The following is a 144,179-nucleotide window of genomic DNA, read 5'->3' as shown; positions in this document are numbered from 1 at the left end:
CACATTGCACTGAAAAACTTGCAATGTTTGAGTTAAAGTATTTGAAGAGCAATGCTCCTTTTTCTAATATTTTTAAAGAAATAATATGCGAAATAGCCTTTAATTTTTCTAAATAATGATGCTCTTACATGGTAAACCTTGATTTTGAAAAGATAAATGAACTTGAAAAGAACTGTGGCATTTTTTATTCAAAAAAAGATTATATGTTTTCTATGTTTATCAAAAATCACTCTGCTTTCTTGCCGTCGTTCTTTATTTCATTTAAGGTTATTGATGTCGATGGAAAGTAACAACGTCAAACAGAGTTGAATATGCAAAGTTTACAGAAGATGAACGTTTATTTGGAGATGGCCCATTCCTTTGATAATAGATGGTTTTTAACAACTCAAAATGAGCACTATTATAACTTTTAAGATGAGAACAACAGCACCTATCTTTAAAAGTAGGTTTTCGTCTCTTTAACAGTTTTGTTTCATTTTGAACAGGCTCTTTTTCTTCATTTTTAAGTTAGAAACCCGACCCTTTTACAAATCTGTATGAGAAAGGCAACTGTATACAAAAGCAAGCATCACTCTTTGACGAAAAAAATATCACTTTTTAGTACGATGGATATGGTATGTTGTTGATGCAATGGGTGCTAATTTTGGTAGATTGTTTCATGTTTCCCATGTTCAAAGTACGAACCGTGGAAACATACTCTTTCTTACTCAAATAAGAAAATGATCTGTTATAATCCATTAAACAATCTTCCAAAAGCAATATGTTACATATTGAAAGTGCAACTCAATGAACGTTGTGTTATTGAGGCCCTTGAGTTTACGACATACCATAATTCAATTATATTGGTATTTCACATTGCACTGAAAAACTTGCAATGTTTGAGTTAAAGTATTTGAAGAGCAATGCTCCTTTTTCTAATATTTTTAAAGAAATAATATGCGAAATAGCCTTTAATTTTTCTAAATAATGATGCTCTTACATGGTAAACCTTGATTTTGAAAAGATAAATGAACTTGAAAAGAACTGTGGCATTTTTTATTCAAAAAAAGATTATATGTTTTCTATGTTTATCAAAAATCACTCTGCTTTCTTGCCGTCGTTCTTTATTTCATTTAAGGTTATTGATGTCGATGGAAAGTAACAACGTCAAACAGAGTTGAATATGCAAAATTTACAGAAGATGAACGTTTATTTGGAGATGGCCCATTCCTTTGATAATAGATGGTTTTTAACAACTCAAAATGAGCACTATTGTAATTTTCAAGATGAAAACAACAGCACCTATCTTTAAAAGTAGGTTTTTGTCTCTTTAACAGTTTCTTTTTTCATTTTGAACAGGCTTTTTTTCTCCATTTTTAAGTTAGAAACCCGACCCTTTTACAAATCTGTATGAGAAAGGCAACTGTATACAAAAGCAAGCATCACTCTTTGACGAAAAAAATATCACTTTTTAGTACGATGGATATGGTATGTTGTTGATGCAATGGGTGCTAATTTTGGTAGATTGTTTCATGTTTCCCATGTTCAAAGTACGAACCGTGGAAACATACTCTTTCTTACTCAAATAAGAAAATGATCTGTTATAATCCATTAAACAATCTTCCGAAAGCAATATGTTACATATTGAATGTGCAACTCAATGAACGTTGTGTTATTGAGGCCCTTGAGTTTACGACATACCATAATTCAATTATATTGGTATTTCACATTGCACTGAAAAACTTGCAATGTTTGAGTTAAAGTATTTGAAGAGCAATGCTCCTTTTTCTAATATTTTTAAAGAAATAATATGCGAAATAGCCTTTAATTTTTCTAAATAATGATGCTCTTACATGGTAAACCTTGATTTTGAAAAGATAAATGAACTTGAAAAGAACTGTGGCATTTTTTATTCAAAAAAAGATTATATGTTTTCTATGTTTATCAAAAATCACTCTGCTTTCTTGCCGTCGTTCTTTATTTCATTTAAGGTTATTGATGTCGATGGAAAGTAACAACGTCAAACAGAGTTGAATATGCAAAGTTTACAGAAGATGAACGTTTATTTGGAGATGGCCCATTCCTTTGATAATAGATGGTTTTTAACAACTCAAAATGAGCACTATTGTAACTTTTAAGATGAAAACAACAGCACCTATCTTTAAAAGTAGGTTTTTGTCTCTTTAACAGTTTTTTTTTCATTTTGAACAGGCTTTTTTTCTCCATTTTTAAGTTAGAAACCCGACCCTTTTACAAATCTGTATGAGAAAGGCAACTGTATACAAAAGCAAGCATCACTCTTTGACGAAAAAAATATCACTTTTTAGTACGATGGATATGGTATGTTGTTGATGCAATGGGTGCTAATTTTGGTAGATTGTTTCATGTTTCCCATGTTCAAAGTACGAACCGTGGAAACATACTCTTTCTTACTCAAATAAGAAAATGATCTGTTATAATCCATTAAACAATCTTCCGAAAGCAATATGTTACATATTGAATGTGCAACTCAATGAACGTTGTGTTATTGAGGCCCTTGAGTTTACGACATACCATAATTCAATTATATTGGTATTTCACATTGCACTGAAAAACTTGCAATGTTTGAGTTAAAGTATTTGAAGAGCAATGCTCCTTTTTCTAATATTTTTAAAGAAATAATATGCGAAATAGCCTTTAATTTTTCTAAATAATGATGCTCTTACATGGTAAACCTTGATTTTGAAAAGATAAATGAACTTGAAAAGAACTGTGGCATTTTTTATTCAAAAAAAGATTATATGTTTTCTATGTTTATCAAAAATCACTCTGCTTTCTTGCCGTCGTTCTTTATTTCATTTAAGGTTATTGATGTCGATGGAAAGTAACAACGTCAAACAGAGTTGAATATGCAAAGTTTACAGAAGATGAACGTTTATTTGGAGATGGCCCATTCCTTTGATAATAGATGGTTTTTAACAACTCAAAATGAGCACTATTGTAACTTTTAAGATGAAAACAACAGCACCTATCTTTAAAAGTAGGTTTTTGTCTCTTTAACAGTTTTTTTTTCATTTTGAACAGGCTTTTTTTCTCCATTTTTAAGTTAAAAACCCGACCCTTTTACAAATCTGTATGAGAAAGGCAACTGTATACAAAAGCAAGCATCACTCTTTGACGAAAAAAATATCACTTTTTAGTACGATGGATATGGTATGTTGTTGATGCAATGGGTGCTAATTTTGGTAGATTGTTTCATGTTTCCCATGTTCAAAGTACGAACCGTGGAAACATACTCTTTCTTACTCAAATAAGAAAATGATCTGTTATAATCCATTAAACAATCTTCCGAAAGCAATATGTTACATATTGAATGTGCAACTCAATGAACGTTGTGTTATTGAGGCCCTTGAGTTTACGACATACCATAATTCAATTATATTGGTATTTCACATTGCACTGAAAAACTTGCAATGTTTGAGTTAAAGTATTTGAAGAGCAATGCTCCTTTTTCTAATATTTTTAAAGAAATAATATGCGAAATAGCCTTTAATTTTTCTAAATAATGATGCTCTTACATGGTAAACCTTGATTTTGAAAAGATAAATGAACTTGAAAAGAACTGTGGCATTTTTTATTCAAAAAAAGATTATATGTTTTCTATGTTTATCAAAAATCACTCTGCTTTCTTGCCGTCGTTCTTTATTTCATTTAAGGTTATTGATGTTGATGGAGAGTAACAACGTCAAACAGAGTTGAATATGCAAAATTTACAGAAGATGAACGTTTATTTGGAGATGGCCCATTCCTTTGATAATAGATGGTTTTTAACAACTCCAAATGAGCACTATTGTAACTTTTAAGATGAAAACAACAGCACCTATCTTTAAAAGTAGGTTTTTGTCTCCTTAACATTTTTTTTTTCATTTTGAACAGGCTTTTTTTCTCCATTTTTAAGTTAGAAACCCGACCCTTTTACAAATCTGTATGAGAAAGGCAACTGTATACAAAAGCAAGCATCACTCTTTGACGAAAAAAATATAACTTTTTAGTACGATGGATATGGTATGTTGTTGATGCAATGGGTGCTAATTTTGGTAGATTGTTTCATGTTTCCCATGTTCAAAGTACGAACCGTGGAAACATACTCTTTCTTACTCAAATAAGAAAATGATCTGTTATAATCCATTAAACAATCTTCCGAAAGCAATATGTTACATATTGAATGTGCAACTCAATGAACGTTGTGTTATTGAGGCCCTTGAGTTTACGACATACCATAATTCAATTATATTGGTATTTCACATTGCACTGAAAAACTTGCAATGTTTGAGTTAAAGTATTTGAAGAGCAATGCTCCTTTTTCTAATATTTTTAAAGAAATAATATGCGAAATAGCCTTTAATTTTTCTAAATAATGATGCTCTTACATGGTAAACCTTGATTTTGAAAAGATAAATGAACTTGAAAAGAACTGTGGCATTTTTTATTCAAAAAAAGATTATATGTTTTCTATGTTTATCAAAAATCACTCTGCTTTCTTGCCGTCGTTCTTTATTTCATTTAAGGTTATTGATGTCGATGGAAAGTAACAACGTCAAACAGAGTTGAATATGCAAAGTTTACAGAAGATGAACGTTTATTTGGAGATGGCCCATTCCTTTGATAATAGATGGTTTTTAACAACTCAAAATGAGCACTATTGTAACTTTTAAGATGAAAACAACAGCACCTATCTTTAAAAGTAGGTTTTTGTCTCTTTAACAGTTTTTTTTTCATTTTGAACAGGCTTTTTTTCTCCATTTTTAAGTTAGAAACCCGACCCTTTTACAAATCTGTATGAGAAAGGCAACTGTATACAAAAGCAAGCATCACTCTTTGACGAAAAAAATATCACTTTTTAGTACGATGGATATGGTATGTTGTTGATGCAATGGGTGCTAATTTTGGTAGATTGTTTCATGTTTCCCATGTTCAAAGTACGAACCGTGGAAACATACTCTTTCTTACTCAAATAAGAAAATGATCTGTTATAATCCATTAAACAATCTTCCGAAAGCAATATGTTACATATTGAATGTGCAACTCAATGAACGTTGTGTTATTGAGGCCCTTGAGTTTACGACATACCATAATTCAATTATATTGGTATTTCACATTGCACTGAAAAACTTGCAATGTTTGAGTTAAAGTATTTGAAGAGCAATGCTCCTTTTTCTAATATTTTTAAAGAAATAATATGCGAAATAGCCTTTAATTTTTCTAAATAATGATGCTCTTACATGGTAAACCTTGATTTTGAAAAGATAAATGAACTTGAAAAGAACTGTGGCATTTTTTATTCAAAAAAAGATTATATGTTTTCTATGTTTATCAAAAATCACTCTGCTTTCTTGCCGTCGTTCTTTATTTCATTTAAGGTTATTGATGTCGATGGAAAGTAACAACGTCAAACAGAGTTGAATATGCAAAGTTTACAGAAGATGAACGTTTATTTGGAGATGGCCCATTCCTTTGATAATAGATGGTTTTTAACAACTCAAAATGAGCACTATTGTAACTTTTAAGATGAAAACAACAGCACCTATCTTTAAAAGTAGGTTTTTGTCTCTTTAACAGTTTTTTTTTCATTTTGAACAGGCTTTTTTTCTCCATTTTTAAGTTAGAAACCCGACCCTTTTACAAATCTGTATGAGAAAGGCAACTGTATACAAAAGCAAGCATCACTCTTTGACGAAAAAAATATCACTTTTTAGTACGATGGATATGGTATGTTGTTGATGCAATGGGTGCTAATTTTGGTAGATTGTTTCATGTTTCCCATGTTCAAAGTACGAACCGTGGAAACATACTCTTTCTTACTCAAATAAGAAAATGATCTGTTATAATCCATTAAACAATCTTCCGAAAGCAATATGTTACATATTGAATGTGCAACTCAATGAACGTTGTGTTATTGAGGCCCTTGAGTTTACGACATACCATAATTCAATTATATTGGTATTTCACATTGCACTGAAAAACTTGCAATGTTTGAGTTAAAGTATTTGAAGAGCAATGCTCCTTTTTCTAATATTTTTAAAGAAATAATATGCGAAATAGCCTTTAATTTTTCTAAATAATGATGCTCTTACATGGTAAACCTTGATTTTGAAAAGATAAATGAACTTGAAAAGAACTGTGGCATTTTTTATTCAAAAAAAGATTATATGTTTTCTATGTTTATCAAAAATCACTCTGCTTTCTTGCCGTCGTTCTTTATTTCATTTAAGGTTATTGATGTCGATGGAAAGTAACAACGTCAAACAGAGTTGAATATGCAAAGTTTACAGAAGATGAACGTTTATTTGGAGATGGCCCATTCCTTTGATAATAGATGGTTTTTAACAACTCAAAATGAGCACTATTGTAACTTTTAAGATGAAAACAACAGCACCTATCTTTAAAAGTAGGTTTTTGTCTCTTTAACAGTTTTTTTTTCATTTTGAACAGGCTTTTTTTCTCCATTTTTAAGTTAAAACCCGACCCTTTTACAAATCTGTATGAGAAAGGCAACTGTATACAAAAGCAAGCATCACTCTTTGACGAAAAAAATATCACTTTTTAGTACGATGGATATGGTATGTTGTTGATGCAATGGGTGCTAATTTTGGTAGATTGTTTCATGTTTCCCATGTTCAAAGTACGAACCGTGGAAACATACTCTTTCTTACTCAAATAAGAAAATGATCTGTTATAATCCATTAAACAATCTTCCGAAAGCAATATGTTACATATTGAATGTGCAACTCAATGAACGTTGTGTTATTGAGGCCCTTGAGTTTACGACATACCATAATTCAATTATATTGGTATTTCACATTGAACTGAAAATCTTGCAATGTTTGAGTTATAGTATTTGAAGAGCAATGCTCCTTTTTCTAATATTTTTAAAGAAATAATATGCGAAATAGCCTTTAATTTTTCTAAATAATGATGCTCTTACATGGTAAACCTTGATTTTGAAAAGATAAATGAACTTGAAAAGAACTGTGGCATTTTTTATTCAAAAAAAGATTATATGTTTTCTATGTTTATCAAAAATCACTCTGCTTTCTTGCCGTCGTTCTTTATTTCATTTAAGGTTATTGATGTCGATGGAAAGTAACAACGTCAAACAGAGTTGAATATGCAAAGTTTACAGAAGATGAACGTTTATTTGGAGATGGCCCATTCCTTTGATAATAGATGGTTTTTAACAACTCAAAATGAGCACTATTGTAACTTTTAAGATGAAAACAACAGCACCTATCTTTAAAAGTAGGTTTTTGTCTCTTTAACAGTTTTTTTTTCATTTTGAACAGGCTTTTTTTCTCCATTTTTAAGTTAGAAACCCGACCCTTTTACAAATCTGTATGAGAAAGGCAACTGTATACAAAAGCAAGCATCACTCTTTGACGAAAAAAATATCACTTTTTAGTACGATGGATATGGTATGTTGTTGATGCAATGGGTGCTAATTTTGGTAGATTGTTTCATGTTTCCCATGTTCAAAGTACGAACCGTGGAAACATACTCTTTCTTACTCAAATAAGAAAATGATCTGTTATAATCCATTAAACAATCTTCCGAAAGCAATATGTTACATATTGAATGTGCAACTCAATGAACGTTGTGTTATTGAGGCCCTTGAGTTTACGACATACCATAATTCAATTATATTGGTATTTCACATTGCACTGAAAAACTTGCAATGTTTGAGTTAAAGTATTTGAAGAGCAATGCTCCTTTTTCTAATATTTTTAAAGAAATAATATGCGAAATAGCCTTTAATTTTTCTAAATAATGATGCTCTTACATGGTAAACCTTGATTTTGAAAAGATAAATGAACTTGAAAAGAACTGTGGCATTTTTTATTCAAAAAAAGATTATATGTTTTCTATGTTTATCAAAAATCACTCTGCTTTCTTGCCGTCGTTCTTTATTTCATTTAAGGTTATTGATGTCGATGGAAAGTAACAACGTCAAACAGAGTTGAATATGCAAAGTTTACAGAAGATGAACGTTTATTTGGAGATGGCCCATTCCTTTGATAATAGATGGTTTTTAACAACTCAAAATGAGCACTATTGTAACTTTTAAGATGAAAACAACAGCACCTATCTTTAAAAGTAGGTTTTTGTCTCTTTAACAGTTTTTTTTTCATTTTGAACAGGCTTTTTTTCTCCATTTTTAAGTTAAAAACCCGACCCTTTTACAAATCTGTATGAGAAAGGCAACTGTATACAAAAGCAAGCATCACTCTTTGACGAAAAAAATATCACTTTTTAGTACGATGGATATGGTATGTTGTTGATGCAATGGGTGCTAATTTTGGTAGATTGTTTCATGTTTCCCATGTTCAAAGTACGAACCGTGGAAACATACTCTTTCTTACTCAAATAAGAAAATGATCTGTTATAATCCATTAAACAATCTTCCGAAAGCAATATGTTACATATTGAATGTGCAACTCAATGAACGTTGTGTTATTGAGGCCCTTGAGTTTACGACATACCATAATTCAATTATATTGGTATTTCACATTGAACTGAAAATCTTGCAATGTTTGAGTTATAGTATTTGAAGAGCAATGCTCCTTTTTCTAATATTTTTAAAGAAATAATATGCGAAATAGCCTTTAATTTTTCTAAATAATGATGCTCTTACATGGTAAACCTTGATTTTGAAAAGATAAATGAACTTGAAAAGAACTGTGGCATTTTTTATTCAAAAAAAGATTATATGTTTTCTATGTTTATCAAAAATCACTCTGCTTTCTTGCCGTCGTTCTTTATTTCATTTAAGGTTATTGATGTCGATGGAAAGTAACAACGTCAAACAGAGTTGAATATGCAAAGTTTACAGAAGATGAACGTTTATTTGGAGATGGCCCATTCCTTTGATAATAGATGGTTTTTAACAACTCAAAATGAGCACTATTGTAACTTTTAAGATGAAAACAACAGCACCTATCTTTAAAAGTAGGTTTTTGTCTCCTTAACATTTTTTTTTCATTTTGAACAGGCTTTTTTTCTCCATTTTTAAGTTAGAAACCCGACCCTTTTACAAATCTGTATGAGAAAGGCAACTGTATACAAAAGCAAGCATCACTCTTTGACGAAAAAAATATAACTTTTTAGTACGATGGATATGGTATGTTGTTGATGCAATGGGTGCTAATTTTGGTAGATTGTTTCATGTTTCCCATGTTCAAAGTACGAACCGTGGAAACATACTCCTTCTTACTCAAATAAGAAAATGATCTGTTATAATCCATTAAACAATCTTCCGAAAGCAATATGCTACATATTGAATGTGCAACTCAATGAACGTTGTGTTATTGAGGCCCTTGAGTTTACGACATACCATAATTCAATTATATTGGTATTTCACATTGCACTGAAAAACTTGCAATGTTTGAGTTAAAGTATTTGAAGAGCAATGCTCCTTTTTCTAATATTTTTAAAGAAATAATATGCGAAATAGCCTTTAATTTTTCTAAATAATGATGCTCTTACATGGTAAACCTTGATTTTGAAAAGATAAATGAACTTGAAAAGAACTGTGGCATTTTTTATTCAAAAAAAGATTATATGTTTTCTATGTTTATCAAAAATCACTCTGCTTTCTTGCCGTCGTTCTTTATTTCATTTAAGGTTATTGATGTCGATGGAAAGTAACAACGTCAAACAGAGTTGAATATGCAAAGTTTACAGAAGATGAACGTTTGTTTGGAGATGGCCCATTCCTTTGATAATAGAGGGTTTTTAACAACTCAAAATGAGCACTATTGTAACTTTTAAGATGAAAACAACAGCACCTATCTTTAAAAGTAGGTTTTTGTCTCTTTAACAGTTTTTTATTTCGTTTTGAACAGGCTTTTTTTCTCCATTTTTAAGTTAAAAACCCGACCCTTTTACAAATCTGTATGAGAAAGGCAACTGTATACAAAAGCAAGCATCACTCTTTGACGAAAAAAATATCACTTTTTAGTACGATGGATATGGTATGTTGTTGATGCAATGGGTGCTAATTTTGGTAGATTGTTTCATGTTTCCCATGTTCAAAGTACGAACCGTGGAAACATACTCTTTCTTACTCAAATAAGAAAATGATCTGTTATAATCCATTAAACAATCTTCCGAAAGCAATATGTTACATATTGAATGTGCAACTCAATGAACGTTGTGTTATTGAGGCCCTTGAGTTTACGACATACCATAATTCAATTATATTGGTATTTCACATTGAACTGAAAATCTTGCAATGTTTGAGTTAAAGTATTTGAAGAGCAATGCTCCTTTTTCTAATATTTTTAAAGAAATAATGTGCGAAATAGCCTTTAATTTTTCTAAATAATGATGCTCTTACATGGTAAACCTTGATTTTGAAAAGATAAATGAACTTGAAAAGAACTGTGGCATTTTTTATTCAAAAAAAGATTATATGTTTTCTATGTTTATCAAAAATCACTCTGCTTTCTTGCCGTCGTTCTTTATTTCATTTAAGGTTATTGATGTCGATGGAAAGTAACAACGTCAAACAGAGTTGAATATGCAAAGTTTACAGAAGATGAACGTTTATTTGGAGATGGCCCATTCCTTTGATAATAGATGGTTTTTAACAACTCAAAATGAGCACTATTGTAACTTTTAAGATGAAAACAACAGCACCTATCTTTAAAAGTAGGTTTTTGTCTCTTTAACAGTTTTTTATTTCGTTTTGAACAGGCTTTTTTTCTCCATTTTTAAGTTAAAACCCGACCCTTTTACAAATCTGTATGAGAAAGGCAACTGTATACAAAAGCAAGCATCACTCTTTGACGAAAAAAATATCACTTTTTAGTACGATGGATATGGTATGTTGTTGATGCAATGGGTGCTAATTTTGGTAGATTGTTTCATGTTTCCCATGTTCAAAGTACGAACCGTGGAAACATACTCTTTCTTACTCAAATAAGAAAATGATCTGTTATAATCCATTAAACAATCTTCTGAAAGCAATATGTTACATATTGAATGTGCAACTCAATGAACGTTGTGTTATTGAGGCCCTTGAGTTTACGACATACCATAATTCAATTATATTGGTATTTCACATTGCACTGAAAAACTTGCAATGTTTGAGTTAAAGTATTTGAAGAGCAATGCTCCTTTTGCTAATATTTTAAAGAAATAATATGCGAAATAGCCTTTATTTTTCTAAATAATGATGCTCTCACATGATAAACGCCTTGTTTGTGAAAGATAAATGAACTTGAAAAAAACTGTGGCATTTTTTATTCCAAAAAAGATTATATGTTTTCTATGTTTATCAAAAATCACTCTGCTTTCTTGCCGTCGTTCTTTATTTCATTTAAGGTTATTGATGTCGATGGAAAATAACAACGTCAAACAGAGTTGAATATGCAAAGTTTACAGAAGATGAACGTTTATTTGGAGATGGCCCATTCCTTTGATAATAGATGGTTTTTAACAACTCAAAATGAGCACTATTGTAACTTTTAAGATGAAAACAACAGCACCTATCTTTAAAAGTAGGTTTTTGTCTCTTTAACAGTTTCTTTTTTCATTTTGAACAGGCTTTTTTTCTCCATTTTTAAGTTAGAAACCCGACCCTTTTACAAATCTGTATGAGAAAGGCAACTGTATACAAAAGCAAGCATCACTCTTTGACGAAAAAAATATCACTTTTTAGTACGATGGATATGGTATGTTGTTGATGCAATGGGTGCTAATTTTGGTAGATTGTTTCATGTTTCCCATGTTCAAAGTACGAACCGTGGAAACATACTCCTTCTTACTCAAATAAGAAAATGATCTGTTATAATCCATTGAACAATCTTCTGAAAGCAATATGTTACATATTGAATGTGCAACTCAATGAACGTTGTGTTATTGAGGCCCTTGAGTTTACGACATACCATAATTCAATTATATTGGTATTTCACATTGCACTGAAAAACTTGCAATGTTTGAGTTAAAGTATTTGAAGAGCAATGCTCCTTTTTCTAATATTTTTAAAGAAATAATATGCGAAATAGCCTTTAATTTTTCTAAATAATGATGCTCTTACATGGTAAACCTTGATTTTGAAAAGATAAATGAACTGGAAAAGAACTGTGGCATTTTTTATTCAAAAAAAGATTATATGTTTTCTATGTTTATCAAAAATCACTCTGCTTTCTTGCCGTCGTTCTTTATTTCATTTAAGGTTATTGATGTCGATGGAAAGTAACAACGTCAAACAGAGTTGAATATGCGAAGTTTACAGAAGATGAACGTTTATTTGGAGATGACCCATTCCTTTGATAATGGATTGTTTTTAACAACTCAAAATGAGCACTATTGTAACTTTTAAGATGAAAACAACAGCACCTATCTTTAAAAGTAGGTTTTTGTCTCTTTAACAGTTTTTTTTTTCTCATTTAGAACAGGCTTTTTTTTCCATTTTTAAGTTAGAAACCCGACCCTTTTACAAATCTGTATGAGAAAGGCAACTGTATACAAAAGCAAGCATCACTCTTTGACGAAAAAAATATCACTTTTTAGTACGATGGATATGGTATGTTGTGGATGCAATGGGTGCTAATTTTGGTAGATTGTTTCATGTTTCCCATGTTCAAAGTACGAACCGTGGAAACATACTCTTTCTTACTCAAATAAGAAAATGATCTGTTATAATCCATTAAACAATCTTCGGAAAGCAATATGTTACATATTGAATGTGCAACTCAATGAACGTTGTGTTATTGAGGCCCTTGAGTTTACGACATACCATAATTCAATTATATTGGTATTTCACATTGCACTGAAAAACTTGCAATGTTTGAGTTAAAGTATTTGAAGAGCAATGCTCCTTTTGCTAATATTTTTAAAGAAATAATATGCAAAATAGCCTTTAATTTTTCTAAATAATGATGCTCTTACATGGTAAACCTTGATTTTGAAAAGATAAATGAACTTGAAAAGAACTGTGGCATTTTTTATTCAAAAAAAGATTATATGTTTTCTATGTTTATCAAAAATCACTCTGCTTTCTTGCCGTCGTTCTTTATTTCATTTAAGGTTATTGATGTCGATGGAAAGTAACAACGTCAAACAGAGTTGAATATGCAAAGTTTACAGAAGATGAACGTTTATTTGGAGATGGCCCATTCCTTTTATAATGGATGGTTTTTTAACAACTCAAAATGAGCACTATTGTAATTTTCAAGATGAAAACAACAGCACCTATCTTTAAAAGTAGGTTTTTGTCTCTTTAACAGTTTTTTTTTCATTTTGAACAGGCTTTTTTTCTCCATTTTTAAGTTAGAAACTCGACCCTTTTACAAATCTGTATGAGAAAGGCAACTGTATACAAAAGCAAGCATCACTCTTTGACGAAAAAAATATCACTTTTTAGTACGATAGATATGGTATGTTGTGGATGCAATGGGTGCTAATTTTGGTAGATTGTTTCATGTTTCCCATGTTCAAAGTACGAACCGTGGAAACATACTCCTTCTTACTCAAATTAGAAAATGATCTGTTAAAATCCATTAAACAATCTTCCGAAAGCAATATGTTACATATTGAATGTGCAACTCAATGAACGTTGTGTTATTGAGGCCCTTGAGTTTAAGACAAACCATAATTCAATTATATTGGTATTTCACATTGCACTGAAAAACTTGCAATGTTTGAGTTATAGTATTTGAAGAGCAATGCTCCTTTTTCTATTATATTTAAAGAAATAGTTTGCGAAATAGTATGCGAAATAGCCTTTAATTTTTCTAAATAATGATGCTCTTACATGGTAAACCTTGATTTTGAAAAGATAAATGAACTTGAAAAGAACTGTGGCATTTTTTATTCAAAAAAAGATTATATGTTTTCTATGTTTATCAAAAATCACTCTGCTTTCTTGCCGTCGTTCTTTATTTCATTTAAGGTTATTGATGTCGATGGAAAGTAACAACGTCAAACAGAGTTGAATATGCAAAGTTTACAGAAGATGAACGTTTATTTGGAGATGGCCCATTCCTTTGATAATGGATGGTTTTTAACAACTCAAAATGAGCACTATTGTAATTTTCAAGATGAAAACAACAGCACCTATCTTTAAAAGTAGGTTTTTGTCTCTTTAACAGCTTCTTTTTTCATTTTGAACAGGCTTTTTTTCTCCATTTTTAAGTTAGAAACCCGACCCTTTTACAAATCTGTATGAGAAAGGCAACTGTATACAAAAGCAAGCATCACTCTTTGACGAAAAAATATCACTTTTTAGTACGATAGATATGGTATGTTGTTGATGAAATGGGTGCTAATTTTGGTAGATTGTTTCATGTTTCCCATGTTCAAGTACGAACCGTGGAAACATACTCTTTCTTACTCAAATAAGAAAATGATCTGTTATAATCCATTAAACAATCTTCCGAAAGCAATATACTACATATTGAATGTGCAACTCAATGAACGTTGTGTTATTGAGGCCCTTGAGTTTACGACATACCATAATTCAATTATATTGGTATTTCACATTACACTGAAAAACTTGCAATGTTTGAGTTAAAGTATTTGAAGAGCAATGCTCCTTTTTCTAATATTTTTAAAGAAATAATACGGGAAATAGCCTTTAATTTTTCTAAATATTGATGCTCTTACATGGTAAACCTTGATTTTGAAAAGATAAATGAACTTGAAAAGAACTGTGGCATTTTTTATTCAAAAAAAGATTATATGTTTTCTATGTTTATCAAAAATCACTCTGCTTTCTTGCCTTCGTTCTTTATTTCATTTAAGGTTATTGATGTCGATGGAAAGTAACAACGTCAAACAGAGTTGAATATGCAAAGTTTACAGAAGATGAACGTTTATTTGGAGATGGCCCATTCCTTTGATAATAGAGGGTTTTTAACAACTCAAAATGAGCACTACTGTAACTTTTAAGATGAAAACAACAGCACCTATCTTTAAAAGTAGGTTTTTGTCTCTTTAACAGTTTCTTTTTTCATTTTGAACAGGCTTTTTTTCTCCATTTTTAAGTTAGAAACCCGACCCTTTTACAAATCTGTATGAGAAAGGCAACTGTATACAAAAGCAAGCATCACTCTTCGACGAAAAAAATATCACTTTTTAGTACGATAGATATGGTATGTTGTGGATGCAATGGGTGCTAATTTTGGTAGATTGTTTCATGTTTCCCATGTTCAAGTACGAACCGTGGAAACATACTCTTTCTTACTCAAATAAGAAAATGATCTGTTATAATCCATTAAACAATCTTCCGAAAGCAATATGTTACATATTGAATGTGCAACTCAATGAACGTTGTGTTATTGAGGCCCTTGAGTTTACGACATACCATAATTCAATTATATTGGTATTTCACATTGCACTGAAAAACTTGCAATGTTTGAGTTATAGTATTTGAAGAGCAATGCTCCTTTTGCTAATATTTTTAAAGAAATAATATGCGAAATAGCCTTTAATTTTTCTAAATAATGATGCTCTTACATGGTAAACCTTGATTTTGAAAAGATAAATGAACTTGAAAAGAACTGTGGCATTTTTTATTCAAAAAAAGATTATATGTTTTCTATGTTTATCAAAAATCACTCTGCTTTCTTGCCGTCGTTCTTTATTTCATTTAAGGTTATTGATGTCGATGGAAAGTAACAACGTCAAACAGAGTTGAATATGCAAAGTTTACAGAAGATGAACGTTTATTTGGAGATGGCCCATTCCTTTGATAATGGATGGTTTTTAACAACTCAAAATGAGCACTATTGTAATTTTCAAGATGAAAACAACAGCACCTATCTTTAAAAGTAGGTTTTTGTCTCTTTAACAGTTTCTTTTTTCATTTTGAACAGGCTTTTTTTCTCCATTTTTAAGCTAGAAACCCGACCCTTTTACAAATCTGTATGAGAAAGGCAACTGTATACAAAAGCAAGCATCACTCTTTGACGAAAAAAATATCACTTTTTAGTACGATAGATATGGTATGTTGTGGATGCAATGGGTGCTAATTTTGGTAGATTGTTTCATGTTTCCCATGTTCAAAGTACGAACCGTGGAAACATACTCTTTCTTACTCAAATAAGAAAATGATCTGTTATAATCCATTAAACAATCTTCCGAAAGCAATATGTTACATATTGAATGTGCAACTCAATGAACGTTGTGTTATTGAGGCCCTTGAGTTTACGACATACCATAATTCAATTATATTGGTATTTCACATTGCACTGAAAAACTTGCAATGTTTGAGTTATAGTATTTGAAGAGCAATGCTCCTTTTGCTAATATTTTTAAAGAAATAATATGCGAAATAGCCTTTAATTTTTCTAAATAATGATGCTCTTACATGGTAAACCTTGATTTTGAAAAGATAAATGAACTTGAAAAGAACTGTGGCATTTTTTATTCAAAAAAAGATTATATGTTTTCTATGTTTATCAAAAATCACTCTGCTTTCTTGCCGTCGTTCTTTATTTCATTTAAGGTTATTGATGTCGATGGAAAGTAACAACGTCAAACAGAGTTGAATATGCAAAGTTTACAGAAGATGAACGTTTATTTGGAGATGGCCCATTCCTTTGATAATAGATGGTTTTAACAACTCAAAATGAGCACTATTGTAACTTTTAAGATGAAAACAACAGCACCTATCTTTAAAAGTAGGTTTTTGTCTCTTTAACAGCTTCTTTTTTCATTTTGAACAGGCTTTTTTTCTCCATTTTTAAGTTAGAAACCCGACCCTTTTACAAATCTGTATGAGAAAGGCAACTGTATACAAAAGCAAGCATCACTCTTTGACGAAAAAAATATCACTTTTTAGTACGATAGATATGGTATGTTGTGGATGCAATGGGTGCTAATTTTGGTAGATTGTTTCATGTTTCCCATGTTCAAAGTACGAACCGTGGAAACATACTCTTTCTTACTCAAATAAGAAAATGATCTGTTATAATCCATTAAACAATCTTCCGAAAGCAATATGTTACATATTGAATGTGCAACTCTATGAACGTTGTGTTATTGAGGCCCTTGAGTTTACGACATACCATCATTCAATTATATTGGTATTTCACATTGCACTGAAAAACTTGCAATGTTTGAGTTATAGTATTTGAAGAGCAATGCTCCTTTTGCTAATATTTTTAAAGAAATAATATGCGAAATAGCCTTTAATTTTTCTAAATATTGATGCTCTTACATGGTAAACCTTGATTTTGAAAAGATAAATGAACTTGAAAAGAACTGTGGCATTTTTTATTCAAAAAAAGATTATTTGTTTTCTATGTTTATCAAAAATCACTCTGCTTTCTTGTCGCCGTTCTTTATTTCATTTAAGGTTATTGATGTCGATGGAAAGTAACAACGTCAAACAGAGTTGAATATGCGAAGTTTACAGAAGATGAACGTTTATTTGGAGATGGCCCATTCCTTTGATAATAGATGGTTTTTAACAACTCAAAATGAGCACTATTGTAATTTTCAAGATGAAAACAACAGCACCTATCTTTAAAAGTAGGTTTTTGTCTCTTTAACAGCTTCTTTTTTCATTTTGAACAGGCTTTTTTTCTCCATTTTTAAGTAAGAAACTCGACCCTTTTACAAATCTGTATGAGAAAGGCAACTGTATACAAAAGCAAGCATCACTCTTTGACGAAAAAAATATCACTTTTTAGTACGATAGATATGGTATGTTGTGGATGCAATGGGTGCTAATTTTGGTAGATTGTTTCATGTTTCCCATGTTCAAAGTACGAACCGTGGAAACATACTCCTTCTTACTCAAATAAGAAAATGATCTGTTAAAATCCATTAAACAATCTTCCGAAAGCAATATGCTACATATTGAATGTGCAACTCAATGAACGTTGTGTTATTGAGGCCCTTGAGTTTACGACATACCATAATTCAATTATATTGGTATTTCACATTGCAACGAAAATCTTGCAATGTTTGAATTATAGTATTTGAAGAACAATGCTCCTTTTTCTAATATTTTTAAAGAAATAATATGCGAAATAGCCTTTAATTTTTCTAAATAATGATGCTCTTACATGGTAAACCTTGATTTTGAAAAGATAAATGAACTTGAAAAGAACTGTGGCATTTTTTATTCAAAAAAAGATTATATGTTTTCTATGTTTATCAAAAATCACTCTGCTTTCTTGCCTTCGTTCTTTATTTCATTTAAGGTTATTGATGTCGATGGAAAGTAACAACGTCAAACAGAGTTGAATATGCAAAGTTTACAGAAGATGAACGTTTATTTGGAGATGGCCCATTCCTTTGATAATAGATGGTTTTTAACAACTCAAAATGAGCACTATTGTAACTTTTAAGATGAAAACAACAGCACCTATCTTTAAAAGTAGGTTTTTGTCTCTTTAACAGTTTCTTTTTTCATTTAGAACAGGCTTTTTTTCTCCATTTTTAAGTTAGAAACCCGATCCTTTTGCAAATCTGTATGAGAAAGACTAGTTAACTAGTCGTTGAAAACAGACCCTTATCCAAAAATCAAGCTCCAAATAAAAAGAATCGAAGGGGTGAAGTTGCGTCTCTTTTCTGAATTTCAATGACTAGAAGCTTTTTCCCTCAAAAATATCTGAATTGAAGTGGATTGGATACTACTCGAATGGAGACTTTTTTAAATTAATCCTCTCTAAATCGAAATATTTTGGAATTAAGTTATGATGATAGGGTATTTTGATACTCCTAATGAACAATGAAAATGGGGAAAATAGTCCATTTCAATATTTATTGTTCCAAGTTAGATATTTTGACGAAAATGTTTGACCTACCTTTTGAGCTTAGTTGACCTACAATTTTGGGGCCTTCATAACCCGACATAAAAAGTTATATAAAACTTGTTTGTTGTACTTTCATTACATGAAAGTTTGATGAAAGTACTACCTGAGAGATCTTTAATGTTGTCATTTTGAGTTTTTACGACGTGTCCCAGACCTGCTGGGACCCCAGCCCAATCAGAAAATTTGCCTAAGTTTGGAACAATAGAATTTCTATCGCCATTGGGACAGGGCTTTGAGGCGGGGGTTTTGTTACATCATTCACATATTTTAACACAAACTTTCAACCTACAAAATAAAAACAACTTTCTTGTTTCTTCTTTCTCATTTGTATTATTATTAGTGTTACCCACCATACCCCATTTGTAAATTTTCATGTAATCTGCATACTTGACTTTTCCAGTCATTTTCTTCTACCGGGTGTTTATCTTCAATCACATTCTCCAAGTTGATCTTTGTCGAACGGTTGGAAAAAATCCCCCTTCTTTTTTTCAACTTCCTTTTTACAGTCCTTACAATCATTTTCAACACGCCCAACAAATCCCGCCTCGTTTTCTTCCTCCTATTTTGCCATAAGATCCTCTTCAAAGTCACCACTTAGGTACCAACAGAAAGTCTTACCTCTCGCATCCTTGCAATACGACATATCATCAGGGGTGCAATAAACAAATTTTAAATCATCTGTTTTCAGACTCTTCTTTTCCGGCTAACTGAATTCTCAGAGCTTTGTAACCACTGCATTTTTCCTGCAGAAAACCAACCTCCTTCGAATCTTGTTTAACTTTTGAAAGAAAAAGTCTTGTTCCTTCCTTAAAGTCTGTTATTGCGGTTAAAGTACGGACCCTGTCAGATGAGTTTCTTTGCGAATGGAATCAGTACTCGAAGTCGTAGCTCTAAACCACCTATAGATTCTACCGAAAGGAGCAAATTCGAGGGGCGCCTACTTCGGGCGGACGGCCTGTTAAAGCCACTCTAGCTAGATGCGCTAAAGGGCGTGGTGTTGTAACAAAGTAAAAGTTAAACTAAAACTTAATCCTTCGAGGTTCTATCTTTGCGGGAGATAACCTCAAAAGTCCGTGTCAGCTTTGTTTTGCTTTAACTGGTTGATGTACCAGGGACGGTGTTTTTTCTCTTTCTTGACAGCCTTGACGTAAACAATGTAGTGCTTCAAAGGTCACTTTTTAGTATTCTGAGGACTTGATTTGGACGTTCTCTACGGTGGAGAGAAAAGATAAACTCGATAACGCAAATTTAACTGGTCACCGGTCGTTGTCGCTGGTCGTAGTCGCCTAGGAATTTTTAATTATTGAATGGTTCTATGCAGAAAGATTGATATTCTGTACAAAACAAACTAATAAACAAGCAAAGAAACAAACAAATAGCCAGACAACCTTGAAAAACAACCGCAAAAGAAAATTTGTAATAGCAAGATGACTTTAATCCTACAGCCTCTTTTATGACCCGGAGGGGTTTATAATTCGGATTTTTCTATGAAACGGTCTCCACAACTCGTTCTTGTTCGAGTTATGGCAACTGTGTACAGTGGATATTTGGATTATTGAAGTCAAAAAAGTGAAGCATTTTAACAGTTTTTAGATTTAGTTTCCATGCTCTTATCATTGTGATGGCATCTTATCAATTACAGGCTTTTTTACCCCAATGTGAGTTAAATGCTTTCAAGATTTTCATTCCGGGTGTAACTCACTGCAAAATCTTTTGGGGAGTTAAACCATGGAACGTCTTTTTAAAGGCTGTTTTCATTTGAAATAACAAAGATTGCAATGAGTTATATATCCTTAGAAGAAGGGTTCCATATATGTGTAATGTTTTAAGCACTCTTGAAAATATTCATATACTAACTTACCCAAAAATGATTTCCAGCAGAGGCGTCAAGAACGTGACCTAAAAATTTGTAAATGTAGTTGTCGATACATTCATGTAATGCTGCTCAAAAATTCTAATGTAAAGCATGTGAACCACTCTATTTTGCCTTCCAACGAATATATCTGTTGCTGAAGAGTCTCAAGTTTCTTTACTCCCTTCTTCAAAGAAGCGCTAAATAAACTATATTTTCTTCTTTTTGCTTTTTGCTTTTTGCTTTTACCCTCCTTGGATTTAGGCTTCGGTGATTTCATTAGCGAGTTTATGTATTCGAGATAAATCGAGGGGGACGGTATAAAGCAAAGCTGACATGGGGCCGAAATCGCCGTCCACTTTGCTCGACGACGGTAAAAACACCAAGATACCGTCGTCTATTTAGGTGAGCAAAGGCGACATAGAACCGTACATCAACTATCGACTTTGTTTTGTATCGATTTCACTTACCGTCGCCCTCGATATCCTCCGATACATAAACTCGGTATTATCTAGCAGCCGACGAGAAAATGTTCTTTCAAAACACAGGATGTTCTGAAAGTCAGGAAAATTTTCAACATCTAGAGGTCTGCATTTTATTACGGAATTTTATTAGACCGTGTCAAGAATTTTGCAGCGAGGCCTGAACCCCAGCCCTTTTTTTCGGGGGAAGGTGGGTCTAACCGAAATAATTTCAAAGTTTATGCCCCATTTTAGAAGTGGAATATGTCATAACCAGAAATTAATAGAAGAGTGGGTGTCCTAAATTGACGACTCATGAACACGTAATCAGTGAATAAGAATTTCATATCTTTCATACATTCAATCAGCAGATTTTCACGTCAGAATCGAAGTATTTTAAGGGCTTATTAACGGACTTTGATTAAGTCACCATGGTATCTATCTAAACAAACCTGCCTACTAAACATGCATCAGATGCGATTTCCATTTGAATAAACACGAGAAATCTCTCGGGTGGGAAAATATTTTCTATTCTAGTGATGTTTTCCGAGCGCTCTAAAAGATACTACAGTATTCATGAAAATTGCAGGAAAATCCTCTAAATATTTTCAAGCATTAAGGAGGCCCCCCAGCGGACCCTCAATTCACGCAATCACGCAATTTTTTTTCGAAATTCACGCATTCACGCAAATTTTCCTCCAGTTTCACGCAATAACCCAATTTTTCAGAAAATCGGAAAATTTTCGGGAAAAATCGGGGAAACATTGGAAAATCGGGAACACAGCACACAATCAGTGGAAAAAAAGGAAAATTCACGTATTCACGCACAAAATAGCCCAGATTCACGCAGTCAAAAAGTGGATTTTCACGTTCACGCAAGTTTTTTCAATTCACGCATTTCTTTTTCAATTTTCACGCATTCACGCAACCGAAGATGCCCATTCACGCATTCACGCAAACCGCTGGGGGGCCTATTAAGTGACGCTAAGAATGTTAAAAGAACTATTTTTCTTTGTCATAGGTAGAATGTTAGAATGTTACCGTAAAACGCCCAAATCGTGAAAAAGTAAACAGTAATTCAGAAATCAGAGAGTGTTAGAATGTTAGAATGTTACCGTACAACGCCCAAATCGTGAAAAAGTAAACAGTAATTCAGAAATCAGAGAGTGTTAGAATGTTAGAATGTTACCGTACAACGCCCAAATCGTGAAAAAGTAAACAGTAATTCAGAAATCATAGAGTGTTAGAATGTTAGAATGTTACCGTACAACGCCCAAATCGTGAAAAAGTAAACAGTAATTCAGAAATCAGAGGGTGTTTTATTAATTATAGCCGTACAGTTTTCAAATTAATTTTTTACACATCTTAATGTCACCGTAGAGATAGGAACCTTGAAATGACCTTAAGTATCTCTATTTATAAACAAAGGGAAAAATTATTTATTGATCCAATTCGTTTTCGTCGTCTTCGAAATCAAATGTTTCTTTTCCTTCCTCGTAAAATGGTTTTTTCTTTTTGCTCCCATCATCCTTCGTATACTCGCCTCTCACCAACGGTACATCTTTCAATGGCTTTGCCGTCCTCTGGACCATTTTCACGACCTCGAAAGTCCATGTTATCGGGTCCCCTTTTGTGCTACTGGTGCTTTCATCTGAAAGACTTCGTTTGACGTAAAGAAGGTAAAACTCATTCACGTTACTCACCAGACCCCATTTATACAACACTTTATAAGCTAAAGGTAAATTCTTATATTTCTCCTCCCCAACCTCCTTCATCGTCGCTTTTTCGTGCTTTTTGTTCAAAGACTCGTACTCTTTGACTTCATTTTTGTTACCTCCGTCATATGGCTTAAAGAAGGTGCCATAGTTCGTTTGAACCAGTAATTTGCACCTGTCAGCTGCTTCAGTTTTGCTCGTATCCACATGACCAACATATCTCTCTCCGCCTTTTGTCCACTGAGCCATCAAACAGCCTGAAAAATCAGCACTCATATACCAGCCAGGTGGTTGGCCTTGGCGTTCTTTGCAGATAGCGACCACGCTGGTTGTATAATATATAAAATGTATATCCTCTCGTGGCTCAAATCCACCTTTTCCGTCAACTTGAATTTTCATATCATCTGGACTGCTACATTTTTCCTCATAAACACATTTGATTTTTTTGAGTTCTTCATTACTTTTGAATTTGAGTTTTTGAGGTGCGATTCCTTGACTCGGGTTGTTTGGCTTCATGACCCAAGGGCGTGGTTGGTCAGCATCGTATGCTTTGGATAATTGAAACTTTGTACCAACTTTGAAATCCTCGATAGTGGTTTGAGTTTCAGTTAACTGCAGCAAAACATATAAACTTACAATGCTTGCCAGAAAGTTCTTCATGATTCAATATGCTTTGTATCTACTCCAGATACTCTAATCGATAAAAATCTTGTGTCTGGTTTCATTTGAATGGAATGTTTCTTGAAAAAGAAATTACTTTATTAATTCCATTCATTTTCTGTATGAAACAAACAATAAACCAAACATGTTTACAGTTTTTCTGAACCTTTTTTGAACATTTCTACTAGAATTGGAGAGAGTTTCTAAACGTCGACCAGAAATGACGACCACGACCGGCGACCACGACCAGCGACCAGATAAATTTGGGTTATCGAGTTTTTTCTCTTTCTCCAACGTAGAGTGTCTCTAAATCATTTGAATATATTTAATATTGAAGAGTAAGCTCACCCCCGTCTCATCTAATTAAAGCCACGTGCCAAATACGTAAAACAACTATTTCGACGTTCTTGGAGCTTGATTATGGTGTCAGTTTTATCCTTTTGTATTACAATAAAATTACAATAAAATCACAACAATTAGTGGCACAAAATTTTTTGAAAATGGTTTGAGAAGCTTTGTATTTCATCATCAGATTGTTATTTCTGTCGAAATTAGTCATTTTGTTAGCATAAAGGCAATAGAATAATTGATTAGATTCATAGCTCTAAAACTGACCTTCTCAATTTTTTCCTACTGACAAGTTCTATCTATTCATACTAAAGGCATCTCATTCAGCATAATTAAAATATTTGGTTTATCAAAGCTTACAAACATCATACTTAATGACCCTGTCAATATTTTTGTCAAATAGTGTCACTTTGTCATGAAAATGACTGGTTACTTCAAAGGTCATTTTTTAGTATTCTGAGGACTTGATTTAAACATTCTCTACGGTGGAGAGAGCAGATAAACTCGATAACCCAAATTTATCTGGTCGCCGGTCGTGGTCGCTGGTCGTGGTCGCTATTTCTGGTCGATGTTTAGAAACTCCCTAGAATTGGACGTGGTCTGTATTATGATAACCTCCTCTTCATTCGATAAAATAGCTTTTTAAAGAGGGCCTTTGTAGCACGATAAAATTAATATCTTTGTTGTTTTTTTTGTCAGACTAAACTATGAATTTCACTTAGAGAACAATAATTTCCGATAAATACTTAAATTCCGCTCTCAACAACCGAATCTTCTCACCTACATTCTTGGGCTAAAAAAAGCGAAAAAATCCAATTTCCAGCATGACAAAATGCTCTTTAGTATATTTGTTTGGCACTAAATATTTCTTAAATTTGCTGTAGTAATTAATCTAATTGAAAAAATATCTTCATTTTACTATTACTAGATTCAAAGCCATAAAACCAAACCTACATTCTGTGGGTTATAACGAAAATGGGAGGACCAAACTTCAAGGACCAAAAAAATAGCCTATCTATCAAAACTAATGAAACTAACCCCTTGGGAATGGATTTTGAGAGTTCAAAATTTCGTTGAAAACATTCAATGTTTTTTATACATCTTTCAGGTCTGATTCAAATTTCACCTACATTCCATGGCAACGATGCCTTTGAAAAACAGAAAGAGCACACCCGTGCACACCCATACATAACACCTGCACAGGCTCATACTTCAATTTGGCAGTTTTCTACGTCGAGAAAACGATGAAGAAGTTGAAAGTCATCAAGGAGAAATATACGACCCCGAAAGGTTTGTTTTATTGACACAACTTTGTAGGAAGTGAAAAGTGGGAGAAAGACGGTATGAATCCTAAATCATTCTGGGGGTTATAACGAAAATGGGAGTCAACTTCAAGGACCAAAAAAATAGCCTATCTATCAAAACTAATGAAACTAACCCCTTGGGAATGGATTTTGAGAGTTCAAAATTTCGTTGAAAACATTCAATATTTTTTATACATCTTTCAGGTCTGATTCAAATTTCACCTACATTCTCGGGGTCAGGTGCTGTTATTACCTCCCACGATGCCTTTGAAAAACAGAAAGAGCACATCCCAACAGATAACAACTTCAGTGATTTCACTATTTTGCATAATTCACGAGTGTTCAAAATCAAAAAGATACGAGATATCTTAGACAACTTCAAAACATAAACACAGGTTCATACTTCAATTTGGCAGATTTCACCTATACGGTGAAGAAGTTGAAAGTCATCAAGGAGAACTATACGACCCCGAAAGGTTTGTTTTATTGCCACAACTATGTAGGAAGTGAAAAGTGGGAGAAAAACGGTATGAATTCTAAATCAGCCGATGACGTCAAACTTTCTGTAGGAGCAAATCCAGTATGAAGATTGGAATTTTAACAACAGTATTAACAAACAGTCTGGCAACCTCGTCCCCGTGTATTCCAGGTTTTATCTACGTTATTGATGGATGCCAGAGAATTATTATCTAGCGCTATCATTAAGCATAAAAAAGCAGATGATACACAGGGAACGAGGTTGGTCATCTCACTGTACCGTAAAAACATAATCCCAAGTAGTACTAGAGTTGCACGAAGCCGGGCAGCCTATTCTAGACGTCATCCGCGTTTTTTCTACGCAATTAACGTCTATGCCACTTTGCAAATGTTTTGAGCCCTGGTTTTCGGGCTCCAAATATTCGATTTTTTTATGTCACTTTTAACTCTCGAAGCTCCTGAAATAAAGAAAAAATCGAATTAGCGTCAAAGCACTTGAAAGGCTTCTATTTTTCGAAAATCATCAAAGTGGAGCGGGATGGTAAATCTCGGTTTTTTGGTGAGGTGCTCGATGGGGATTGGTATTCCCATGTTTTTATGGCTGGGGATTTAAATTCCATTGTTTTCGAGCCAGGACATTCAATGGGCATGGAAAAAATAGCACTATTTTGTGAGGATTTGCTTATCAGATTATTTTGAGCAGGACAAAGATCAGAGTATAATTTTCCAATGGGGACGATATTTTGGACAATTTTTGCAGTGGAAAATGGTCTCACTGGGTCTTTGAGAAGGGGGTGTAAGACTGGTCATTCAAAATTAATAATAATTATTATCTAATCAGATTTACCTTAACCCTTTAAGTGCCAATGTCGTAAGTGCTAACAAGTGATCCAAAAACCTCCATTACTTCATTCTGTCCTTTAGCGAATAAGTTTGAAGTTTTACTACTGGGCACCTTTTCGTCCATCGAACTATGAACGAGCTTCTAACTCCTTCTAGATCCGGAGATATAAGCCTTTAAAGTTTTAACTAGCGATTTTCTTAAAAAAGGACCGTGGCACTTAAAGGGTTAAGGGAAGAAATTTTAACGGAATTAAATTTCGCGGTTGAAAGAATTTTTTGTTTTGCCTATTTTGCACCAAAAAGACTAATTATAGGTGATTCTTTAAATCCTGAGATTTTAGTTTTTCGTTGTCAAAAAAACCGCAAATTTAAATTCCGCGAAAATTTGATCCACGAAAATTTCTTCCCTTAAGCTAAATTGAATCAGATCTATTTTGATTGGTCTAAATATTTTCAATCCATGATTTATGGTTAATGCACTGGTGGACCACCTCGGATATTTTAATGGGGTAGATTTTCGCGGGGATTTAATTTCTCAGATAGGACTATTGGGAGATAATATTTGCCACGTACAAAATATAAATTTCTACTTGATGTAGCACACAAAACTGTGGCATGTTATACATTTTCTGTTAGCCTAATTATCCTTGAGTCTGAAAATTTAAGAATCACAATCAAAAAATTCGATAAAGACGAAAATGAAGAGTTTTGTGAAGAAGAGTATTTCAACTTTGAAGAGCTTATTTTCGGCGAGGAAAAACATTCTGAATTTTTTTTTGCGGTAGATGGTGTATCTTTTATCGAACTAAAAATATTTTTTCGGAAAATATTTTTAAAAGCTTATTTGTCTCAAAATCTTGAAAAAAGTGGTTTTTGACCAATTTTTCGTCCCAATTTTTCATAGAAAAACAGCCATAACTTTTGATGCATTACACGTATTTTTTTAAGAAACACACTTTTAAGAAACATCAGGCTCAGAATGCCTAAAAACTAAGAAACATCTAAGAAACATGCTGAGGCTGAGAATGAAAAATTAATTCGGTTTTTCTTAAAAACCTTCCAATCCAGCCTTCCATGAGGCTGATTATGTCAAACAGTTTAGAAACATATAAGAAACATTTCTTAAGAAACATTGAGGCTGCTTGGTAAAACTAGTTTCTTAAAAAGAAAATTTGTAATTTAGAAAATTTTTCCGAAAAATTTAAAACAGTTCAATTCTTTGCGGACAGTTTGAAAAAGCTTTGACACAAAAGGGTAATTACTCATTAAAACTTAGTACATTTTATAAAAGAAGGTGATGCAACATATTATTAACATCTTTTTAAAGTTCATTGCGTCAGTTTTGCAATTAAATTCTTAATTACTCTTAAGAAGGGGTTTGATTAAAAAGCAATTTATAAAGGTAATTCTTATTTAAAAGTGTTAAAGACCCTAAAACATAAATTTTATGTTCAAATACTAAAATCAATTTTTCGACTATGGTCAGAGCCCTTAATTTCTCAGATAGTACTATTGGGAGATAATTTTTTCACGATTTTGTTTCTTATACTGCAATATCTTGCATGTCGTTTGTTGAGATTAAGATTATTCTTTGATGACTGTAACTATTGTAAAATTAATAAATAAAATTATTTATTTCGCGGATAAGGCCTTTCAAAATTTCTAATTTCGTGGATGACACCCAAATTAAATTCCTGCGGAATTTTATTCCAATAAAGTAATCAAAGCTAGAAAAAGCGTTTCCCATTATTCTTAGAATATTTCATGTGCCATAAATACTATTTTATGCACCGAACGCTCCTTGTTCTCTACAAAATATCAACAAAAGTACCTCCACCCTGAAATGTCAATGCCAGGCCTTGGATGTATTTTTTTTTCAAAGTTAGAATTGAAACCGCCTAGCGAATAAAATCGAAAAAAAATCAAGTTAAAACTATTTTTAATGACGTTTTGAATGAAATATGCAGCGAAATTAACTCAAATATTGTAAAATCAAACTGAAATGGGCAAACAAATTTTGACAATTTGAAAAGATACAATAATATTGCACTATTATGAGGATGAATGCGTTCTGCTCACCGAACAAAACAATGTTAAAAAAATTAAACAAAATATAGGAATGGCTGGAAGATCGTCTTTTTCAGTGAAAATCACGATTGTTCAGAATTTTTCAAAGTTACTTTATGATCGGCAATCACAAATGAGCCTCGTATTCAGATTCACTTTCATCTCCAGTTTCAACAAATGAACTTTCAATACTCTTCTTTACAATGAGGAGGTTAGTCGTACACCTCAGCATAAAGTTACAGCTGTGGAAAGATGGGTCGTCTTGATTTTCTCCTTCCACTACAATAACTGTTGGCCATTCGAAGCCTAAACACGCCTTTTCACCGATGACCAAAACATTACCTTCTTGAAGAAATAAGTATGGATTATCCTCTTGGAAATCATTTTGCAGTGGATGGTACGCCTTCCATGGTTCCGTAATCTGCTCGGACACTCTGTAATTCTCTACCTCATCTTCAATGATCACCAAGATCCCACCCTTTGTTCGTTTTCGCACTTCGTCCATTGCTTCCTCTAACGAATCTACAAATATCGGTGTGCAGCCTGCTGGGAAATTTTCGGGAGGCATAACGATTCCTTCTTTGTAGTCATATTCCGTGTCTTCAGCATGTGATTTTGTCATTTTCACGATTTCTTTCGAATTACGGAAATTCTGCGAAAGATCGAGAAAAGTGAATTCGTCTTCCCATTCTTCGTCATCTCTGAACCGTAACCCAAGTGTCGAAGGTACAATCCACAAAATATCGACCAAGTCGTGCATTTTCCATATCCGGTCCTTTAAGCTCATGTCGAACTCATCGCAGAAAATTGCTTTGATATCATCTTGACGGATTTGTTCCAGAATTTGCTCAAAGTTATCGTTCTATAAAAGAAATTCCAGAAGATAAAAAGAGGTTGAAATGATCTGAAAGGTTTAAAATCTCATAAAAGCTTGATTTATTATTCATTTGATGGGTCGAAAGAAATCAACAGTTTCAGTCTATGTCTGAAATCTACCGGTACACGCTTTTTTTCAGTTTCCGTAAAAATTAAGGCACGTAGGCACGAGCCCTCAAACTAAAAGCAAAAGCTTTTTAAGATAATCTAAGCATGGCAAATGATAGTCAGTGATCCAGTAAGCCAGAATATGGTACAATATATATATAAAAAAATGAGCTAGAACAAAGCAACCCCAGCCCTGAACCAAAAGTTGAAGTTGCTTATATAAAAGAATTGTATAAGGTAGATGTATTTAATTAGAAATTTTTTTTGAAATTACCGAAAACTTCTTCAGTTTAATCTTTGTTGTATCTTCATTTTCTGCATCTAGTTCAAACTTCATTCGAAAATACAGTAAGCCATTTTCTTGTAGATACATGATTTTTCCCTTGTATTCTGGCTGTTGGTTTAGTTGAATGGCTTTGTTTCTTAATAAGGTACTTTTTCCCACACCAAATGGGCCACGAATCATCAATGTGTTGTAGCGAGAATCGTTGCTATTCAGAGCTGCCATCTGTTGATTGGAATAAAAAATAATATTGTTGCTAGTTGAAACGTTTTCGATAGCTTCTGCGATGTACTCCACCCAGTTTGAGCTGGTTATTGGTGCAACGAGGTCCTTCTTGGAAGCGTGGATCGAAAACACGATTATCTTCAACAGCTTTTGAACTTGATCGAGTGGAGTCGAATTTCGAGCGATTTGAACGATTGGGTAATTATCAAGGATGCTCGTTAACCATAGCTTTATTTCAGTCCCCATGATGATGAAGTGGCTACTAGCGATTGAAATGGAACTGTTTTGGACACAGACAACGGGGAAGAATGTCCATCCAGGTTTAAGTTGGTCTCCCAATCTCTCTTCGAATAATTGATGGTTCGATTCCAATTGTTGGAAAACTCGATCGTTGGTGAGCTCGCGTTTCATCTCTATGGAAATAATGAGCTGTTTTTTCCATGAAATGATCAAAAAGTCAATTTCTTTGTGCATTTTTCTTCGAACATTTGTTAAAAAATTGACAGATGAAAGAACAATTGTGTCCTGGAGAATATCATCTTTAAGCGGTAATAGTTGGTCGTAGAACCAATGTTCAAGTTGTTCTCCCAATTCTGACAACTCCAATCCGAAAATCCAGCGAAGATTTGATTCCTGTGGTGGGTTCTCCTCGATCTTCTTTTTAAGTAGCTTTTTGAAGTTCTTCTTTAGAACGGATTCTCTCAGAAAAGTCTTCAGTGCTGGTTCTGGTGATTTTGATGGAATTTCATTGATGCAAGCTTGAACAAAAACACCAATTTCCGACATTGTTGATGGCAAATTCATTTTGTTGGATTTCAGCTCCTCGATAACTAAAAACATGATTTTGAGGTTCACCACCCATGGATCGAACGCCTTCTTATCGATATAATCGTTGTCGTTGTCGTTGTCGTCGTCATCTTCGTCGTCCTCGCCATTCTTTGCTTGCAAGAACGACTTTAATTCTTTTGTCAACCAATAATCTGGTGAATGTTCTTTCAAATTGTCTAAAAGTCTATTAATGTCTTTCTTGACTTCATACTCAAGAATAGCCACAGGTAACTTTTTCATGTATTGATTGGAAACAAACGTTGGAGGTATGAAGACAGCTTCGTGTACATCGTTCTTGAAAAGTGAAGAATCACTGTATTCTCTTTGAAGGAGGAACATAGCAGCTTTGATCGGGTCGTTAAACCTAAGGGTGCTCCCCAAATTAAATTGTTTGGCTTGACGCTTCACTACAGTTTGGTTGTTTCTGATGATCTGCCAATATAATGATTTGTTTGGATCACATTTTGATGGATCGATTGGTTTTGGTTGCAACAACTGTAACTTCTGCGCGATAGTTTGAACACCAGTGGTACTCTCCATCCTGTTTTAACATCAATTTAAAAAAAATACAACTCAACTCAAATACAAACTTTCCCTCTCCCTTACCACCGTCTGACGTCAAAAATAATTTCTCTTTTTTTCATCCACTTTTTTTTGAAACTGTACCTTTTTGTTTACTTAATCAATGAAATTTGAGATTGAAATGTACAATCAAGGTCATACTATTTGAGAAAAAAGGGAAATTCTCCAGGAAGTTTTGAAACCACGAAATCGCGATTTGTACGTGCTCTAAAGTAGGTTCGAAGGGTAGAGTTTTAACTCTGAATTTTAACATTAGACTTAACACTTAGGATCTTAGGATCTGAGGATCCAAAAGCTCAAAAATAGTCCAATAAGGCTGGAAGTCTGCCAACCCTTCTCAAATTAAAATATTTGACATAATTAAAGAGATAGCCCAAAATCGACTTTCTCGCCGAAACTCTAAATCTTGAAAAACGTTAAAATAACTGGAATTCTCAATATATTTCAACCATGATTGTACATTCGAAATGCTCATTTTTCTGAAACGATAGTTGTAAAATTCCTACACTTTTTTACTTTTTTTTCAAATTTGCTACCATACACTTTCTGCTCTGAAGGTTCGGCAAATTTTAAATTGGGTCACTTTTGAGGAGCTTAAGCGTGGGCGCTGCCAATACGCATCCGATTATCAGTCGATTCCAGTGAATATGGAATGTACACCCCTATATCACAGCCCTGGTGTCCCCTGCCCTGGTGGAACTTTTTTCCTCAGTGAGGATAAAATTTCCTATTAAAATTCAAATCAGGAAATTTTTTGTTCCAAGGTTAAAAAATCCAGTGGTGATAGTTTTGGAGTGCAATCTTTAAACATTGAATTTTGAATGTGGATGAAATTAAAGTAAATTTCCTAATGGGGTGGAAATTTCAGGGTATTTTCCCAGGGGACGAAATTTTTGCCAAATTTTCTAGTGGGGCTGGGGTCCCGGTGGGTCTGTGTCACAGGGGTGTGAACGTGGGTCGGGTGGTTCCGAATTTCACGCAAACCCAGTTTGTTGGGCATGCCCGATGAATGATTTTTCACTTATCGGGCATACCCGATGAATAAGTTTTTGATTTTAATGGCCCGAAATACTTTGATACAATTTTGACACCAAAAACCAACCATATGATCAATTTCCATAGAGTCCAGCACCTGATTTGTAATTTAATAGTTTTAGTAGGTTGTGAGCAACAGGTCAATGTTTGTAGGTTTTAAGGTGCATTTTGATTTTAACGTAGAGTTTTGATAATATTTGGGTACCACTGATCTTACTGCAACATTAGTAACTTTGCAGTGAATCTCTGTTCAAAGTTTGAGACAAAAAGGACTATTTTATAAAAAGTTATTCGAGAAAACCATTTTGTAGGTTTTGAGGGGTATATAAAGTCTGTCTCAATATAATTTGCAGCGGTCGAGACAAAAAAGGTGATAACTTTTGATAGAATTCGAATTAGATAGCGATTTTTTCCTTGGCTGAAACGACAAACAAGAGTGGAATATTATCATAAAGAAAAAACTCACAAAAGATCGGAAAATGAAGATTGAAAATGAAGAAGAAGAAAATCAACTTCTTCAATAATTGTGCTATAATTATCATTTTCACACGACTCATTTTTTAATCTTAGAACATCATTAATATAATGTGAAAAAAATTTTCAAAGAAATTTATTCCACCGAAGAATATAGTATATAACACACCCCTGTGTCACAGATCCGGTGGACCCCCCGCCCCGGTGGAAAAATAGGCGAAAAAATCGTCCCCGGTGGAAAAAATACTTGGAAACAAAAGATTTTCTATCCCCATTGGGATTTCGATAGAAATTTTCATCCCCACTGAGGGAAAAGGTTGGTAACAGGAGGGGTGTTATAACGTTCATCACTAACCATAGAAAGCGTACTTTCAACACAAAAAGTTTCAGCCTCAAATTCTACCTAAATTTTCAGATAGAGGGTATCTCTTTTTTTTCTTGTAGGTTTTAAGGGGTATCCCCTAGTATAGCGTTCAGAATTTAAAGTTCGGTCGAGAATGACATTTCAGGCTTTTCTACTTTATCTAAATCAATCGGATATTCGATTTGGGAGAATGGCTTCGAGGCCCAGGGGTGGGGTACTAGGGTTGGAGAATAACGGGTTTGTGTGGACCGGACCCGGGGGCGGGTACACCTCCGATAACCGAGCCTTAGTGTTAGAGAGAGACCAAGTTTGAGTGAGAGACTTTGTTTTGTTTGTTGAAAACAAAAGGAACACTGCGACGCAAATTAAATCCCGCATCACAGTTTGAGATCAAAATAACGGCGAAAACGCAGACTGGCGCGAGAAGGCCGAAAATAACCTGTGTTCGTTGATTTCAGTCGGTTCTATCAGTACTTAATAATGAAAGTGGATGAAAAGATATAATATGAACTATTTATTTTGACTGACCTACATCACAATGTGCTACAAAAACTTTTTGTTGGTCTAATTGGCTCGGCCCGACTAGATATGCATGACTGTTAAGTTATGGTTCTGAAAACAAGGAAGGAATAGGCAGTGCAGTGGTGACAGAAAGTTCTTTTACAAGCAGTCAGAAATGAGCTTGCTTTGCTCTCTTCTAGCTAGATATATAACTCTAGTCTCTAGCGCTTCATAGTAGCCTCCACAGGTGACATATTTTCCTATTAGAAAGACTTAGAAAGTGCTTGGAATCACAAGGATTGTACTGTAAAGTTGGTCTAATATCGACATATCTCTCATCTAATTCTGACACCCTTCTTTAGAGAGAAAGGAATATAATATGAAAATTAGATTGGGTGTCAGAATTGTGGGGGGCGTACGGTTTTTCGGAATGGCTGGCGGAAATCGACCTTTTTTTCTTCGAAATTTATTTAGGATATCAGGGGCAGGGCAAAATTCCTTTGTTTGGTATTTCGGAATTCTGAAATTGTTTCGGAAATCCATGAATTTTGCTTCAAAATTTCATACATGAAAAATCAAATTTGATGAAAAATTAGTCAAAACGAGGAAAAATTGCTACCCAAAAAAATTTTTTTATGGAATTTCGGAAATTTTGGCAAAATTATTCGGTATTTCGGAAATCGCATATCCCCGTACGCTCCCCTCAGAACAGAAGGATGTCAATATTAGACCAAGTTACAGTACATTAGTCATTATATCTTGAATGCTTCTGAACTGCTGAGGGTTTGGTTTGAAATCGTTAGCAGTGAGGGGAGAATGTGACCGCCTTTTGAATAACTCTTATAATACTCAAGGCTTGAAATAACGATTGTGGGTCGGACAAAATGTCTGATCAAGGTTGCTTTAGCTTGAAAATTATGATTTTTGGGTCGAACAAGGAGCAATTTGGGTCGGACAATAATATGCGATGTCTGACAGTTTTCAAGCCCTGATCAATCCACCGCCAGACGTAATTTATTTAATGCAGGTTTTGCCTTGAAAAGCGTATGATCGTAGGAGTATGTGCCAGCACAAGTCTAAACTTGTTTAGTTGTGGGTGAATTTCAGGTCAGCTTTTTCGGCAGTGCCGCCCTAAAGGTCGACCAAAGAGTATGATCGGTAGTTCATTGCCGACCATGATCATCAATTCTCTTGGCATTAGACCATAAGTGATCTTTTAAGTCAGCAAAGCCGACCAAACATTGTAGCTATCAAATAGAGAAAGAAAACATTGCCGTAGCCTTTAAACAGTATAGACTTAACTCTTCATACACAAATTACGGGAAACACATATTTGGACTTTGTACCCTATGCTAAAGTCCCACAAAAAATAGGATAAAAATCAGTTTTTTGAAGTTTGCAAAAAAAACGCCACAAAGAAGATTTTTCAAATTCAGTATGTGAATAGAACAACTTTTGTATTTTTCCTTTTTTTTGCAAAAGTTCTAGGAATGAAAATAAAGGGATCATGATAATTGAATACTATAATCCACTGATGATCCGCGGCACTATTGTAAAGTTAGAATCGCTTCAGCGTCTCAGGCTGCATCATTTGAAAATTTCAGGCGTGTGGTCAATCACACTCCTAAAACCTTAATTTTAGTAATTTAGGCATGTGATAAGGAGTGCTATGCACAACTTTCAGTTGTAAAACTTACTTTATGGGGTGTGATTGATCGCACTCCTCAGACATTTTAGGTGTGTGTGGAGTTGTGCGCGTGCTATCGCACGCCTCAAATGATGCAGCCTGGCGTCTCTTCGCTTGAGAATATGATTGACAGATTAAAGTTTTTCACCCGTGCGGGAGCTCGCGGGCGTTCTGCGAGCGTTCTCAGCCCAATCCTAGGACCGCGTTAAAAATGGTGGACTTAGCTGTGACAGATCATTTTGATGGAAGTTGTTGGACAGTTAGGAACATTTGGCGAGTTCCTGTACGCGGCCGCAATCAAAAAAATCATAACGTCACTCAATAAAAAATGGCGTTCGTGTCTTTTCGCACTTTTTTTAGCCTAGACGATGTGGCAAACATAGTAAGTATAAGCACACTGTGCTTTTAATTGGCTGACAATTTCTTTTGCGTCGGTAAAACTTTTTCAAACTTTCAGTGATGATTGATCAAACTGTTACAATGAAAGTTATTCAGCGCATTTTTTATCTTCTTACCTTCTTCATCTTTAATGAAGCACTCGAAGTTTACTGAAAGTAAGCACATAAGATATTCTTATAATTAATGATATTCATTTAAACACACTTCGTTATGCGCTGCGGTGGAGTGCATGACGTAACTCGCGCGGCAACTAGAACTCGCCTTCTGTTGGAAGATCATATTGGGCGTTTTGGCGTTACCACCCTCGACGCAGCGAGCGCCTTTGTCTTTCCGCAACTCTTTCCACCATTTTAGATGGCCTTAACAATAGATCCAAAAGGGCGCCATAATCTTGGAAGATAATTTGTTTTGGTCTCCGGCTTTGGGAAGTAGCAATGTTTTTGGTTGTTTTCGAATGGAAAACGGTAAGAAACTTAAGTTTACAAGTGTCATTTAGTTTTTGATGGCTTATAGAATGGCAGGATCCTGGATGGTTTCCCTAACTGTTGGAATGTTTACAATTCTTTTGACAGAAAATCATTTGTTTTATTGTCAATGATGACAGTGCCGTTATTAATTTTGTTAGATCTGACAAATTGATGTTTGTAAGTGCACTTTATAGTTTTGATTCCCATTGAAGAATCATATTCTGGTTTTCATGTTATTAGTTTCTGTTTTAGAGCTTTAGACCTAGCCTGTTAAAAAACTTTGCCGACCTAGAATAAAGCTCAGATCAGCATTGCCAACCTAAAAACAAGCCTAGGTCGGAAAAATTTCACTGGCATTTCACTGGACATATCGTCGTATGTGCAAAATTTATGAAAAAAATTATTTTTGTTTTTTTTTGCAAACATTTTTAACTTATAAAAGTAAAAGTAGTAAGTGTGTTTTCAATTTCAACGAAATATAATACACCTAATTTACCAGCAGGGTCGCAAATAAACATAAGGTCATGATGTCCAAATGAAAAGATAAATAGGACCATTGACTTGACTTTAAAGAGCAAATTTTCTATCCCTGTCTCTTTTATTGAATCGCTTTCTTTGTAACTTTAAAGAGTGTTTCTAAGTTCCCTTTTATCTAATACAGTAGCTTTCTTCGTAACTTTTAAAAATGCTTCAAATATTACTTATCAAATCGCTTTCTTCATAACTTTTAAGAGTGTTTCTAAGTTCCCTTTTATCAAAATGCTTTCTTTGTAACTTTTAAGAGTGCTAAGGTCTAAGGCTAAGTCTTGTTTCCGGAAATTGGCCGGGTGAACTTATTTTTGAAAGTCACCCAGCCGCAAAAAAGAAAAGTTTTTTTTTGTGCTGTCAGAGAAAAAAACTTTTTTTCAAACTGAATATTTCTTAAAGCAAAACGTTTTCGCAAGAAAACACAAAAGTTTTGTAACAGAGTAAATAATATACAGCAAAGATCAACAAAGGTTTTTAAATATTTGTACTGTATAGTATTTGTTACGCCAATCATAAATAAATGATTTCCCCTCTCTCTTTTACCTCATATTCTAATTAAAACACTGATCTAAACCCCACATTTATAGACAAGATACCTGCTTTTACCCTGGAAGTATAAAGAAAAACAGGAGTTGAATTCGTCAGTAAATGGTCGTTAAAGTCTTTTAATTTCTTTTATAAAATTTATCAAAAAAATTCTAAGCTCGCCTGATGAAACAAGACTTTTTAGTAGAGCTCAAGTTTATGTTCTATTTCGTTATCTGTTTAAATTTTGTTTTGAAAAGATATTCTCTTACGCCAGAAAATTAGAAACTAAAATCTATCAGTAGATTTCAAGAAATGTAGTCCTCCAAAACAAAGGAACCGCTAGATACAATCCGTCGTCATGATTACGGCGCGTTCTATGTGCGTTTTGGTTGGGAAATAAATGGCTTCAATTCCTCTTGCCATGCGGTTTTGAAAAGCTGTAATGATTTATCCAACATAAGAATTGAGAGAAGAAAAGGGATAGTACTTAGATGTTGAACCAAATGTTCAATGGCAATCAAACCCTATTCCAACATATTTTTTCTTCAGGTGGGGATTATACTCTAGATAAGAGATATACTCTATCTAAGAGAAGTTCTCTTCATTAGAAATTCTTTACCTTAGTCAGGAGATTTTTTTACGCTTTTTGGCCTTCCAATCATTATGGGCAAGTTAAGACAAAAAGTCGCTGGAGAATTTTGGTGAAAAGTATCAAGCAGTAGAGTTCACTTTGAAGGAAACATTGATCAAAAAGTTTTGATGAAAGATTACCAAGTTTTCAGTCTTTTCTTTTAGTCCAAAAACTGAAAATCTCCTGTTTTTCTTTATACCTCAATGCTTTTACCAATATGTTGTGCTGGAACTCCTAGATCAAAACGATTATTTCTTTGCATAGCAGGGGGGGGTCAACATCCAGATACCAGACCCATAGCCGGGTGGTGGTGTCTTTTTTTCCTTTAAAAGTCTGAAAAGTCAAGTTGGTATTGATGGGGGTGGGTCCCCCTTTTTTTAGAAAAAAGGGTTATCCTCAGTTGGTATTGATACCAAAATAGGGGATGGGTACCCCTTTTTTCCAGGCGGTGTCAATCAAACTGTTCGATTATCGAACTAAACGAACTTAAATCGAACTCATCGAACATCAATCGAACTTCATCGAACAAAGAAAACTCATTGAACTAAATCGAACTTATCAAGAAATTTTCGTAAAGTTCGATCTAGCTGTTTGATCGGGTTCGGTAATCGAACAGCTATCGTTCGATTTTGTTCGATAAAGTTCGATGGTTCGATAACGAAAATCAGTTCGATAGGGTTCGGTTGACACTGCCTGGTTTTTTTAAATGATATGATTCAGAAAGTTGGTATCAATATCAAAATAACAGCAAAACTTTCCTAATTTTTGCCCTTATAGCTAGAAAATACCCCGGGGTACATATCAGTCTAAACAGGTTTCAATAGGATTTGTTTCAGCTTTTGAGTATAATGACTGTAAATGAGTAATAAGTTTAAATGACTTTGAAGTTTGTTTATTTTGGACTTTTTCGATATTTTCAAGTTTTATTTTTGATCAAGCCTGAAGTAAAAGCATTTTTTCTGTGATAGCATTTGGTAATGAGTGAATCTATTCTGTTCTAAAATTATGTACTAATAATAGCTTCTCCTAGTTTTTGCACATCGATTATATTCAGATAATATTGATTCAGATTGATTTTGCTAGCTTCATTGGGTTTGTTTTTATTATTATTGTCAGTTTTCAGTCATTTTCTATTTTAGCATATGACATTTTTTTGTGTTGTGTTGAAGAAAGAGTATTTTAAAAATGAGTTTTTTTGAGGTTTCTCTTAGTACCCTGTTTGTGTGGGAGGGGGTGGGTTCCCTTTAAAACAGCTTTAAACTCAAATTTGTCAGATTGGTATTGGTACTAAATTAGGGGGTGGGTCCCATGATATTTTGTCAAATTCAAAAAGTCATGTTGGTATCGATACCAAATTAAGGGGGTGGGTCCCCCTTTTTTCTGAAAATTATGATTTTCAAGTTGGTATCGATACCAAAATAAGGGGGTGGGTCCCCCCTTTTTCTGAAAATTTTGATTTTCAAGTTGGTATCGATACCAATTTTGGGGTGGTGGTGTTAACTTAGCTCAAAAGGTCAAAAGTCAGGTTTTTGGGCTATGGGTTGGTATTATAAATGTTGACCCCCCCCTGTGCATAGGAAAGAAAGTACGATGTCATACTGGTTTCAATTTGCTTGTTTTGAAAGTTTGGTGTGTGTCTTCGTGGAAATTTTTCATTCCTTTATATATCAGATCTGATCAAGGCAACATTTGTCTGATAGAATTTCATTGATTCTCCTTGTCTATAGCTCTATGTCTGATGGCTTTGTATTGGATTATCCAAATTTTGGTTGTACTAGTCTTGTTGATTGATATCTGTTTGGGAATACTTTGCTGGGGGAGGGACCTAGGCAAGTGAAGGGTATATACTAGGCAAGTGAAGGGTACGGGTATGTGGCAATCTTTATTTAGGGTGCTTTTTCAGAACCTGCAAGGGTTGAAAAAATCTGAAAATCAAATCTCAGTCCCAACTAAGGGTAAACTCCAATTTTTATCCAAATTACGGGTGTACTAGTTTAAGAGTAGAAGAGCCTTTTTGGGAAACTTAGCTCCTTTTTTCAAAACAAATTCTCCCAATGTTGATTAATTTGACAAACTAATTAATGGTTCGTGGTTATTAAGTTTAGAAGTGATTTGATGTTAGAGAGGATGTAATTATTTTTGTCTTGATGTCAAGTGTAATCAATTAGCATTAAGTACTATCTTAATATAATTTGTTGTCAAAGTGCTTGTGAATGCGAAACCAGATAATATATTTGTGCTTTGGTAAACAAACTCATGAATGAACGAGAGATATTTTCACAGCGCTCTGCAATTTCTACAATTTGTATGTGAATTCACAATTTTTTTAGGTTTTACATTTAGTAGATGATGATTGCCATAAAGAAACTTAGAGTAATAAAGATATATGGTTTTTACGTGGTAGTTCAAAAGTTTGTTAGCAGTTCTTTCTTATTTATTAGTCTCGTCAGGAGAAATAAAGACATTTAAACCGAACCTTATTGATATGCACCACTGGAGAGTCTTCTAAGAATTTTTCCACCCAATACGTCACTTAAAAAATAGAAACAGTGAATTGAATGGAATTTTTTGAAACTTTGTGAATAGTGAACAGAGTTGAGTTCCTCTCCTCAAATCCGTTGACCAAGTGTTATATTGCATTTCCAACTGTAGATGTAGAAATCTGTCCAGTTGAATCTAAAACACTCGTTTTATCAGTAAAAAAGGTTTTGGTCATATGATCCAAGGATTTATTTACATGATTTCAATCCAATGTATATACAAGATGTCACATACTCCTGTTTTTTTTTTCAGCACAAAAACAAAACAAACATGATAAATCAGAACATCTCCATCCAACCATGTTCACCACAGATAGGGTCATCGGAGGAACCGAACTATCCTACCAACGCTGCAATGACCAACACTGAGCCTCCACCTTCATCTTCACTGGAGTCGAGCACTAAAGATTACCTTGCACCCACAACACCTGGTAAATATCATCATCTTCTCATTTTAGTGTGCAATCCAATGGGGATATTAACTTTACAAGTGATGGTCCCAAGCCAAAATTGTTTGAACACTTTTCAAAAGGTGATTTCAAAGAAAAATAATTGTTAGGGCTAAAGAGATCTCAAGGTGTAAGTGTATTTTGGTGACCAAGAACTCTTTTCAAAAGCTGGTTTTAGAGAAAAATACCTCTCCTACAAGGTCATTATCATAAATAAGCTTTGACAACGTCATTAAAAAAGTATTGGTTCGGCTAAAGAGATCTCAAGGTGTAAGTTTTCCAATAAGAAACAATTTTTTTTGGTGACCAAGTCTGAGCCAAATCGATGAAAGGGGTTCTCGTTCTACTGAATTTATCTTTTAAACATTTCTCAAGCTGACTCCAGGCTAAAGAGAATTATTTTTTTAATGAGACATTCTTCTTCTCTTGATTGAGCCAGGGCTGCACCAATCAGTAGCGTAGACAAGGAGCACAACATTTGTGTAGGAGAGCAGATTTTGCGCCCTCCTGTCTATGCTACTGCCAATGAAATAGGTTTTCTATTCAAAGAGAAGTGAACCCACCGATCAAAAAAATCTACTATCCAACGATACTCTTTCTTAGTCGCACATTTCTATTTGGACAGCGATGAAAAATATCCCCTCATACTTCTCATTTTAATCAAAAGTTACTTCTTCTCTTTGTTATCCAGGACAGCCGCAACGTCCGTATATTGTGTCACGACAAAAGAAGAGTAGTACAACGAGTTACAACACGTCGCTTGATACTGATGAAGACTTGGGAGGTGCTCTCGAAACTTCAAATGAGTATGAATACCGTTATCAACAAGCAAGGTTCGTCAATTTCATTTGTCTGCTCAAATCACAACCACAAACCTTTCAATGTTTTGCTTTTCTGGCTTAATCTTAAGTATTGATACACCCTTTAGATTATTGAACCAGTTATGTCACAAATATCTCTTTTCAAACTCTGGTGTCTAGATGGAGCTCTACTATCAATGACAATTTTGAATTTCACGATTGAATAGACAAGTGAACTCATGGTACGGACTAGATATGTATCAGGACATATTTCTATGAGAAGGTTTCACAGACTGCTGTCTATGTCCTTGATTTTCAGTTCTTGCCAAATCTTGGACGTTATAATTTATAAATGCAGCTGCATGTACAAAGTTTATGGAACTAAAGTTTATGTTTCGACTTCAAAAATTCTCTTTTTGTCGATAATATTATTTTCCTTTCCCCCTTATTTTCCCTAAAAAGTCTTTCTGTTTCTCTTTCCATTCTTTTAAAATATTGAAATCGTTAAATCTAGTTGTGAGATATCTCTCTTTCTCTCTTCTTCTTTTTATTTTTTATCATTTCTTCTTCATCAGACATATTAATTTTTAGATGTTTTTTTTTTCGACTTCAACTTTTCACTCGCTCTCACTCTGACTTTTAATAATGTATTTAAGAATTTTGATCAATATTCTCTATGTTGGTTTTTTTAAGTCGAGCGAACAAACTTTTTAGAAAGAAGAAGAAAAGTGTTTAAGATGAAGTTTTTATAAAGATGGTTCTTTTGCCTGTTCTTTTTGGATTTGGTTGAGAACTATGGGGCTTGACAGTCTGTTTTCGTGTGTTAAGATTATCTTTATAACCCTGTCTCAGTGACCTGATATGAGATAGATAGAGGACCTCGCTTATTTCGGAATTTGATTCACCAAGTTTCTAAAGTTTTCACATACCTTATCGGTCTTAATTATTAGTCGGCCCTAATTTTAGTCACCTCATCAAAATTTAGTCATTAAGGGCCGACTAATAATTAAGACCGACTAAAAATTTGGGCAATTTCTAACTTTACAAGCAGATGGAACAGGAAAAATGTACGTACGCAGAGGAAATTTTTTCATAGCCCTTTTTTGCTTTATTTTTTTACTTTTACGCTTCTTATACGCATCAAGGAAAAGAAAAAGTTTCTTAATAAACATCGAGTTTTATGTATGAAATAAAAGTTCGAACCTAACGATTTGAATTCTAACTTTTCTTCAACCGAGGGGGGGGTATTCACCTTTCCATTTTCAGCATAGTCATTATCAACGTGGAAGTTGTAGAGGTTTTTCAGGTTTTTCCAAATAGCGACAAGCTGCCATTATGGATTTTGGATTTATGGATTTGTTTCGAATCACGAGTTATTGAGTCTTCTTTTAGATAATTAAAAGTATTTGCAAAAAGTTTGATAAAAATCGTTCAATTTTGTTTGCAACATTTCTTTTGTCTTGAGCATGAAAAATGAAAGATGTTTGAGCAAATAGGATTGGCATTTATATTGTGTTGTGTTAATTGAGTCTTTGAATTTGCTTAGTTTGTGTGACGCTGAACGGGCCCCGCTAATTTCGCCTCCTCAAAATTAAAAAAGAAATTGACTATGATATTTTCAAACTTCATGTATAATTTATACATATAAGTCTTTTTATTTCTCTTCCTCGAAGGGAAATCTCTTTTCATCGGCCGGATAATCTTTTACTTTATTGTAAATGTAACAAAAAAGGGAAAATTTGAAAATTTCAGATTTTGTTTGGTCTACAGTACTTATTTTCGTTCCTCATTTCTTTGGATCCTCGAACTTTCTTAAGCAATCAGAATCGCTCCTTATTTTCAAACTGGTAGTCGAAGTTTTACAATTTTCGTGCAAATTATTAATATCTCGTGCTATAGTAACATGGCTCCGGTATATAAAGTTCATTTCGATGCACCCGAGGTCGTCAAGTTCGTGTAAGTTGTTCTCTTTCAGTCTTTTCTCATCAACCCCCTCGTCAATGTTTTTGCGAAATAGTTTGGGATTCGCAGAAACTTTGAACTGGAAATTTATATTGTATTTATTCTAAACAAAAAGGGGGGGGGTCTCGGAACGTGTCGTTTAGTGATGTGGTGGTTTACCCAAACAACTCAAAAATTCTTTTGGTACCATGTTATATTCGAATACTAAAAGGTGGTACCTAAACGAGACAATCTTTAGTACATTGGTACTAGTATTGTAACGGCCGGCTCCAAAAATATTGTTAACATAAAGTACGCAAATTTCGAATATAGTTCCAATAAGAATAAAAGCGAGAAATAGCTTGGAAGTCTAACTTCGTAATGAGTCAAGAAAATTCTCCTGTCCAACAAACATCAAACACACTGACCACCGCCCACGAGGAGGGCGTGAAGCGTTCTCATTCTGATTCCAAGCTCGTTCTCCCATTGGTGGAAGACAACAAAGAAATTCCGTCGATTAGCAGTAGTCATTCATATCCCGAGTCCTTTAATATTGAGGAGATAACAACACCAGTATCAGAATCACCACAAAATAATGGAGGTAAAAAGAAGCGGATGGAGACATTCACAAACTTTATGGAGAAAATCCCGCTCAAACGCCCTTCAAATATTTCCCTCCCTTTAACCACCTCGACACCCGCCCAATCATTGATAATGCTTGGTGAAACCAACGGGGCGTCAAGTGGGGCGTCACCTAATGGAGGGAATTTCCCTGAATTCCAGATCAACCTACATGCAGCTATTGATGAAGAACCTGTGTAAGTTTTATGACAATGAAAGCTATCCCTAGTCCCCGCAAGCAAAACGTTCTGTTCAATCATATTCATGATATGCACGACTGCAATGACTTCACAAAATTATGCAATTTTTCTGCTTTTGTTCCACCCAATACGTCACTTTTTCTATTGTTTAAGTGACGTATTGGTGGAAGTTCTCAGAAGACTCTCCAGTGGTACATATCATGAATAACCCTTCGCTGGGTGCTCTATGCTGATAGCTATAACGCATACTTTGGCCGTGATTTTTCATCTGATTTTTTGTTTTTCTTGGTTCCCCTAAGTTCAATGCTTACTCAGCTGACACACAACATTCCTTCGACGTTCATCTAACGTTATAATGGACGTTGTAAACATTAGATATGTGCTAGCTGGCTGGGTATGAGAATCATTGTCCAAAACAAACACACTTTGGAATTTTTAAAGTATTTCGTTGCAATGATTGTCACTTATCTTATATATCATTGATAAGTTATTAAGACAGTTTCTACTAAATAGAAAGTTATCAATTTTTTTTACATTATTTAATCCAGGCTTTCATCCATTTGTTTAAAAAAAAAGTATGAGTCGATGTTTAGATGATCTTTAGCCTGTGTATTCGTGGTGGGACGATCACATTAAAATGCTCTCTGAAGGAGGGTGGGTTATCTCGAGCTTTTATCTTTATATGGCCAATCAAGATAACTCTCCCTCGTTGAAGCGATAGATGTCGACTTGTCTACTAGACAATTTTAACCGCTCGTTGAAGGGTATGGGAATGAAGTGTGGAGGTGACAGCGAAGCTCACTTACTTTGTTGAGTAATATGACAGGCTAGTGTGTTGAACTTTGGTTTTTAAGATGCAAGGCTAGTGGCTTTGACCCATTACTCTTATGGTATATTATATGATGTGTTTTGGATTTGGATAACTGTTTAATTTCGTTGTGATTTCCACGACTTTTTTAAGAGTTAAATTCCACTTTAACTAAGTTGTCGTATGAAGCAAGGTACAAATTGTACGATACAAGTGTCTCTTTGTGTTAGACTTCTTTCTACTATCTAGATATGGATAATTTTTCTTTGCGTATTGTGCTATTGGTTAAGATAACTCAATAGTCGAGAAAATTATCCCATTCCGAGAAATCTTCTAAAGACTGACCCTCCCACCATAATCTGTTACTTCATATTTTATTAATCAAATCATTTCATTCATAAAGCGTTAATTTCCTTTGGCTAGGTTTTCCATTTTTTATAACAAATAGACATGACAGACAAATCATTTAAATTGAAAATAAATTGTCTCGCGATGCACTTTCTTTCGTTATTACATGATTTGCATGATCTCATTAAAAATTTTCTCTCTAATCAAAGATAACATCAAAACACGCTATACATTTTATATACAGTGGAAATTCTTTAACCCGAACCCACGGCGTTCTAAATCTAGACGCAGTGCTCGAACCTCTATAACTCGAATGTCTCCATAACTCGAACAAATTTTACTGTCCATTCAGTTAACAATGTTAACAAAATCTTACTTCATAACTCGAAATTTCCTTAACTCGAACAAATTTGTTTCCCTTGCTTGATCGAGGTATGGAGACACTACTCAAAGGAGATATCGAGTTATGGAGTAAGGTTTATAAGGCATTGGGCTTTTCCAGAAATAGTCCGTTTCTTTTCAAGTAAAAAATACGATATCCAGGGGTAAACCTTTATAAGAGAGGATATCCAGGGGGTTGAGCATATTTTTAAGAGTGGATATCCAGGTGGTCTTTACTAGTAACGTTCGATACTTCGAAAAATCAATATCCTCAATTTCCTTTTTCTGGAAAAGCCCATTGTTATCTAAAGGAACGAGAAAATATGTTAGAGTTAAAGATACATTCGAGTTAAAGACGTCAGAGATAAAGAGACTCCACTATGTTGAATTTAACTCCACTTTCTTTACTTCTCCAGTCTGTCGGACAGTCAGACGCAACGTAACTTGCAAGACCGGCTGCAGATGCTAAGTCCCAATCGCTTCAAGAAGTTGAAGAAGAAAAATAGATTAACACAGGTAAAGGGCTTTCTTATTCGCTCTGAATTCATGGCAATGATCGATCCATTAGATCTTGAAATTTAGCGTATTGTCCTACTTATGTTTGGCTGTTTTGTTTTTCTACGATTGAACCTATACGCTTTTTTTATAAGAATGGTGTTTGTCCAATTTTCCAATTCATTATGAATATTCTTAACGTTTTGGCAAAAATACCCCTGGAATATTGTTACAGTATTCTTAGTTTTGGATAGAATCCCAGCCAAAATCTAGGATGTAATACATACCTCAAGCAAAAATTTGGCATTTTTTATACAATGTAATGGTAAAATGCTCAAAAAATGGCATTCTTAGGTTCAGTTGCCAAACTCCATGATAGTGGTATTCTTAGTATATTCTCAATTTTTTGGCCAATTTCATCATAAATATTTAAGTTAAGCATATTCTTATAAAAAAGCGTGTAGTCTTGTTTCTTCTCGACTTTATATAATAGCGATGCTAAGCGAAAGGCTGTTTATGACGTGTGTGGCCACCTGTATATAAGATTTTCCAGATCATTTTCCCGGTTTTGATCGAGCGGGCTATGTAGGCATCCGACACATTAAAGCTCTGAAGGTCAGGAAATTATTAACATCTAGAAGGTTTAGATAACGAGATTTCGCCAAATCGCGTAAAGGATTTTGCAGCGGGGGGCTTGGACCCCAGCCATCGTCATATGGGATTGGTGGGTCCAACTGAAATATTTTCAACTTTATTCCCAAGGTTAATTGAACCCGACTGGGGATGCGGCACATGATTCCCATAGCCGAATATGATTCCTCTTCGATGAGGAATTGGTCCACTCCTTTAGAGCTTTAGGCGGCCGCCGAACCGCCATCGGGATATCAGGTAATATGTACAGCTGAGCACACGCAATGGGCTCTACTAGAAAATGGGGGGGGGGTTGGTGGATATATTGGATATTTTTTCCGGGGGTAATGAAAAATCTGCAAAATTTTCCTTGTTTTGGGGGCAAATTTGCTCTGTTTAGGGATAATTTTGAATGTCCGGGGTGGGTCAACTGATGATTGTCCGGGTGTGAGATCTGTTGTCCGGGGGATCATAATTGTCCGGGGGGTCATAACTCACAATTTCTAAAAAATGTTATATCCCCCACCCCCCTTATTCAGATTTTTTCTGGAAGAGCCCAATACAATTGTAGATTTATGTTTTTTATATTTTCAGATCATATCGGGAGGGAATTACAAGACCAAGTCTGAACTCTTTCAAAAATTATTCAAAAATCTCAACCCAGATGAAAAGTTGATAATTGGTAAGTCTTCTACTGAAAGTTTATGAACACGCACATCGAAAGGTTAGCCCGGGGGGAAGTGGCGTGATTGGAAAATTTTTCTGGAGTGGCCAAGCAGAATTTGGCGCCCTTTTTAGAGTTTTTTTCTTTTTGGCGCCCCCTCTCTACACATTTAATTTGCTTACGAATACAAACTAAGCACTGGAACTAAGACCATTTTGATCTCTAAACAACTTTATTAGGTTTTTCTCCTATCACAGGTAGTTTCCCCCTCCCTCCTCGCGCCACCATGCCACCTATGGCTTTTTGATTGACTGGGTAGCGCGGATAAGTACCCTGGTTTTATATGACAGGCTTTATTTTATGGCTTTACCTAAGTACACAATAAATCTATACCACTAGATCAAGTCTCATTTTGGGAAAAGCCAAACAGAGAAACTATGACTAATTTTTTCAAATTTTGGAGGTATTTTCATGTTTTTATTGTAGTTTCATAATTTTTTGGGGGGTTTTGGAATATGTTTTATTGTTTTGGTAGAAAAAAAAGTTTAAAATGTTAGTATCCTCTTATCCACTTCAATGAACTCACCGGCGCCATCAAAAATCATCAGAAAGCAAAAATCATATTGAAAGGTTGACGAGCGGTGGAAAAACTTCAATAAAATAAAGATTATTGACTTACCTCGATATTTGCATCTCTCCATGCAACATAATAAATTTAATAAAGTTTTCCTTGAAATGAAAAAGATATACAAAGATGAAAAAGAATCAGGTCTACAACAGGATCCTTTGCCAGCTTTTTACGATTTTTGTCTCTCTCTCTTAATCTTATCTAGAACGTAGATTTGACGGGTTATATACACTTTTTTCTTTTGCCACAGACTACTCGTGTGCGTTCTATCGCGACATTTTGGTGCACGGACGTTTGTACGCCTCGCAGAATTGGTTGTGTTTCTACGCTAACATTTTCGGTTGGGAAACGCTGGTGAGTTGTTTGTATCCTCATGAACTTTACTTAGAAAGGAACCATGTTCCGCAGACGTTACGGTCTCGTATCGCTCCGGTTTGTTATTTACTACAGATAGGAAGTGTTCATACTGATTTCGGAACGTCTCGCAGCAACGAAACGGAATAATTCCGTCCCGATGAAAATGGTGGAGCGAAACCGTTTCGATCTGTTTTGCTCTGTAACGCTTTCTTTTCTGACGTTTCGAATTTTGATGTCAACATGGTGTTTCGGAACCGTTTCGTTTCGGAGCAGTACAAAACCGTAACGTCTGAACATGGTCTTAGAAAGGAAGCATAAGCTGACAAAGGAATAATGTAACCCCAATAACAACGTGTTGCAGAGATTTTATTCGAGGTAGAAATAATTTGAGATGGGGAGTGGAAATTTTTGAAAATCAGTTTCATTCCTTTTTCTATACTAGTCCAATAAAAGGCTTTATATTTGAAACCTTGGAAATTTTTGTGGTCCAGAAACCTGTTTTACCTGTTTTATCGTTCGGCATAATGTATTTCAACACTTTCATATTTTTATCTATTTTAAATCAACAAACTTAATCCAAACTAGGCTTTTGTACTTCTTGTCAAGAAAACCTGTTTCAGGTTCAGGATTTCTAGAGTTCAGAAGCTTATCAGGGGGTTCCTCACGAAGATGAAGGTTAAATTGACCAGATGCTTATTACGTAACATTCTCGTAACATTCTTTACCGTTCCCGTTCACGCAGATCACGGTACAATGGACAGACGTCACGGCTATCACGAAAGAAAAAACAGCCAAAGTTATCCCAAACGCTATTCAAGTTCTCACTGATCAAGAAAAGGTTTGATTTTTTCTGAGTCCTCAAAACATCAAAAGGGTGCTTTATAAAAGGAAGGCGGACGCTCAAAATTGACGGCGTCCTCTTTGGTGCTGTCTTCTTGGTTTGACGGTTTGGAAATATCTAACAAAGAGGAAAGAAAAGATTTTTTCCTAGTGTTATTGATTTGGAGGAGACTGAAAAATATGATTGCGTCGCTTCTAGGCGGGAAGACGGCTTGCTATTTTACTCGTCCTAGGCCCGTTGCCTTCGAGGAAAACCCAATCTTCGTCCACTTCCTTCTTCTAAAACACCCTAAATATTGACCGAGGATTCGATTGCTTGTTGGGGTGGGGTATTGAACATAGATGCGAGACACTAGAAACACTGTTTTCTGGGGGTTTCCTGTAGCACCCAAGAAATGCCAATTTTATTCAGTGAACAAAACTAAAATGATTCATTTTGTCTTGTTCATCCAGTCATGACACACTTTGATACCTCTACAGTTTCAAGCTTTTTTTGTGGGCCTAATGAATTTCCTGGATTGTAAAGGATCTGTTTACGGCAGTTTTGAAAATAACAATTTCCTTCCACTGTGTAGTGTATTGAAACTGCTCTCCTTCTTCTTTATTTTTCAGTTCTTCTTTACAACTTTTGTGAACAGAGAAAATGCTTACACAGCACTATTTCGAATATGGCAGAACGCTCTACTCGGTCACGTAAGTTTCTTGATTCTAGAAAACGGTTGTTGAATTAGTTTTTTGTTGCTTTGCCGTCGTCCGAAATTTAATGATTTAATACACCGGGGGGGGGGGGGGATAGTGAGTTTACCAACTGAGGTATGTCCGGCGAAAGGAATGACTTTAAGAATCGCATCCTTACAGTGCAGCAAACGATCGGGGACATTCATACCCTCATACCAAATTTTCAAATTATTTAACGCAAAAAAGCAAGAAAATGATTTGCAATCTTATAGTGAATTTCTGCTATCTTGAAAATCATAGCCTTAACCACCGCACATACCCGTCGGTCTATTTTGCCTAACTGCCCCCCCCCCCCCGGTTTTTTGTACCAGCATCTGTTTTGTTTTAAAGATTCGTGAAAAAAAATACTTTTTTTCCGCTTTGTAAAGCTAACTGATACTAGGAACCTGTTAAATTCGTTCTGAAATAATTTCCTCAATTGAAGAATCAATCGCTACAAACATTTTTTTTCTTTATACCGTTTTAATGATCTGCCAGATGAGTTTTTGTTTTCAAAAGTGTAGTTCCAAAAAAAAAAATTAAAATAAATTTAGCATAGAACAAAACAATGTTTGGTGTCCATTACTGTTTTCGGTTCTATTAGGTGGATTTTGGTTCTATTTTTATTTTTTTGAGACTTGGAGGATATAGAAGATGAAAAATTTTAGTTTGAGATTCTTTTGTATGTTTTTGAAATCATGGGAGACCTTTTAAATCCATTAAAAAATCATAATCGGACGAGAAAAAGAAATTCATGGAGCCTTCTACATACACGGCAACGTATGGCCCTTCATTTCCATTAATTTTCACTCTGACTTTATTGCCTTGTTATTTTTTTTTTTTTTTTTTTTTATTTATTCTTTATTTAACGTTGGTACAAAACAAAATAGTACAAAAGACTAATTCAAACCAACATGACAATCTAATATTTACTTAATAGTAAATAATATAGGATAAAATTCTAAAAACATTAAAAGATTGAGCACAGTTTGCAAGAACAATATATTTTTGCTTTCAAAATTTTTGTTTTAAAGCATTCTAATGATTCAGATGTTTTGGTCTCATTGGGCAATCTATTCCAAGCCTGTCCTGCCCGATAGTTAAAGGAGTTCAAGCAAACTGCATTTTTTGGCAGTGGAAGTTTAATTTGAGCGCCTCTTCTAAGTTTTGGAGGACGTGGGGAATCGTTATCCTCATCATCACTCCCTGTTTCACGCTGGATAATTTCAAACTGGTCCCAGCCTAGTTTATTTCCGATATTATTGACGCTCTTATAAACTTCCACTAACATGAGTTGGAGGTTTTGAGTATGGATAGACGCACAATTTGCTTTAACCAAAAGCTCGTCATAATCAAGATTTAGAAGATTTTCTTTAGCTCTAAGAGCTCTGTAGTGAGCTTCAGTCAAAAGATTATGTGCCATCTTACTGCAAAACATCCAAATGAGAGGGCAATACTTAAAGGTAGATAATATAAAACTATTAAATAATAAGTCTGCCTGATCTTGGTTCAAATATGATCTCATTCTCAGGATAGATTTAGTTTTTTGAGAGGCTTTCTTACATAGATCCTGAATATGAGTATAAAATGACAAAGCACTGTCGATAGTAACACCAAGAAAAAGAGCATTCTCAGAAGATATTAGTGAAAAATTTCCTATGTCAATAGATATATTTGCATTTTTAGTACCTGGAAATAACATCTGGAACTTCTCCGGATTGGCTACAAGAGAGTTATGTTCAAACCAAGCGAGAATAACTTGCAAGTCTAATTTTAAGGCTTCAATGACTTCTTGCAAGGAAGAAGCACATTTATGAAGAGTATCATCATCGGCGAAGTTACAGAGGTCATCTTCATTTACAAAATAAAATGTATTGTATGAAAAAGCTTCATGAATTTCTTTTTCACATCAGGTTATGATTTGTTTGTAAAACATTTTGTTTTCCAAAACTTCACATATGCTGTATAATGTTTTAAACAAATGAAACAAAATGAAACAAAATGAAAATTGTATAGAAGCTCCAAAGAAAGTTGAGTGTCTTGTTCTCTGTAAATGTTTTTACTGTGGTTGTGTCCACATGGTTGATATCAAGGCTATGGATTATGTTGACCTTGATGTGAGTGACTTGTTAGGCTTTGACCGTGCTCTCATGAACCTTTAAAGTGAACCTTGCGAAATGAGAAAAACACTGTTTTCAATCATATTGTATTTGTAAGCATCCAGCTTTTTAGCTCCTTAAGATTAATTCGCTAACTTTTGCTGATGTTGGTAAAAACCTTGCGCTGTACTATGTACGGATGTATTTCACTCGTCCAGTGAGAAAAACGACCCTGCCGACGCATCTGACTGTCTGGTGTTCGTCCGATGTGCTACAATACACAAATTCTTAACACCGGACTTTTTCTTTAGCGTTTTGTCTCGCACCGGACGCACCGGACCGATTAACGCCTGTCCGGTGTTTGGATTGTCTAGTGGTTAAAAGTTTTATCACTCGGCACCGGACATTCCGCGTCGTTGGGAAAACCTTAACTCTGTCCTCAAAGAAAAGGAACCGTTTGCCGTCATTCAACTCAATTTACTTTACTCTCTTTTCTCTCTCTCTTCACAGCCGATGTCACCGGACGAATTGAAGCAAGTGTGTAAGAAATACCGACAGAAGAAGACTGGTGAAGGTGGTGGAGGAGCAATTGATGGAGATCCTATCAACTATGAACTCGATGAGACGGGCGATGAAGTGAACGAAGATGATCTAGTCTCCACAAATGGATCAACTGAACAGCTTAATAAATTGGTGAGTTCGTTGTTCTCATGGTATGCACCATTGCAATGTCTTCCACGGACCCAAAACCTGATTGGTTGAAAGGCGCCGTGGTATAGTGGTCATTGACCTTGGTTGCTGCACAGGCGACTGAAGCTCGATTCCCACACGGTGTTGTGGTTCACTTGGCAAGTGAATGAACCTTCGTCCGGGTCAATCCATGCCATGTGAAGTTGGCTAGTCAGTTCAGGGTGCTGACGGGGCGCTAATTGAAAGCGTCTATGACTGATTTTACATCACTTACAATCAATCAGCTGTTGGATCCGTGATGTAATGTCAGAAGTCATTGCAGTGATGCATATCATGATTTAGCGAGTTTATGTACTGATTGATGTCGAAGACTACGGTAAGTGAAGTTGACGCAAAAAAGTCAATAGTTGATGTACAGCCCTATATCGCCTTTGCTCACCTAAACAGACGACGGTATTTTAGTGTTTTTACCGTTGTTGAGCAAAGTGGACGGTGATTTTAGCGACATGTCAACTTTGCCGTATACCGTCTCCTTCGATTTATCTCGAATACAAAAACTCGCTATTGGCTCCGATTGGGAGGTTTTTGTCGGCTGATATTTATTCTTTAAAAATTCCAAGCACAAATGAGGACAGGTATAAAATCTGTTCATGTCAGTTTATGTTGAAAGCTGGGGAAGCCATTTCATCGAGTTGGACTCGATCACTTTCTTTCAGGATCCTGATGAGGGTGCATCAGACATCAACAATCACAGTAGCGGTGCAAATTCATACAATGTCAGCACGCATGCGTCAGATGTTGCAGCAGATTTGCCTTCAGAAGATGCCGAGCGACACCCCGTTATACCAACAGAACAGACGAACGGTGAAACAGGCGCGGAAGAAACGCTCATCGGAACTATCCCTTCACCTACGGAACCATCCTTTGAAGCAACGGAAGATGGCCGACACTCACCCAAAAAGACGTCGTCCGTCAGTAATTTCTTAAACGGCAATATGGGGCAGGATGAGGCGCGAGAGAAAATCAAGAACGCCTTCAAACATGGCATACCAAACTTGGGAACACGCTCTTTGAGCAAAGCGTCCGATTTGTTCCGTAAAAAGAAGAAAGGTAAAAACCGGTCGCATCGCCATCAACATTCCGTCCACTTGACTGTTCCAAATGATGGTGGGGAAACAACCACCGACTTTGAGGAAGGAGATTCAGACGCTTCCACAGACAACCGACTGGATGAAGGTCAGTTAACAATCTGTTACTGGGTTGAGTTTAATCGACTAACAATTTGCATTTCTCTGATCTGTAGCGTTATAGTTAGGCTGCGCGCATCCCCAGAATTTATTTTGTTATAGGGGATGCGTATCGTGTATGAAATTCTCGTCCGAGAATTACCTCAAATTTGGGGTAACCAAGATTTGCATAAATTTACATAATTTCGTCACATCCAATCAAAGAAAGAAAAAAATGATGAGTCATTGTGCTGTTGTTTTTATAATTATCAATTTTCATTCATTGAACAAAGAAAAAAAGAAGTCATTGTATTGCTATGACGCATAATCAAAAAAGAAAAAAGAAAAGACGGGGGAAAGTTGGGACAGAAATATTTTAGACGATACGCATCCCCTATATCAAATCATATCAGAGGGGATGCGTGCAGCCTATATTATAGTAGGCCTGTGTAAGAGTCACCATTCGAAACCCTTTCGGTATAGCCTCTTGTAAGTCTATAATGGAGAATTCAAAGTAATTTTTGTTTATGAGACTTACCACAGTCTATTGACCTTTTATCTATGATCGTTGTATTTGCTTTATAGACATACTTTGCCCATGTCACGATTCACACACAGGGACGGAATACACGAACGAGGTGAGCCTCCTTCTCTATGTTCCGCCATTTACATACAGACAACTTTTCAACTCGTGTCAATATTAATGCTGTCATATCGTGTCTGAAATCGAGAGGTTTATGTCAGACTACGTTTTCCGACAGGGATGCAACCATTGAGTTTAAAGCCCAAAGGGCTAGAGTAGAATATCTAACCTTTCCCAGGCAAGAAAAGGTGAATCCACTTATTTCCCATCCAGAACGCGTCTAGAACGCGACGCAATCATGACGACGGATTGTATGTAGCAGTTCTTTGTTTTTGAGGACTACATTTTTTGAAATCTAGCGATAGATTCTACTTTTAAAAACCACGCGCGGGCGTTCTGGAAGAGAAATAAGTGGCATTTCCCATCTAGGAGTCTCGAGGATAGCCCTTCGGACATGGAAGTCAATGGACGCAACCATCGTAAAATATAATTTTCTCACATGAGTTTAAAGGGCAAATTTCCATTGTAAGACGAACGCAACCTACTTTTTCTTCAACCAGGAGTTCGACATGGACGTGGACACACTTTATACTCATTTATTTGCACAAGATTCTGAACTCATGAAGCGTGTCTTCGAAGAGAGAAAACATGAAAGTTAGTATTCCTCACTTTTTTTCACCTAACGAAGTGTTTGCTACTTTTGGAGAAGGAATTTTAGAGAAACTAAAAAAATCCTTGTTTTTTTTTATATAATTTTGCAGGAGCCAGTCAGCCAAAATAGAAAAACGAAGCGGCTGCTTATGTTGAAATTTTCGTCATCTTTACATACGTGACTTCATCAGCATGTAGCTCAACAAAAAATCTTTTGATAAGGGAAGCTTGTTTTCACTGAAGATTGCTATCCATCCTGAATGGCATGAAACTTTGAATATGAAATTAACTTGAATCGTTTTCTTTACTCATACTGATAAAGGAAGCTTGAGATTTAACGAAAAAAGTTTGTTATAATGACCACTCTTGAAATTAAAGGCCGGTCTCCACTTGTGCGCGCTTTGATCGCACTAGCGAGATTATGTATCTGGAATTCTCTACGGCTACGGCTAAAGTGGCGAGGGAAATGGCGAGTAAGGCAAGTAATGGCGGGTGTAAGCAAGTTCGATATTTGACGTACGACATGATGTCGACTTTGCTTATACGGTGTTTTGGTGTTTTTCCCGTACAGAGCAAAGTAGACAACGACATGTCGCCTTTGGTGACGACCCGTACGCTCAGCCCCGCAACCGTAGCCGTAGAATATCTCCGATACATAATCTCGCTACTTTTTCGAACTTTCACGCTATTGGTCAAAAGAAAAATGAAGCAACTCCATTGGTGCAATCTGACGTAACGGTTGAAAAAAGTTGAAAATGTGTTCAACTTGTTTTCGAGCGCGCGCTACATTTTTATGACGTAATCTTTTTTCCAAGCAAAAAGGATTGAAGCTAAAAGGTACGATCGCAGCGTGCGCAAGTGGAAACCGGCCTTAACATTGATTAATTGTTTCAGATTGGAGGTACACGGCACTTGAAGACGCAGGGGATCATCAGACACAAACATTAACATACACACTTAACCTCAACTATAGTATCGGCCCCAAAACGTCGGAAACCGTCTCTAAGATGGTGAGAACCTCTTTCTTTTAAATATAGAAGAAATATTAATAAAATAAAAGTAAACGTTATTCAGTTATAACTAAAGGTTAGGCGCGACTGATGAGAAATTGATAAAGTTTCAAGTTGATTATAGCCCAGTAGTCACCAACTTAACCAGGCACATTAGTAATAAGTACAAGTAAACGTTTCAGTCGTTGTATAACTAAAGGTTAGGGGAGACTGATGAGAAATTGACAAATTTTCAAGTTGATTATAGCCCAGTAGTCACCAACTTAACCAAGGAACACATATTAATTAAATACAAGTAAACGTTATTCAGTTATAACTAAAGGTTAGAGGCGACTGATGAGAAATTGATAAAGTTTCAAGTTGATTATAGCCCAGTAGTCACCAACTTAACCAAGGAACATATATTGATTAAATACAAATAACTTGATAAAGTCTCAAGTTGATTATAGCCTAGTTGTCATAAGTGACATATTCAGTTATAAGTAAAGGTGAGAGGTGACATGGGATAAGAATGAAGAGAAATTGATTTGGTGGTACTCATCTCGTGCTACGCTTGCGACGAGCTATATGCTCTACCACGTTTTTCGAGTGCCATCACTAAATTCCCATCCGTCTCATTCTAGAGCTGACAAGTCCATCGTGTTTCATTTCTGACTGCCAATCAATGGATTCGAATGTTTTGAAATTAAAACGCTCAAAATCCTAACATAAAATATAAAACAACCTTTCAGGGGAAATTTACATAGCTCTTCTAGTGAATAAAGGAAAATGAAATTTGTGGCTTGGATAAACCTGAAGATGTGTGATCAGATGATAAATGATCAATTCTTCCGCACATTTCAGTAACAAATCATTTTATTGAAAAGTTCATTCTCCTCTTCTTTCTCATATTTTTAGGTGTTTCCAAAAGACAACAAACCAGGATCCTATTACGTCATCACAACAGAAAACCGCAGTTACGGTGTCCCGTATTCCGACAGTTTCCACGCATCTGTCCGTTATTGCATCACGCGGGCCGTCGGTAATCGTTCACGGCTAAAGTAAGTTTAATAGCGGGCATTTTGATCTTGCTCATAATGAAAAATATTATTACAATTTTGATGATTACGTCAATCATTTTGAAAAGAGTTTGCCAATGACGACTTTTATTCATGATTACATATACTTATTTTTTGTTTTCAGGGTTCACGGTGACATCGTATATACGAAGAGAGTTTTCGGTCTCGTCAAAAGTAAGCATCGTTTCATTCTTTTTACATAGTCATCGAACGTAGTGTCTCTCATAGAACTCAACCAGAGTTGCATTTACCAATGTCCACCAACGTTAATTACCACACCACCTTGTAGAAAGATTCAAGAAAGGGGGTGTTCCTGATGACTTTGTTTAGCTGGCTGAACTTAATGTAGGTTAAGGTTGAGGCGTTTCATAAACGGACGAATTATGTTTTGTTGTTATGCTCAGACCAATATCGCTATTTCTAGCTTTTCTTTCACTTTCCTCTTTTGCTTTCAGACATGATTTCACGCAATGGGGACGAAGCTATGAGAAGCTATTATGTTTATCTTGGTAAGTGAGTCCACTGTTTTTATTTTCGTTGAAATCTCAGGAAGAGCGTCTAAGCAGCCATTCGTTGTTGTTCAAAGTCTTATCGTGTATATTGGTAGAACTGTAAGATACTTGAGATATATACAAGAGATAATTTCATATTAGAGTGACGTTGGCTTGTTTAGATCCTAGATGTTGATTTGAATCCTCAAGATTGCCACCAGGTCAAGGTGATATAATAGTGAAATTTCTATTATGCGCCTTTTCATAAAACTGGATTGTTACTTGTGTTAGTAGCATAAAAAAATTTTTCGGGCCGCCAAAGATGTTAAATTTTGGTTGAATTTAACTCGCACTTCACACGCGCTAAAATATAAACATTTACATTTTCAGCTGAAGTTCTAAAAACCGAATCGGAATCGACGCCCATCGCAACAAATCCAATCGGAATCGACCGACAGAAGCGCAAATCGAAAAAGAAAGTTTTGACGAAGAAAGTTTCGAAAGAACCTGGCAAAAATATCGAATCGCAACGAAAGTCATCTTTACGTAAGTCGTTGGAGCGTTCTAAGAACTGTTTCATGTATAAACAACGTGGCTTTTTAAGCTTTTTAGTTCCTTGTAAATTCATTTCTATTCGTTTAAGCCTAAGGATAGTTGAATGATTCTCAAAAATTTCCAAATAAGCCAACAATGCAAACCTCCCATAATAGACCTTATCGGAGTTTTAGATTTTTCTAAAAAAGCGATGCATTGTGGGATTGTTTCCGAAGTCTTTCAATAGAATTCCCTCGAGGAAAATTTCTATTGTAATACTCCTGAGACAATCCCACAATGCAAAAAATCAAAAACTCCGATAAGATCTATTGGGCTATTCCAGAAAAAATTTGTACCCCCTATGTTGCGGAGGTCTTTTTCGGGAAAAGTGACACCCCGGATTTTCAAATTTTCAAGATCCCCCTGGATTTTTTCTCATTTTTTAGACTACCCTGGATTTTACCTCCTCTGCAGTCCCACAGCCCCCTTGGATTTTTCTAACACTAGACACCTTTCTTCTCAATTCTTTAGACTACCCTGGATTTTACCTCCTCAACATATAATTCTGCAGTCCCACAATCAGACTAGGATCTTGGATTTTCAACCTTTTTCTACTGACCATGCTGGATTTTTGAGTTTATTTTACTGACCACCCTGGATTTTTTACCTCGTTTTATTAACCACCCTGGATTTTCGACCTCATTTTGCTAACAACCCTGGATTTTCTCACTCAGAAAACTGAACCGCTCTGAATTTTTTTATTCTAAAAAACTTGACTACCCTGGATTTTTCCCCTTGAAAGACCGGACTACCCTTGATTTTCCTCCTCAACATATAGTAACCACCCTAGATTTTTACACTCGAAAAACCGGACCACCCTGGATTTTTCCTCCTCAATATATGGTAACCACTTTATTTTCCATACCACCCTGGACGTCACACCTTCTCAACATAGGGGGTACAGATTTCTGGAACAGCCCATTCAATATCTCTAATAATATGCTTTTTTGAATTGTTCAAATTGGTTTAATTCTTGAAAATTTGGCGTGTCTTCTAACCTCATCCATTTTTCTTGTAGATACACCCAAACCGCCCATTCCCGCCTCTCAACAAGAAAATAATAACATATTCACACAAAGGTAAGACCCAGACGTAAATTTACAGAAATAGACTTCCTTGTAAAATTATTTTACTTCAGGTTGTGTATCTGAAATGAAAAAACTACTTTTTTCGTGGAATGCTTTTATGCTTGCGACCCAGTAAAAGCCCGATTGGTGATCTTGCCACATTTTGAATTTCTTTTTCCCTTGAACCATTCGACTGACTGACTGACTGACTGACTGACTGACTGACTGATGAACTGGATGTATTGTTCATAATGGGTATGTTTGATGAGTAGTCAGCCTCGTTCTAGTTTAAAATTTGTACTCAAAAGAAGACTCCGTGCGAATGTTTTTCTTTAATTCTTTTTGATTTTTTTGTTTTCTTTTACAGCGCTCTTTCATCCACGGCACTCATCACGCTTAGTGTTATGTAAGTACTCTCTTATAATAACCGATGGTGCTCTTGTTTACACGCTTTTCTTTTTATAAGAACAAGCTAATTTTTGGACCTACCCCGGTGGGGTGGAGGTCCTATAAATTAACCTGTGTTCGTCCGTCCGTCCGTCCGTTCGTTCGTCTGTTACCAACTTTTCTCAGGATTGAATCATAGGAATCTTTTGATTATTGGTACAAAGGTGCAAAATGGTAGTGGCCAAAATGTGACGGAGCCCGATTTTCGAAAAAAAATTTTTGGGCAAATTTGGGCCAATAAACGGCTAAAAAACGGGTTTTTTGGACTTTGTGAAAAATTGGATCATTAATTTTTTCTGATTTTTTGCATGAAAGTAGGCTAACATCATTGGTAAAAGATGACTCAAGCAGACTTTTGCAAAAAAATTTTGTTGGCTCAAAAAACGCATGTTTATCTATAAGAATCGCTATTAATTAGCATACATCAATGTTCTTAGTCAAATTACTCAATTTTTTTATGAGATTGATGCTTTTTTTGCTCAGGAGGGCTTACTTTTGAAGAATTTGTGTGTTTAGACATGAAATTTTGGTTGCTTGGCGTGTTTTTATAGAAAAACTGGCCAAATTCGATATTTTTTTATAAGCACATTATCAATTACTTAGGTATTAGCTTTTCTGGAGATTGGTTCTTTCATTCTTTATGATTTTTTGCACAAAGATGCATAACTATAAACCCTCGAATGTGACGGAGCCCGATTTTCGAAAGAAAATGTTTATGGGCAAATTTAGGCCAAAAAATGGCTAAAAAAAACGGGTTTTTTGGATTTGGATCATTAATTTTTTCAGATTTTTTGCATGAAAATAGGTAAAAGATGGCTCAAGCAGATTTTGGCAAAAAGATTTTGTTGGCTCAAAAAACGCATGTTTATCTATAAGAATCACTATTAATAAGCATACATCAATGTTCTTAGTCAAATTACTCAATTCTTTGATGAGATAGATGTTTTTTTGCTCACGAAGTCTTGAATATGAAAGAATATTTTACGATCATGAAATTTTGGTCTCTAAACGTTTTTTTTATAAGAAACAAACAACTAATTTTAATAGATCGTCACTATTTGTGTTCTGAATGATTTTTTGACGGTCATGCTCACGTAGATATCAATTATATGTGTGTTAAATGCATAACCAGGTAGGTCCATAAAAGTATCACTTGTTTAGCTGAGGCCCGGCTTTATTATTTTGTGATTTTTCTTACCTTATTCACTTATTGACTAAAAAGAGGTTTTAAATTGGCATTTTCTAAGTCATTTTTAAAATCTGACGTTTGGATTGTTCTTTGTTTGTTCTTGAGTTGGACCCAATCGAGCTTTGTGTTCTTATAAAATTGTTCTTTATAAAGGAGCGTGTACACGTCTTTTAATAAGAACAATAAGAACATCCAAAATTTTTGAAGCCTAAAAATATTCTTATCATTTTCTTATTTTCATCATTTTGTGAGTAACCTTGTTCACTTTCTATAAGAAATCGGGCGTTTTAGAGTCTGCAAAGCCTTAAAATGTTCTAAACCTGTTCTTAAAATTTGAGCTATCAAGCCTTATGTTTTTATATATTTTCTCCTGATAAAAAAAACGTGTATTTGTTGAGAACTAGCGGATGAAGTGACGCAAAAAATGTGAAGTTTATTTGTTGTAGAGAGGTTTACTGTGTTAACCTTTTTGTTTATGTTTATTTTTTAGTATCTTCTTATTGCTTGGGACGAACCTTTACATTTTACGACGATTGGGATCCTTAGAGGGAAACATGGTCGTCAGAAGCAGGGGCTGGACCCCAAAGTAAGTCACACCCTTAACATTTCATTGTTATATAACGAGGTCTGTTTTCCCCCTCATTCTCCGCTTGTGGTAGCGTGCTGAGTCATTGGAGTTATTGTGTGTATGTCATTAAATAAAGATTGTTAGAAAAAAAGAGAGAAAGTTTGCCGCTTGTCACATTGCGACATCTTCTCTTGCAACTTGATACAATCAGTTCATTTTTGTTTCCTGGGTCAGTAAGCCTTTTCCTTCAGCAAAAAACACAGGCATACATTAGAGCTTCGATGGAACTTTCTTTTCTTAATAATACAGTTGAGTCTCCATACAGTAACTCGAATACGCACGGGGACATAAATTTGCTCGAATTAAGGAAATTTTGAGTGACGAAATAAGGTTCATTAGGCAGTGTTAACTGAAGGGACGAGAAAACCTGTTTGAGTTAAGAAGACATTCGAGTCTCTACTGTATGTGATAAGACAGATGTCGAACCATCTACGACTTCACTTACAATAAGTTCCCTCTAGTCAATTGGAATTAGAATAATTAGAACTTCATTTAGACTACTATTGTTTTTATTCAAACTGGCAGATGTGACACTGTTGCATGCACCTCTGAAAAAGATTCTTGTGTCCTGGTTTACTCGAATGGTGATGATGATAAAAAAGTATTCGTACCCTACACCCATGACTATTGAACTGGTATCTGACTTGAATCTTTGTAGTGTCAGTGTGTTTTTAAATGTCGAATCTTCAACACTTTACCTATCACCGTGGATTCATGACTGTTGGTTTGAATCTGAAGCTGAAGTCGACCGACGGGACAAACAAGACCTTGCGTTTGATCTCGATCCTCTTGAAAGACCACTCAAACGGGACTGGTGGCTGACATTCCTGGAATGCATATCCTTTCTTTGACATTGTGGAAAGGATTGGGAGACAACGTCAGAGACTTTGCAAGATTTTTGATATTTCAGATCCGGGCATGAAGATATGGTCTGATTAATATGGATTGATATTTTAGATCCTTGTATCTACCGCTTTTTCGTTTCCTTGTATTGATGCTTGGAGAAGTAACCCCTCTTTTTCCTTAATCAAACGTTTCGGTTTAATATCATTTGAGTGCTGTTGTTCAAACGATGTTGGCAAGTTTTTTGTGTGGTTTCTCGATATTCAGAAAGGAGAGGATTTTGTACGATATTAATTGGAACTGAAAAGATCTACAGTTTTGATGTTAATTGGAATACAGTATGACTGAAATCGCTTTGTGGTTGAAAAGGAAAAATGAAGCTATAAAAGTCATCAGAATTGCAAGAATTACTCTCAATTACTGTCATAAGATCAGCTTGAAAAACATTGCACGACCGGCATGCTTGAAATCCTTCAGTGAAAAATATTTGAAAGAACAACTCTCAAAGTGCCTTCAGAAATACCTCGGATTGAAACAGTAACTAGCTATGGAGCAGCTTCTCCTTTTAAAGTCGTTTTATATTTCCCTGATGATGTAATTTTATGCTATGACTGTTATTGGTTGGACAATGAATTTAATGCTTCATTCACAAAAATGTGAAAAATTGGGAAAATGTGAAAAATGGGGAAATGTGAAAAATGGGGAAAATCAAGTAATTTTCTTTTCATTTTCAGCGTTCAACACAACGCTTAATTTACAATTCATACTTATGGCATTTTGTTGTGGACTCATTTTTATTGGTTTAATCAAACACGATCCCAATCTCTTTCACAGTTTTTCAACGCAAATAAAGTCCATCATACAGTCACGTGGATGTGGTTGACGTGGTTACTGCTTTTACTGTTTTTTTCTTTAAAGCAAAGATGGGGGGCAGTGGTCTTAGTGTAACGTTTTTATTTACTTTTGCTGATCTTTTGAAATTTCGTCCTTCTGCCAAAAATAAAAAGAAGGATTATTCCACTATATGTAAACAGATTGGTATCTGAGAATCTCAAAACAATACTTGAAATTTGGTTAAGACTGTCTTGTTTTGTTAACTTAAGCAGTATTTCCAACAACAACAACAACAACAACAACAACAACAACAACAGATATAGCTTACACTCTCAAAACAATACAAAAAAATCAGTTTTTTTGTAGCCTTTCAATCAGGTTTGGTTGGAAGCAAAAATGACTTTTGAAGGAAAAGATTTTCTTCTTCGCCATTCTTTCTTACCATCAAATAAAGCGTCTCTTGATTTCACTATCGACGCCAAGCTGCAGTCTTACGAGAGGTTGCGATTCGGTTTCTCACACTTCGAGTTATACCATGGTCTTGATCAATCAGGAAAATATTACACTTTCTTCTATCGATCCAAATGTTGTATACATCGAAGGAATGCTGCGGAAAATAGTTTTTTGCCGAGTGTGTTCCCCACTGTAAATGCTGTTCGTCCAGTTATCGATTGTTCTTGTAAATGCTGTTCGTCCAGTTATCGATTGTTCTTGTAAATGCTGTTCGTCCAGTTATCGATTGTTCTTGTAAATGCTGTTCGTCCAGTTATCGATTGTTCTTGTAAATGCTGTTCGTCCAGTTATCGATTGTTCTTGTATACAGCGGCAGTTGAGGGTTCCTTCATTGAGTTTAACCAGACATCAGAGAAAGAAAGTTTGGGTGAGCAAGTCGTTCTATACGATACATCTTCCACAAGGCTCTTTACCATTAACCGGGATATCGAGTCCAATGTTTTACATGTTGCTTATTCACTACAACGAGATCGCTTCGAAGGAGCAGGGAGGCAAGAAAAGGAAGATTTTTTACCTACTCAAAGTTTGGAGTTGAGTTTTACGCATGCGTATAATGGTGACCAATTCACGTTTGCTGATTTACAAACTACGGGCGGGAGCACTGGTGTATTGTTCGTGACCACCCTTCTTTTGCAGGACCCGCCCTTGTTTATAGTAGACGTGATTGACATTAATGGAGGCGGTCAACTGATTCATCTGAAGCGAGTAGTGATGAATAAACTACCTCTACAACCCACCGCTGTGGATCTTGAGATACTAACATTTTTGAATCGTGAAGATAATCTGTTGTATTTCTTCGACTCGAATTTTAGACGGGAACGGTTTATTTGCGCTGTCGATTTTCGCGGCCATGAAATCTTAAAACATGACATGAATCTTTTGCAACCTCCCAATAATAACAACGCATTTCTTGGGAAAGTTTATCATCTGTTTAATTTCTGGCCATCATTCTACACGAAGATTTGTTTTCGCCGACATCTTTTCAATTGTGCCCGATTACCAATGCCGGAGTTGTCCCTCTGAAAGCCGCCCATTTCCAAGCGGCGTACACCTTCCATAATTTTGATCTGCCCTTCTTAAAGCCACCCGCTATGTTTAAGCTAATCAAACTTTTCGGTGCCTATTACCTGTGTGCAAATGCTCAAAACGAGGCTGGTCAATTTTGTATTTGGTCATACGATATTTAGAAAGGTGAAGAGAGGAATATGTACGAAGCTGGAGACGATGAAACGATTCATGATTTTGGTATCAATTGGAATATGAATGAGATTGCTTTGTGGTTGAAGACGAACCAATCAAAAGATGGAGATTTCCTTAGATTCGTGAAAATCGCTCCTCATGAGATCAGCTTGAAAAGCATTGCACGATCGGCATGCTTGAAACCTTTCAGTGAAAAATATTTGAAAGAACAACTCTCAAAGTGCCTTCAGAAATACCTCGGATTGAAACAGTAACTCGATTGAATAAAACTAAACTTTGGAAGATCGACACTTTTAGAAACTCTGCGTGGATATCCCTAGTTATATTAACAAATGACACGAGGCGGAACCTCTTAAATGCTACACTCAGTCACAAAATACTTGGCACAAAAGGGAAATTCACCGGGGTGTTTTGAAACCACAATCGATTTGTAAGTGCTCTAAAGTAGGTTGGAAGGGTAGAGTTTTAATTCTGAGTTTTAACGCTAGACTTAAGACTTAGACCTTAGGATCTGAGGATCCAAAAGTTCAAAAATGGTCTAGTAGGGCTTGAAATATAGCCTAGGAACCAATAAATCCCTCCCAGATCGAAATAATCGATGAAATCAAGTTGAAGGCCTAAAAATTGACATTCTCGCTCGAACTTCAATTTTCGAAAAATGGTAAATTAGCCAAAAGTGCCAATATATTATGGCACTGATTGTAGAAGAACATTTGCTTTTCATCTGTGTATTTCATTTGACTAACGAAAATTCTAACTAAAATTATAACTTCTGGTTATTGGGCTTTCCCAGAAAAAACTCTACCCCCACTGTTGAGGATATTGATTTTTCGAAGTATCGAACCCTCTGGATATCCTACTTTATTAGTAAAGACCCCCTGGATATCCACTCTTAAAAATATGCTCAACTCCCTGGATATCCTCTCTTATAAAGATTCTTACCCCTGGATATTGTATTTTTTACTTGAAAAGACACTTTACTTCCTGGATATCCGCTCCTTTGCAGATATTTAACCCCCTGGATATCCACTTTTGAGCAAAAATCGTTAACCCCAGCTGGATATCCGATATCCTCAAAAAATAGACAAAGATATTCACATTTTCTTTATAAGAATAACTTCTATAAGAATATCAGGGTGTAATTTGGGGGTTAGAAAAATAGAAAAATAAGAATAATGCTCACCCTCAACCAAAGTACACTATTCTTATAAAGTAAAGCGTGCATTATAGATAGATACGGGTACGCCACAAAAAAAGTTTCTCTCTTTGAACTTGATTTTCTGGATTTCTATAAATTTTCGTTGAAGTATTATTATTTTGCTTTTTGTGTTGTTTACCATTATCATTTTTTCTTCCTTGTAGGGAACTGCCTACGAGCAAAGAGGAATGGAAAACACTCTTAGAATATCAGAAAAATCTACACGATATAGAATTGATAAAGTAAGCATATACACTCGTGTATAAAATCAATATCAAAGCATAAAAGGAGTGAAATTGGTGCTCTTTGGTACAACCTGGAGTTTGGGATTAAATGCTTAACCAGTAGCGTACACAAGAGAGACGCAAAATTTGTGTAGGAGAGCAGGTTTTTATGACACAGTAATAATCTATTCATAATGTAAAAAGGATGATTACCTTGTCGTAAAAACCTGCTCTCCTACACAAATTTTGCGCCCCTCTTGTCTACGCTACTGCTAAACATATTGAAAAGATGCAATGCCTTTAAAGAGCATCCGATATTCGAAGTTTAAAGAACTCCAACATATTTCTTCGATATACGACCTGAAACGGGGCATTGACTAAGAAAAACATAATGACAGGTTATATATTGTTTCTTATCCACCAGTATTGTTTATTTACTTTCCAGGTTGAAAGAAGTGATAGGGAATACAGCTTTACTTATCAAACAGGTATACTTTACTTTAGGTCTCTCTCATCTCTTTACTCGATCCTCTTTGTGTTTTTCATGGTGTCCCTTTAACTGTCTGAAAATGTTCTTAGAACTTGTGAAATTTCTGAAAGGACAGCAGCGTTGTGCATCATGCCTTGAAAATAAACTTTTTTTAAAGTAACAAAACCTGGTATGCCAAAAGCTATATGGAAGGGTTCAGGCTTGAGTGCACTAGTGAATCCATCGCATTGCCGCCCTCACAAATAAAGACATCTGCAGTCCTTCAACCTTGGTAGACTCGAACCCACTCCCCTTGTGACGTTACCCTTCGTAGAAACCGAAAAACAATTCATTTTTCATCTTCGTTTTTCCATTTTTAAATTGTTTTTCTTTTTTGATAATACTCCTGTTTGTCTTTTCAACAAGCACAAAACCGCTATCTAATTCGAATTCTATCAAAAGTTATAGCTTTTTTTGTCTCCGCTGCAAATTATATTGAGACGGACTTTAATTTGATCAACGTCCTTTTTTTGTTGACAGGTGGAAGGCTCAATAAGTGCATTGTATTCGGAGGTTGATAAAAGCGTTGCTAGTAGTTACGATAAACTTTCTGAAGGATTAGAGAATCTCCAACAACAACAACAGGGTTCGAACGAGCCTGGAGAAGGGAAAGTAGAATTATAGTACACCGTTATTGGACCGACAGAGGATGGTGTGTGAAGGTGCTTTTCTTCCAGTTAGGCTGCACTCCCAAGGTAGTCCCTGACTCCGACAATTTGGGAAGCGTTCAAAACAATGAAGAGGGAAGATTTGATTTGGATTTTCGTTCACCGTCTCACTTCACAGGTTACTCCTGTTGAGATACTGTCCAACGAACGGCACAAAAGAATTTTTCCGGCGGTCCCAGTCCGGCAAAAAGAAATGACCCGCCTTGAAGGGTGTTGTTCGTTTCACGCCCACACCCAAAAGCTTAACGTTATTTTCGACTTTCTTCAAAATACCTTGAGTGTACCCGTCATCGATTCATGCGTTAATTTTTCGCATGCAAGCTTTAAACGAACTCTAACATGTACATACGAATGACCGGATATTCGGTTTGATGGTTATCTTGCAAACCATCCGAATATTTAATTAATTCTGGAATAATGGGTCAGTGTTACACGAGGCAGGTCCTTGTGCATTCTGCATTTATTTCGCGTCATTTTACGAACCGTATCATTGGAGGAAAGATTCTATTTTGTTTGGCTTTAGTAGTTTTCAGGGGGTAAAATGCATTAGTTAAGTTTTCTTGAATTTTTCTATCGACAAAATATTGAATTTATTTTTCTGTTCAGACTTTTTCTATGTTGTTTTGTATTAATTAATTTAAGAGAAATATTGTTCTCCTACGAGAATCTGTACTTTAAAAAAATCTAAAATTGTAAAATAAAAAATTTTGAAAAAGAATTCACAACTTGACATTTTAGAGTGTTCCTTGCTCCTATATTTGGATTGGTATCGTTTTGGCGTCGCTTTCTTACAATCATTTCGATTCTTAAAGGTTTTGTTTTTTAATAAGGGTGATATCGTTTGCTTACTCATCAATTTTAATTTACGAGCTTTTTCACATTGGATTGACACGGATTGGCCAGAAAGAGGAAGAGAAAAACTTTTTTTTTCTTATATCAGCACAATATAAAAATAGGTACACACTGGTCCTGATATGAAACATGTGTCTGATATGAAACGGGAACACTTATGTAAAAATAAAAACTTAAATCAATCAACATAAGCATTTCGTAAAGTCAAATCAGCATTTCTTGTTGTTCATTACTATTTTGTTTATTAACTGTTTCTTCTATTCTTTGGGTTTATCATATACGTTGTTGTTCGCGTCGACTACCTTAAGGGAACTTATTTTGGTGGGAACTAATTTTGACGAGCGGCAAAAATCCTGAAAATTTTTAATTTTTGCGAGAACTTATTTTGGCGATGAATTTTTTTAATTTTGGCGAATGACAGCATAAATCTGTTCTATTTTGCCTTATTTGAAGCTTTTTTTGTGAGCTCAAGAAGTTATTTAGGCAAAATACCAAAAACTTTAATTTTGGCGAGAACTTTTTTTGGCGAGTGAGCAAAATATTTAATTTTGGCGGGAATTTTGTCTAAACGCGCCGAATTCGCCAAAATTAGTTCCCTTTTTTGCGCTTTTCAGTATGTTGTTAGGTAGACTGTTTATCGATCTTCGTAACTTTTTATTTAAACCATTTTTAGTATGAATGAAAATCAAACATTCCAAACAACCAATTTTAACAGTTCCTTCTCCGCACTCTTTCACCAGAACAATCTTTACCACCAAATATAACAGGTGGATTGTTGCAGAATCGATAATACACATTCTCACCACAACGATCATCATCACATCCGGAGACTTGCGACCATGCTGACCATCCGCCATCTATGGGAATGTTCTCAATGCAATCATAACAATATCTAAAACAAGTATGGTTCATTATACTTTGGAATGCTGGGATTTGGCAATGCCCCTTTTCTGCGTAAGACTTGCAACCGAGATTTGAAGATATACAAGGCATGTATCCAAGGTTGGTTTGCGCATTCACATGGTGTTGTAGAGGGTTACGGAAACCTGGTAATTGCATCTGCCAAACCTTTAACTCTACAAGAAAGGAACAAGTGTTGCTTTTCAGTCTTAGTCGAAAATTTTAATATTTTCCAAATTATTGCAAATTTAATAGTACACCCCTGTCTCATGCCCCGGTGCAGATAAAAATTCCCATTGAAATCTCAATGGGGGGATAGAAATTTTATTGTTCCAATGCTAAAAAATCCAAATGGATGGTTTTGGAGTGTAATTTTAAACATTATTAGATCTCGAATGGGGATGAAATCAAAATCAAATTCCCAGTGGAGCTGAAATTCCAGGGTATTTCCCCACTGGGGATGAAACTTTTGCCAAATTTTCCAGTGGGGCTGGGGTCCAAGCGGGTCTGTGACACAGGGGTGTAAGAGTGGAGGCTGTTTTTTCCAGATGAAAGAACTCACGGAAAGCTTTGGTTTCCAGTAATGTTAATGCATTTTAATTTTGTTGACGTCATAGTAGAGGGCATTTTGTAAAATCGCTAGACTGTTTTGTTAGAAGCACTTGTTATACATTTTTGGAAAGCTAAGGGGTAGGGGAATCGAAATTACTATGTTTCCAATTTTTTTTCGGACACTTTGGTGTGATATTGAGCTTCAAAAAGCGCAAAAACTGGACAAAATAGCTGTTTCTGGCTGAAAAGCACGGTTTTCAAGGGTTAATATCTCGAGTTAGGTACAGAAATCACCTATACTTGCAATATATCTCTAATCTTAATTTTTTGAGAGCTTTCCAAAAATATACAACAGGTCTCTTTTTTCTCGAGCTAAAATTTTCGTTAATTTTTAACCCTATGATTTTTGCCTGAGACAGTCATATTTGTCCGAAAATCACACCAAAGTGTCCGAAAAAAAATTGGAAACATAGTAATTTCGATTCCCCTACCCCTCAGCTTTCCAAAAATGTATAACAAGTGCTTCTAACAAAACAGTCAAGCGATTCCAAAAAATCAAACAAAATTCCCCCTACTATCATTCGGTCTCAAACACAATCGTGTTTGGGTTGAATAGATACTATTAATACTTAGCAGATTCGTGCGCCTTATAGACGTGGTGGCAATAAGAGTAGAATTTTAGAATATGAAAACCAGTTCCAAAGAAGCCTTCGAACGAGCAACTTACTTTTTTCGTACTTAAAACTTGTATCCAATTGTTCATTCTCTGGTAATCTTTCTTTGAAGAAAGCCACCAGAAATCCAGACTTTGTCATTCTACTATAAGAAATCCCAATACCATACTTTGAAGCATTCGTCCAGAAGATTTGTTGCAAGTTTCCAGCCATGTCGATTGCTTTATTCATGAAGAGGTTGTCAGTGGCAACAAGACCATTCACAATTTTGCTGTGAGATGAAAAAGGAGGTGTTGTTAGCTATATAAAATTCAAGGAAGTCATTATACACGTTTTTTTTATAAGAACATCTAAAATTTTTGTAGCCTTTTGGATGTTCTTAACATTTTTCTCATCGAAGCCTTATGCTCTTATAAAAAAACATTATGATGAGTGATGATAAAAATGCCCGAGTCAGGAAGATAACGTGTCTCTCGATAGGGAAAATTGTTATTCTGGGCACTCCGGAAATTGTTGTGGAAAAGTTACCCCCTTGCTAAAAAAAGGGAAAACATACAGCCAGTATTATGGAAAAATTGGTGGCTTAAATACTGCTTGAGACGCTTACTTTGCCCAACCACTAATTGCCATTTCGCAACCAGGTCCTTGGTCCATGTTATCTGCGAAGTAAATCAATTGTCCTAGTTCTCTTTCTTCATCAAAAAAAGCAAATTTACTCCCTTTGTGTTGACGCCAGCGAGAAGCAAGATAGACAGCCCATCGTTCTGCTTTGCTTGCTAATCCTCTCTTAAATATCATGATAGGTTTATGTACGTGCGCGCGGAAGACTTCGAACGCGTACGTACATTCGAGGTTGTCACGGTACACGTCAATATCCTTATCAAGTAATGCTGCGTATATTTCTGTATCACTGACATTCAAATAGTCAGGTGGTGACCTCGCTATTTGTCGTTGGTAAGCACTGTTGTCACCATAGTAACCGTCCATGATGACGTCGTCATCATCTTCAGATACCCATTCAGAATTTCCTTCTGATTTATCTGACAGCCGACCAACCACATGGGTTGCAAAAATGACCGATATAAACAATAAAAAGACTAAAGTTTGTACTATTCTCAACTTATTGCCATGATAATTCATCATCTTAAACGAAAATTTTCACTCTTTCACTTCACACAAAACTCAATCTCGTTCGATTTTTTTGCAGTCTCCTTTGTGTATCTCTTTCAGCATTCTTTCTCCTTTGTTTTTCTTCTTTTTTTTTCACACTTTCTCTTCCTATTTATGCTTGTTTACTGTACAACCTCGTGTTTAGTTTATGTTGGTTGAATCTGATAAGTTGTGATACTTTTCTGTATATGTAATGCTTGCCCTTCCGCTTTTATACACTTCCGCACTTCTTACGCTCTTATGGAAAATAATCAAGATGTGCAACCTCGTACCCAGGGGCACTTGCATCACTTGTTGTACTTTTTTCTATAAGTACACGTATAAGTTTTTTTTATAAAAACATAAAAATAATTAGATGTAAAGGACAGTAACTGTAATATTTGCGCGGACTTAATGAATTGAGAATTTAAAACTTTTACGTGCGGACAAAACTCCCGCGAATTTGCCCATTTTTTCACCCAATATCTTTCATTATCTTTCTTATCTTTTTAGTAAAAGCTTTACTAGACCTCTATGAAACAATAATATGTATAGGAATTACGAAAACGACAGTGGATGCAATTAGGGTAGGTGGTGTGATGCAAGAACTAAACCCGGTGACATGTAGTCTGAATTGCAGACCTCTACAAAACCCCAGGTAGTATAAGGAGCATGAATCCGTTAGTGGATGCCAGCAGCCTAGGTGACATGTCGTGCGGATGTTTTTTTTGTAAATTATGCAATGTATGATGACAACCTTCATATAGGGAGGTTTGTAGGGGCTCGAAATACCTTTTTCCCGTAAAAATTTTTGCTAAGTCTCGGAATGCCGAAAATTGAAAAAAATAATAACACCGTCACACCGGTTTGTAGAGGTTACAAATACCGGCATAATAACAAAAAATAAGGCTAAATGCCGTGTCACCGTTTGATTTTACAATACCGTTTTCCCGTCTCTTATTTTTTCGTAAAATACCGTAAAATACCGTACTAAAATAGGGCCAAACCCGCCACACCGTAAAATTACAAACCCCTTATGTAATGTATGATGACAAACTTCTAGAATGTAAGATAAAGAAACCGTGGATAAACTTTATTCGTAATGTAGTTAAATTGTACAATTTCCCGTCTCAAATATCGCACTTAAAGTTAAACAGAAAGGTTTATGATAACAAGATATCTTGTGAAAATCACATTTCAAACCCTCTTGATAAGACCATCAGATGGTAAACAAACATTGAATATGGATGAATGACGTGACAAAAATCTTGATAAATATAAAATTGTTTTTGTTGTTCGTTTTTCGCATTAGTGCTGAGTATTGACATTTTGATAAACGATGAAGGATGAAGAGTGTATCGCTATAATGGCTCTTCCGAGATCTGTCTGACTTTTCAGTTGTTGTGATGTATACAAATTTTGTATCCATCGGGAGCTGAATAAGAGCCCGACCGGAGTATTAAGATCGGAGAGAAGGTCGGGTGCGGACACAGGTCCTGTGACTTTTACCTTACACTTAGGGCCAGGGCAAACCAGTCAAACATTTCATCCAACACTATTTTCCAATGTTGGATGAAATGTTTGATTGAAAAACTTGCGTCGTTTGGATGATATGAAGCGAAAATCAAGGCCGGGGCAAACCGATCCAACATTTCATCCGACATGACACTTTTTTGAAAATTCAAAAAATAAAGAAAAAAGTACCACCAAACCAATCCAACACGAAAAATTACACAATTCAATGAGAGAGCTTCTTTGATCTCCCCGCAAATGCTGGATGAAATGTTTGATGATGATGGCGATCAAACTTCATGCATCCACCAACACCGTCCAACACGATTTTTCTTCTTTTTTTGAATTTTCATTTTTTTCCAAAAATTTGAATTGACGCAAACCGGTCCAACATTTCATCCAACAGCAGAAAAAAAGGCATGTTGGATGAAAAGAAAGAATTGGCGAATGAATGAAAAAGTACCTTTGCGCTTTGGCTACTTCTTCTCCCCCCCCCCCCGTCCGGGCGGGGAGACTGCTCAGAGTTTTACGCCTTCGCCCCCGCCCATCCACTTTTGGCGAAATTCGAATTTGTGATTATAATATTTTGAAGACTAAAAGATATGATACTTTATCTATTTTAAAACAAAGAACTTTTTAAAATTATAAAAAGATATTTCACAATGCAACTAACAAAAATAATTTAAACCTAAAATTTTATTAGTTATGATCAGTTTTGGCAAAGTTTTACTAGAAAAAATTCCATTTCACCTTGGTCAGTAAATTTGTAAAGCATTTGTTTTGAAACGCGAAAGAAATTCTTATAAAATTCTCAGAAAATGTTCTATTCTGTTCTAGTCTACACAATAGACAGATCCAGTCTTTTAGGCCTTACTCTTGGTCTATAGGCACTGCTATAGGCGGCCACTAGTGACCCCCACCGGGAATTGCTTATTAATAGGTTTAAACATAATAGACAACATTCACAAAAGATGTTTATCAATAGAGATTTTAAATAAAAGAATGTTTAAAACACAGCTGATTGGCTTAGGTTTCGAAACTCTCTATTGTTTCATTAAAACCTCAGTGCGCATGCGATTTATCTGGAGAATTTCAATATTCAAAACAAGAGCAGTGCTCATAGCCCGAAGAGTAGGAGTTTTACGCTCGATACGAAGGGAGATATGACGTAGCCTAATTCTGTTCATGTTTCCCACTTCAAAAGTTGAAAGTCTGTTTCAAAAGTTTGGATCAAACTGGTATGTATGTGGCAAGTTGAATTAAAATCCAAAGTCTGTGTGATGTTTATTAGGCAAAGTTTCAAGGAATTTGGTCAGCGTTTTATTATAAATTGACAGGTCCACACAGATGGTGTGTGATTCTGCGATTCTGCGTAGCCAGCGCTACCAAGCGCTACCCTTCTTGGAAGTAGGCACTTCTGTATTAAAAATAGAGATTGCAAGGCATGTTATACGTCGTTTTTGTTATTTTCCTTTTTCCTTTAGTGGATGGGATACCCCATCTCCTCATTTGTGAACTTCCTTTAAACTTCCTAAAATCTTGTCAGTACTTTCCTTGGAGTCGGTTGAGTTCTCAAGATCTCCTTTCTTTCCTTCCTTTATCTCATTTGCTGTCACCTTTTCTTTGTTGATGTTGTTCAACCTTTCTCCCCATAGTTTCTTTTTGCCTCGATCATATTGAGTCATACTTTGAGGAGAAGTTTTACATCTTCAACACCAGGCGTAGTTAATCGATATAATCGATAATCTTGAGTAATCAATGAATAATCGATAAGTAATCGATGGATTAGATATCGATTAGCTGATAGAATCGATAGGTAATCAGACCTTCAAAAAATCTTGAGTATCGATCAGCGTACAGCGATCAATTATTCCCAAGCTATTGATTACTTATCGATCACATATCGACTACATAACGACCCTGGACACCGCCGTACATTGTACAGTAGTGATGTCCGGTGGGTGTACGGTGGGTACGGTGGGATGTACGGTGGATTTCGAGTTAACCTATTTCACCACCATACCAAATTCAAAACAACATTTTAACTTGATTTCAGTTTCAGAAAGCATGCAAATTTTTAGATATTCAACCGTGGTCGGACTTACTGAAAAACTTCTAAGTCGGAAAAACTTTCTTTGGTACATTAAGTTTGACCACGGAACTAGCTGGGAGACCCGACTTCTCTGTCTATGTGGTTTTAAAAAAATATCAAAGTATAGACAGTAGTAGCCGGGAATTATACAAGATGCAAGAATTAATCGCAGAATTTGATTGGCTAATATCTTATTGTTATGATTTGATAAACAAAAGTATGACGTCAAACAGCTCTATTGAGTATTGTTTCAAGAAGTGGCGCGAGCTTTTGAATTGTTTTGAAAAAATAACGGTTTTTTCTTTTGTGATTTGAAGTGATTTGAATCGAGTCAATAATTCCATACTCTGTATTTCAGTGAAGTTGTTGGGATTTTGACAGGATAGAAATATTTTTGTAACAGAGTATGGTCTCCAGACTACCACGGAACTTGTCTTTCGCGATCGCGAAGTTAACCTTTAATTCCCACCGGACATTTAAATCAAGCCCCACCGTACAACACCGTACAATGTAGGGTCGTCCAGGGTCGTACTACATACAACCTATGGATTATTTATCTATCATGTATCGATTGTTAACAATCATCGATTACTTATCGATCATGCATTATTGATTACTTATCGATTATTTACTTATCTTCGATCATGTATCTTTATCGATTATACACCTTATAGATTTCTTGTTCTTATTTTAGATCAACAACTGGATGAATAATCACAAACGAAAGTTCAAGAATGGGACCTATAAGCCCGGATTTTATAGAGCTAAAATTAATAAATCAAAACATCAAAAGAAATAAATATCTAAGAAATAATGTGGCTTTATTTTTTCATATTACCCATTTGTCTGGAATCTTTTTAAGCCTAATCGTTCCCCAACTATTTGATAGTTCTAAAATTTTCCACTCGTGACTGTTTTTTTCAAATCCTCTCCCTGATAAAGACCTCAAATTCATCATTGAGGGGTTCCACTTTATATCCATACCCAGCCAGGCATTCCTGGACAGGTTTTAGATGACGAAGCATCATATCAACCTAATTTACTTTACCATTGAAGAAAGCGGTAGAGACGGACCATGTGTATGAAATAAAACTTTCCAAGAAATGGCGTACTGTGCAACCCGGACCTGGACCGGACCCTGGACCCTTAGAAAACCCGGACCCCGGACTTTTACAAAAACCAGGACCCCTCGTAAATTTTCGAGAAAACACGGACCCCCTCAAATTTTTGTAAAAACACGGACCCCCATCAAATTTTTGTTGCAAAAACTCGGACCCCCTCGAATTTTTACGGAGCCTAAGACTCAATTTAATGAAGGGAGCCCTTTACACTTTGTTTTGCACGTGGTGTAATTACAGCACATTGACACATTTTTTTAATGATTTGAATGTTCATCATATGATATGTAATCGATCAAAAGCTGTGATCGCTAGCCGATCGATTTTTAATCGATACTTAATGTAATGTAATCGAAGTATAATCGATTCATAATCGATAAACAATCGATGACAAAATGGAATCGATAGATAATCGATAAATAATCGAGCTTTGAAAAAATCTTGAGTATCGATTACCTATCGATTCTATCGGCTAATCGATATCTAATCCATCGATTATTTATTGATTACTCAAGATTATCGATTATATCGATTAACTACGCCTGGTCAACAGTCCGTCACAAAGTGCCATTATACTGTACACAAAACTCAACATCCTTACAAAAGTTGTCTTTTTGATTTCTCAAACATTCATCTCAAGCGTTCACTTCCACAATAATTTATGTAATTGCAATTTCTGTCAGTCCACAATCGGGTTCAACATATACGCGTGTTTTTATTCACATGACCGAAGTGCCAACTAAAACAATCCGGGGGTAAGTGGCGAAGCAACATAGTAGGTTATTCGTAAAGTAAAGAAATATCTTATTATATCTTAATATATTTTCTTAATTCAAAAATCAAAAATTCATTTTGAAATCGCAAAAAAATAAAAAAATGAATTAATATTTACATAAATAAAGCGCCCCCGTCTTTTACTCTCCTCTAATTTCCGATCTCGGGACGTGCAAAACGCCCGTCCGCCCAATATCCACCCGATCATCTTAAATTCACTTTAATTGTGCTTTGACTCTCAAAAAATATTATTTAAAAACTATGAATTTATAATAATTACAAAAAACAAAAAGTTCGATAGTTCATCAGTGAAATATTCAATAAATTTCTAGTTTCAATTTTCAGTGGGCGTTTTTCTAGCGCTTCGTTGATCGCGCAATTTTTGCGTCACTACCAACTTTCTCGGCCACTTGTAATAATTATGCATTGCCAAATTTGGTTCTCCATTGTCAAGTCAGGATCGATGGTGACGTCACCTAAGCATAAAAAAGAAAGGATTTTGTCAGTTTTATGGATATATTAATTTGCGAGATATTCTATTTGCCGAGCGAGCCCACTTTTCGTAGACTAGTCGGAATACCTTCTTTTACTCGCGGGATTGATGGTAACTTTTCATCTTCATTATTTTTAAAATGAGGCACAACCGAAAAAAAACGAAGCTTCAAAAAGTATTTCCAGTGAGTAAACGATTCTGACAATTAACGAAATTGATGATGCAAATGTTTCGTATTGAGGGTTCTAGTCTTGACCCCTAAGCCTATGCAAGATTGAAGTGTTTGGGTAAATGAGACAAAACTTGAAAAAAGCTGGTGTTTTGAAGCGCTTCTGTGCGATGGAAATATCGCTCTTTGTGACGCACTGTTCAAATGAGTGTTCTCTAATATAGTCTTTCTCCCCAAAGCTTGTCACAAATATCAACTTCTTTTTCCTTGTTATTTCTTTCTCTACACCTCATCATGTATTGCTTTTGCCTTTTGCAGTTGCTTCCTTTATCTTCCTTTTCCATGTGGTGATGGCTGAAAGACACAAATATATTTTTCGGATCCAACATGCAGGAATAGTGTCAGGACTTGCAGACGACCTAGTAGAGTTGGGTATGGGTGTGGTTATGTATCAGACTGGCTAAGAATTGGGTTATCATCAGTTCAGTGAAGTCAAGTTAGTTAGAAATTGTTTTTGTATTAGAAAAATGGTTAAAAGCAGTCAAAACAGGTCAAAACGCAATTTACCTCACCTCCTGAGTTTGTCTTTGTTATGCTAAAATATAACAAACCTTTGTCATGCTGTCTAATTACAAAAACTTCCAATCACAACTTTTCCACCAACTTGCAGTCTAAGCTTATTAAACTCCTATATCAGGATTAGAAACTAGGCTAGTCTTACCTCTTTTATCTGCCCCTTTATACCATTAAAATTTCATTTGTACAGCTTTAGTAGTTTCAAAGATATGGAGATTTTCCTAAAGGATGTGAAAATGTGCTTGTTTATAGATTTGACGTCAAAACAAAAAACTAGTTAACCACAGTTCCCTAGCGTTTAGTATCTGAACCGGAGTTGCGTTTGTTTATTTCAGCTTTTGTTTTGAAATCAGAAAGATGCCATTGCAGTGTTATTTTAAAAGATGACATTCTATTGCAAAATGGTTTCACTTACTAACGTTCAAGACAACCGGCATTTCTAACCATTACTGAAGAAAGATCACCACAAGACAGATTGAAGAATGGCACCTCTTTCTGACGAAGGTGATCATCAGACATTATATCGAGAAAGAGTATACAGCTTATGAGATATGGAAACAGAACCCAGAAAAGAACTGGCATTATTCAAAAGTTAAACGTGCCGTCAAGAAATTTAAACAGTATGGTACTATGGAGCAAAAGAAAGGATCAGGAAGACCAAGAAGTGTCAGAACTGCTGAAAATGAAGCTTTTGTTGAAGAAATGATCTGCTCGCAGGAAGACGAACCTGGGACGCACGCTTCACCAAGAGAAATCGCTAGAGAGCTTGAAATCTCTCATTCCTCTGTACGCCGAATGATTGAAGATAAAGGTTACAACCAATTCAAACGTCTAAAAACACCACAGATGAACGATGCAACACGCAATCGTAGAGTCGATCGAGCTGTTAGTCTTCATGAGAAGTTTGCAAAAAACCCAAGGATGATTGAACGCGCCATCTTTCAAGATGAAAGCGATTTTCCACTCCAGGTACCTTTGAATAGCCAAAACGATCGAGTTTACCACAAAGGCACAAAGAAAGACGTTCCTGATGAAAACCTTTTCCATGAAAGCAACCGCCAATCAGTAAAAGTTATGGTGTCAGCTGCACTCACCTGGCATGGTGTTACAAGGCCGATTTTCGTAAAACGAAAAGGATTGAAAGTCAACGCCAAAAACTACAAAAACCATCTGAAACGTGAACTCTTTCCAGCAATCGAAAAAATCTATCCAAGAAGGGACTGGATTTTCATTCAGGATGGAGCTTCATAGCACACCAGCAACATTGTCCAAGACTTTTTGCAGGAAACCATACCGAGACGATACCTTAGGAAAGATCAGTGGCCTCCAAAGAGTCCCGACAGTAATCTTTTAGATTACTATTTTTGGAACGAGGTTAAACGCAAGGTGTACCGAGGAAGATTGAAGAGCCTTTTGAAACAGAGGAGGAAATCATTTCTAAGATCAAGTCTGTTTGGAAGGAATGCGCGAGAAACCTACCTGAAATCAGAAAATCTATGACACAATTTGTTGGTCGTGTTCGCACTGTTGGTGAGTGTAATGGTTAATCAATTAAGATGCATTATTCGTGAACTCAAATCTCGGATTTACTCATTATATTTTTTTGTCTTTACTTTTATCATCAAAAGTACTGCTTTGTAAAAAAGTATATTCTGAATTTATCTTCAGAAAAAAAACTGATGTCAAATCTATAAACAAGCACATTTTCACATCCTTTAGGAAAATCTCCACAACTTTAAAACTACTAAAGCTATAAGAATGAAACTTTCAGGAAAGCTTCGGCATAGGTTGCTTAAGACGCATGTAAAATTTCAAGTTTCTATTCTAACTGAAAAAAGTTACGTCAAAGTTTCAATTTTAGGCCTATTTTTTTTGGCACACCCGGTACAACAATACAATGTTGAAAAGTTGACACAACACATATGACACATGACAAGTAAATCCTTGTGAGAGAAGTTTATAGCAAAATCTGCCCTTCTTTTTGGCACCTGTGGCCTCTCAGTGCCTTGCACGATGGACGGCTGTAAAATCTCACCCTTCATATATTGTTCCAATCCGTGATCCTCTAAGCTTAAGTTTTTTCTCATCTTCAATTTACTGGAAAAAGCAGGAATTTGATGCAAGAGTTAGATTGTCAACAAAGTGCCGTAAAAAGTCATTGAAAGAACTTTAAATCTTAAATATTTTCATTTTGAAGAATTATATAGTGCAAAAAAGTAAAACATGGAAAAGTTTCATTTTTTGTAGGTTCAATCGAAATAAGGGATTTGAAAAACTTTCTATGTTTGTTTTTTTGCACACCCCTGTAACTATGGGGGAGCACCCCATTGCTAAGATGTTGGCTTGAAATCGAAAGTGAAACCACTGAAAATGAAAGTAAAATCAGCCCGCACTCCAAATCCTGTAATCTTGATATAGGAGTTTAAGCATAGACTGTCTTGTTGGACCTACCCCGGTGGAGGTCCTATAAATTAACCTGTGTTCGTCCGTTCGTTCGTTCGTTCGTCTGTTACCAACTTTTCTCAGGATTGAATCATAGGAATCTTTTGATTTTTGGTACAAAGGTGCAAAATGGTGGTGGCCAAAATGTGACGGAGCCCGATTTTCGAAAAAAAAAATTTTGGGGCCAATTTGGGCCAAAAAACGACTAAAAAACGGGTTTTTTAGACTTTGTGAAAAATTGGGTCATTAATTTTTATGATTTTTTGTATGAAAGTAGGGTGCCATCATAGGTAAAAGATGGCTCAAGCAGATTTTTGCAAAAAAATTTTGTTGGCTCAAAAAACGCATGTTTATCTATAAGAATCACTATTAATAAGCATACATCAATGTTCTTAGACAAATTTATGAGATAGATGTTTTTTTTGCTCATGAGGGCTTACTTTTAGAGAGTATGTGTGTTTAGACATGAAATTTTGGTTGCTTAGCGTGTTTTTATAGAAAAACTGGCCAAATTTGATATTTTTTTATAAGCACATTATCAATTACTTAGGTATTAGCTTTTCTCGAGATTGGCTCTTTTATTCTTTATGATTTTTTGCACAAAGATGCATAACTTTAAACCCTTAAATGTGACGGAGCCCGATTTTCGAAAAAAAATGTTTTTGGGCAAATTTGGGCCAAAAAACGGCTAAAAAAAGGGTTCTTTGGACTTTGTGAAACATTGGATCATTGTTTTTTTCTGATTTTTTACATGAAAGTAGGTAAAAGATGGCTCAAGCAGATTTTTGTAAAAAAAGAATTTTTCAGCTAAAAAGACGCATCTTTACTTATAAGAATCACTATTAATAAGCATACATCAATGTTCTTAGCCAAATTACTCAATTTTTTAGCGAGAAAGATGTTTTTTTTGCTCACGAAGTCTTGAATATGAAAGATTATTTCAAGAGCATGAAATCTTGGTTTCTAAACGTTTTTTTTATAAGAAACAAATGACTAATTTTAATAGATCGTCACTATTTGTGCTCTGAATGATTGTTTAACGGTCATGCTCACGTAGATATCAATTATATTTGTTAAATGCATAACCAGATAGGTCCATAAAAGTATCACTTGTTTCATTTTAAATGCTGTGTTTTAAAATTCCTCAGCTACATTACAGCAAAGGTTTTCTCCAAGTTTTTTCAATCTCGGGATTAAACTACAAGGGCGGTTGCGCCCGCTTATTTTCTTTTCATCGTTTGAGCCCTGGGGATACTGTCAACTGCTCTAACTTGGGACTATCTGACAAAACAAGGGACGGCAAAACGGCAGAACCTCTAAAGTCATTTAATTTGAGTTTATTAACGGCGTATTAAAAGATACACGATTTCTCTTTCGCACTGAGTAGGCTTTTAAATCGAAATATGAAAGAAAATCTGAAGTGGAACACACGCAAATGTCTGGAACGAAGAAGACCATGTCTGGAACGAAGAAGACCAAATTAGTGGCAAACGATGGAGTGTTTGACGTCGCGCGGCAAATTACACACTCGTTATTTGTTAATCCCATCGGGCGATAGACGCGGGTTAGGCAGCGGGCGTTCTCTAATTCTCCAATTGGTGTCTGGTCATTTTGAAGGAAAATAAAAAAGTTAAAAAGGGCGCGCTATCAATGAAAGTTATCGTGACATGTTATGACAGAAAGTATGATTGATAAACTTGGCGGAGACGTGGAGTTATCAAAACAAATTTGTTGTCAAAGAGATTTAACAGTAAGTGAAAATACAGGCCAGATATCGACAGTCCCATGTTTTGACCAATCGTCCCAAGTTAGAGCACTTAATGGTACTTAACAATAAAAGAGATTTTAAGATTAATGTTGAATTGTGTATTTTTTCGATGAATTTAGGGGATACTCATAAAAAAATGAGGTGGTTTTAAACAAATCTTTTACAAATAGGCGTTTCTTTCTGTTCTAATATATGCAAATCACGTTGAAAAAATAATAAATTTCTGCCTTTACTTTCACCTCAAAGTTTTGAATTAGATTAATCTAGTTGCAGATCGCCATGGAAGCATTGAGAACCTTGGAAAGTCAATTTTTTTAAGTTCCTTATTGACAAAAACTGTGATTGTACCATCTCATAGAGGGCTCAAAGAGTACATCTCCAAAATGGGGTCATTTTGTCTCATTTTCTTGAGTCCCTGGAAATGGGCAATACGTCATCAAAAATGCAAAGTTTTATGCTGAAGTCTACTGCATCGGCTCTATTTGGGTTACCATTTTATTCTATATTGATTTTCTAATCCTCAGGAAATATCATGGAATTCCATTTGCTAGCTTAGATATTTTTATATCACATGAGCATGACTATCACAACGCCTTGATCTCATTGATCAATTAATAAAAGGAATCTAGTAGATGATTATAATTATGATTGAATTTGCTTCATATTTTTCAGGTGAAATAATGAAATATGAAAAATATTGAATATGTAGCTATACTTTTTAATTTACTGCTATCTTACTACGTTGATGGCAAAGTATTGATTGTAAGTGAACAATCTTTTCTTTTTTGAATTATATTTAAATGTTGTAAAACAGAAACATTATCAGCAACCTTTAAAATAACCTCTTACATTAGCTCCACTGACCTCTGATGACATTAATGCAGACTACATCATTTGAGGGGCAGGTGTAATACACATAGACCACATTTAAGACTTAAAGGAGTGTCATCAAGCACACACGATAAGAAACAAGTTCTTATGGTCTGATTACCAAAATAAAGACTTTAGGAGTCTGTAGGAGTGTGTGATTGGTCACACCCCTTTGTTTTTTTTTAATTTATAAAGCGTGCTGAAAATATAGCGTTTTTACATTGTCTTTGTAGTTCAACAATGTGTCATCATTGACAGGGATGTACAGAGATGCACAAGCAGATTTTGGTAGAGAAATTCCACAAACAGGAATAGTGGTACAAATTCTTCAATTTGAAATTTTCACAATTTGAAATACACTATTTCACTAAACATGAGATTGTTTCTATGTTATAAGCCTAAAACCACCTGAAACATGTTGTAAAGATCCAAATGTTTATAATTTTTTGAAGATTTCAGTCCTTCTATTCTGGGATGACATTATGCTTTCTTTCATTGACTATTGACATTGACTATAGATTTTGAGCTGAAGAAATAATTTTACTATAGGATTAGAAGATTGGAGGGGGGGGTGCTAGAATTGGTTTTGTCTATTTTCTTTTTGTCATATAGGGTTTGTTGGATCTTGCAAAACCTTTGAATGCATGTACACCGTTGAAGAACTCTTTTCCCTATCGACAATATGTTTACGGTAATATCTTTCTACTGGCAGAAGAGTCAACGTCTCAAACCACCTGCTCCTATGAACAACAGGTAATTTTTAATTATGAAAATTAGAAAGTTTACATATAACTTTTTCAAATAATCATTCTACATGAAGAAAAGAGAGAAAATTTACGCAAAATTTCAACTGTTATCACTTTCAGGCACAGAATGCACAAAACGCAGGCTATGCAGCAATCATTGTTTATCGCAGAAATGGCTATGAAGATCTTGTCACTATGGACGGTACCACTAAATTTGTTACAATATTATTATTAAAGGGATTCTGTCTCTTGGGTTTGATATTTAGTTGATTTTGACATGAGTTGTTTTTCTTGACTCATTTTTTCTTGTTTTCTTGAAAGAGGACATGTTTTTCAAAATATGCATATCAGAAATGAATATCGTCACTCTTTGAATGAGCTTTGATCTATTGTTTGCTGAGCTCTTAGGTCTCAAGTGAATGACAACGTCAAATTAGGCTTTAATCACAACATCTGTATCAACTGATATTTGATTTTAGGGGAAGGTCCTGCCATTGTGTCTGTTATGGTAACAAGAGTAAGTCTTGACTTTTTTTATTGAAATTGTAATAAATACTTTTTTGTTTTTCTTGTTAATTTTAACTGTGCATCATCGGTCGGCATGATTTGATGAATTTTGAGAAGAAACAGTTTTCAAGTGAATCAAATTACTAAAAACTGATCAAATGATATTAGAAAATCCATTCTGTCTCATCTCCCAAAGCCAGCCTACCTTCATCATGATCAACCTTTGAAACAACAACAACTAATATCAGTCAGACAATAACCATCATATCTCTTTCCACTTTAGGATGCAGGAAACTCCCTGAAGCAGTCACTCTACCCCACAAGGTATGTTCCTATTTGTGCTATCAATTTAAAGGTTACACAGATTCACTTAAATTTCCTTTTACAGTGCATAATTTGACTGTAGCCGCCCAGGTGCATTCACACCCTCTTCTGAGCATTAACCAATTTCAATTGTTAAGAATAAGAAATCTGTGTATAGTTTTTGCAATCTTGGATGGACAGAAATGAACGCAAAAAATCTAAATGGCTGACTGCATTTTCTGTCAAGCTCTTATCCTCAAGAAGGCAACGAAAGGCAAACTATTTGGAAACTATTACAATTTTATAGGTGTCAGTATCTTGTAGCGTTCTTTCTATATCTTAGGGAAGATTTCAGTAGAATTCATGATATGCACCACTGCAATGACTTATGCAAATATGCAACTTTTCTTATTTTTTTCCCACGTCACTTTTTCACATACGTCACTTTTTCTATTGTTTAAGTGACGTATTGAATGGGAAATTTTTTTAAAGTTCTCATAAGACTCTCCACTGGTGCATATCATGAATAATACTGGGAGATAGCTGTTAAAAAGGAAAAAGCTGACACTTTTTACTCTTAACCACGAATCATTTTAAAGTTTGTCTGGTTTCGATTTCAGGTCAAGGATCAAGATCACGGCAGAAATTGAACTACCTTTCCAATTATATTTGATTCCTTTTGTTGTGGTCATCTCCATCTGCTTCTTCTTCATGCTCCTGTTCAGTGTAAGTTTTTCTTCACGATGATCTGCCTGTTTTGTTTATTTGAACATGATTTTGGTTGCTCTATGGCAAGTCATGCGGGGATGTATGCTAGCCGCTGGGATAAGATGGAGTTTTTACAGGCTCTTATTATACAAATTATACAATTTATAAAACAATTTTGCGTAATCTCTATTACTTCAAACATGACCAATGATTGAAGTAAAAAAGTCTTGTAAAAACTTCAGCTCATCCCTAGCCGCCATCCTGCCAACCGAAAAGAGACTTGTATGAATGATGGAAATCATCAACGTTCCATAGTCCTTTGTCTTGTCTGGCCAAAATATTTTTTATTCTATTATTTTCTAAGCGTTCAAGGTCTTTAGTGAATCTTCTGAATGTAAATGAAAATATCTTTTTAACTGTTTAGCTCGGTCGATATTGTCGGTTTCGTATTCGTGAACGAAGATCAAGGTTATCTCCGGCCAATCTGAAGAAGATTCCTACTAAGAAATACACTAAAGGTATGATGATTGATGCATCGTTTTCATTTAATAAATTAGAAACATTACACAGGAAAAAGTCATCAGTTCCCACGGGTGGGAAAGTCAAATTAAAAGGGTGGAAAAGTACATGTTTCCCACGCGTGGGACCCTGCAATGTTTTACTCTGGTGGGAAGTGCCAAATACCACTCTATAAAATCCCACGTTGAAAAAACAAATTCCAGCGGTTTAAAACTAAATTAACATGCAAGAGGTGGTTGCTCTCGACATTGTGCTGAGAATAGTGAAAATGAAAATCACACGCCTAAATTTGAACTTCATACCCAGCTTATCAAAAGGTCGAATCGAAAATCACACGCCGAAATTTCAATTCTCCACCTAGCTATTACCAATTATTTGATAAATTGTTAAATGTATTCGATCATTCGTGAGCATTGGCTCGATAGCTCCCAATAAATTTTGATCTAGAGAAGTTGGGACTTTGGTGTAATACACTTTTCTGCTCAGTTTGAAGAGCTCTATCATGTGATATAGGTTTTTTTTAAATTTGAAGACCCCCCAAAAATCATGAATTTCCAGGCCTTGCAATTTTGCCTGGAAACGCAAAAAATCGCCAATTACTCGTTACTTGCACGATAATATCGTGGAAACTTTTTTGATTTGTAATCTACACATACTAATTCGCGAGTTTCCGTTGTTTTTTTTGGAATCTAAAAGATGTATCACGAAATGAAACGTTTTTCGACCTCAGCCGCGCGACTATAATGATTTTTTCCTTTGTCTGTCTTGACCTTCTGCGTTTTTAGAGTTTTGTAGTGTAAGTTTTCGTCGACTATATAGTTGCTAAGTGTTTATTTGAAATTCACACCTAAGATATATCAAAAAGACTCTAGGGGTTTCTGCAGTGTGATATTAGTAATACCGATGTATCGATGTATCAAAATATTTCACATAAAGACCAGGGTGTGAAATCGGAAATCCTAAAGATTCAAATTTGTACCCGAATTTTATTGCAGGGAAATTCCAATGGGGGAAATTACGTTTTACACTAGCGTGATGTGCTTTTTCTCGTAAGAAGGGTTTAATTCAATATTACACGTCTAAAACTTCAGACTAAAATATTTTTTGAAAAAAGTCCGCAGTGGGATTTTGCAAATCTTCCGGTTTAATAAATTCCACTGTGCAGCTTGAGAAAAATTACGTGGAACAAATAATTTTTAAAATTTCCAGCGCTGGAAAGGGGGTTTTCTCACCCGTAGGATCTGATGACTTTTTCCTGTGTTGACTGCTAAAAGTAGGAAGCCCATTTGGGGCTAACGACACTTCCGCTAGGCCCTAGAACGACATTACATAACACACGGAGTGATTTCCGCCGGGTCCTAACGACCATTCGTTACGAAATTGAGTTTAGCATCCTTGTAGTTGCTGTCTCTGGAGAAGATTTAGTTAACGTCGAAAGTATATCTTTATTGAAACAATCTGAAATTTTTATATGGTGTTGGTTTATCATTTAAAAGACATTTCTATACTAAAATATTTTATATCTCAAAGTTGAGATCAATCTTGTCAGTTTCTCGTGTCTTGGCCTTTCTAAAGCTTCATAATAAAACAAAAATTCAAAACATTTTTTGTAGTACTTTAAGTTTCTTGCGTACAATCATCAGCTATATACAAAATGATCTAACTTGTTGGAAAAAATTAAAATTTTTACAAGTCGTAGGGTCGTAAAATGTCGTAAAATTATAATAAAAAATTGAAACAAAAGAAACAAGAAAATATATCTTCAAATATCTTCATATATAGATTGTGCGAAAGCTACCTGTTCGAACTCTGATTGCGTGACACTTTAGGAAGAATTAGGGTCTGACCATTCAGCCTTTCCTTCATAGTTCTCACCCGTGTCACACTATGGTTATAGAAAATCACAAACAAAAATAAAATTAAGCCTACTTAATCAAGGTTTAACCAAATACTGGTATTCATTTCCAAACAATCATTAGTAAGTCTTTGTTTGAAAAATCTCTATATGTCATTTTAATGATAAACCAACACCATTTAAAAATTTCAGATTGTTCCAATAAAGATGTACTTTTCGACGTCAACTAAATCTTCTCCAGAGACAACAACGACAAGGATGTTAAACTCGTGCTTCTCCGTCACTCTTGTTTTCGTCTGTCTCTCCTTCTCTTCTCTCCTCTTTTTCCTCCCCTTCTGTCATATTTTTGGGTCTTTTTATACCATTTGTCGGATAGGCAATCTCGTAATGAATGGTCGTTAAGATCCGGACGGAAACAATTTTGTGTGATACATGTTTTTCTTAAAAACATTGCGTTTATAATATAAGCATAACTAGGCTCATATATGGCAAAAATTTAAGCATATGCTAAACATTACCTTGAGCTTTCATTTTTAGAATTTGTTTGTTTTTGACTGGAATGTTACGGATTTTCGAAATTTTGCTTAGGATATAAGCATCCTTCAAAGCATTTTTCAGCTTTGTAAAGCTCTCGATCTAAGCATTTCCGAGCCAGCTTTTGGATTTTTGTATGCTTAAACATGTATGTAATGTTGTTCTGGGGCCTAGCGTGTCGTTAGCCCCAAATGGGTTTCCTACTTTTAGCAGTTAATGTTTCTAACTTATTAAATGAAAACGCTGCACCACAATGACATCAATAGAGTCTTTCAAAACTCGTTCATAGATTTTTTCTAGTGGATTGTCAAAGCTTTAACAATGAGGAAAAATTTCAAGTTACCAAGCTTAAAAACCAGCAGTTTTGGCGTATTTTGTGATTTTTCACCTAGGAACCCATAAATAACAAAAGTCGCAAAAACTGGGAAACATTTGTATTCAATTGTAAGCCTTGGACTTTCGAAAAAGTGAAACGTTCTAGGAGGATGGGTTTGATTTATACTGATTTATAATGTTTGTAAGATATTCGTACGGGGTAGTCACGGCACTTGACGCTTCAAAAGCCTGTTTGAATTTATAATGGTGGATTATTGAATCTGCCTAGGACTCCACTTGTTTAACAAAATGAAATTTGGTCATTAAAGAAAATCAAATCGATTACTTTAGGCGTACGAACTTTCGCGTGCAGAAACTTTCGCGAGGTCGAAAGATCGCAAAATTCACACCACTTTTTTTCGTGAACATAAACTTTTGCGAATGAGGTGTATTTTTAGTAGAAAATTTAAGTTTTCGGTGCATAAATAAAGCCAGTGTTTTGATCGCTCAAATGTTCCCAAACCACAATTAATGGACTTTAGAATAAATTTTACACTAAATTTTATTCTTGCTATCATCGAAGAGGAAAATTTGAATAAATTTTCTTTTTAGATTTTTTTCGGGAGGATGAAATTTCGCAAATTACATTTTCAAGAATTTTCAAAAACATTTGTTTTCGCGAAAATTGCGAAAGTTTCTGCTCGCGAAAGTTGTACGCTTATGCTTTTCGAAATTCTTTTCATTTTTATTCTTATTTTTCCTTTGTGCAGAGGACGATTATGATTGTTGTGCGATTTGTATCGAAGATTACGAGGAGAACGATAAAATACGAATCCTCCCTTGTAACCATGGTAAGTGACTCTAACTCTCACCCTTCGGTTGTTGTTCGGTTAAATTTATGCGTCATTTAGATTGTCTTCTTTGCCTTATGGTATTATGACCTTTGGGGGCCAACCTCTACCTCTCCAAAATTAAGCAAGAGAGAAATGAAATTGTTATTTCCTAGCTCATTCTCCACGAATTCGGCTTTCAATTTAGCATTTTAAAAGTCTATCCACCGGTCCTTGTTGGAAGTTTTTTCATAGACTATATGGTTCCTGGCGTCTATTAACAGTTCCATCGCCTTTCTGTAAATTTGTAAAATCTGTAAATTTTAAAAATCTAATTCGGAGCTCGATTTTCGAAAAAAAATGTTTTTGGGCAAATTTGGGCCAAAAAACGGCTAAAAAACGGATTTTTTGGACTTTGTGAAAAATTGGATCATTAATGTTTTCTTATTTTTTGCATGAAAGTAGGCTAACATCATTGGTAAAAGATGGCTCAAGCAGATTGTATGCTGATAGAACTCTACAGGTCTCTAACAAAAAAAAATTTTTTCAGCGTAACTTGGGATCAAACATACCTGACTTCTTTGAAACTTACACCATTTTTGTTTTATAGCTTACCATTGCAAGTGTGTCGACCCATGGTTGACGTCCGGGAAGAAAGTGTGTCCGGTTTGTAAACAATCGGTGGAAACCAAAAAAAAGAAGAAGAAAAAGAAGAAGAAGAAGAGAAATTCTTCACGAAGTTTGGATCGCGCGAGCACAAGTTCCGCACCCCCGTCGGAGGGTGATGGAGAAGAGACGAGCGCCGACGAAGGAGGAGAGTATGATACCAACGAACGAACGCCCCTCTTGTCTTCCACTGACAATGCAAGACCTTCTGGTGCCATTGATGTTTGAAAAAGACTTACTACTGGGTAATGGGGACTTTGAATGGACTGAGAGTGTAACGTGCTTTGGTAGGTATTTTTTTTAGTTGTTTTGCTTCAGGGTTGTATCCCAATTTGTGTGGATTTAAGAACAGGCAGAGTTATACTAATAGACATTACGTATGTGCCCAGTGCTCTCTCTTTGAAGGATTTTAGGGTGCATATTGCACCACATGATAAAACCTTTTATCGAATCTTAAAATTGACGTCAAACGTGTACTCTCTTGTGAGAACTTTTGTTTTTATTTTCTTTTTATTTTTAATACTTCCCATAACATTTTGAGTTATTTTTTATTACTAAAAAATTAAAAGAATTTTGTTTCCATTTTTTTCATTTTTTTATTTTTGTTAAATCAGTCATTATTTTGTCGTCTTTGGATCTCTATGGTGGCCCACAAGTGCCAAGTAATTTTTTATTGAAAAACTCAAAAAAGGATTTTTTTTATAAATGAAAATAACTTTCATTTTATAATTTAAATTGACTTTCATTTCAAAATCAATTTAAAAGTAATTTCGTTTTCAAAATGACTTTAAAAACAACTTAAAATACGACCCAGCAAGGCCACACAAATGATTTACATTTTGTTTTAATTCTCATTTACTTTTCGATATCATTTTAAAAAGCATTTTGTTTTTTTATTTTTAAAATCACTTTTCTCACGTAGCCCATCAGTGCCAAAGACAGCTTTGTCTCCAGACCCCTACAGGCTTAAAAGATTGAAGTTACTATGGTTACTTATTGGATTGTTTACAGTTCACGGCCCATCAAGGCCAAAACAACTTAGTGCTTAAACCCCAAACATTTTTACAAATGTGTAGGAGAGTATAAAATGATATCCTTTACTCCAGTGTTCTATGGTACCATAAATGAGAGATTTTTTGTCCGTCACAGTGCTTTTCCTTTCTATTGTTCATTGTTTGGCTGGTGGGTTGTATTTTGTCTTAAAAAATTACTTCTTTTTGCAGACAAAATTATTCATCAAACAATGGGCAACATGAAGAGCCTTTGTTTTGATGTATATATGTGTAAATAAAGAGTCGAATTTTTTCTTAATATGCAGCATGCGAGCATGAAAGGAAAAATGTTAAGAAGAGAGGAAATACACTTATTTTTATAAGAACAATCTTTAAGAACAATGAGGCTAAAAAATGCCAAAAAATAAGAACAATTTAAGAACAGTGGAGAGGCTGAAGTTAGAAGTTAGAGGGTTATAGCAAAAAGAATCGCTGGTTTCTAAAATCCTTTAAATAGTAAAGTAAATGTTTTTTACTTTAGAAAAAATAAGAACAAAATAAGAACAATTCAAGGCTTAAAGTGCCAAAAAATTAAGAACAGCCGAGCCTCAGCAAAAATTTACTGGTTCTTATAAAAAAAAGTGTAATAGGAGGGAAGTTTTATTTACTTCCAACCCCTTTCTTGTTGCCGCCATATGCTTTAATATTTATGGCTCCGAGGAAACCCCAAAAAACAAACAACTTGTTCGTTCTATTATCAAAAGAAACTTTATCTGTTGAAATTTACTCATTTCTATGAATGGCCTCAATGGGCTGTCAGATCAATTCATTTAAAAAAATTTTAAATTGATTTTAAAATGACATGGCCTCGATGGGCTGAGTTGGAAATCGTTTTTGAAAACAAACCTGTTTTAAATTTGAAACGAAAATAGAAAGTAAATCAATTTTGAATCAAAATTTAGTTCAAAACTTAAATTAAAAGCTATTGCTAAAATGAATGTGAAAAGTAAATTATTTTGAATTTTTTTTATAGAAATGTCAAAAAAATTTAACTTGGCACTCATGGGCCACCATAGATCTCCGAAAATTTCGTCAACGATCAATTCGATCAGTCCTAGTGTAGTTTCTGTTGTTCTGTTTCGACATTTTTCGTGAAATATTGGATTCTAACACTGTTTTTCAAAACTTCTATGAAAGACAACCAAAGTAGCATTTTAATCGTGTTTTGATGCTTCTTCCGTCTCTTATTTTTCTTTTGTCTTATTTTGTAAATATAATTATATATGTCTGATTTTTTGTGTAAATAGGTAAAAATCACTTCCATTAATATCATTTCGAAATATAAATCTTTTAGAAAGAATTATCCTCGACTCCCTTCGTTCCATTGACTATAAATAGGGGCCGCGGCAGCCACCCGGGCCTTGGCCCGACCACATTTTTCAAAGCAAAAAGAAACTTTACTGATTCTGATTCAGCTAAATTCTATTTAAAAGCCTCGAAAAAGACCTGTTTTAGGCGATCTAGAAGGGCTATCAAAAATCCTCTCCCGTCGGCGCCAACCATGGTGGCGTCTCCTTAGACACTAAACCATGGCCCTACCACTCCTCAAAGTAGAGCCGCTGCCCCTAAGGTGTTTAGGGGTAGACATCAATCACCGTCAGCTCTGTTTACAAATTTTGTGTCTAAATGTATTAAAAAAATCTACACGGTGTTGTTCATTTCCACTCTCTGTAAGCCATGTAACTCGCTTCTCACTGATTCCTTTTTATGAATAATCAAGCCTTGGAGGGTAGTTACCGTGCATTTTTCCTCTTTTACAAAATTTTACATCCCAATTCATTCCTACATGTTAGGTTTGCATGGAGCAAGCTCTACTTAACCAGGTTATTTTTTGTCGCAAAATTTCAGGAAACTGATACTTTTGAATTTGGGCAAAAAATTAGGCAACAAAAAATTACTTTGAACGCTGAATTATATCCGGAAAATTTCGCCATCTTTCGGCTCCCGAAAAATTAACCCCTATCTTCCCTATTCCCCTATTACATAATACAGATATAGTCTAGCTTAAACCTAAAATGAAATGGCTGTCCTTTTTATCTTTGCTTACATTGCATATTTGAGATCTATTTCTAACACTATTTATCAATGCCCTCATTCATATTTGAGCATTACTCATAAATGAAATCTATTGAAAATATTTGCTAAATTATTCATTCTGCGATTTTCTTTTGCGGGAACCGTCTCAAAAAACTATCCGGACAGAGTGAAAAAATCCGGAAAAATGGAATGCCCGTTTTGCGAACAAATCTGAAAATGTAAACACGAGATTTTTTTATAAAGCTGTGTGGTGGTTGTGGTTGTGTTGTGAGTGTATATGCTGAAAAGTAGAAAGGTAAAAACAATTAAGTATATTCTGATACATTTTCCACTGAAAATGTCTCTATTTAACCATAATTTCTTTATTTTTTGGTTCTTATGCTAAAAAATCCCATCTCGTTTCTTAGAAACAGTGCGTCTCAAACCGCGATATTTCGAGAGCACGGAAGCGCGTCAAAACACCAGCTTTTTTAGAGTTTTGTCTCGTTTACCCAAACGCTGCAATCCTGCGTAGGCTTTGGGCTCAAGACTAGAACCCCCAATACGAGACATTGGCCTGACCGAAAAAAAATCATCATCATCAATTTTGTTAATTGTCAGAGTCGTTTACTCACTGGAAATACGCAACTTTCTGAGTTTCGTTTTTTTTCGGTTGTGCTTCATTTTAAAAATAACGAAGATGAAAAGTTACCATCAATCCCGCGAGTAAAAGAAAGTACTCCGACTAGTCTACGAAAAGTGCGCTCGCGCGGCGAATAGAAAATCTCGCAAATTAATATATGCATAAAACTGACACCATCCTTTCTTTTTATGCTTAGTTGACGTCACCATCGATCCTGACTCGACAATGGAGAACCAAATTTGGCAATGTATATTATTACGCGCGGCCGAGAAAAGTTTGGTGACGCAAAAATTGCGCGATAAACCGAAGCCCTCGAAGACGCCCACTGAAAATTGAAAACCAGGCATTTATTGAATATTTCACTAATGAAGTATCAAACTTTTGTTTTTTGTAATTATTATAATTTATAATTTTTACAATACTATTTTTTGAATGTCAAAGGACCACTTAAAGTTAATTAAGCTATTTAAGCTGATTTGGTGGATATTGGGCGGACGGGCGTTTTCACGTTCCGAGATTGGAAATTAAATGAGAGTAAAAGACGGGGGTGTCCTTAGTATGTACTATTAATTCATTTTTATTTTATTTTTATTTTTCGCGAATGAAAAATGAATTTTTTATTTTTGAATTAAGGAAATATAGTATAATATATTGTATTTGATTGTCAATGCCAAAAGATACTTACGAATAATCTGCTGTGTTGCTTCGCTATTTACCCCCGGATTGTTTTAGTAGGCACTTCGGTCACGGAAATAAAAACACGTGTATATGTTGAAGCCGACTGTGGACTGACCGCAATTGCAATTACATAAATTATTGTGGAAGGGAACGCTTGAGACGAATGTTTGGGAAATCAAAAAGACAACTTTTGTGAGAATGTTGAGTTTTGTTTATATGGCTGTTTGTGTCGCACTGAGAAATTGATTTGTTTATCTTTCTCTTTTTGTTGTGAAAAAACTTGTTAAAAAATCAAATGTCTCAAATTCCAACTGAGAAGAGTTTCACTTTCTATTTCATACTAGCTTCTGAAATAACCCAACACTTACTTTTGAGAGGGTGACAAAAATCACCCAGGATCTTCTTGGTGGGAGAGTTATCTACATTGAGTTTGTGTTGTTTGTGATGTTAGCTTTTTTAGGCTTTATAAATGGATAGAAATAGAGATAGAAATAGAAATGTAGTAGTTAGAGGTGCAGAAACGTAGGTACGTTGAAGAGGAAGGAGGATTATTGACGTTGGACCTTTTATTGCACAATCGATCAACTAAATGCAAGCATCAAGCAACTATGGTTTCCAAACAATCGTTCGGCTACATGACATTCTGGGACTTTTACAACATACTGGTTAAGAAAGAGTGTATTTTCAGGCAACACATATTCAATATCTGTATCTTTATTTAACACTGGTTGAAAAACAATTTCGGTTAAAAAACAATTTCGGTTAAAAAATTATTACAAAAGCTAATAAACACAACTCCTTAGATTTTAGACACAGCATAAACCTGCAGTTGAAAAGGATTCCATTATTGTAAGTATGATCTTCGAATTCTTTGAGAGAATCTGATTTCAACAGGCAAGTTATTTCAGCCAACAAATTAAGTGAGTAAAAGCTATCTTACCAGGTGCTGGGTAGATAAAGAAAGATAGAAAATATAAATGACTCTCCATGGTTTTTTCTTCTTTCACTATTTCCCATTCAACTGTGTTCTGAGTTATTTTCTAACATTTCAGTTAGGGAAACCATCCAAGATCCTGCCATTCTATAAGCCAGCAAAAACTAAATGACACTTGTGAACTTAAGTTTCTTACCATTTTCCATCGAAAACAACCAAAAACATTGCTACTTCCCAAAGCCGGAGACCAAAACAAATTATCTTCCAAGATTATGGCGCCCTTTTGGATCTATTGTTAAGGCCATCTAAAATGGTGGAAAGAGTTGCGGAAAGACAAAGGCGCTCGCTGCGTCGAGGGTGGTAACGCCAAAACGCCCAATATGATCTTCCAACAGAAGGCGAGTTAGTTGCCGCGCGAGTTACATCATGCACTCCACCGCAGCGCATATAACGGAGCGTGTTTAAATGAATATCATTAATTATAAGAATATCTTATGTGCTTACTTTCAGTAAACTTTGAGTGCTTCATTAAAGATGAAGAAGGTAAGAAGATAAAAAATGCGCTGGATAATTTTCATTGTAACAGTTTGATCAATCATCGCTGAAAGTTTGAAAAAGTTTTTCCGACGCAAAAAAAATTGTCAGCCAATTAAAAGCACAGTGTGCTTATACTTACTATGTTTGCTACATCGTCTAGGCTAAAAAAAGTGCGAAAAGACACGAACGCCTTTTTTTATTGAGTGACGTTATGATTTTTTTGATTGCGGCCGCGTACAGGAACTCGCCAAATGTTCCTAACTGCATTTCTGAAGCTGATTCTAATACACTCCCAAACCTCGGCTAGAAGCATCAAATGTAAGCAACTATGGTTTTCAAACCCAAAATTCTACCAACCGCGCTAACAAGACAGAAATCAAATATGCACAAATATTTTGCGACCTTACTTCAACAATGTTCCAACTCAGCAATTTGCGGTTTTTAGTAAAATGCATTTGAAAATTCAGTGACGTTAAAAAAGACCTTTAGTTTGAAGCTTGGGTCTTCACTTTGCTTTTTTTCTGTTACAGAAATATCATTTTAGCATGAATAATTATCTTTAAAGCTGTGAAAAACCAAAATATTAAAGAGTATTGAAAGAAATAAAATTTTTGATAGAACCTTGAACCTTGAAGACTCAGAAATGCGCAAAGTAAACAAGGTTCCATCTTACTAAAACTACTTCATTTTTATAAATTTTAAAGAAGAAATAGCATGCAAAAATATTTTAAAATGACAAAAAAGAGATAAAATAGCTTTCCCAGTTGGAATTTTCACAAATTTCAGTTTAATATCAAAGAAATCTTGTATTCTCATGAACCTTGTTGACCTTAAAATTATTGGAAAAGACATAATCGCGGATCGTGCTAAGGATTTTTGCTTGAAGATTTCCGATAGAACTTTGTTGTAATGTGCCAAAGACCAAATTAACTGATAGAACTTAGTGGAATATGCTATTTTGAGTCATGGAATTAAGATATTTGAAAGTTTACAGCGTTAACAATTAGTTCTCATGGCATTTTAAACGTTATGAACCAAAAAACTCAATTTTTTCAAAATTCATGATAGAACAGGATAGAACCTTGTTGAAATAAGGTCGTGATTTGTAAGGAGTTTCAGGCTGATAATGTCCGAAAAATAAGGGATTGTTAAGGGACTGCTCAAGCTCAGAGTAAGAAAATAAGTTAAGAAACAATTAAAGTTCAACTTGAGCTTTCACAAATTTTGAAAAACCAAAACAAAAGGTGATAGATACACCTAAAAAATCTTGGATATTTAAAGAGCATAGTGGGGTTCATTGTAAGAAATATGGTATGCCTAACAAGACTAACAAGGTGAACGTTTTATACTTGCTGTATGGGTTATTATACAGATTTATTATAAGAACAATTAGGCTAAAAACACCAAGATATGAAAATTATATAAGTTTTTTTTAAAGAATAATGATGAGCCACTAATAATTAAAATTTGAGCAAACTTCTAAGTGTCAAAGTAGTAAAAATAGGATATTGAGCCTAAGATACCTCAATTTTGTGTTGAAAATAAAAATGGGATAAGAACAACTTGAGGCACAAAGTTCCAGAAAAATAAGAACAATCTCATTGGTTCTTATAAAAAAGAGTGTTTATATATAGCAGTATAAATTGCAGAAAAGTATGTCTAGTTTGTGTATCAAATTATTACGAAAAAGCTTTTTTCATTTATCCCTTGTATTTCCTTTCTGACCTTCTTACAAATAAGGATTTAAAATGGCGTACGATAAAGGTTTATAAATTATAGAGACCAACACTCCTTACATTTTATCAAGATAAATATAAAGATAGCAGATTCTCTCTCTTTTTGAAACATTTCTGTATCAAAGTGAATGAGAACCCAAAGGAAAGTAAGGTACATGGGAATTATTTTAATTCCTCTCTATTACTTTTAAGGGTTTACTGGATTTTCTTGTCTAACTTTAGGATGGGGGACGAGAATCAATGTTCTTCTTTTCTCTTTCACTTTCCAACTGTGAAAATGATCTCTCAGTGGGATATCTTTATGTGAAAATGAAATAGAATTTATTGCTGTGAGAATAAAGTAAAGAATCTCCATTTAATAAAGATTTGATTTTCTTTTTTATATCATCCTCTTTTATGGAAAAGCCCATGAAAATCTCTAGACCTGAAATTTGCTATTTTTTTTGCCTAATATAAAGTTTTACTATTAAAATAATGAAAAGCCTTCAATCACTTTTACAAAAAGTTTTAGAGCATTTCTGTAATTGAAAGTTATCAATGTGGAGCTCAGAATTGTTCTCTGTAGAAAATTATGTTTGATAAGTTTGTTCTAATTTAAATGAGCTAATTATAATCAATCTCGCATCAAGCTCAATTATGATATTTAAATGATTTCATGACTTTTATGAAAAATTGTTAAGAACTTTTACATTATCTGGTCTTCTTAAGATGTAATGATGATGATGATTGGCTTTTAACTTGACCGCAAGAAATCCAATTTCATGAGAAAATTTTGTCAACATAACAAAGTAACATTTTATACTTTGCATTGCAGTATGATAATCTCCTCATCCTGCTTCTATAGCAAATGATAAGAAGGCATCATTCACCTCTTATTACTTCTTTTTATTCACTTCTCAATAGATGGGGATACAAAACAGCAGGTTGTTTCAATACAATCTATTGTGAAAGTTCAATGATACTTTTACAACGCTCTGATTACTATAATAAGTCATACCTTACATTACTCCTTGACATCATAATTGTATAGAGAGACGGCTTTAACTACTGCTAATTTAATATCATCTTTTTTATTATTTCAATCCTTATGAGAACCTTAGTAACCATTAAAGTAAGTGAAAGAGAGTAGAAAGTTTAAGGTGTACGGTATGTCATAGAGAGAAGTTTATGACTGACATCATAATTTACTTTTTCTTCTGAACAGGGTATTTGGAAAAATATGAAGAGAAAATCATGGTTAATTTTTTTGGGCAATGTATGGTTTATGATTTTTATATTTCATCAATTCACTCATTGGTTTTTCAAGTTTTTCACTCAACCAGTAGTAATGTTTGGTTTTAATCAGGCTGTTACCAATTTTATTGTGTTGTAAAGTTTCTTTGGTAAAAATCCAGGTTAGTAGAGCATATGATAAGCCCACATTACAAAGATTATCCATAGTAATGGTATATTATAATGTTGTTTTTTTGTGTATACAGACAGACAAAATAAAATATGTATACAAACTGGTGATGAGCTACTAATTGTTGTCTTGGTGGAAAAGAACATTATAGAAAATGCCCATCCTTACCCAGGTAAAGTTACCTTTTTGTTTTTTATTTTTAAACATTAAACTAAACTCTACAGCCTTTTTATTAGAAATGCTCTTTGCCTAGTAGTACTATTCAAATCAATTGACTTTTAAGAATTTATAAAGTTTAAATACAGAAAAACAAAATTATCTTGCTCTTCCATGTTAGACTTTATTGTTTGTTTGCTGCAGGCAATTATAACATCTTAATGATAGTGATTGTTACCACTTAGACATACCAATTAAATATCAATCATTTCCTATGATTTTCAATCATAATTGACTAGTTTATTACAATGTTATTAGTTATTGGAGAAACTATTAGTAGATGAGCCTTTTGTTTGGTGTTTTTTTGGGATGTCAAAGGAACCAATAATTGGATGGCTGAATGAGACACCTTCTAGCGACGGTGTCTGCATTCCCTCCCATTCATCGTTTTAAAACTGTTCTTTGATTGACTCTAATTGTGTTCATAGTGCATCTTTACATTATTCTAAATCACATATTCTAAATCCTCTTCCTTAATTTATCAGATACACTTTTAACCTAGCCTTACTCCTTAGTCTTGCATAAAATACACATCGTCTTTGCAGCGGTTTTATTTTTTTGTTTCTTAGCCTGCAGGTCCACATCAGTTTTTACTGCCAATATATATGAAATTGTATACAGTATAGTTTGTATATAATAGTTTTGTATATAGAGTCTGACCTGTGTTGACAAATAAATTAATAATGATAATAATAATACATTTTCTCTATTTAATTTTTGTTGTTTTCCACAGGGTGATTATGTGTGGCTCCCCTGCAAGAAAGGTGAATTTGAAGTTCCTATAGGTGCAAAAGTTGTTCACCATGATGGAAGTCGTGTCAAAGTTGTGGATGATGAAGGAGCGGTACAAACATACTTTCTTTTAAATAATACAATAATAATGTGTTGGAATATGCTACTTTCCCTTCACCTCTTTGTTCATACAGTGTAGTCTCTTTAACTTGAACCTCTATAAATCGAATTTCTCTTTGAATTTTTGAACAAGTTTTCTTAACAATCCTTATAAACCTTATACTCCATATCTCGAAATTGCTATTGTTAGTATAACTATAACAAATGAATTTGCGTTCACCGTGGTCGTTCGAGTTATGCTTTGACACAACTGTAGCCTTCAGACTAATCTTTAATCTCAATCCTATCCCTTTTAAAAGTAATATATTTGAAAACTGTATGCATCAACTGTTTATATTACAGGACCATTGGTTCTCAGCCCAAGAGATTGGTAATTTGAAACCCATGCATGAAACCAGTGCTGAGGGAGTCAATGATATGGTAATTATGTGTTTCCAAAACCTCTTATTACCATCAGCAAACTGATAGGGCCTAGCTTGAAATGTTACTTTGAACATAAAGCTATATAAATTTCCAAAAGCTTTAATGTTTACTTTAAATCAAGACGTCTTCTTGTCGCCTTTAGTTTAGTAAATGAATTGTGTTTTTTTCCTCAGATGCTAAGTTTGTTTGTTTGTTTGTTTGCTGTGGCATAACCAGATTGGTGACCATAACACTTTGTTACAGTCAATCTCATTATCATAATTACTAATAGAAAATCTCGTAACTATGAATTGATTGTCTTGTCTTTTTAGTCCAAAATTAATCACAAAATGTGAATCCTAATGGCTCAATTTAAAATTTCCTCATAAGAAATGAACTGTTTAGGAAAACTAATGTTCTGTTTTGATATTTTAGATTCGATTGGGAGATTTGAATGAAGCTGGTATACTTCGCAATCTCTTCAAACGATATTATGAACAAAATATTTATGTAAGTGGAGTTTTGACCAATTTTACTTTTCAGTAAAGAAGGACAAATCTGATTATGATTAGTTCAGAACTTACCACCGTCAAACTCTATCCGAAACAATTTAGAAACTTTCTATCAATGGGAGTTAACTCTTGGTAATTCGAACTCAAATTGAGAATCTGGTTCTCATTACCAAAATATTTGAATTTAGAAAAGGGTTATGTTGGTTTACTATTGGTGCAGCAGATTGAGTATTTGTTCACTATAATCGAATTGGTAAGGTACAAGAAATGATAATTTCACTAGTTAACAAAGGTTATATCATTTTATTTTGCTGTTTAGACATACACAGGTTCAATTCTTGTAGCTGTCAATCCTTACCAAGTCTATCCCATCTACGATGTGTCACACATCAAGAAATATCAAGGTCGAAAGATTGGTGAACTTCCACCTCATATCTTCGCAATATCGGACAACGCGTATTATTTCATGCGCCGCGAAAAACACGATCAATGTATTATTATCAGGTAATATTTTGTTAAGCTATCCCACTCTCATGTTGCTTTTGAAACGAAAAAAGGCTCTTACTTCATAAACTCAACTTTTGAAAATTACTCAGATATAGTAGGACTTTTCTTAATGGTACAGAAAGGAACGCAGTCAGTGTTTCATTAGCTTTGAATGCTCGGCATTAGAATGCTTCACCGTAGTGTAATTTATGAATTGGAGAATATCATTTTTATTTAATCGTTCCATTAGCAAAGCTAGATTGACCCACTAATTAAATGTCGTTGTTTAGAACCTAAGTTGGAAGAAATTTTCTCAATCGAACAGTCCTTACTTCTTTCTTTGGCAACCTTGAATTTAGAACTCAATGGTAACAATTTATCTTGTTTCTTTTCACAGTGGAGAGTCAGGAGCAGGGAAGACAGAATCCACCAAATTGATTCTTCAATACCTTGCAGCCATCAGTGGTCAACATTCGTGGATCGAACAACAAATCTTGGAAGCCAATCCCATCATGGGAAGGTAACCAACCGACTTCATTCTTTTGCTGCTCCCTGTGAACAATCCCGCATCTGTTTTATCAGATTTAAGAGAATATTTCACTTTATGTGAAAGGCATTGTCTTACCTCTGATATACCAAGCAATACTTTTTATTTGCAAAAATCTCTCCACTCGATCGACGTTGTTTTATCAAACTCTGACCACACACCTAATTAGAACTTTGAAACACACTCTGGGTAACTTGCATTATTAGCCAGTTTATGTATTTGCACTTTTGAGGACGATAGAGTGACTGAAGCGATTTGTAATAACCTACAATTCTGACCAACTAATGGTAAAAAAGTGTTTACCGTCGTCCCCAGTTGATCAGGATCTAGTCAAATCAGAAACTAACCCTCTCCGTCGCAACTTATAGAGAATTTCATTTTTCGTTCTAGCTTTTGGTAACGCAAAGACTGTACGTAACGATAACTCCTCACGTTTCGGCAAATACATCGATGTACACTTTACGTATGAGGGCGTCATCGAAGGTGCAAAGATCGATCAATACCTACTGGAGAAGTCTCGCCTCGTATCTCAGGTTGGTTTTCGTAATATATTGAAATTTGCTTTAGATCAACTAGTGAAAAAAAGTTCAAGACACTAGAGTTTCTAGACTCTAAGAGTTTTTTTTCTTCTATTGTGCTCGACATTCACTCTTATTACAATCATAAACGCTATTTGGCTAGGTTTTCTGATTCTATATGCAGTAAATAACGCTGGAATGAAAGAAATAACCTCCTTACTACTCACGAAACAGTTATCACAAGTATATATTGCTCGATAGAGAAAATGAGAAACTTATTTCAAGATCCAAAGGATCATTATCAAATTGTCAAAATCGCGATACTGTTTTTCCGTACAGTTCATACCCGGTTAGATCCTCTGCCACAAAACTAAACTTTGTCTTTTCAGCAAGACGCGTCTCTACCGAATGTTAGCTGGATGTCTTCGTCAGAGAAACAGAGATTTTTGCTGACCAAAGCAGAGGATTACCATTACTTGACACAAGGGAATTGTATTTCATGCGAAAGTATGGATGAGGTGGAGGAGTTCAGCACCATTCGTGGCTCCATGAAGGTTCGTGTATTTTTGGAATTAGCAGTCCTCTGGATATACTTTTGCGTGATTACACCCCTGTATCATCTCGATACACCCGATTAAATACCTTGATATTGTTTGCATTGCAATTTGAGACATTAGCCATCCCTATTTAAGGTTAGCTCCTTCATACCAGCCAGTTCATGTTACTAAGACAGGGGTGTGCAATTAAACACATCTTTAAGTAAGTAAGTTTGCGGCCGCAGTCGAGGGCGACCCGAAGACTCCCTTTTCGTATAGCTGTCTACCCGAAGGTAGGGGAGGGCGCCACTCCTTTCCCTGGATTTCTTTAAAGTAATCTTTCACTCGTAATGTTTTTGTTCACTTTTTCTTACATCAGCTGGTTCATGTTAATGAGACAGGGTGTGCAATTAAACGCATCTTTAAAGTATTCTTTCACTCATAATGTTTTTGTTCCATTTCTCTTGTTCAGGTGCTCATGTTTTCCGACGCAGAAACGTCATACATCTTCAAACTATTAGCTGGCATTTTACATTTAGGAAATATCAAATTTAAAAGTAAGTGAAACTTGTCTAGCTCGCTTTGCCATTGCCAATCCGATATTCACTAGACTGGAGTCATTGATAATCCATGAAATACCGTAATATTGGTGTTGTATAATGATACAATCATCGTAACGGGGAAATATCAATTTTTATAATTTGACCCTTCCCATTATTTTGCCCATGCCTAAATTACTACTAATTCTAGTAGACCAAATATTTGCTAACTTGGGCTCTTGTTACTACAGGCATTAAGCACGACGCGACGAATCTGTTAGTTAATATTTCAAAATCAATTTTGTTAGTGGTTCAACCGCTCCCACTTTATGTCTAATAGCACACCGTTATGCAAACGTCATAATTATTACTCAATCCCACAATCCTTTTCGTTTTAATTAAAAAGTCGTGAAAGTCATTACTTTTTCTTTGTAGTTGAGTGTAATTTGCATGCAGGCGTAGTTAACGCGAAGGGTGATGGGATTGAATTTCGGTCAAACAGAAAAATCAATGTCTATTTTTAGATTCACTGCGGTATGCTATTAGAGAAGACTCAGAATATGACGTAGAGCCTGTTTTGTTACGAGCCTATACTTTGGTAGTTTGATAAAACAAGCGACGTTCAAGTTAGAGGTTATATTGCCTCTCTTTTCTTTTCAGCGAATAACGAATCAACTCTAGACGCTTCAGAAATCATTTCATTGAACGCTCTTAATGCAACTGCTACCATGTTTGAGGTAAGTAGCTCTTGTTATCAACTCCTGCCTTCTTCTCGTATAAAAGTCTAGATTTCCAATCTTTTTTTTAAACCATTTTTTATAAGAAATCCAAAATTTATTCACTCTTGACTTTTTGAGTTTTAAAACTAAAAATGTTTTGAAGCTGTACTTATTATTTTCACCGTTTCTTAGTATTTTAATGTAATCGTCTAAGGGACTGCAAAGCCTTAAAATGTTCTTAACTTGGTCATCGAAGCTTTATGTTCATATTTAGTTTGTTCTTATAAAAAAACGTGCACTGGACGGTTGGGCGATAATGAGATGAAAGTGCAAGAACAGTACAAAACAATTTTTTTCCAGAATCATTCCGAGAATAGGCGCTCTATGTAAATATGAAATTCGGAAATCTTGGAACATTCACTCTTATTATTTTTTTAAAACAGGTACCAGCTGAAAGACTAGTGACAGTACTCACAAACCGCTCCACTTTTGCACGGGGAGAGGTCATCGTGTCACCTATTCGTGCAGAACAATCTTTAGACGTTCGAGACGCGTTCGCGAAGGGTATTTACGGTCGCGTGTTCATCTGGATTGTCGGTAAAATCAACCAAGCTGTTTATAAACCCACCGTAAGTCTTTAGAAGATTTCATTTTTTGGTACAACTTTGGATAAAATGAAAACACAAAGAGGAATAGATGAAAGGCTCTCTCGCGTCCAGCTATCTACTTTGTTATCTACTTTGTGCTTAAAATTCAAGGATATTAGGGCGGATCCACTATTATCATTTTCAGCCTAAAAATAAAGGCCCTTATGACCTTACTATGTGCTTCTAGTTCATTTTCCTTTCCTTTCTTGACTTACAGTAAACTTATCTCCTTAGTTCTCCCTCGCCTAAACATGAATATCTCAAATATTGATCAACATAATCGTAAATTTCAGATTCCTTATCGGCCAAAACTTAGTCGGCCCTAAGTGACTGAAATTTGGCTTGGTGACTAAAATTAGGACCGACTAAAAATTTGGGCCAAATTAACTGTAAATAGAATCGCCCTTAGTGACTAAATTTTGACGAGGTGACTAAAATTAGGGCCGACTAATAATTAAGGCCGTCTAAAATTAAGGCCGACTAAGTTTTGGCCGATAAGGTAGAAAGAATTTAGTTCGTTGAGTAAAAATTACCATCCATGAAATCTCTAATATTTATTTCATAGGATACCAAACGAAGGTTATCCATTGGTGTATTGGACATTTTTGGTTTCGAGAGTTTCGAGAACAACAGTTTCGAGCAACTTTGCATTAATTATTGTAACGAAAATCTCCAACAATTCTTTGTGCAGCATATCTTCAAGTTGGAGCAGGTAACACAGATTGAGCTTTTAATTTCCTTGCCACAGTACCAATCATTTATTTTGAATTTGAATCGAACTTTTTCCGCCCATTAACGTTTTGGAGCAACGAAACGAAGTTACCATGAAAATAGTGGAGCGAACCGCTTCAATCTATTTTGCTTTGTGCCGTCTTCTTTTTTCACGTTTCGAATTTTGACGTTCACACTTTTTCGGAACCGTAACGTCTGATTATGATCTATGTTTTTTACATTTCGTTTCTTTTCCAACAGAAAGAGTACGATAGAGAAGGTATCCAATGGCAACACATTCAGTTCGTGGATAACCAGTCCACATTGGATATGCTGGCTCAAAAACCCATGAACATTATCGCTCTTATTGACGAAGAATCTAGATTCCCTAAGGTAAGGAAGGATACGCCTAAGCGCACGTATTATTTCGCATAATCTATACAGTGAACTCTCACAAATTCGAACTTCTATTATTCAACATAGACGTACTCGTAACGGGCATTTTTAATGGGGTTTTGCTAAAATCAATTTTCCACTTTTCTCTTAGACTAGAGTCTACTTTTGACTGAACTTTGCTTTTTGATAATTTTTGATTTTTTGATTGAGGTCGCCATTTTGAAAAAAAAAATTCCAAATAACAAAAAAACTACTTGGAGTTATATTACCATATACTATCGGACCACTTAGTTCCGTCATCCAGTCTATAAAAAAGCTTTAAGTGGACCCCAGACTGATTCTTTCTTCAAACTTAGACTGGAGTCGTTTATAATGCGTGTAATACTAATAATACCAATACTAATAACAATAATACGGGATTTAGTTTGTATAAACGACTGGAAGAATCCGGTGTTCCAGCCTTATAGATACCCCGGCTAGCTACGCAGAAACTTGCGTAGCGAGAAAACAATTTATCAAGCAACAACAAACTCTCAAAACGAAATCAACTCAAATGAAAAACTTTCAATACACAAATCCACACATATTTTTTTTCTCAAGAATTATTTTGAGCAGGAAAAAATTAAAATTGCAATATTGACACTTTTCTTTTGTTTGGAGTTAGTGCACAAAGGTTTCTAGACGACTAAAATTGTTCCATTCATTACTTTTTGCTTTATTTCTACTATGTATAAATTAGTCGTCTAGCTTGCTAGACTACTTCAAACTTCAAGTTTACTCATTTTCATTCTTCTTCACCAGGGTTCAGATGAGACGATGCTCAACAAGCTTGTGCAACACCACCAGAAACATCCTTTCTTTATTTCACCCAAATCACGTGCTGCTAAATTGTTTGGGGTCGTTCATTTCGCTGGCCCTGTATACTATAACACTGTCGGTAGGTGTGACCACGTTTTTCTCCGCAAAATTCTTTTTCACAAAATAAGCTGCCAAATATGTATATAAGTATGAAACTAAAGAAAAACAGGCAAATTTATCCCAATTCTCTAAGGAAATTTATCTTTCCTTTCTCCGGTTTTTGGAACGTACCCCCCCCTCCCTCCATTCCGATGCACGTTCTAGGCTTGATCTCTGAAGCAACTAAACATTTGTCGTGGAGTTTTAATATTTCCCTCTTTTTAATATTGATGTTACTTACACGGCTTCCAAGGTACTACACCCTCACATCAATAAGAAAAGCTGGAACGTTTCTGGAAAACGAATTTACTTGCCGAAAGTTAAAGTCAATCTGTACATACATGAACCTGTGTGCTGAGCTTGCATAAGAAAAGCAAATTATTTACTTGGACTATCAAAAGTGGAGACAATTTGTTTTAATCCTTATTCAACATTTGTAACGTCAAGCGTTTTAATTCGATTATAGAAGAAGACATTATATTTTTAAAATAGAACAATCAACGACGAAATGCGCGCTGTTTTGTTTTCATTGAATACCGTAAACTTAGCTTTAAATCAATCTTCTTTTATTCACTTCAGGTATTCTGGAGAAGAACCGTGACACGTTCAATGCGGATTTGAACGATCTGATCGGGAAAAGTAAATGTCAATTCTTGTTGCATCTCTTCGAAAAAGAACTCAAAATGGTAAACGTCAATAAATTTGTGTTTGTAGATTCTGTACTTTTAGAAGAAAAGGGTTTTGTAAATCTAATCAAAGTTGCTGAAAAGAGTATGACCAACAATAAATTTGTGTTTGTTTACTCTGTACCTTTAGAAGAAATGGGTGTTGTAAATCTAATCAAAGTTGTTTAGGAGGATATGATACCAGAAATTCAATCAACATTAGGGTTACAATATCCAAATTAATTATTCTAATAATAAAACTTGTCCACAGATTTGAATGATTATCATTTATGAAAAGCCAAAATCTTCTCCAGTACTCCTGTTGTATCTTATAGAAGGTCTCCCTGTATCTTTTCTCCAGATGAGATGGAGATTTTATAAGATACTTTAATAATTGGTCATTTGAAGTAATGAAAATGACGCGTTCTTTAGAAAAAGTAACAAAATTGTTTTATTACTGGTTAACTACTAACCAAATCAAGTAAGAGCTTGTAAAAACTCAAACCGGTCCCATTTTCTCATCTCAACAAACTTTTAATCAATTTTCTTTTTACTTTCAACAGGGAAACGACACTCGTAAGCGATCACCTACCCTGGGTTCACAATTCAAAAAATCTTTAGATCTTCTGATGTTGACGCTCAACCAATGCCACCCTTTCTTCATCCGATGTTTGAAACCGAACGACTTTAAAAGACCTATGGTAAGATCTCATCTTTGAAACTGTGAAAGTTTTAACCTTTTTTTGAAGCTTTTATTTTAACAACTTATGTTGAATGTACTGAGTTACTTTTTTTTGGATAGTATGAAGATTCTTAGCACAGCGATCTCCTAGAATTTTAAAACGGACCATTCTCTCTTCTTCCTCTCAGTGCGAATATACCAAGTCAAGGAAATATCAATTGGCAGTTTTTTGAAAACAGTTTCATGACCTTTTTTACCACTCCCTCGAAATGGTATTAGGTATTAAAGTAACCAACACAGATCGATGTGATCGACAAGTGTTTCATTAACTAACCATCTTCTTTGTCCATTGTAGATGTTCGATCGTGAATTGTGCACGCGCCAATTGCGTTATTCGGGAATGATGGAAACGATCAGGTAAAGTTCTTTTCCAGGAAAGATCTGTTTGTCAAAGGATAAATTAATTTTGTTAAACCAGACCTCAAAATTTGGTTTCATGAACCGGCAATAGCTCTGACAATGAACTATTATGAGTCTCACCTTTTCTGAAATATCTATAGTTGATACACCAAACAATCATTTTTAGTAGGCCATGGTGATGTTAGCCACTTATGACAAAATGGGGCGTTTGCTTTGGAAGTTTAATAACATCAGAATTCTTCTTTTGCATCAATTAGGATCCGTCGCGGTGGATACCCCATCCGCCACAGTTTCCAAGCGTTCGTTGACCGCTATCATATGTTGGTACGCGGGCTAGATGGAGCGATGAGAAGTAAGGCTAAAGAAGCTTGTCACCTAATCGCATCACATGCTTTGCAAGGATCTGATTGGCAGCTTGGTCATACGAAGGTCTTCCTTAAGGTACGGCGTTTTAATCCACGGAGCTTTATTTATTTTTCTTGGAAGGTGTATTTTGTTACATTATGCTTCTAATCGGACCAAAGCTCTGCGTGAAATTTGATTGCTTTTTAGCACTTCGGACCTGTACCAGTCTATATATACTCTAAAATGGCGAGAAAAAAAATCGAAGACATCTTAATGAATGGAGCCGAGCGGCAAAGTTTTTGAGTTTTTAGCATGTGTTTTTTATATGTGAAAAACACACGGTTTGTGGGTAAAAACAATGCTTGAATGATACCTTATCTTATCTTGTTTGGCATGTAGCCCGAATAGTCTATACGCCTTTTTGCTCCGTCTATCTCCGCCCATCATTGCTGTCGGGAGTTCTTGTTGCTTGAGATCAGTGTAAGCTGCATGAAATTTGAACGTCGCTCGTGGCCTTCTTCTGAATATAACCCGGGGGCAGTGGGTTTACCAACTGACGGTATGTGCGGCGAAAAAGTTGTTTTTTAGAATCGCACTCTTACAGTGCAGAAAAAAATCAACATTTTCGAGCAAAAATTTGCAATTTTTCCCAGATTTGCTGAAATTTCCACCCTTACAGTGCATTTATCAAAAGTCCACCCTTACAGTGCATTTCTGATATTTTGAAAAACATACCCTTAACCGCCGCACATACCCGTCGGTCAATTTGCCTGACTGTAAGTAAGTAAGTAAGTAAGTAAATCATTTATTTGTCAACGAAAGCGAGACTAGCGACCACACTCATAGACATAATGCTAAACTAAGGAGGTGGCCGCACGATATAATTACAACAACAAGTGAAAAAAAATACTAAGTTTATAAAACGATCATACTAGGGTAATAAAGTGAAATAATTTTCGTTTTTTAATTTCGTTTTTAATAAAAACAGAAAGAAAAAAAAACTGCCCCCCCCCCCCGGGGAATATAACTATATTCCTATTTGTTTTTAGGACGCACAAGATCAGGATTTGGAGATCAAACGTGACCGTGTAGTGACTGCAGGCGTCGTGCTCATTCAGAAGACGTTCCGTGGTCACAAGCATCGCAAACATTTCACCAAGTTACGTTCAAGTACCGTCACTTTACAAAAACATTGGAGGGCGTTCGCCGCCAAGAGGCGTTACAAGAGGGTGAGTTGAAGGTTCTTTCAGGTGGTAAGACATGTTACATTTGGCGAATAAAATGTTTCTCTCCTTGAGACAACTTAATATTAGAATTTCCTTTCGAAGTGAATCGACCAAATTGTACAGTCCCTTTTGAACCCAAACATCAGTTCGATTCGAACATCAATGCGGGAGTTTGAATTTGTAACCTTCATAAGAATTCTAACATTTTTGAGTCGGTCATTGCGTTGAAGGGACAAGAAAACCTATTCAAATTAATCAGCTATGTTTTTGTATTGATTTTCTTGCTTCTTTTTCTTTCAGATGATGCATGGTTTCGAACGATTACAAGCGGTCGTTCGAAGTCGCCAGCTTCACGCGTCGTACGGTGAAATGCGTTCGCGCGTTATGTCATTCCAACAGTTGTGCCGAGGTTACTTAGCTAGGAGAGAATACAAGATCAAGCTTGGAGCCATCATCACCATTCAAGCAGGTTTTCGAATGGTGCTCGCGAAGAGTGAGAAAGAAAGGAGAAGAAAAGAGGTAAGGTTATATTCATTGTAGTGAACTAACCCGATTTTCAAAAATCTTTGAACTGCCGTCAGATTTCGGCCTTAATTTTGGCTTTATTTTTACTTTAACTTTTGTCAGGTTTTTGTCGCCGCTAAATCAGTTTGTACAAAGCATTTCGGGTGTTCCACTTCTTTATTACATCATATCAAATATTCCAATTAGATAAAAAGTAGAAAATCATTTTATGGATGTATCTTCCATCCCATTTTTTCTCTCTTACCTTGGATCGCAATATCACACTAAAAAGATTAGAAATATTATGCCAACATTTACTCTTAATTTAAATAACTGATCTCGTATTTTAAGCAGCTTTCTATTTCGTTTAATGTAAAACTTTAATTTTAAATGTCAAACATGTATCTGTCTGTGAGGAGACGTTATTTTGTAAGAAAAATGTTCAGTGTGCGCTAAGGGAGTTCGGAAGTTATCATTGACAATGCATGGAAGTATAAACTCTCCTCAAGAACTTCCTAAATGCTAGAGTTTTTAATGAAATAGATTTACCATGGCGCGAGTTGTTACTCAAAACGACTTAGATGTCTTTTGCTTGAGAAAGGTGAGTGTTCTTCCGGTATTCAGTGGTGATCTAATTCTTCGGTTTTCAAATAAGAAAAGCTTCTCAAAGAATCTAGCCTCCAAAAACATTCCATATTTTGTCATTATGAGCCATAGATTTATGAAGTTCGAAGGACTAGATGTCGTGCTTTAAGCCATCGTAGGCAAAAAAAGTGCATATCGGAAAAAAATATTCTTGCTATTGTTTTCGAAAACCCGCGAAGCTTCTGATTGGTCAAGCGCTGAAATTCTATTGTAATGTCACGTGACTTAAGTAGGATTTCCCTAACCTAACCACGGCACACTTTTCAGCAAAAGTTTACCATCTAGCCCTTCGGGCTTTATAAATCTATGTTATGAGCAGGAACTTAACAAATTTATTTTTCACTTTTTCGTTTTAGTATCTCATCTTTCTGGAAGCAGAGAAAGTTCGAAAAGAAGAAGAGGCTCGACTTCGCAAAAAGTTGGGCGCCAAGAAGGCGGCTGAGGCGGCGGAAAAGAAAGCTCAGGTAATTGATCCTATCATTTTATACATCTCAAACTTGTAAAACCTAAGTTTTTTCTGGAAGTTGGCAGATGTTACAACACTAAAAACTAGTGAAAACAAAGTCAAAATCTGTTTCCATCAGTCTTTTAAAAGTATAATCACTCCAAGACTAGAGAATCACAGGAAGGAAACTTCGGATAACGACAATCGTTGGGAAGAAAGGCTTTGGGAGTTAAGGGGATTAAACTTTAACTTTTCCACCATTTTTAATAATGTGACATCCGTCATTCTCATAGGAGCGTGTCGTCATTTTACAACGTCAAATGGAACAAGACGAACAGAAAAAACGTCAAGAACTCGAACACAAAAAAGACGTCATTAATCAAGCAGAAGAACGTCACCGTCACGAACGAGATGACGACGTCGACGATTCTGAAGTTGTCGACCAAATATTTGGTTTCTTACCCGGAAACTCTGAATCAACCGGAAACAGCCAGCCGACGAAAGTTCCGAAAGCGTTCGGTGATCTAACAGTAGCACGTGAACAGTACATTCTCAGTGAAGGAAGCACGGAGCTTCCAGGAGAGACGTTTGAAGATTTGAAGGAATTCACTTTCGAGAAATTTGCAGCCATGTATTTTCAAGGACAGAATACACCTGTGTTTATCAACCACAAGTTAGATCGACCTCTTCTTTATCATGAAGAACAAACAGATAATATGGTGAGTTAATCAAAGTCTTCTTTTCTCTGCATGTAGTAGACTTACCTTATCGGGGAAAACTTCGTCGGGGAAAATTTTCGTCGGGGAAAAATTCGTCGGGGAAATATTCGTCATTTGCTGGTAGTTGGTAAACGCATTAAGGCCGGGGAAAGTTTTCGTCGGGGAAAATATTCGTCACTTGTCCAAAATTTCGTCACTTTTCCCTGACGAAGTTTTCCCCGATAAGGTGCCTCATCCCTATCTATCCCAGGCTTTATTTATTTTTTTTTTGTCTGTTTGTTTTTTTTCGTCGCCTTTTTTTTGATTTTTAATACAATATCTCAAATAGTATTCAATAACTCCGGAGGCTTTCCCAGGCTTTATTTACGCTACTTATGGACGCCAGAGAATACTCTGGTGTTGGTTGAAACCGCTCACAAGGGGAGACTACTCAAAACAATACGTCATAAAAAACTGACGTGCAAAAAATTACTTTAAAACAAAATGAATAGAAAGTCTGACCATGGCGTTCTAAATTCAATGGATTTAGGATGCCACGAATCTGAAGTTTTGTTTTTGGATTACGTAATCTTTAGCATTCTAAAACCAGACAATGCAAGGGTATTATGTGGCGCTACCAGTAAGCATGTGCATGGAAAGAGGTTAATAGTAGGCTCATTCATTCGAAAATAAGATAAAGATGTCTTATTAGCTTTTTGCTATGTACAGATACTTCAAAGTTCTATTGCCAAGGGTCAAAGAATTTGACCAATCCATTCTCAAGCTTAAACTCAAAAATTTCATCCATTTTGCTTATAGGCTGCACTTGCTGTTTGGGTGACCATCCTACGTTTCATGGGCGAGATGCAGGACCCAAAGATGGGTAAAGAATTCGACAACACACCAATCATGAACAAGATTTATGACACTATCGGACGGAATGGTACACAGAGGGGCAGTTTATCCAACCTCAGTATGAATAATGAGTCACCAAGGCAACAACATCAACCCGGCAATAATACCGGCAAACGAGATACATTGAGAAGAAAAATCACTTCGATGACTCTGAAGAAGAAATCCAAAATCACTAAGGTACGTTTTCTTTCGTTACCGTAACTTTTGTTTTGTACCGCTGCTAAAAAATGCTCAATAGTTTCAAATCAAGACGTTTCAGATCCTCTCTTGAAGTCTTTAATTTGTTTGCCTGCTTAACGGGAACGTGTATCCAAAATAGATTTTGTCTACAATTTATTGAATCTCTTCCTATGCGCTGATGTCATTACTTCCCTAAGGAAGTTAAGATAACCTTAAACATTTCAAAAACCTCTATTTCATTCCTTCCTTCTCTTCTCAGGAGGTGGCATCTCGCCTAGCAGAGAACGGAGACGGGGGTGGTGTAGGTATGGATCAAGACAACACCATCGACAGTATGGCCGCCCTCAAACCAGAGGACCGACCAACTTCGTATCTCGATAAACTTCATTTTATCATCGGTCATGCTATTGTTCGTCCAAACTTGAGGTTCGTAGAAAGGAAACATTTTTAAAGGGATTCTAGCTGTTAAACACGTTTTTTTAAAAGAACAAGCTATATAAGAACATAAGGCTTCAACGGCCAAAATATTAAGAACAAGTTTAAAATATTTTAAGGCTTTGCGGACCCTATAGAACACCCAATTTCTTAGAAAAATGAACAAAGATACTCACAAAATGGTGAAAATAAGAACATGTTTAAGATCAGATGCTTGAAAAATTTTGGATGTTCTTATAAAAGAACATTTACATTGCAAGGAATCAGTAGAAAGAAAAATTCCACTTTTTAACAAAAGCCACAAAATAGAAAATAATTTATTTGGTGAAATTTTTAGGCTGGAGGCTGCGCTTCACGATTTCAATTTTGATTTAAGCCTCCAAAAGTTGGTTTATGTTACTTGAGATATTTACTTTATTGTATACTTTGACCTCCTTTTCAGGGATGAGATTTATTCACAAATTTGTAAACAATTATGTCAAAATCCGAAGAAGACGAGTTACACACGTGGTTGGGTTTTGTTGTCGCTTTGTCTTGGTTGCTTCGCTCCTTCCGAAACTGTAAGTTATTAAGCTACATTGGGCTTCTCCAGAAATAGTCCGTGCCCCCCATGTTGAGGATATCGGATATCCAGGGATATCGGATAACCCCGTGTTAACGATTTTTGTTCAAAGGTAGGGGGTTAAATATCTACAAGGGAGCGGATATCCAGAGGTGTCTTTGCAAGGGTGTCTTTTCAAGTAAAAAACACGATATCCAGGGGTAAGCATCTTTATAAGAGAGGATATCCAGGGGGTTGAGTATATTTTTAAGAATGGATTTCCAGGGGGTCTTTACTAATAAAGTAGGATATCCACGAGGTTCGATACTCAATATCCTTAATTAACAGTGGGGGTAAAATTTCCTTTTTCTGGAAAAGCCTATTGCTAGGAGAATATCACCCTATAGCTAATTAGACACATTTAGTGGTTGACGAAAGAGCATAAGTAAATTGTTCAAAGTGATGCGGGGTCAACTACCAAACAAAAGTGATACGGGGGTCAACTACCAAACGAAAGTGATACGGGGGTGTTATAACCACCACACAGTTTTTGAATTCATATGCACTTGACGGAAGCTTTTTTAAAACCAACAAATTAATTCATCCTATACAATAGATTAATCTGCGGTGGAGCTAACATTTTTTCACACAACCACCCGGGAAGATTTTTAAAGGTTATACAATAGAGGTTCAATACAGTGGGGACTCCATAACTCGAACACGCACGGGGACCATAAAACATCTTCCACTTAGTAGGATACATTCGAGTTATAGAGGTTTGAGTTGTACTAACTATCGAAGTAAGAGAGGTGTCCGCTTTTAGTAGAAGGCTCGAAAGAACTGAAGAAAAGAATAAACTTTATGGCAACTCCTGAACTTGGGCGCAGGATGTACATTTTGTGGATTGCATTGTGGAGTCACAAGAGTGCTCAAACTGCGAGCAGCGAGCAATGCATAATGCAAATAGTGAGCGTCTTAAATGAAGACTCTCCACCCAATCCAAGAGTGCTCAAACTGAGATTAAACTGTAATTTACCCTCCTCCTCCTTTCTTTTAGTTTTCAAAGTACTTGATGAACTTCATACAAAACGGCCCTGACTCGACAGTCACGTACTGTATGAAACGTTTGCGACGTACCATGAAGAACGGAACACGTCATCAACCGCCTAGTTGGCTCGAACTTCAGGTAACGTCCATTATTTTTTAGTAAGACTGAATCCTGGGTGATTTTTAGACAAATATTTGAGGGATGGTCTGGAAAGAAGCATATTTAAAAATATACAATAAGAATTTTCCCTAAGATTAATCGGAGCCAAAAAAAAGGTCTTTAACGCCAAAAAATCAAAATTTCAATACTTCAAAAGGTGATTGGCCTTGGATGTCAAAGATTGATTAAAATTGAGATTTTTACGATTTAATTTTTATTTCCTTTAATGGCAATACAATCTAAGACTTTATAAGGAACACATAATTTTTTACATATTTGAAACCTACAGACATCTTTACACACGCATTTGATGCGCACAAAACAAAAAGAAGTGATTTCTTTCAGCGAACTTGTTGGTGGAGGTTGAAGGCTGGCGTTTCTCTTCTCATCCATAACCATGCTACCATCTTTGTTTTGGTTGTCATGGAAATACCGTCCTCCAATTGAATCCAATAGTAGTTTTTTGTTTGTTCTCATGGCGCGAGTATTCACGTTTGGTAGCAATAATCCCGCAAATAATACCAAGAAAATGTTAATCGCCTTGAACATTGTGTTTTCTTCAAAATAAATTATGCTTTTTCTTCTTCTTCTACAAAAGTTTTAAACTTCGTCGAATTGAAGAATGCTTTTTCGTCGAACTTTTTCATAAGCGCTTAGGTTGCTTGATTGAGAGAAATGAGTTTTTATATGAAGTGTCAAAGGAGACAGACAGCCATTCGTCTTCATTTTAAGAAAGATTGGAGAGCAAACAATCTCAATGAAACCTATATTTTATGATGATCTTTAGATTAAATATAAAAGGTTAGATTTATTGGCCATGCGTGATTAGAAAATTAGGAAAAATATTTCTGGCGACTATTTCCAACTAGACACATAAATTATCTAGTTTTGAAATGGCGGCGAATCACGTTGGATCCACGATAAAGGATGTGTTTTTTTTTCATTCAGAAACTGGTACGAATAAAATTTGACCTTGAAAACTAGTGAAGCAGTCGATATCTTTCATTAAGCACGATTTTGAATTTACATAACTTAAATTCTTTTAATGTCTTTATTTTCAGTTCTCAATGATTTCGTAGTTTGTTGTTATCCATTGATTTGATCGGAACCTTTTCCACTTTACGTTTCTTTATCAGAAGTTTTTCTTTTCTCGGCTCCTTGCGTTTCTCCTTCTTCATCGAAATCATACTAAAACAATCTTTGACCGGAGATTCCCAACAAACTTTCCGGCATTTTCCAAACAAACAAACTGATTTACATTTTTTTCGCATCTTATATACGCATCTTCCGTTCCGAGGGAGGTTGGAGAACTTGATGCTCCCGAGTTTCGATAAAACTTCATTGTTGACAACAGTTCTAGATAAACCATCTTTGCTTTTACAATAACAAGTTGAAATCAAAACCATTAACAAGGTTGTCACCAAAACAGTAGTGGTCCAACTTCGCTTCATTGTTGCTGGATAGTTTTATTGAATTTATCTTGACCTCCAATATGTCATCAACAAAATGACTTTCTTTTTCCTCTTTTGAAATCTCTGCTGTTTCGAGGGTTGATTATCTTAAGAGTGACGTAAACGCTTCAATAAAGATCATCCTTATTAGACCTCAAATTCCTTCAAGTACCTTCTATAGGTGTCCTCGAGTTTTGTCGGGTTGAATTTACTTTGAAGGCCTTTTTGAACTGCTAAACAGCAACTATGTCCAAATCCTTAAATGACGTCCAATTTTCTCCCTGCTGTGATTCCTTCTTGACCATTTTTGTATACTTGGTACTTTTGGTCAAAGAAAGGGATCTCTATTTCTATAAAACTGGACCGGAAGAAAGTTTAGAGAGTTAAGCGGTGTGTAATGTAAAGAGTTATATTACAGAGTCTTCATAACTCGAACAAACATGGAGCGCAACGTTCTGGAAATGTAGAAATTTCGAGTAATTGAGACTGGTTTACAGGGCATTGTTGAATGAAAGGACCACACAATTTTTCATTCGAGCCAAGGAGACTCCACTTTATGATATCATATTACACCTCTGTGTGTCTCTATTTTCAGGCGGTGAAATACAAACGCCATCTGCTACTTCCAATCACTTTTATGGACGGCAACACCAAAACTCTTCTCGCTGACTCTGCAACGACTTCCAAAGAACTGTGTGAAGAACTGGCTAAGAAAATTGACTTGAAAGATCAATTCGGTTTTTCACTTTACATCGCTCTCTTCGATAAGGTAATTTATTTTCGTTATTGTTGGACCTTCTATATCTTTTACTTTAATACCACTAAAAAACAATCCCCCAAAAAGTCGAGTCTCAGTAAAGAATTGAAGATAACGCGATTGTACTCAAGCCTAGTCCCTTTCAAGAAACCTTATGACACTCGCTACTATCTTCTGTTGTTTAAAATAAACTTGATCCCTCTTGAAAGTAACTATATTGATATCTACTTAGATGATTGTGAACCGATCAAATCCTTTCAATGTAAAACGGTCGAAATCTTACATGCCAGCTTAATCTGATGACTCCTTGATAAGTAATAGGCCTTGGAAACATAGAAAATTAGTTTGGGTCCGGGTTAGGTCCGGACAATAGGCTAGGTCATTTTCAGGCATGTTTTTTGTTATTCAAATTTAAGTTCATTTAATGCATTCAATTCTTGTCAATATTTACTCAATTAGTCATATATTCAAATATCCAAAAACATCAATTACTTTTGTCAATTTTCTAAGATCAACTTCTCTAGTTTATTTTCCAATTGTAATTTTTCAATAAATTTTTCAGTTTGAACATTATCAACATAATGACTCCAATTCTTGTCCAAACTCCCCAACAATTAGAACGCTAGGCTTTTCTCAATATATGTTATAATTTTAGGTTTCCAGTTTGGGATCTGGATCCGACCACGTAATGGACGCCATCTCTCAATGTGAGCAATACGCTAAAGAGCAGGGCGCTAAGGAACAGAACGCCCCGTGGCGGTTGTTTTTCCGTAAAGAAATTTTCTCACCGTGGCACAACCCGACCATCGATTCTGCGGGAACCAACTTGATTTACCAACAAGTGATCAGGGGGGTCAAGTTTGGAGAATATAGGTGTAACTCGGTACGTCTTCTTTTTCCTCATGCTATGGAATGAAGAAGTTTACCTTCCAAAGTGGGGGGGTCGACTTGAATTTAAAATTCAATACCTCGGAAAATCTTAGCGCAAAACTTGGGATTTTTCTTAGAAGGAGAAGGAAAGCCTCTGCTCAAGATATCACGATGTTTCTTAAAAACGTAGATAGATCAAGCTCTTGGAGATTTATTGTCAATAAGAATGTAATAACAACCGGTTTCTGAAGGCTTTACCCAATACATACCGCAGAGATGAATTATCTCGTTTTAGGGTGCAAAAAAAGTCTTCATTATACTCAGTTTTATGTGAAAATCACGAAATCTGTTGTTTTTTCAGAAAGAAGAATTCGCAGATATTGCAGCCAAACAATATTACATCGAATATAAGAACGACTTCAAAACATCTCGCGTTAAAAGTCTCTTACCAAACTACATCCCTGATTCGTACTTACAAAACACGAAAGCTTATGACATGTGGTGTCAACTTATCGCCACTCATCACGATAAGGTACGTCAGACTGGACCCCAACACATCGGCCATCGGCCTTGCTCAGCAAAATCCTATTCGAATCCCGACATTATAGTGTAAATTACGAATGCTCAGAAACTCTACATTCAAGTCAGAAACGTGTTTAAAAAATTTTGATAATGATTGATACATCATCATCCACAGTATGTGATTTGCGTAAAAAAATGGCATTTGTATGCGGACTTCCATGGATTCAACATAGGCGTAGCGAGATACCCTGCAAAATTTATGAGGGAGTGCAGACGTTTATGACATATTCATTATCTTTTGATAAAACAAAGACAATAATTACAGTGTCGTAAAAACCGCTCTCACCCATAAATTTTGCAGGGTATCTCGCCACGCCTATGGATTCATTTGGAATCTCAAATGGTTTCAAGCATGCATCTGAAATCATCTTCATTGCTTGAACGATTCTTTCTTTTGTTCTTCCTAGTTGGTGAAGAATCTTTTCAACGAGTATAATCAAATCTGTGAACAAATCAAACGCAAAGAATTACCTGTAAGTACTTGCTCCTCACGTGTATTTTACAGACCTGTCTTACTTTGTACTGCTCAGTTTCTTTCTCGAAATTACAAATTGATGCCGGCTTATTCCCCTTGAAATAAAGAAAAACTATGGCTTAAAGTCTTGGACTATATTTTGACCTACTTTAGACGCATTTATACACGTTCCTTAGGATCTAAGGTTTAACGATTTTTTTGTTCAACAGTCCGACTACTTCATCAAGAAACGCAACCCACAGGACGCTTTACGAGTCAAAGAAGACATCGTGTATCACGCCAAGTTTCGTTGGCCTTTACTCTTCTCCCGTTTCTACGAAGCTCACCGCTTCTCCGGTCCTGCTCTTCCTCGTGACGACGTCATCATTGCTGTTAACTGGACGGGGGTTTACATCGTTGATTCAGAGGAACGTGTTTTGATGGAATGTTCGTTTCCAGAGCTTCTAGCTATCACTGGTGGAAAGTATGTGACTTTTTATAATAACCATTCCACTGTCAACTTTTGTTATTTATCTTTCAATGTACAACTTCGGTGACACTTGAGCACTAACCATCCATGAATCTGTTAGCTAGGTCTGCAATAATCCATGGAGGTATAAAGAAACAGGAGAAGTATGCTATTGTAACCAAGCTCGCCCTACGATTAAAAAAGTTACGATGTATGCATGCTCATAATCTCATATATCGTGCATTTTTAATGAGCTCTTTTATCCATAGGTGAAATCCTATTGGCTCATTTAAGCTTTAGAAATTAGATGAGACGAGATTCATTGTTTCTGACATCAGTGTAAGAAAATATTTGGACTAAAAAAAGGCCTGTAAACTTGACAATCCTTCATCAAATGATAAGATTTTTCGATCAATGTTTTCCTTAAGGTGAACTCTATTGCTTGATACTTTCCTCCAAAATTCTCCAGCGACTTTATGTCTACAGATTGAGTCTGGAATCGTGTGTGCTTATAAAGAACTTTTCATTTTCTGGCTTGAGAAAATATATTTTCAAAAAAAAATTGAACGGATAGCGAAATGGAACATAAACTTGCTTCGTGGACGAATTTTTATCTAATTTTCGTATATTAAAAGGCGAGAATCTTCAATACTGATTATTAGAATGTTCATAGCAAACTTGAGTTCTACTAAAAAGTCTTATTTCATCGGGCGAGCTTAGAATTTCTTTTGATACATTTTATAAAAGAAATCAAAAGATTTTAACGACCAATTACCGACACATTCAACTCCTGTTTTTCTTTATACCTCTATGAATAATCATTTTCTAGACCATACCCATTTAGAAACATCCTCCAGTCCTTAAACCAAGTGCAGATATTTTAGCTACCAAAATCTGCATATATTTCTATCTTCTGTCAAAGTTTTACCGAATAGGGACACCATTTAAAAGGTTATTCTCATATGGGTCTGACATTTGATTGAGCCAAGTTTAAAAGAAATACTTTGAATATTCTACATTCTGTGTTAGACTAGAAACAAATCAAAATGTTATTTCTCTTTTTTCCACGCACAGTGACAAAGTACCAGGACAGAGTTTCACGCTATCGACGGTCAAAGGACTTGAATACACATTCACTTCATCTAATGCGGAAGATATCAGAGAATTGATCAGTTTTTTCTTGGAAGGGTTAAAAAAACGATCCAAATATGTGGTTGCCACACAAGATTACAGCTCTAACAGTAAGTTGAAAAATATTGAATACCAGGGTATTGAGCACTCTTTTGAATCTAAAGTCAGTCATACAACAGAAATACTGTTGACAATATCTGACTTGTATCAAATTCAGGATATTTATGGACCTGATAAGTAATACAGTATTGGTCTCCCAAGGGGGTATACTTTTTCTAAAACGACTGTTTGTATATAAAATGCCAGCTTTGGATCCTTCCCTTGCTTTCATTGTATAGTTTCATTTGTATATTTTTTCTAAGAACCAGTAAGGTTTGACCTAGATTTGATCAGTAAAGTTTGGCACAGTTGTCCTTGTTTTTTTTTTTTTTTTTTTGCTTCAAATTTCAGTCCTGTATTCTGAATACAAATTACCATCACTTCTCTCTCTTAAGGAACCGTGGAAGACAAAAAAGTAAAACGCCTTCCTTACTGCATGAATAAATATTTACGGTAAGAGTATTTTCAGCTTGAATTTAAAACACTACTCCATGTTTTTTCATTTCAGGTGAGACGTCGACCATCTTATCCTTACGTAAAGGGGATTTAGTTTACTTGGAGGACGGTCACGGTGAAGACGTCATCACTAACGGATGGTGTCGCGGTTATTCTGAACGTACGCGCGAACACGGTGACTTCCCGTCTGAATGTGTTTACGTGTTACCGACGGTTGAAAAACCGCAACGTGATGTCCTGGTAAGTTTCTTTTTCAAAAGTCCTTCATGAAGAACTAAAAGCAAAATGTTTTTCATCATCATCAGTTTCTCATTCATATTTCATCGTTTAATTTAATACTTTCCACCCACAAAAAATGCGACTTACATGTTTTTTTTATATAAGCATAACGCTTATAAGCATATGAAGGCTCAGATTTGCAGAATTCCTAAGCATAACATGAGCATATATGTCAGCCTAAAATATTTTTCAAGTGGTCATTTTTATCTGTTTAAAAAAGTTTGGTAGAGGTCAAGTAAAAAATAAGACATTCCACGGCTAGCTATATTCCACTGCTCCCAAAATGTGAACAAATTTTTACAAAATTTCTGAAATTTCATTAAAAACTTGGGTCGGGGTGAATCAGAAGCATAATTCTTAAGCATATAATAAGCATAAACTATGCTTGGATTCTTTGAGAACTTAAGCATACACGAGCCTGACCAAGGGGCATACACTTGCTTATAAAAAAAAACATGTAATGTCTTAAAAACTTGAGATTATTTAACATATAAGAGAAACATCCTACCGTAGCTCTAGAAATGACGTCATCAGATACTGCAAATGAACAAACTTGCAGAAATATGACATAATTTTTAGTCATAGATATAGATAAAGTTAGTCACACTCTTTAAAACTCTTTAAAGTCTGTGTACAATTTTAATTATTAGCTTAATGGTGACATTGAGTCTCTCTAATTTTGATGGGTGCGATCAAGTCGATATTGACATTCTCTAACTTGTATGAACTTATTTGACACTTTCTTGTCGTGGTTGTTAATAATGGATAAATCAAAATAAAGAATAAATCGAACAATAAAAAACTTATTTGACACTTCGACAAACAACTAACGTTGAACATCTTTTCTTTCTTCAGGAGATGTTTTTCAACCAATCAAACGTCAACAATAACAACACACAAGGGGCGTATCCCGCCTCCATGGAGATTGATAACATTCCCATCCCGGAACGCCCGCATACTTTGGAAGAATTCTCCATGCAACATTTCAATCCGTTACCGAAACGCACGCTCAGCAAGACGCTGAACTCCATTCGTAAAATACGCAAAGACATTCCGTGGGCTTTCACGAAGGTATGTCGTCTGGTGAAAAGGCCCCCCTCCGTAGTTAAATTTAATGAGAAGATTTTCCAGCTCAAAAGTTTATATTTGATCGGGAAATGATTTCGCATCTGCTTGATTATTACTACTTGGAAAATTTCTATCAGGCAAACCGTAACTGCTTTCTGATGGGGGGGATTGCACAATCAGAAACACTGATGAATTCTATTAGTAAAAGTTGTCTTTGATAAGTTATTTTACCTTTTAAGTTGATTTAGTTACTTTATTTTTCTGTACTATGATAATATAATGATAATCACATTTTCTTGTTCACAGGAGCCGATCAAACAACCATTGATGAAGCGCTTGAATGACATCGAAGAGTTGAACAGCAAGTCCATTCAAACCTTCTTGGATATCCTTTTCACTATTCATAAGTCCATCTGTTCTGTTTGTTTGTGTAGCCCGGTAGTTTTTTTAAGAAACGAGTCCTCTAATTAGGTTGAACAAACCTTCTGGGTGTAAGATCAGGCTAGCCCAGTAGTTCAAGAATTTGGGAAATGATATATAATTACTATTACTGCAAATGTTAAATCTTTGCATGTTTCATGACTGTATTTCGTACAAAAGTCGTGCCAGCTGGTCAGGGCTTCATTAAAACAAACGAATGACTTCTTAAAGGCCTTATTATACTTGGTTTATCCTCTGAAATACCATCTCCAATTAAATTAGTTCAGTTAATTTTGAGTAGGTTTCTCTATCAATGGAAAAGACCAGCTCTTTCATAACCAGTTTGATCCTTAACCACTATGCACCTATCATGAAATATATGGGTGACTACCCTTCGTCCAAATCCGTCCGCAAAAGCACTGACCTTACTGACGCCATGTTCGAATTCCCGCTGCTACAGGTAACGTCATACTTGTCAACTCATATTTTCATTCCTGAATGAAGTTAGCCCGGGGTCCACTTAAAGCTTTTTGATAGACTGGATGGCGCGATTAAGTGGCCCGTTAGTATCTTTCAACTCAGTAGTTTTTTTGTTATTTGGATTTTAAATATTCTCTTTCAAAATGGCAACCTCAAATGCTCCTAGTCTACTTCACTGGACTCAGCGTCATCAAAAATCATCAAAAAGCAAAGTTCAGCAAGAAATAGACTTTAGTCTAGAATGAAGTATAACACATATCTATAGCTAGTTAGATGGGTGGGGATTGCTCGTTATTTTGTTATAAAATTTGGAATACACAACGCTAGAGAATTTTCATGTGTCCCAATTTTTTTCGGACATTGTTGTATTTTAACAACCAGAACACAGCATGCCTGAAAGTCATTAAAATTGCAATATTTCGTTTTAGTTTCTAGAAAGCTCATAGGGTCAGCCCAGGTCTATGTCTTAGGCAAAAAAATAGGTCCCCCCCCCCAAATATTAAAAGTTTATTGAGAAAGCCCCCAGTCCTATACCTAGTATAAAATGTTTGTTGATTTTTAATATCGTTTTTAGGAAAATCACATCTCTAATAATTTTTTTTGCCATTCTCGAAATCTTAACATATCAGGTCCCCACAAATATAATGGCTGTATTTTAGCTCCCGGTTTTCATTTGCACTTTTTGGGTGTAACCCCCCCCCCTCAAAAAAAAAAGTCAGGGGGGGTTGACGCTATGGAAAAACTGTGTGAACGTCAAAATTCGAAACGTCAAAAAAGACGTTACAAAGCAAAACAGATCGAAACGGTTTCGCTCCACTATTTTCATCAGAACGGCCGTTTTTTTACTCCGAACCGTTCCGAAATGAGTTTGAACACTTCCTATCCGTAACAAAAGCCACACTAGAGCGATACGAGACCGTAATGTCTGAGGAACAAGGTTGAAATACTTGAATCTTCCCTACTTACTCAGACAAAGCTTTATCGGTCATCTTTAAGTGGTACCCAGAAAGAAGCCATTACAATTGTAATATTTAACATTTAGCGGCGCTACATCAAATTACCCTCAAATTCTAAATGTCAGAAATATAAATGTTTCTAAAGTCGATATCTTCGACAAAATTCAATCTCTGTGCTATGTTCAGTATTCTTGATATGCGTAAGTCATTTTTCTAGCAGAAATACCCGCAAAAAATCCGGGATTTGACCCCTCTCTGTTACTAAAAATAGAAGGTCAAAATCCGGCTTTTTTCGAGTGCTTCCGTTAAGAAATATGACGTCATCTTGACCTACGCATATCAAGAAAACAGGCACTAGGGCGGGTATTAAAAGATCGAATTTGAAGCAGAAAAGGTTGTGAAACTATGTAAGGGATAGAAACTTAGTTCTTAGTTTGAGCTTGGTAAGTAAATAGCACAATCGGAATGATTTTGTTTATCTAAAAATATATTTCTTAATCAAATATACATGGATAAATAATTTATAAAACGAGTTAACAGGTTAAATAGTTGATAATTATATATACAATTAAAATTAAGGTAAATATACTGTTTGAGTTTAAGCACAAGGACTGTCAAGCAGCTATGCTTCCAAAGATTTCAGGATATTTAAAAATGGTTTCAAATTCTTGGTATGCGCAAGTTAATATTAAGTCATTTTTCATATCGGAAAACCAGAAAAACCGGATTTTGACCCCTGTATTGCTATTTTGAGTAACACTCGAATTCCGGTGTTTTTGGATGTTTCTGATATAAAAAATGACGTAATTGACTCATGCATATCAAGAATTTTTATTAAAAATGTTTGAATGTTTACTTAATTTATTTTGTATCTTTTTTTTTTTGCCGTTACCAAGATGCTTCCGGTTTTGGCAACGTTTATTGTTTTTTTGTCATTTTTTCATTTTTTTTTCATTTTTTATTTGGTTTTCGTTTTGTTGTTGTTTTTGAAGATTTCTCGTATATAACGTTGGCGGTGAATTACTTCTACCAGAATGATGATAAAGATTGAGGGCGTTCTTCAGGGCGGAAGAATTCCATCACCTTCGTCAGAATACTTTTCGGTGGTGGGGGTGTGGATTTAAACAAGGACGAAATCATCGAATCCCATCTAAAATGACAATAATATGATATTATTAAGCTTGCACTCAGAACTGGCACACAAAAAAACAAAAGGAGTATGTATCCACCCTTTAGAGAACGAAAGAGTGATTGAAATTTCGAACAACGCATAGTTTCGCGTCGCAAGGAGAAAATGGTAAATACTCTGATTTACCATCGTCCGCAGTAACTCAGGATCCAAACAAACGAAAAACTACTAGTCTCTACTGCCGAAAACACAAAAATGCCTAAATGAAGCAAGCTATTGCCCATCGTTTGAAAAAACGCTTTTTTATAAGAACTTGTTGTTTACGAAAATAATTTGTATAAAACGTGCATCGTTGGATAAACATGAAAGCGAAATTGTGTACCAAACGAACTTCCTTGCTTTTAAAATCTCGTCCAAAAACCCGAAAACGTAAGTGTAAAAGAATGAATACCGCACAAAAAGTCTATTTTCAGGAATTCTAGACTCTAAGGGTGCTATTTTTGAAGTTAATCTCTTTGCAAATTAAACGTATAATTAATGATAAAGAATTCCTTACCCAAAGTATGATTGTTCTTCGGTTTCGGTACTAGAAAACCATTCAAGGTTCAAATAACTCAGCGAAGAGCTTGATGGTGTTAGTGGGCGGATATCCTCGCTGGGTGATTCAAAGCTACAAAAATAAATGCAAAATCAAAAATTAGAAATGGGCCTTGAGAATGCTGTACATGTCTGGGATAAGGATCATAGGATCATCAAGCTGCAGACACGCTTATATTCTGAAATTCAAATTTGACTGAATGTAATTTTGGAAACACCCATTTATCTTCTCTATGCTTTTAAAGTAATCAGATTTGTAAAATAAGTATGACTTTCCCTGTGATCACTTCATATTAATCATATTTCTGGAAAAGGGAGACTTATTTGAGTTGTTTAGTTGCAAAGTAGCGACCATAGCATGAAGGTAGAGCATCCAGCTACGGTCGCTACCAAAGACTCAGTACAAAAATGGTACTTGATACCTCTCTGTTTTATGCTTTTCTTTATGCTCAGCAATTGAGGGAAAAATCAAGGATAAGTGGAACCCTTCCCTGCCTTCAGTTAGAAGCTAAAGTAAAAGGAGCCTTCCGGTTTCCATCGACAACGGTCGCAAACATACAAGCATACATGTTATTGCATATATCTACAAATCTTTTAAAATTGTCTTAGTGGCGTTAATTAGCTCACCGCCACAGGAATGGAAGCTAATACTGGTACCGCTTACCTTGAAAAGTCTCCAAATACATCAAAATACCAGCACGAAACAATAGTGGTAGCTATTAGAGCAGCCATTCCAAGTAGAGTAATAATTTTCAATTTAGATCCAACAGGTTGGTAATTTTTGATAGCATTTTTAATTTTGGTGAAGGATGAGCTGAATGTCTTGAGAGATGAACCATCGTTGTATTTTTTAATAGCAGCTTGAACGTAAGAGTGCAAATTAATTTTTGTGATTGTTGTTGTGAGGTATGAAGCCAAATTGTAATCATTCAGTTTGTAGTTGATGAACGAACCAATATATTTGTTCACCACAGTTTTAACGTAGGTCAAGCAACGGTTAAGTTTTTCAATTTGTGTGTTAAGAATGGACTCGAATTTATAGTTCTTTAAAGGTGTTGATCGAATAAACAATCCAATCAAACACGTCACTACACCAGCTATGAAAATGTACGACGCAGTATCCGCAGATTCATTCGTGATCTCTACTTCTTCGGTTGAAATCTCTTCATCAAGCACCATTGGTGTTGATTGTTCGTTGTTGGTGATTATTCTAAATTGAGAAGGAAATGATTATTTTTCATTTTTGTTACATAACCGAGTTTATGTACCGAAGTCTGAAGTACGGTAAGTGAAGTCGACACAAAACCAAAGTCGATGGTGGATCTAAGGCTCTATATCGCCTTTGCTCACCTAAACAGGCGACGGTATTTTGGTCACATATTTCTGTAAAGCCTGAAGAGCTAGATGTCGTGCTTTAGTCTCTTCTAAGCAAATATCGCAAATAATATTGCTGCTATCGTTTTCGAAAACCTGCCAAGCTTCTTATTGGTCAAGCGCTGAAATTCTTTTTCAATGTCACGTGACCTAAGTAGGATTTCCTACCTAACCTCAGCACACTTTTCTCAAATACATAAACTCGCTTTAACGTATAGCATAAAAGTGAAGTAAGCAGGCAGATTATTGTTCAAGTGCAATATTATGGTAAAATGATTATGAGAATCAGCGAATGGAGTCTATGTATAGGCTTCATGGTTACAACCCTGTCTCGAGAAAAACCCGGTTGAATCTACTAAGACTACGTATAGGTGGTTACATGGTGTTGGCTCCTACACGTTTTTAATAAGAACAAACTATATAAGAACATAAGGCTTCAATGGCCAAAACTAAGAACATGTTAAGAACATTTTAAGGCTTCGCAGACTCTAAAACACCCCATTTTGTAGGAAAATGGACAAATATTCTTAAAAAGTAGCGAAAAATAAGAACATGTTAAGAACATGTTAAGAACATTTTTAGGCTTAAATCTCCAAAAGTTAAGAACATCCGAAGGCTTCAAAAATTTTGGATGTTCTTATAAAAAACGTGTACATGGAGTTTTAGAATCTCCTATATTTACAAAGCCCTGTTCTAATGACGTTCCAATAATTTGAGTATGTACGCCTACCCTTAAAGGCCGCGCGTCCGGTAGGTCACTTTTAATAAGGAATATGAAATTCTTTCACCAGAAATCATAAAATGGGCTTTTTATTTTAGCCCTCAATTCAGCCACTAAAAACTCCTGAAAGGATATAGTAGAGTAGAAATTAATCCAATGAGGTGAAAAACTAGAGATTACTTACTGAATATAAGTTACTACACCAACAGCTGATGTTACCAAGGCAAAGGAGCCAAAGGCCAACAGCCGAAGCACGCGTGATTGGATCACCGCCCTTTTTTTCCAGAACAAGAAGCCGCCAACACACGCCACGGTGACCATACAAATGGTGGTAACGAGGGCGCATGTGTAATCTTCGTGGGGCGTTAGCGATTCAGTCTCTGGTTCAAGTTCGGGTGTTAGTGGCGTGGTCCCATCTGGTACATCTGGGAAGAAGCTGAAAAAAAAACAGAGGAAAGGGGTTAGGTTTTTACAAAGGTTTGGATGGTTTAACATAGTACTTAATTGGGAAATCGAGGCGTGTAAGGTTTATAAAGTGTGTTAAACTCTCTCTTAATAACCAATTTGTTCCAACACCTCGTCCTTTTCACCAAATTAATTTCGTATTTGATTCTTCAAAAGTGGTTGATTTTTTGCATGCTCGATTCACTTGTGTAATTGCTATAGCACGCAGTACAGAATTTTCTTAATAAGAGTGTGCTAAAACAGGCCCGACGGAAGCTGGGAGACTGGGGAGACTTCAGCCTCCCCACGTTTGAGCAAATGAGAGTTTTTTTCTCAGAATCCTAGCAAATTTTATTTCATTTTGAGCCGTCAGCCTCCCCCACTTTTACGGTTGCTCCGCCGGTCCTGCAAAATACTAAATTGCTTCAATTTTTGGTCGACCTACTACGCTACCGATCGACGATCGGTTATAGTCGGTACACAGACCTAATATATGTTAAGACTATTACGACTGTTACGACTAAATTCAAAACTCATTGCCCAGAGGGTCTACTTTCATTGTCTTTCCTGATTATAGATTTTTCAAACCGGCTGCTGTGATGAAGTGCGGGTGAGAGAGGGAAGACGATGAGAGAAGTGTTGCTATTTATGAAACATATTCGGTTTTAGCCAGTAGTGGCAAATTTAAACTAGACAAAACTTGTATAAAATTTGCCACTATTGGCAGAAACCGGGGTCTTTCCGTAGAAAACATTACGTCATGAATATCATGAATAGGTAGCGACAAAAGGCTAATCAAAAGTCAACACTACTTTACAATTGAAAAAAAAGCTTAAAATGTTCTATTTGGCATCGTCACTAACTACTGAAGCTTCATAGATATTAACTGAGATATTGATTTAGGTTTCTTCCCTTTTAGAGTTGGTATTAATGCCGCGAGGTCTATTAATAAACTATTACAACTTAAATAAAAAGAAGACGACTTACCCTAAGTATCCCTCAGCGAGGATACAGCAAGCCAAAATGCTCACCATCGAAAGGAGTGCTATTCCAGCCCATTTTCCCAGTCTGTATAATAATTTAGAGTAACGTTCCATGAACGTTTTGGTGGTTCTAAATAAACGAAAAGTAAGCTTGATTCAGATCACATTCTTTTAAAATAAGAACAATCTTATAGGACCAATGAGGCTCAAAAATGCTAAAAAATATGTAGAATTTAAGAACAATGCTGAGCCTGGAAGCACTATAGATTCTAAGTAAATGTAGGGTCAAATTAGGATATCAAACCTAAGATAATCCAGTTTTGCCTCAAAATCAGAATATAGTTCGATCATTTTAGGCTCAAAGTGCCAAAAAAGAACAGCTAAGCCTCATGAAAGATTTTCTGGTTCTTAATTTTATTAATCCGCCACTTTGTGTAAACTAACAAACAAGTTTTAGTCCATCTTCCAGTTAGATGAGACTTTCAGCAAATTTTTAGGGGAAGTAAAGATTTTAGAACTGTTTTTTTTACAGCGCCTTTTTTCTAAAACTTGTGACGCCATGCCATAAGATAGTTCAAGTGATGGCTCAAAAAATATAGTGTGAACGTGACAGCATTGCGCGTGAATCTGCCAGATTCTGCGGTAATTTGTGCCTTTTCTCTTTAATCACCCGAATTCGTATAAATTTCCACGAAATTTCAATGTATTATCAATGTTGAGGAATGGATGCCCGCCCGGGGGGGGTACTAAGTTTGCGAGGTGACGGGTATGTTCGAGCTAAGAATCGAAAATCGACGCTTAGAGAGAGGAAAAATCGGCGTGAAGCTTTTCTTAAAATATTTGTCAATTTTCACTCGACTTTTTTGGAAAAAAACCCTTTTGAGAGAGGAAATTTCGATTTTCGTTTATTTTGAGACTTGTGAAACTTGCAGAAACTCGATTTGCTTTTAATTGGTTTTTGTACCCCTTTGAGAGATTTTAGAGTGTGAAAAAGGGACCCTTATGGCTCGTTGCACATACCCGGCACCCATTTTGCCTAAGTACCCCCCCCCCACCTCGGGATGCATAACTTCAAAATTATAAGAAGATAGTTCATACGATTAAAAGGTTGATCGCATATTATACATTAGCCAAATTTTTGCTGCAAAGGTTTTTTATACAGATATGTGAAGCACAAAAAGAATAGAATGCAATACTATGTTTCACTACTGGGAAAGGTAGCCTGGTGCTAATTAGTCGTTACTCCAGGGTTTACAAAAAACCTGAATACAAGATTGAGGTTTTGTTTATTTTTGTCCCGACAAGCGCAACGAGCGGTTCAAGAACTTGGCTAATAGTCAAGAATTGACTTACTAGGAAATATAAAATACATTACTCACTCTATGTTGACGTCAACGACGTCTGTATTATTCACCGGTGTCGGTGATGGTGTCGGTGATGTCGGTATGGGATCTTCGTTCCATCTCTGGCTCCCCCCTTGTTGGATGTCGGTCGTTTGTTGACGGTTTTTTAAGTGGATAATCTATGAATAGAAAGAATGATAATGCAGGCATTGGTTTTAGAGACATCACGGGATTCCTTTCACGGGCTTAAATTTTCGCAACTATACATACATAGACGCTTTCAATTAGCGCCCCGTCAGCACCTTGAACTAACTACCGAATTCCCCTCACATGGCATGGGTTGACCCGGGCGAAGGTTCATTCACTTGCCAAGTGAACCGCTGCGAGTAGGAATCGAACCTCAGTCGCCTGTGCAGCAACAAAGGTCAATGACCACTTTACCACAGCGCCTTTAGATAGAGCTACTCCGTTCCTAGCTGAAGCAAAATAATCTTTGCCATCTTTGATAAGCAGACCATAGTTCACTGCTGGCAATTTGATCGATCAAGCCTATCTTTCGCCTCGTTGCTTCGGGGCATTCAGGTTTTTTTTGCTTGATTGAACAGATTGCCGGTGCCGAACTGTGACCTACTGTGACCTAATTTCAGCAAATATAGCAAAGATTATTTTGCTTCACCTGCGGTTGCTTGGGAAATACAAAGTAGCTCTATCCAGTGTTGTGGTTATTACAGAGGGAGGGCGTTCTCTAATCAAAAAGGGTGAAAAGAAGGGGTTTTTTTGAATTTCGAAATGTTTTCCAAAGATATTGCCAGATACGTGGACACTTAGAATAGAGTCTACTTTTGGCCGAACTTTGCTTTTTGGTAATTTTTTATGACGCTCAGTCCAGTGAAGTAGACCAGGTCGCCATTTTGAAGAAAAAAAAATGTTAAAAACCCAAATAACAATAAAACTACTTGGAGTTGAAAGATATAATCGAAAATGAGAAACAAACACGATTAACAAATTTGCAATCCCTTATTTTCAAATAAAAATATTGCTTCATACTGTTTTTACCTCAACTACAATCTGTTTTACAGTCCGCCTAAGCAAAAGCATATTACCATATACTACCCGGCCACTTAATCGCGCCATCCAGTCTATAAAGAAAGCTTTAAGTGGACCCCGGGCTAGTGGACACTGTATTGTGTCACAGAGAGATGGTGTATTCAATTAGATTTGTTTAGAATTTAAACCGAAAATTACTTACAGAATCCAGTCTGCTAAATGTGTGGTACAACATAATTGAATATCAAAATCTGGTTTTTATTTGGAGTGTTGTTGAGATGAAGTAGCCAAGGTGGAGTGCGGCGCGTCGGATTGTGGCTATGTAAAAACAGAGTGTAGTGTTTTAACTACATTCTACTCTTTTATAGCCATTGATCAGATTTTGTGACGTCAAATATCCTTTCTTTCGTAAATTGACGTCATTTATTTATTATTATTTGATGTCATGTAGTCAGTTGTTTTGAATAAAAAAGTCCATATCAATCTCCATAGGAACTGGTGAATATAGTCCACGTCATAAAATGGTAGCCAGAGCTAAAGCATATAATTAGCAGATATAATTAGCAATGGAAAAAAGAATGCCTGTAATTTTTAATAGCCAAATACAATGCTCTATGTCCCTTGCTTTGTGATGCAGAAAAATGTAATAAATTTTGAAAGCCCGTGAAATCAATCACTGTTTTTTATTTGTAGGAACCATTACGAGATGAAGTGTATTGTCAAATCATCAAACAACTCACTGATAACCCGTACGTTAACTATTCTTTTGTCATCCAAAAATTGATTTAACTGCAATTGAGTTTCTTGGGGAATTTGGCTGAAGAACTATCTACTGTAATTACTATTTATATAAAAATGAGAAGATAATTTCTTTCCATTTTATTTTCCAGACACAAATTGAGTGAGGAAAGAGGCTGGGAACTAATGTGGCTATTGACTGGAAGTTTTGCTTGCAGGTATGCTTTTTTACGGCAGAGGGAAAGTGATTAAACTTAAAGCAAGGTAGAATATAACAAAAACACATAAGAAATAGTCTGAATCGCAGACCTCTATAGATATACTTGCTATAATGTATAAGAAATATTTTAGCTAAAGGATGCTCAGAGGCCAAAGAAGCGGTCATGTCATGAATCGATACCAGGGACGGTTTTATCCTACTTAGCCCGAGTTTTTGTGAAGAATATTAATTCGACGGTAGGGAAAAAACATTCAACCGGGCTGTAAATCTTAAAAATGGTTGAAAGCCATGAAGCTTGAAAGGATGGGTTTTTGAGACCTAAATAATTCTGGTAATATACATATTTTAATGGCGTCAGCAGTTTTTTTATTAATTAGTCCATTGTGGTTGATGCTCCATGATCTATAACTTTCCAGTCTCAAAAAGTTTCTTTTCATCACATTCCCCTGGTTTCTACAAGAGTTTGTGTACATGTTGTCATATGCACTAAAACCTTTTCTCGTAACAATTCTTTTAGCACTCGCTTGCAACAAGATGTGAAGTTGTTCTTAAAATCGAAAAGTGGCCAATGGAGCATCGCTGGTGATTGTTATATTCGTCTTCACAAAACACTCAGGTTAGCCTCTAATCCTATCATCATGTAAAATGCTTCGAACTATATTATCAGAGGGTTCTAGTAGTAGATAGGCAAAAAGCAAACGCGAAACCTAGGTAACTTTCGCAAAAACTTTTCACCTTTTATGTGTGGTAGATATGTATAACATAAAGTAAGAGAACAGAAAATAAGCAAAAAAAAATGTAAGAGAAAAATTGTAGTGCAAACAATACAAACTGATATTATCCAGCAACGGTTACCATACAAGGAGTTTACTATGTTTACTTTAAATGGACTTCAATCAATCGAAAAATTTTACTTTCACCTTAGTATTTCTTGGCTTAAAAGGGTTCTATGTATAAAAGAGAAAATAAAATGAAAACTACACACTATACTATACGTATATATAATATTTCTTCACATTTTCGTTCGTTTCCAGACAAGGTCCACGTAAATACCCTCCACATTTAGTTGAAGTAGAAGCTGTCCAAGAAAAAACTGTTCGCATTTTCCACAAAGTTTATTTCCCGGACGACACCAACGAAGTAAGTTTTGTTCGAAATTTCATCCCAAGGTCTCAAGTCTTCAAATATTTCTGCTTTTTAATACCATAATGATCTAATAATCATGCCCTTTTGTTCCAATTTCATTCTAAGGTGTGTTAAGAAGCTGGTGATCGAAATTCCAGAGTCTTTAAATATTTCGCTTTTGCAATGCCATAATCCTCTATTGATCCCGCCCTCTAAAGAACCCAAAGTCTCAGAAAATATTTGCCTCTTAGTTTAGTGTTTTCCTTCGGTGAAACGTTTTGATGAATTTTCCTTTGTTATAAAATTTTGAGATAACTCTTTTCTAAATTTTCCACATTATCCAGGCGTTTGAAGTGGAATCGAGTACCCGTGCAAAAGATTTTTGTGATCAAATTGGAAAGAAACTTCAAATTCGTTCATCAGAAGGATTCAGTCTTTTCGTCAAGATTGCTGATAAAGGTATGAACGTTTCCTCAATTTCACCTAGAGACCACTCTTCTTATGACTTTAGGAATGATTTTTTTGTCTTCAGTTTACACACTTGATACACAGTTTACAAAGGATTACATAAATCGAAATGAGGCTTAGTTTTGAGCCTTAAAATATTCTTAAGTAAAAAAATTGCTATTTTCTAATAGGCGCTCACCATTAACCTAACAAAACTTTTTATGTTTAAAAGTTTTGCAGATTTCAGCCTTATGATTCTGTTTCAGCTTTTGCTGAGATTATGTTGAGGGTAGTGTTTTGATCCATGAGAGATTTTCAAACTTTTCTTAGATATAAAAGAATAATTCTTCTAAAAACTGTGCATTCAGCTTCAGTTCAGCAAACGATGTCAGTGTTTCTAATACAAGACTTCTTGTCAACTTGGAGACTTTAGAAGTAACATTTGCCTAAAATTCTGCATACATTTTGAGGTGTTTTTTTCCGTTTTACAAAAATTTTGATCTCTTGTGCCCGTTGCTCGAGTATATCTGCCCTGGAAGGAGTTCGTGCTACCTCTTGATACAGTGCAGTTTTAGCTAACAATTACCAAGTATCTTCACATCTATAAAGAAATAAAAGTTTTAAATCAAGTCATCATCTTATCCTCGATTCCTTTATTTCAGTCATCAGCGTACCTGAAGCAGACTTCTTCTTCGATTTCGTACGCCATCTTATCGAGTGGCTGAAGAAAGCAAGACCCATCTCGCAGCGTGACGGTAAGGAGTTGAAAATTCGTACAGGTAGAATTAGGATAGGGGTTAAGAAGGTGATACTTTTAGAAGTAGAAATGCACAACCTTTTGGCAATAAACTTGTTTTTGACCAACAACTAAAAGAGCCCAGTACCTCAGTCTATCATTTGACTGTGATTTTCACAATTGAAGAAACCGGATTTTACAAGAAGGTGATCATAGAGAACAAAAAGGGTCTGTATAAATCTTCAGAAGGGGCTTCAAGCTTTGATGACGTCGCCTGTTTAACTGTAGACTCTCCATCAACTAACCGTTCCCTTCTTTTTCATGTTATGACTACAGGTGCAGCACTAAACATGAGTTATCAAGTGTTCTTTATGAAGAAACTCTGGACGTCGACCGAGATTGGTCGTGATCCAAATGCAGATACCATCTTTCACTTCCATCAAGTACGTCCATGCTTATTCATTCTGTTAGAACCTGTAGGAGCAATTTTATGGTACAAAATGAGTGCAATGTTTTCCAATGCTTTGTTGAAGTGTATATCATTTCAAAGCATTCACCCTTACAATATCAGATATACTACCATTTTACTACCCAGGGGGGGTCAGTGTACCAGAAGTTGGCATGTATCCTGGGGTGGGTGGGTGTTTGAGAAAAAAATTTGTCATGTACTACCTGTGTACTATAATTGGGGTGTTGGGTCCAAAATCGAATTTGATTTTTACTACCTGTGTACCAAAATAGGGGTGTTGGGTCCAAAATCGAAGTTAAAAGGGTGGAAACAAAAAGGTTCAGAAATTATCTGCTAAAATAGAAATGTAAAGTTGTTCTATTATAAATTGATCAAGCCAAGTTTGTCCAAGATCATTCTTCCAAACTTCTTGGGATGAATTGAAATCCTACTAGATCCCGCTGAAATGAAGGTTTATTGAGTCAATGTAAACATTCGAACATTTGAATTCAAACATTCAACATTGGTGCCAACTCTCACGCATTGGGTGTGAGACTCATGCATTTCCACATGGTATCACGTAATTTTTGAAAAGTTTGATTTCTCATGCATTTTGGATTTTTGAGAAAAAGTTTCCTGTTTTTCCGATTTTTGGAAAAAAGTTTTCCCAATTTCCCAATTTCCTGATTTTCCGAAAAAAAGTTTTCCCGATTTCCTGATTTTTGGGAAAATGTTTACCCAATTTTTCGATTTTCGGAAAAAAGTTTCTTTATTTGCCAGATTTTTCTAGGCAGTGCCCAGTAGTAAATGGGGGTATGGGGTGGTTTTGGTTTTTTTCCAGGTACTACTTGGGAGTAAATAGGGAGTATGGGGTGGTTTTGGGATTTTTCCATGTAGTATGGTGTACTTCAGGGGTGGGTGGGTGTCAAGTTTTGAAAAATACCTTGTAGTACACATACATGCCGCCTTCTAGTACACTGACCCCCCCCCTGTACTACCCTAAGTATTTCTGACATCTTGTTGCTTTATGAAAAATCTGGGATGGTCTTTGTCTGGTTCTACCAAGGTCCAGTCTCTTAAACCAATCCAATACCTCGTCCCTTTTCGTAATAAACTAAACAAATTGCATTGCATTTGTGTTGACCTCCCTGGGAGCAAATTTATGGTACAAAATGAGTACAATGTTTTACAATGCTTTGTTGATGTCTATAGATGTGGGGTATAGACGGGTGTCTCAAGCTGTTGTTTCGCTAGGTTTGTGACCGAGCGAGAGTGGGCCGATTCAAGGTGGTGTTAACCTCCCCCCTCGGTGAAATAATATCAAATACTTTTGGTACTTAGGGTATATCTGGTCTGGTTTGGTTCTTCCCATTTCCAGTCAACCAAACAAATACCCCGTTTCTTTTCATTTAAAACTGAGGTTCCATAGTATGAACCCCCCCCCCTTTTTTTAAGGGGGGGGATCCGAGTTTTCAAGGAAGGCTTTATAGGAGGGGGTGGGCAATTTTCCAGTTAAAATGGGGGGTTTGAGCTTATAGGGGGGGGTCAAATAAAAATGGGGGGATAGTAAGTTTTTGGTTAAAAAATTTTTTTTTTATGTTATATGTTGATTTAAGTCAATAAAATTTAATATCACATAATTTCGTAAATGGTGCGGGATCAACAAATTTTAAAAATAGGGGGGATACCTTTATAGGGGGGGGATGAAATATTAATGGGGGGGGTTCAGACCCCTCTGCACACTATGGGTTCTTCCCATTTCCAGTCAACTATACCGAACAAATACCCCGTTTCTTTTCGTAATAAACTGAACAAATCTCATCGCATTTGATCTGTCTGTTTTCTTTGTTTAGGAATTACCGAAGCTTTTGCGTGGTTATCACAAGTGCACTGTTGAAGAAGCCATGACTTTAGCTGCGTTGCAATACAAAGTCCGTTACGGAGAAGATAGAAGTGCTCTACAACAAATCACGTATGATATGCTGTACTTTCCTTCTTTTTGCATGTCAGCAACCTTAACCGGTAAATAGTCGATAGTCCGCCAGATTCTCACGTTACTACGGGTGGAGAGATATTATCTAAAACCGTTGAGTAATTATTCAAAACTTGAATCTCGTCCATATTTAGTTGTACCAGGCGATCATGGTTTTTTGGAAAAAAGTGACCAAAAAATTGCGTTTTTCTTGCTCCGACGAGATTTTCGATAAGTTTCTGCTCATCTTCCAACGAAAAAAGTTTACTATCGATGTAGGAAGTATATTTATAAAGGTCTGCGATGATTCAGACTAGATTTTTGAGTACTGTTCGTTTCTCTTGCTTATAGAAAACACTTGGAGCGTTTTGTCCCTTCAGCTATGATAGCCAGTGTTCAACCTATCGATAAATGGCGAGAGGTAAGGAAACATGCAGAATGTCTCAAAAGTGTGACCTTAGAATCTGAAATCCAAAATGCGCACCCTTGAATAACGGGTCTTTTAAAAAACGAAAAATTAAATTATTTGAAGTTATACGGTAAGGGTAAGTATAAGTTTAGCCTATTCTCACAAGCATGATACGATTCCTTTCCTACTAAGTATTTATTACGTAAACTTATTTAAAGGTTTTGTACTTAAAGGTTTTGTTTTTAAATAAGAGTGATATCGTTTGCTTGCTCATCAATATTGATTCACAAGCCTTTTCACATTGGATTGAAACTGATGTGGAGCAAGATTGGTCAGAAAAAGGAAAAAAAACAACATTTTTTGCTTATATCAGCAGCACAATATAACAATAAGCAGACACTGTCCTGATATGAAATATGTGTCTGACATGAAACGGGAATACTTATGTAAAAATAAGACCTTTAAATGAGAAATTGATTGACAGCTCAGCTGATCGATGATTTTTGAATTATTTTTTCAGGGCATCGAATATCATTATAAGAATTTATCAGGACGGAGGAAAGAAGAATGCAAAGTGTTGTTTTTGAAAATCATCGCTAAGAAAACCACTTTCGGTTCCGCTTTCTTCGAAGTTCGAGTAAGTGACTGATTCGTTTGATCAGCAGGTGAAAAGGTCGCATAACTAAATCCGGTCTTCTATGCTGAAAGATTTTGTCTCCCGTTTTCACCTTGAAAAGTGGCAAAAAATGACTAAAAGTAGACGAAAATTTGAAAGATTTTCTAACTTCCACCCTGCAAATTGACCAAATGTCGGCCCTGTCAGATACACATCTTGAAAATTAGTACATTTGGGAAACTGTCAGATATCTCCGGAGGTTTGAAAAAGGCACCCTGTGTAACCAAGTACACCTCGGGCTGAAAAGGTATAACTCGTGCAAATCTCGCTTAAAAATCCGTTACAATATCACAATGCAGATAGAGTTCCCACAAATTGTAGCTTTTCCTTTGTAAAATTGAAAGCATTAACTTTTCTTTTCGTTCGTTCCTTTGCAGCAAACGACCGACCCAAGATATCCCGACCAACTTCTGATCGCAATCAATAAAAATGGTGTCAACCTTATCGACCCTAACTCAAAGGTAAGACAAATTAAAAACTTGCATTGGCGGGGAATCGAACCCCGGTCTCCCGCGTGGCAGGCGAGAATTCTACCACTGAACCACCAATGCTATGCACAATTACTGAAATTCAAGCACTTTAAATCACTTTAACCATTTTTTCCATGCTGAATATGATAATAATTTCCAAACAACCAGCCTTATAAACTGTACAAACAAGTTTTGTTGCTGCCAGAACCTTTATAGATCAGATACGGTACGGCTGTACCCTAACTCTTGAGTGACATTCCAAACATCGACATTAATCAAGTTGTCCCCCTTGCTGTTATTATAAGAGAAACGTCACTCATCCTTCTCGTTATTGTCATAAAGAGAGAATTTCCTTTCTCTTTCTCGTAACATGATGACTGTAGTTGCCATGGTTTCCAGATTAAGTGATTAATCCCTCTTGAGCTTATAACTTACGCGCTTCTCAATTACTGAAGATATGTAATTTCAACAGAACAGAGATCTCGTTCCTTTCCTAGTCTAAAAGTAGAGAGAGAGAGGGTTGACGCCCTCACCTTCAGTGTAACGCATAAGTTATGGGTGGGGCTTAGTCTGGAGCGCAGACCTCTACGAAACTACAGGTACGTTTGGAGTAAGAATTCGTTAGTGGTTGCCAGCAGCAACGAGATTTCGTTATTGTAAAAATTAACGATTATAGCAGATTATAGGAAATTTTGAATTTCAGAAATCACGCAAAAGTTTCTTAGATGATCCACTAATGTTTTTCTCTTTTCCCCACAGGACCTTTTAGTGACGTATCCATTCACCAAGATTTTTAATTGGAGCAGTGGAAACACTTTCTTCCACATGACCATTGGCAATCTGGTCAAAGGAACCAAACTTCTTTGCGAAACCAACCTCGTAAGTGACCATTGCAGGGACTACTATGTATTTTTCCTCGGTACTTCCCAACCCGACTTGCGTCGCCGTTGGTACATTAGTTTGAGAACACATGAGAAAGTCTTTTCAGAAAAGGAATCTCTAGTATGTCTAACAATATCTCAAAAGTACAAACGGCGGATGCAAATAAAGTTTTAAAATAAGGCTAAACGCATCCCCTCTGATATGTTTTGATATAGGGGATGTGTATCGTTACAGCTAGCCTGTTTCAATTTTTTTTAAAGCTCCAGAAATCCAATGGTTGTAACCTCTAGTCATTCAAAGTTTTAATTGAAGTTTTAAGAAATTTAAAGATCTTTACTCAAACTTACTCAAGCAAGCTAATCAAGTTCCAAAAATCTCAAAAACACAAAGACGGTTGAAACTCTCGGACGAGCATTTTATACACGATTAGCATCACACGAATCAAAACATATCAGAAGGGATGCGTACAGTCTAGTGTTGACACGTTTTGAGAATAGACTTTAAGAAAAAGGTTTTCTAGCCTTAGGTAAATTTAAGATTTGTTTTAAATACTTTTCTCTCGTCTTTTAACAGGGCTACAAAATGGACGATCTACTGACTTCTTACATTTCACAAATGCTTTCTACCATGAACAAACACAAAGGAACTATTTCATTCAAACGATGAGATTTGATTGGTTCAATTTTTACCACGTGATGATGATTAACCAATCACGAAAAGCGATGGAAGCTTGTGATTGTTTGAAGTAAACCTATGAGATCTGGAGATGGGGAGAAGACGTTGAAGTGCTTTCTCCATATGAGGGTAGTTTTTCCGGAAAGAATGTTATATGGTGACAAAATTATCGCGGAGTAAATGAAATATAAACTTTATGACTAGATGTAGCGCCATAAGAAGATTTTCGATATTTGACATTGGGGGGGGGGTAACCACAACCATGGTTCGACCCAAGGGGGGGGTGAAAACCAAAAATCAAAGAATTCAAGAAAGAAATTGTACTTTAAAAAAAAGGTTTTTGAGATTTTAAAATGAAGTTCTAGAGTTTTTGAAAGCTCAAAGAAACAAAAACATTCATTTCCAAAGTCGCTTTTCCAAACATGTCAATCTGCATTAAATTATCCCATTTTTTAGAACGAATTATACCAATATGTGTAATTAGTATACAAAATCATACAATTATTATGACAAGGGATTTTCACTAGAAGAATTGTTTGATAAAATAAAAAGTGAATTATTTTATAACTTTTTTTATATTTCCATATTTATTTCTTATTGTTTAGTATTCATGCACTCTCGACCTTTCTGACTCAAGCCTTCATTTCTAAAGTTTACCTCTTTAATTGGGATACTTCAAAATCTAGACCTAGGATACAATCTAAATAGCACTTTAAAGCATTGTTTTTTTTGTAGAAATTTTGCACTTTATTTATTAAACAAAATGTACTTAGCTAATTATTGTTATTTATCTCAAGATAATTTTATTACAAATTTCTTTGTTTTTTAGTTCGTTTGTTAGTTCACCCATTCCTTAGTTCGTTCGTTCGTTTGTTTACTTTAATCATTCATTCCATCATGCCTTCGTTCATTCATCCATCCATTTGATCACTGTCCCATTCATTCATTCATTCTCCCATCCATTTTTTCGTTCGTTCGTTCGTTCGTTCGTTCGTTCGTTCGTTCGTTCGTTCGTTCGTTCGTTCGTTCGTTCGTTCGTTCGTTCGTTCGTTCGTTCGTTCGTTCGTTCGTTCGTTCGTTCGTTCGTTCGTTCGTTCGTTCGTTCGTTCATTCATTCTCTCATTCATTCATTCACTCACTCATTCCATTGATCTACTTACTCATCCTGATTTTCGATTGCTCTTAAACTTTGAATTGACATTCCATCTTTT

General features: G+C 35.5%; 7 protein-coding genes and 4 long non-coding RNA genes across 17 annotated transcripts; 8 read left to right on the top strand and 3 right to left on the bottom strand.

Annotated features, from left to right (window-relative positions):
• The first annotated feature begins 1,176 nt into the window (after positions 1-1,176).
• LOC136808375 (uncharacterized) lies at positions 1,177-3,055 on the top strand. Its single transcript, XR_010846875.1, has 3 exons — positions 1,177-1,293; positions 1,971-2,146; positions 2,823-3,055. It is a non-coding gene; the product is annotated as an uncharacterized lncRNA (long non-coding RNA).
• A 758-nt stretch (positions 3,056-3,813) lies between these two features.
• Positions 3,814-9,702, top strand: LOC136808374 (uncharacterized). Of its 2 annotated transcripts, XR_010846874.1 has the most exons (8): positions 3,814-3,850; positions 4,527-4,702; positions 5,379-5,554; positions 6,231-6,406; positions 7,082-7,257; positions 7,934-8,109; positions 8,786-8,961; positions 9,637-9,702. It is a non-coding gene; the product is annotated as an uncharacterized lncRNA (long non-coding RNA). The 2 variants fall into 2 exon arrangements; XR_010846873.1 differs by lacking the exon at positions 3,814-3,850 and having other exon boundaries at positions 4,009-4,702.
• Positions 9,703-9,749: 47 nt separating this feature from the next.
• On the top strand, positions 9,750-12,289 carry LOC136808373 (uncharacterized). Of its 2 annotated transcripts, XR_010846872.1 has the most exons (4): positions 9,750-9,812; positions 10,490-10,665; positions 11,341-11,516; positions 12,194-12,289. It is a non-coding gene; the product is annotated as an uncharacterized lncRNA (long non-coding RNA). The 2 variants fall into 2 exon arrangements; XR_010846871.1 differs by lacking the exon at positions 9,750-9,812 and having other exon boundaries at positions 10,313-10,665.
• Positions 12,290-16,582: 4,293 nt separating this feature from the next.
• LOC136808400 (uncharacterized) lies at positions 16,583-18,367 on the top strand. The gene is made up of 3 exons (XR_010846879.1): positions 16,583-16,643; positions 17,321-17,496; positions 18,174-18,367. It is a non-coding gene; the product is annotated as an uncharacterized lncRNA (long non-coding RNA).
• A 10,011-nt stretch (positions 18,368-28,378) lies between these two features.
• LOC136808372 (uncharacterized) lies at positions 28,379-31,444 on the bottom strand. Its single transcript, XM_067064908.1, has 2 exons — positions 29,774-31,444; positions 28,379-29,377 (listed from the first exon to the last, which is right to left on the bottom strand). Exons 1-2 carry the CDS (start codon positions 31,373-31,375, stop codon positions 28,643-28,645), a joined length of 2,337 nt encoding a protein of 778 aa, XP_066921009.1. The 5' UTR covers positions 31,376-31,444; the 3' UTR covers positions 28,379-28,642.
• A 9,358-nt stretch (positions 31,445-40,802) lies between these two features.
• LOC136808371 (protein Aster-B-like) lies at positions 40,803-68,922 on the top strand. Of its 5 annotated transcripts, XM_067064903.1 has the most exons (22): positions 40,803-41,002; positions 41,712-41,853; positions 46,536-46,635; positions 47,839-47,926; positions 48,787-48,890; positions 49,636-49,731; positions 50,346-50,426; positions 53,060-53,242; positions 53,956-54,475; positions 55,051-55,103; positions 55,609-55,702; positions 56,594-56,709; positions 57,607-57,749; positions 57,892-57,941; positions 58,223-58,276; positions 58,649-58,804; positions 59,871-59,931; positions 60,287-60,325; positions 62,046-62,141; positions 66,936-67,013; positions 67,441-67,483; positions 68,005-68,922. In XM_067064903.1, the coding sequence occupies exons 1-22, from the start codon at positions 40,843-40,845 to the stop codon at positions 68,146-68,148; spliced, it is 2,601 nt and encodes an 866-aa protein (XP_066921004.1). In that variant the 5' UTR covers positions 40,803-40,842; the 3' UTR covers positions 68,149-68,922. The 5 variants fall into 5 exon arrangements, with proteins under 5 accessions (XP_066921004.1, XP_066921006.1, XP_066921003.1 ...); XM_067064902.1 differs by lacking the exons at positions 40,803-41,002; positions 41,712-41,853 and adding an exon at positions 44,086-44,579; XM_067064907.1 differs by lacking the exons at positions 40,803-41,002; positions 41,712-41,853 and adding an exon at positions 45,339-45,472.
• Positions 68,923-69,682: 760 nt separating this feature from the next.
• LOC136808370 (uncharacterized) lies at positions 69,683-73,385 on the bottom strand. Its single transcript, XM_067064901.1, has 3 exons — positions 71,778-73,385; positions 71,224-71,441; positions 69,683-70,120 (listed from the first exon to the last, which is right to left on the bottom strand). The coding sequence occupies exons 1-3, from the start codon at positions 72,311-72,313 to the stop codon at positions 69,753-69,755; spliced, it is 1,122 nt and encodes a 373-aa protein (XP_066921002.1). The 5' UTR covers positions 72,314-73,385; the 3' UTR covers positions 69,683-69,752.
• A 6,298-nt stretch (positions 73,386-79,683) lies between these two features.
• LOC136808406 (uncharacterized) lies at positions 79,684-80,304 on the top strand. The gene has a single exon (XM_067064942.1). The coding sequence runs from the start codon at positions 79,684-79,686 to the stop codon at positions 80,302-80,304; it is 621 nt and encodes a 206-aa protein (XP_066921043.1).
• A 3,631-nt stretch (positions 80,305-83,935) lies between these two features.
• Positions 83,936-91,769, top strand: LOC136808368 (E3 ubiquitin-protein ligase RNF13-like). Its single transcript, XM_067064900.1, has 10 exons — positions 83,936-84,025; positions 84,367-84,450; positions 84,746-84,886; positions 85,000-85,081; positions 85,359-85,396; positions 85,670-85,710; positions 86,310-86,415; positions 86,822-86,915; positions 90,391-90,471; positions 91,061-91,769. Exons 1-10 carry the CDS (start codon positions 83,951-83,953, stop codon positions 91,342-91,344), a joined length of 1,026 nt encoding a protein of 341 aa, XP_066921001.1. The 5' UTR covers positions 83,936-83,950; the 3' UTR covers positions 91,345-91,769.
• Positions 91,770-100,194: 8,425 nt separating this feature from the next.
• LOC136808395 (myosin-VIIa-like) lies at positions 100,195-143,715 on the top strand. Its single transcript, XM_067064934.1, has 49 exons — positions 100,195-100,286; positions 101,064-101,174; positions 101,525-101,602; positions 102,020-102,094; positions 102,416-102,600; positions 102,980-103,102; positions 103,500-103,672; positions 104,041-104,201; positions 104,656-104,740; positions 105,383-105,459; positions 105,885-106,070; positions 106,654-106,800; positions 107,061-107,192; positions 107,997-108,132; positions 108,732-108,838; positions 109,381-109,518; positions 109,855-109,916; positions 110,177-110,360; positions 111,314-111,493; positions 111,791-112,009; positions 112,996-113,103; positions 113,378-113,803; positions 114,602-114,874; positions 115,137-115,303; positions 115,755-115,872; positions 116,911-117,039; positions 119,107-119,280; positions 119,924-120,151; positions 120,500-120,670; positions 121,128-121,193; positions 121,405-121,658; positions 122,718-122,884; positions 123,382-123,569; positions 124,464-124,679; positions 124,983-125,061; positions 125,462-125,556; positions 134,864-134,919; positions 135,061-135,126; positions 135,646-135,744; positions 136,163-136,268; positions 136,598-136,712; positions 137,363-137,455; positions 137,773-137,879; positions 139,738-139,856; positions 140,208-140,277; positions 140,786-140,902; positions 141,319-141,402; positions 142,171-142,290; positions 142,867-143,715. The coding sequence occupies exons 1-49, from the start codon at positions 100,269-100,271 to the stop codon at positions 142,957-142,959; spliced, it is 6,681 nt and encodes a 2,226-aa protein (XP_066921035.1). The 5' UTR covers positions 100,195-100,268; the 3' UTR covers positions 142,960-143,715.
• On the bottom strand, positions 127,475-134,487 carry LOC136808382 (uncharacterized). The gene is made up of 7 exons (XM_067064915.1): positions 134,373-134,487; positions 133,160-133,302; positions 131,785-131,910; positions 130,538-130,789; positions 128,923-129,468; positions 128,218-128,331; positions 127,475-127,682 (listed from the first exon to the last, which is right to left on the bottom strand). Exons 1-7 carry the CDS (start codon positions 134,403-134,405, stop codon positions 127,559-127,561), a joined length of 1,338 nt encoding a protein of 445 aa, XP_066921016.1. The 5' UTR covers positions 134,406-134,487; the 3' UTR covers positions 127,475-127,558.
• Positions 143,716-144,179: the final 464 nt, after the last annotated feature.

Source organism: Clytia hemisphaerica, unplaced genomic scaffold (assembly GCF_902728285.1).
Source record: "Clytia hemisphaerica strain Z4C2 unplaced genomic scaffold, Clytia hemisphaerica genome assembly, whole genome shotgun sequence".
Taxonomy (NCBI): Eukaryota; Metazoa; Cnidaria; class Hydrozoa; order Leptothecata; family Clytiidae; genus Clytia; species Clytia hemisphaerica.
This window is presented reverse-complemented; position numbering and strand designations above follow the sequence as displayed.

Bases quoted from the DNA above. Each gene is read 5' to 3' on its own strand.
- LOC136808372 (XM_067064908.1), bottom strand. From the start codon at position 31,375: ATGGAGAGTACCACTGGTGTTCAAACTATCGCGCAGAAGTTACAGTTG. The intron at 29,378-29,773 runs GTAATTTCAAAA...TTTCTTTTATAG, and splicing joins TTAAACTGAAGAAGTTTTCG to AACGATAACTTTGAGCAAAT.
- LOC136808371 (XM_067064902.1), top strand. From the start codon at position 44,143: ATGAGTCAAGAAAATTCTCCTGTCCAACAAACATCAAACACACTGACC. The intron at 57,750-57,891 runs GTAAGTTTAATA...TTTTGTTTTCAG, and splicing joins GGTAATCGTTCACGGCTAAA to GGTTCACGGTGACATCGTAT. The intron at 58,277-58,648 runs GTAAGTGAGTCC...TTACATTTTCAG, and splicing joins AAGCTATTATGTTTATCTTG to CTGAAGTTCTAAAAACCGAA.
- LOC136808370 (XM_067064901.1), bottom strand. From the start codon at position 72,313: ATGATGAATTATCATGGCAATAAGTTGAGAATAGTACAAACTTTAGTC. The intron at 71,442-71,777 runs GTAAGCGTCTCA...TTCATCTCACAG, and splicing joins GCAATTAGTGGTTGGGCAAA to CAAAATTGTGAATGGTCTTG. The intron at 70,121-71,223 runs GTAAGTTGCTCG...CCTTTCTTGTAG, and splicing joins AAGTTTTAAGTACGAAAAAA to AGTTAAAGGTTTGGCAGATG.
- LOC136808406 (XM_067064942.1), top strand. From the start codon at position 79,684: ATGGAGCAAAAGAAAGGATCAGGAAGACCAAGAAGTGTCAGAACTGCT.
- LOC136808368 (XM_067064900.1), top strand. From the start codon at position 83,951: ATGAAAAATATTGAATATGTAGCTATACTTTTTAATTTACTGCTATCT. The intron at 84,451-84,745 runs GTACAAATTCTT...TTTGTCATATAG, and splicing joins TTCCACAAACAGGAATAGTG to GGTTTGTTGGATCTTGCAAA. The intron at 90,472-91,060 runs GTAAGTGACTCT...TTTGTTTTATAG, and splicing joins AATCCTCCCTTGTAACCATG to CTTACCATTGCAAGTGTGTC.
- LOC136808395 (XM_067064934.1), top strand. The intron at 105,460-105,884 runs GTAAGTAGCTCT...TTTTTAAAACAG, and splicing joins CAACTGCTACCATGTTTGAG to GTACCAGCTGAAAGACTAGT. The intron at 135,745-136,162 runs GTTAGCCTCTAA...GTTCGTTTCCAG, and splicing joins CGTCTTCACAAAACACTCAG to ACAAGGTCCACGTAAATACC.
- LOC136808382 (XM_067064915.1), bottom strand. From the start codon at position 134,405: ATGTTGTACCACACATTTAGCAGACTGGATTCT. The intron at 133,303-134,372 runs GTAAGTAATTTT...TTCTATTCATAG, and splicing joins CATTTAGCAGACTGGATTCT to ATTATCCACTTAAAAAACCG. The intron at 127,683-128,217 runs GTAAGGAATTCT...TTGTCATTTTAG, and splicing joins GAAGAACAATCATACTTTGG to ATGGGATTCGATGATTTCGT.